The sequence below is a fragment of the Lytechinus variegatus genome, chromosome 3 (genome assembly GCF_018143015.1).
Source record: "Lytechinus variegatus isolate NC3 chromosome 3, Lvar_3.0, whole genome shotgun sequence".
Lineage (NCBI taxonomy): Eukaryota > Metazoa > Echinodermata > Echinoidea > Temnopleuroida > Toxopneustidae > Lytechinus > Lytechinus variegatus.
Window position 1 is genome coordinate 53854654 of NC_054742.1, and position 144179 is coordinate 53998832.

The 144179-nt window shown below is 35.4% G+C and overlaps 5 protein-coding genes across 8 annotated transcripts in view; 4 read left to right on the top strand and 1 right to left on the bottom strand.

The window, feature by feature from the left end:
- Positions 1 to 3108: 3108 nt before the first annotated feature.
- LOC121411365 (uncharacterized protein C12orf56-like) lies at positions 3109 to 44079 on the top strand. Its single transcript, XM_041604042.1, has 11 exons — positions 3109 to 3644; positions 17892 to 18833; positions 19350 to 19426; positions 20397 to 20538; positions 21177 to 21286; positions 23172 to 23261; positions 24839 to 24980; positions 31457 to 31531; positions 38135 to 38215; positions 38792 to 38973; positions 39421 to 44079. The coding sequence occupies exons 1-11, from the start codon at positions 3390 to 3392 to the stop codon at positions 39566 to 39568; spliced, it is 2244 nt and encodes a 747-aa protein (XP_041459976.1). The 5' UTR covers positions 3109 to 3389; the 3' UTR covers positions 39569 to 44079.
- A 2776-nt stretch (positions 44080 to 46855) lies between these two features.
- Positions 46856 to 77795, bottom strand: LOC121411366 (histone deacetylase 11-like). Of its 2 annotated transcripts, XM_041604043.1 has the most exons (10): positions 77187 to 77795; positions 75960 to 76060; positions 71016 to 71042; positions 67683 to 67799; positions 65315 to 65594; positions 64940 to 65009; positions 64305 to 64413; positions 63655 to 63835; positions 62406 to 62531; positions 46856 to 48274 (listed from the first exon to the last, which is right to left on the bottom strand). In XM_041604043.1, exons 1-10 carry the CDS (start codon positions 77542 to 77544, stop codon positions 48264 to 48266), a joined length of 1380 nt encoding a protein of 459 aa, XP_041459977.1. In that variant the 5' UTR covers positions 77545 to 77795; the 3' UTR covers positions 46856 to 48263. The 2 variants fall into 2 exon arrangements, with proteins under 2 accessions (XP_041459977.1, XP_041459978.1); XM_041604044.1 differs by lacking the exon at positions 71016 to 71042 and having other exon boundaries at positions 77187 to 77792.
- Positions 77796 to 81436: 3641 nt separating this feature from the next.
- Positions 81437 to 88038, top strand: LOC121411368. Its single transcript, XM_041604046.1, has 2 exons — positions 81437 to 81804; positions 86660 to 88038. The coding sequence occupies exons 1-2, from the start codon at positions 81700 to 81702 to the stop codon at positions 88031 to 88033; spliced, it is 1479 nt and encodes a 492-aa protein (XP_041459980.1). The 5' UTR covers positions 81437 to 81699; the 3' UTR covers positions 88034 to 88038.
- Positions 88039 to 88075: 37 nt separating this feature from the next.
- On the top strand, positions 88076 to 95820 carry LOC121411367. The gene is made up of 2 exons (XM_041604045.1): positions 88076 to 90843; positions 91255 to 95820. The coding sequence occupies exons 1-2, from the start codon at positions 88076 to 88078 to the stop codon at positions 91376 to 91378; spliced, it is 2892 nt and encodes a 963-aa protein (XP_041459979.1). The 3' UTR covers positions 91379 to 95820.
- A 15207-nt stretch (positions 95821 to 111027) lies between these two features.
- LOC121411369 overlaps positions 111028 to 144179 on the top strand; it is a 46358-nt gene continuing 13206 nt past the window's right edge. The window contains exons 1-7 of one of the 3 annotated variants that reach the window (XM_041604048.1): positions 125180 to 126675; positions 127704 to 127757; positions 137379 to 138079; positions 139262 to 139370; positions 141030 to 141127; positions 142328 to 142464; positions 143545 to 143684. In XM_041604048.1, coding sequence (XP_041459982.1) covers positions 126582 to 126675; positions 127704 to 127757; positions 137379 to 138079; positions 139262 to 139370; positions 141030 to 141127; positions 142328 to 142464; positions 143545 to 143684 — 1333 coding nt within the window. In that variant the 5' untranslated portion in view covers positions 125180 to 126581. Of the gene's footprint in view, positions 113102 to 125179; positions 126676 to 127703; positions 127758 to 137378; positions 138080 to 139261; positions 139371 to 141029; positions 141128 to 142327; positions 142465 to 143544; positions 143685 to 144179 lie in introns of those variants that run through there. The other 2 variants (XM_041604047.1, XM_041604049.1) reach the window with 2 other exon arrangements.

Genomic DNA, 144179 nt, shown 5'->3' on the forward strand with positions numbered 1-144179 from the left:
GGCCTCTGACTGTTACTACGGTAACTCTGACTGTTACTATGGTAACTGTCAGAGAAAGACAACTTGTCAGTGCTGACAACAATCATGAAACGGTCCCCAGGTGTCACATTTGAATTGTAAGAATGAGCATTCCCAATTTATGAAAGCAGTTATAAATGTATGGTGATTTGATCCACTTTATTTATCTGTTTATCACACAACTCTGTTGTGTTTGTATCTTATGAATTGCAGCTGAAAGTTTTCCCCGTTTTTATTGACTGAAGTAAAATAATCATTGATATGAAGCACCCTGTGACATCTCTGATCTATTCAAATTTGAAGGTTATGCATTATATGTGTGCCATATCAAAATCACAGTGAAGAATTTTGGTGCTGTTCGATCAATTTGACTTGTTATAGAAAATGACCATGTATGTTTCTGAAAATTATGTACACGTTTCAAGGAGCTATAATACACATAGGGGTGTTAAAAACAAATAAATTGATTTATACATTCAAATTTGATTTAATACTCATTTGTTTTTATTGTGGACTCTGGAGGCAATTGCAAAAAACTTTGGCAATTTTTTTTTTTGTGTGTGTGTGCACACAAGTTTATGAACATGTGTGCACGTGCACGTCATTTTGTGTGTGTTCTCGTAAGGGGCTTTAATCGGGCATAGAGACAAAAAATCAACTAATCGTGCATAAAATCCTGTCTCTATAGTACGTAAGGGTAAAATATGTCTCTTAATTTTGGGACTCCTATATCTAACAGTATGGTTAGTAATGTTACCCAAGTCGACCTCTCACTAGCTCTTGAGGGGCTAACTCGGTTACATGACTGTTTTATTGGTCTAAAATCATTGATACTAACAAACTTAGATGCAAATCTCAAATTTAATTAGCTTTCATGTATTTATATACATGTACATGCATGTATAGATACATTTTGAAAAATAATAAATTCTTATTTTTGTTGAATGGAATTTTCTCAATCCAAACTGGTATGTGTTTGATTGAAGCTCCTTATGTGTGCATGTGCTCGTGTGTGAGTGCCTGTTTGTGTATAATGTGTTTTATAAATATCATTATACGTGTCTTTTCCCCCTACAATTACATTATTATTATAATACAAAGTCATTGTCTTTGATATGTCATTGTGCCCCCCTCCGCAATTTCTATATTTTTCAGCCGATTGCGCTAAAACTTGGCACAGATGTAGAACAGGTCATAATCTAAAAGTTAGTGTCGTTACAATTTCTCAAGGTCACCATGTGGGGGCGCAGTTGCACAAAATATGGCCAATATTAGGGAAAATGCAAACATCAAGTATGACATGCACTTATTTTGGAGGCAGTAAATCTAAAATTAGAAGTGTTTATTACTTCAATATGTGATATTGCATAACTTAAATGATTGGAGAAGCCATCCTATATCTTAAATAAAGATATCTAGTAAATTTAAAGGTCCAAACTTAACACAGAAGTGCAAATTTCCACGTAAATAATCCTACTCGTCACAAGGTGGCGCCATTCATATTTAAATAAAAAAAATCATTCCTTTAAAAATCATTTGTGTATGAATGAAAATGAATTGGTCATGTTGCAATGATCTTCAAATTTATTTAGAGTGTCTTTTTAACTGCAATTTGGGGAATTAAATAATTTTCCATATTTGCGTGATTTTTGCCAAACATTGGTATAAAAACAAAGAAAAACAAAAGAACATTTTTTTTCCACCAAAATATTATGACAGAAGCATACAGAATGCTTATTTCCATCTTAAATCTAAAAAAAAAGAGAATCATTTGGTTGCATTTTATGCCTGTATTATGAAAAAAAATAAAAATTATTCAAAATTTGAAAAACATGCATTCGTAAATATGGTTGCCATGGCAACAGGCTTGTCCTAAAACACCAAATTATGATCGGATATTATCCGCAATAAGATTTTAGGAAAAGTCACCAAATTTGGTGGGAATCGGACGAAAACTCTACGAGTGGCGAACAGATTTATGGTAGGGGGGGGGGCACATTGTGCCCCCCTAATTGCCCTTGGGCTTATTAGGGTTAAAGGGGAATCCAACCCAAATAAAAACTTGTTTGGATAAGGAAAAGAAATGTCAGACAAGTTGATAGGTGAAAGTTTGAACAATATCGGACAATTAAACAACAAGAAAGTTATGAATTTTTAAAAGTTGTAAATATTGGTAATCACTATACCCATGGAGACTTCAAATTGGCCGCACATGTGATGTCATAGTGATGTAAGGCAAGGACTACTCTTCCAGGTACTTTATTACATATTATGGCTAAAATGTCATTTTGTCCCAAAGTTTTATTTCAAATTGAATTTTTCTTTCATGAGGACATAAAAAACATACTACCTGGGTTATATTTAGATTACTTCCCCAGGGGAATAGGTACTTAGGAGAAAACCACAAATCCCTGATAATAAAGTACATGGCCTATGGGAAAGTTGTCCTTGCCCCTTGTCATAATTTACTTACCCAGTTGCCAATTTGAAATCTATATAGTATTAATGATCTCAATTTTAAAGCAGCTATAACTTTCTTATTGCTTGTCTGATTTCTTTCAAATTTTCACCATTCTGTTTAATCTATTTTTCTCTTTCCCAACACAACATTTTATGGCCAATGCTGGATTCCCCTTTAATAACTGCTTTTCGCCCGAAGCTTCGGGCGTCCATCAACCAACTATCGCGGTGTCAGCTGCACTTCAATACATGAACAATTCCATCCAAAATTATATAAACCTCTCATAATTCTCTACCACAAAGTATGAGTGACTTTTGATATAGTTATTTTTCTTCAAATCTAGCTTACATTATGTGTACGCAGCTAGCCCATATCACATGCATTGCAAGCCGACGCGATCGACGAACGAAGTCCACGCGCATGCGTAGTGCGGGTGTACTGCGTCATCATATTCTCTATATTGCGTATAGCCTCTCGCACTAGTCGCTTCCTGAGTGAAGTTCTGCAATTTTACGCAATAACGGTAGGGAAAAAAAAGACGCCCGCGGATCGCGCGGAACTCACAATTCAATTTGCATTCGATAAATCCGCGTTCTGTATCCGTGGTAGCGAAGCGAGGTACGGTACGGTATGCTACGAATTGGTCAATTGGCATTCATACGTTGGAAGGAAAATAAAGAGAACAACGTAACACTGATACTGTGATGAAAATATTATTCCCAGGTCACTTTTGAAGAAGAGGAAATATTTTTGAAACTGACTGATGAGGATTTAAAAGGAGATGACATTAGGATTCCTGAAACTGAGTTCCAACAACGGGGGTTGGTGGCCGTGCCCGTTGCATGAATTGCAGTTTGGTTTGTTTGTTTAGTCCCATTCGCAGGCTCTTCTGTGCTGTTGGATTTTTTGTATGGCGCGAAATGCCAAGGAAGCCACTACCAAACGGAACAGCAAACTTGAGAGTTTTCTCAAAATCAATTTGCCTGAAAATGTGTATGAACGGATAATAGCATATGAGCCTTGTATTGTTGATCATCGGAAAGAGAAAAAAGCCTTCAAATATGTAGTCCTCAGTGCAGATAGAATTTATCTGACGGAGAATCCTCCCAAGACAATTCGGGAAGAGGATGGTGTGCCTCTTGGAGAATTGATATCTGTTGAACTGGTAAGATATTATTATACATGCAAATCTACAAATACATGGATGCACAATATTTCAGATTACATCCCTTCTCAAAATTGTTACATTTAACTTTATCTTTATGAAAGGGGTTCCACATCTACGCGTCTGTCTGCCGATCGATAGTGAGTGATCGTATTACCGACCGGCTTTGTACAGTAGAGGCGCATGGCTAATATGGGAGACTCTTTCCAATAGGGGACAATCTCCCACATTGGAGACTTGCTTTGCAAAAGGACAAAAGAAACAACAACAAAAGCATGATTTTTTCCACCAAAAATTTTGACTCACTGAGGTCAGAAGCCCATTTGTTTTGTGTGTGATTGACAACAAAAATCCTTATCAAAACAAAAGTAGACGGTGAATTTTTAAAGTAGACAGTGAAAAGGGGTAATTTTTCATGAGGAATCTGCTTATCACATTTTTATTTGCCGCCAAGGTAATCCTTTTGCAGCACATGTAAACAAAGGAAATTGGACTCCAAAACTGGAGACTGTCTCTGAAATTGGATACCCAAATTCTTTACAAAAGTCTCTGATATTGGAGATGATCTCTGGACATTGGAGACAGTCTCCAATATTGGCCGTGCGCCTCTAATGTTGTATTACCGAACGTGCGTATTGTACGCGTCAGAAAATAATTTCATATGCTCAAAAGTTTGCAACATTCTTTCAAAGGGAAATTGAATAGAAAGATGATGAAAAATGTTCAAAAACACATTTTCTAAGTCTTGATATTCTAGAAATAGCAAAATATGGTCAAAAATTTCTCATCGCCGGTGATTATGTTGTTTTCTCAAATTTTTCCATAGAAAACATGTTCGGTAATACGATACCTTTTTCAAGTGACCAAATTATTTCACATACGAAGAGGGGTCCGATTGGAAGCTAATTATCGTAAAAAGGGAAAACGATTTTGGCAAAATTTTTACCTTTTTATATTATGTACATGTAGGTAATTGTGTATTTATGGTGAAAGTTTGATGAATTTTATGAGAATAATGTGCTTGATATGACTGAATTCATGAAAAGTGTTTGGTAATACGATCCACTACCCATTTCTTTCTCGTCAAAATCCCCAAATCATGTGTAAACTTAACAGTGATGAGTGCACAGCTGCAGACATGGTGCACCATCCTTTTGACTTTTTGTTCAATCTGAAAATGATTGGCCAAGGTTTTTTTCCAAGAAAATCATATATTTGTCTCAATTTTTGAGATTTTTAGCACACTTAATAAGGAACATCAACTGATTAAAAAAAAAATCATGATTAGACACTAATCTGTAGTTAAATTGTAACATGTAGATCTAGTTGCACAGACATTACCTCACCCTCGTTCATATATTATTTTCTTGCTCTCTCTTTTTGTATCCTTCCTCTGTTAAGGTTGAAGATCGTTGATCAGCTTTAGTAAATGAAGACAAAATAAAATGATGCAAAAATATTGCAGCCAGTCTTCTTCAGAATGAAAAGATATTAATGATGCCCCATGGCATGTCTTTATACATGATTCTGGGTGTGTGTTATGTTGATTTCATGGTGACTCAATACAGTCAAGATGTTATTATTTTAGTATATTTCTATTATTCATGTTTTCTTTAAAAAGACAGGATTGTCCCATTCAAGCCATTTAGCCTGCTTTTCGATTCAAGGGAGGCCTGCCGAATAAAAGTGACTGATAGATAGATGATAGATAAAATGGTTTATTAAAAGATCATCGCAGCCAAAGGCCGAATTGTGATCAATTTTACAAAAATTCAAGTTACATATAAAGTTATCATACAAAGTATCGTAATATTTTCTTAAAATGATACTTACGGTACATGTACATATATACAGAAATAGAAATAATACAATGATCAGTGGTAAATAATGTCAAAGATTTTCATTGAAAAAAATCCTGTATCAATACTGTAAAAAGTATTTTTCAAAATGATGCAGGCTGCAAGTGATTATATAGCCCCTGTGGGCTACTCTGCTGAATTGTATATTTTAACAATTTTTTTTGCCTATTTTTTATCTTGAAGTTAATCTATTAGTGGATAAATACTTGATTTTTGCAGTCAGTTCTACTTCTTACTAGTTACCTTGACCCAAGCCCCAAGGTTCAATTGATTACATGTATGTTTTGTGGCATGTGCCTGTATAAAGTAATCCAAGCTATATGGGGATATTACGTCTACATGTACATGTATATGCAGAGGTTTGAGGTTTCAGCCACGGTCAAATCTTTCAGATGGTGAAGTTAAAGAGAAATTCCAGTAGTTGCAGTAAACACTGATTTCATGAGAAAGTCTGTAAAACAAGGCTTAAAGTGATTGGTTAACATTGGTTTGACTTTTAAAAAATCTGAGCTAGAAGGTCACACTTGTCACCTGTGTCTGTGATATGTTACAAAAATGAAGCCCAGAAAAAATTGCGTTCGAAAATAATTATTTAGTGCTTCAAAAATTGAAGTATAAAGTGACCGGAAACATCATCTTAATTTCATCCCATACACTTATGTGTACTATTTAGGTGTCTATAAGACACCTATTTACAAAATCTGGGTTTGCCTTGTAGCTTTAGCTTTTCATTCTGAACAATGGTTGTTTTCAGGGTTTATTAGAACTTTCTAATACATGTACATGCACTTGTACACATGTTTCATCTTGGTTTGAGAATTTTTTTAATCAGCTGCTTACAAAGTTAAACAATACCTTTAATTGTCAGTATATCATCGATGATCTAGAGATCTGGTACAGTTACATTAACTGAACTTTGTGAATCTTGAAATCTACGCTGAAAAATGTTCACACCAAAGATCCCCAACACAGATAAGCGCACGTGGGACAATGTATAATTATTGCTTAGAGCGTTGGGCCCGACGCTCTACCCGAATCCTGTGCTTATTTGCTGATTTCTCAGCAATTACACAATTTCTTCCAGAATCCTTTGGCACATGCGTTTTATTTATACAGACAGAAACTTTGTGGTCATTTCATTGGATTCTGTACGAACTCATTTTGATATCGTTACCAAAACTAGCATTTACCTTTAAAGGGTAATCCCAGGCATAAATAATCATATCTGATTAAAACTCATTTACACACACCACAATTAAAGCGTAAATATTCACACCTGACACCTGAATGGTTCGGGTATTGAAACCATAATTCAATATCAGCAACAAGAAAAGAAGAAATTATGATTATACTCTATAGATAATGAATTGTACTTTACATACAATAATAAAAAGCACAACTTTTTCTTTTAATGAAAAAAGTTTGTGGGTTTCATTTCTTAATTTTCAATAGAGGGCCTCACGGAATTACAGATTTCGAGCACTCTAGTGTATAAAATAATGAAAGGAAGGTGATATTCAGGTGTAGGATTTTTTTTTAAAGACCCTTTTTTAGTGTTTTGTTGTGTGTAGCATATACATGTATACGTAGACTCGATAAAGGCAAAGTGGTTGCAGACTGCAAGTGCCATTTGTATTCATGAAATTTTGAGTGTCCAAAGAAAGGCAGCAAGACTGGTATGAATTGTAACTTGACATAGAATATAGACAGATATTTGCTGCTACAAAGCTCTCATGCATGTATGGAAGAGTTTAATACATGTAGGGTAGGGCATTTTTGCCAGTTCTTTCCATTCAAAAGTTTTGAGGGTACAGTGTACATGTACATGACCCGGGGGGGGACCCTCCACATGACCTGCTACGCACCCGCATCTAGAAAAAGCGCCGAAAAGGGTCCCATTTCAGGCTCTCAGGCATCGTCAATGTCTTTGGCAAAAAGGGTTGCATTTCAGCACCATTCGCTGATAAATCCCCACTAGGGTAGCCTTTTCTCTCTCTCTCTTCACGCCATTTAGATTTGCTAAATTGGTTATGATTACCATTTAGTGGTGCAAATTTGAGTCGATCTACATGGTATGCTATTAAGGGTTGCAAATTTGGGCAAATTTGACCTGGGACTGGGAGCAGACCTAAGAAATTAATAAGAATATATATATTAGTCCGGGTTATAATTGAGCAAGGTGCCACACGAAAAAGGAGAAATTTTCATATAGTGCTTCTAGACCAGTTTTTTACGCTGAATATGAATATATGAGGTAACCAGGCTGTATCCTGAAAATTAACCCGTGAGGGCGCTTTTTTCAAAATGGCCGCCAAATTTTCAGAACATTTGAATTTTCGTACATAGATTTTGACATAAACATTCCATTGCCACAAAATTAGTGTCATATGAAAGACAAATAAATTTCCTACAATTTGGTACCATTTACAGGGGATAAGTAGGTCATTTGGCTGAGATTTTAAGTAGAAAAATGCATTTTTTGTCATTTTTTCCCCAAAATTGAAAATTTTGCAAATACATGATTTTACATAATTCTAAGAAAAATGAATCAAGGACCTTGAAATGTTCCAGAAAACTTTATCGATATACTATTATTATGTGGATGAAATTCCAACTCTGTATCATTCTTCATAACAAATTTATAAGGTATCAAACTTGAGCACTTCAATTTCAGAAATGTCGCTTTTTGTATGCATTTCCATAGACTAATACGTATAACATGTATAATGTATAGTTAAAAATCAAATCCAATTATCTCCGCTCGTTAGTCACTTGGATAGTTAAGAGTAGGCTTTTCTATATTGGCTACATAAAACAAAATGTTGGCACATCAAGGCCTAACACTCCCATGGGGTGGGGGTGTCAACCCCCCCCCCCCCCGCCCCCCTTGGCTATATCATGCTGTTGTATATTGCCTATTTATTGGAAAATCACCACTTTTTGAAGCACCCAAAAATGCTATACAGTACAGCCACTTTAATTACTTTGGAAACCACTTGGAGAGGAAAAGAGTAAGCTTTGTTCTACAAGCTACATCAAAAGTAGTGACACGTACATCGAAGCCAACCCCTCTCGGGGGGGGGGGGGGGGGAGGGGAGGGTCACCCCTCCCCCTTTTGCTTATTGCCAGTTTATTTGGAAATTCACCATTTTGTGCCCAACATTGAGGCAAAAAGCGTTTGTGCATTATAGTGTTTTATTGCTTTGAGAGAGTAGAGTGTGTTCTACCAGCTACATAAATAAGCGCTAGCACATCGAACCCTAGCCCTCTCAGGGGCTGTCTAAGTCACCCCCTCCTCTACATCATGTATATTGCCTATTAAAAATTTCACCATTTTGGATCACCCATTGAGGCATATTAAGGGGCGTTTCTATATCATACAGCCAATTTTATTTTCTTGTAATTACTTAGAGAGAAAAGCGTAGGCTTTGCTCTATCAGCTACATATTATTAGGAAGCGCTGGCACATCGAAACCTATCCCTCTCACGGGCTGATAAGTCAACCCCCCCTCTATTATCATGTATATTACCTATTTATTGGAAATTACACCATTTTGAATCGCCCATTGAGGCAAAAGTGCATTTCTACTATATAGTACAGCCAATTTCGTTTTCTTGCAATGACTTGAGAGGAAAGAGTAGGCTTTGCTCTATCAGATACAAATAAACAAGTGCTTGCAAAGAAAAGCCTACCCCCTCCGGGAAGCTGTTGAAATTAACCCATCCATTTTGCATTATAGCATATTTATTGAAGAATTCACCATTTTAAAGCCCCCATTTAGGCAAAAAGGCGTTTCTGATATCCCTGCCACTTTTAATGCATTGAAACCACTTAGGGAGGAAAGAAGAGGTTTTTGCTTTATCAGCCACATATAAAGAGGTGCAGGCAAATAAAAGCCTACTTCCTTCAGGGGACTGTCGAAATTACCCCTCCCCACCCTCTCTTGAAATTCACCATTTTGGAGCCCCCATTTAGGCAAAAAGGCGTTCCCGATATATAGTTCTGCCACTTTTAATGCCTTGAAACCACTTAGGGAGGAAATAATAGGTTTTTGCTTTATCAGCCACATATAGAGAAGTGCAGGCAAATAAAAGCCTACCCCCTCCAGGAGGCTGTCGAAATCACCCATCCCTTTTGCATTATTGCCTATTTTTTGAAAAAATCACAACTTTGGAGCCCCCATTGAGGCAGAAAGTCATTTCTGATTATTTTTCTGCCGTTTTTCACCCTTTAAAAACACTAGGAGAGAAAAAAAAATAGGCTTTGCTTTAACAGCTACATATCAGGACATGCTCGCAAATAAAAGCCTATCCCCATCAGAGGGCTGTTGAAATCATCCCACCCTTTTTTTTTATTATTGCTTATTTATTGAAAAATTCACCATTTTGGAGCCCCCATTGAGGCAAAAAGGCGGTTCTGATAAATAGGTCTGCCACTATTACCACCTTGAAACTACTTGGAGAGGGAAGTGTAGACTTTCCTCTAACAGCTACATATAAAGAAGTTGCTCTACTATATACTAGAAACACATTTTTTTCCTGAACGGGGGTTCCAAAATGGCGATTTTTACAATGAATTGGCAAAAATCGTAAAAAAGGTGGGGTAACATAATTATAGTCCCCTGAAGTGAGTCAGGCTTCGATATGGCAGCAATTTGTTATATATGGCTGAAAGAGGGGAACCTATTCTTTCCTCTCCAAGTGGTTTCAAGAAAGAGAAATTGTGTGTTTTATACAGCAGAAGTGCATATCGCCTCAATGGGGCTCAAAAATTGTGAATTTTCAAATAATTAGGCAATAATGCAAGAGAGGTGGGGTGATTTGACAGCCGCCCAGATGGGTAAGCTTCAATGTGCCAGCATTTCTTTATAGAGCAAAGCATGTTCTTTCCTCCTTAATTGGTTTCAAGGCAGTAAAAGTGGCAGTACTATATATCAGAGATGCCTTTTTACCTCAATGGGGGCTCAAAAATGGTGAATTTGCAATAAATAGGCAATGACGCAAAGGCGTGAGGGGGCTGATTTCGACAGCCCCAAGAAGGGGTAGGCTTTTATTTGCCAGCACAAAATTATGTAGCTGATAGAACAAAGCCTATTCTTTCCTCTCTAAGTGGTTTCAAGGCAATGAAAGTGTCAGAACTATATATCAAAGACACCTTTTTGCTTCAATGAGGGCTTTAGATGGTGACTTTTCAACAAATAGCCAAATACTGAAAATTAGTTGGGTAATAACTTCAACAGCCGCCTGAAGGAGATAGGCTTCGATTTGCCAACACGTCTTTATATGGAGCTAATAGAGCAAAGCCTACTCTTTCTTCTCCAAGTATTGCAAGAAAATAAAATTGGCTGTACTATACAGTAGGAATGCGCTTTTGCCTCAATGAGTGATCCAAAATGGTGACATATCCAATAAATCGGCAATATACATGATATAGAGGGGGGGTGACTTTGACAGCCCCTGAGGGCTTGGTTTCGATGTGCCAGTGCTTATTTATATGAAGCTGGAAGAACGAAGTCTACTCTATCCTAAGTGGCTTCAAATCAATAAAATGGGGTGTGCAACAAAGCACAAACGCTCTTTGGCCTCAACGTTGGGTCCAAAATGATGAATTTTGAAATAAATATGCACTATTAAGCAAACGCCCCCCCCCCCCTAAGAGGGGTATGCTTCGATGTGCCACTTCTTTGGATGTAGCTGGTAGAACAATTAAAGCCTACTTTTTCCTCTCAAAGTGGTTTCAAAGCAATCAAAGTGGCTGTACTGTAGTAGAAATGCCTGTTTTTGCCTCAATGGGTGCTTCAAAAAATGGTGATTTTCCAATAAATAGGCAATATACAACAATATAATATGGCCAAGGGGGGGGGGGCTTCAACTTCCCCACCCCATGAGAGTGTTAGGCCTTGATGTGCCAACATTTGTTTTATGTAGCTGATAGAGAAAAGCCTACTCTTAACTATCCAAGTGATTAACGAGCGGAGATAATTGGATTTAATTTTTAACTATACATTATACATGTTATACGTATTAGTCTATGGAAATGCATACAAAAAGCGACATTTCTGAAATTGAAGTGCTCAAGTTTGATACCTTATAAATTTGTTATGAAGAATGATACAGAGTTGGAATTTCATCCACATAATAATAGTATATCGATAAAGTTTTCTGGAACATTTCAAGGTCCTTGATTCATTTTTCTAAGAATTATGTAAAATCATGTATTTGCAAAATTTTCAATTTTGGGGAAAAAATGACAAAAAATGCATTTTACTACTTAAAATATTAGCCAAATGACCTACTTATCCCCTGTAAATGGTACCAAATTGTAGGGAATTTATTTGTCTTTCATATGACACTAATTTTGTGGCAATGGAATGTTTACGTCAAAATCTATGTACGAAAATTCAAATGTTCTGAAAATTTGGCGGCCATTTTGAAAAAAGCGCCCTCACGGGTTAATTTTCAGGATACAGCCTGGTTACCTCATATATTCATATTCAGCGTAAAAAACTGGTCTAGAAGCATTATATGAAAATTTCTCCTTTTTCGTGTGGCACCTTGCTCAATTATAACCCGGACTATATACTCTAGTATCATGTCTTCAAATATGAGTACATGTACATCAGCATGTATGATCTAAAGAAAAATGATGGGGGGGGGGGGGAGGTACAATACAGTATACACACAAATGGAGAGACACATACTGTACAATCATGTACATGGGGCGAGAGATCGAACCTTGATCTACATTTTCTAAAAACTTTGCTATTTAACTCTTAGCTCTTTATGCGCCTTGAGCACTCTACAGAGTGGATTTGGCGCTTTACAAGTCTCATTATTGTTATTTGTAATTTTTAAAGGTTAAAGATGTATAAACTTGTATTTAATGATTTTTAATCAACTCTTGTCACAATGCATTTCAATCGATTACATCATACATGTTATTGTCACTAATGAATGATGATTAATAAAAAAGAAAATAATTAAAATCTTTGTATAAAAATAAAAAAAAATCATAGAAAGGAACCCATCATGTTGTGATTTTTTAGCCGAATGAAGATATACATGTATTGTCTTAAAATTGGTGTTTATTTGAAAGCTATTTATTTAAGTGTAAGCTCATTCATGTCTACATCACATGTAAAAATATGAGCTCATACATGTAGACACATAAATTTGCAATATTGCGCTCAATATTATTAGGGGAAAAAAATGAGGGTCATTTATAATATTTGACATTACATGTGACTTTTAAGGGATTGTTGTGCTGTTTTTAAACATGAGCAATTTTGGCTCACCTTCAATTTTAGTCTCATTTTGTAGCTGTTTGTAGAACAGGTTTGACGTTAAACCTATATAATAGAATTTTAGTTCTATGTTTGACATTTAAAACAAAAAAAATAATTTTTTATGTTTGAAATTTACAAAAAAATTGCATATCAAAATGTTCTTGATGAAATTAGTGAATTCCTCTGAGATATTGTCATCTGAAGTAGAATTTGAGATGACTGAGACACATTCTTTACATGTAGGTCCTATACAGATTTTCAGTCATTTTGATATTCATGTATATGTAATGGATTATTATTGTTCAACAAGCATCTGAATGCAAATTTGTCCAAATTTTATGATGAACGCTATCAGAATTCAGTCCAACTTTATTACAATTGCAGGGAAATTTATTAGGGTATCTCACCTACATGTAGCCACAAGGAAGTTTACCTGTACAGTATCATATCATCTTCATGAAACAAACCTTGTCTTTCTGGGCCCATTGCTAAAAGTGTTGCAATCAAGAGCAACTCCAATCAATACAACTTGAATTTTAATTTAAGTATTAAATTGAAACTGACACCCATCTGTTAACTTAAAAGAAATAAAAAATAATGAAAGAAAGTTTTATTACATTGTTTGAAGAAATGGGCTAGCAAGGATGCATCAGCTGGTATACATGTAGGTGAACCAGTAAGAAAATGTGTATTCCTGGCCTGCCTCATAATGAATTCCATTATTTTGTGTGCTTGAGATACCCTGCAAGTGGGAAGTATTAATATTCTCCCTCCATGCATGTAAGCGTGCATGTATGAGAGCATGTTGTTTATCTTGTTACCATGGTTATTCTTCCAGTCTAACAGCAGTGACCAGCATACTTAGTTCTATGTACTCTCCCAATTAATTGGTTCTGTGTTAAATTTATTACATTGTAAATCATGGATTGTTTTGCTGGTCTGATGAAATGGTTTTGAAGGGGGGGGGGGGGTATCAGAGTGATGATGACTTCTTACATGTACAGTGTGCTTGGCAGTTTTACAGTGTTTAATTCATGATAAAAAGATACTGACAGTGTAAAGAATTTTTGAAGGTCAAATAATTATTTCTGAAGTGCTTAATTTGAACATCTCTGTTGTCTCACTAGCAAATAATGTACATTTTTAATATGTCAACATTTTTCTTTCTGTGAACATTTTATGGAATGTAAACTACAGGTGTACTTTGTAGATTCATGTTTGTGTTAAAATGACATTATTAATGTGATACAAGTACTTGATAGTTAACTTGAATACAAAATAGTGTTTTATAGATAGAATCCTGGCTACATGTCCATGTATATTGCTTAATATTTTGGTTCTTATTATCATTATTATTACTCTTATCATGGACCTATATCCATGCTCTTATCTGTGATAAGAGAAATTTCACTATAAAGGCTTAAATGTCACCCTTATTTTTTCATCTTTGATTATTGTCATTCAAAAAGATTGTTTTCATCACTATTATTATCATTGTACTTCAGTTATTAAGTACTGTTATCATTAATTATTATGACTGCTGTCACTGTTGTATGTAACACCCCTGTTTCATCAATTCCAATGTAGGTCCCATCAATTTCTTCAGGACTTCCATGTAATAGCAGTGATCAAATGCAGACACAATAATTATGTAGGACTTGCGAGTTAAAAAACAAAAAATTGATGACTTTGCCTTACAAGTCTGTAATACTCAATGCACTGTATGTAAATGTCACAATGTACTCTGCAAACATCACTAATGAAGTCCCAAATTCACATAAGGGTTACTAATTGCTTGACCATTAGACCCTGTGTTTACTTCAATTTGTCTTTCATTTGTTCACTTGTTTAACAGGACTCTGGAGATGAGCACTGCAACAATTACTTTACAGCACAAACCCCATTGGGCTCAAGATTGAAGCTGGTCCAAATCTGTAATGCTTCAAAGGATAGTCCAGGGCTCCATAACACAAAGATTAGCGATCAATCACTAAATGAACTGAATATATTGATTAATTGAAATAGTAAAATTCATCGAGCTGTATGCTGAAATTTTCATCAAAATCTGATCACAAATAACAAAGTTATTGAATTTTAAAGATAAGCAATTTTTTTTAATGGCACAGTGTCATGAATATTCATTAGATGGGCCGATGATGTCAAATTCCCACTTCTCTTACTATTTTACTACATTTTTTTGTACATATGTACATGAAACTACATGTATAATTATTATTTTCATGCATGGGTGAATGATGTCTATATTATAAAAAAAGTTACAGCTATGGATATCTTTTGCATAAAATCAGTTGTCAATCCAATAGTTCTTTTTCATAAGAACAAGTGGGGATGACATCAGTTTGCTTATTGAATGTTCATGAAGACATTCATAAAACTATTCACCAAAATAATGCAAATCTTCAAAATGTCATAAGTTTGCTATTCCTTGTCCAATTTTTATCAAATAGTCAATTGTTTTGTCTGATATTTCTTTATCTGCTCTAATCATTTCAACTTCAGCCTGGAGTAACCCAAGTCTTTTTATTTACCAATTTTTGAGTGGCCAAAAGTTTCTCATGTTTTTTTTTTTAATTTGGGCAGGCCAGGTCCGCAACCAAGCAAGCTCATGCTGGGCCTGTATAGCTTTGTACATGTAGTGTCAAAAGCTTTGTAAAGGTCAGCTGAGGTCAAACCTAACCACCTCAAACCAATAAGCATGAAGAGATATAGAGCTTTGTTTAAAATGTAATTGGATTGAAAAAATGCAATGTTTTGATCCATTCTATTTCATTTTATCTGGAAAACTGAACTACAATACAACTACAATAATACTAGATGGCAAAACATTGAAAATAAAATCTGAAATGTGAAGTATTTCAGATTCAGAAAGAATCAGAATTCATTTAATGAATAATTTCTGCAAATTTAATGACCCTGACTGTTGACAAGCAGATTCACTTTGTCCATTTGTTGAAGGTCAAAGTACAATATACATGTACATGTAATGCACTCTTATTCATTTGCCTATTCCTTAAATGTACCGTACCTTGAGTTACGTTGATGGCCACATCTCACTGTCTTCACGACTAAGGAGGGTGTACAGATGAGTGTAGCAGGGTTAAGAAGGCTCTTAGAGCCATTTAAAAATTCACTCTTGCATATTCACAATTCCATTTATTACCATGATTACACAGATACACAATACACATGTGGAAGTCTAAGTATGATGAAGATTGAAGTTTTCCAACACTTACTGTACCTCATTTGTTAAAGTTAAGTGTTTCAAAACTTACCTATTTTGCAATGTAATTAGTGTATAACTTACATAGTTGCATATTACATGTACATGTAGGCCTATATGTACATGTATATCATTCATTTGTTTGATTTTTACCATTATTTGAGTTTCCCTAATTTACTTCTTTGTTCAATACTCTTTGCTTTATGAGAAAAGGCATTATTCAAATTAAATGCATTATTATTGTTTTGTATTGTTACTAGTATTATTGTTGTTGTTATTACTATAATACTAAAATAAATTGATAATCATTATAATTAGTTATCATTATTATTATCACTCACTCTTAATGTCATCAAGGTCGAATGAGAATGATAATTCTTTCTTTAAAAAAAAACTATAAAAAAAAAATTAGAATAAAAATGTATAATTGTGCAAACATACATGTACTGTACATGTACACATACATATATGTGTAATTATGTAGGCCCCATACATGTACATGTATGTGCTCTAGCTTCGGGTTGCATTACATTAAGGTTTTACATCCGGCTGTAGATCTGTACATTTCTTTTTAAAACCATGCCATGCATGAGTAAAGTAGCTAAAATCAATATATTTGCTTTTTTATTCTCCGTGCAACCGGAGTGCTGCTACTGTACATACAAATGTCTGAAGCTCGGAAATGTCTAATGAATGTACATGTATTCTAAACATCTTCTTCATTGTCTCTAAATATCATCATTGATTTGTATTCAGATGATCATAGACTTTTAATACATGTACATGTAAACTGTGTCATACTAAGGGTTAGAATAATCTATTTTATTTAGGCCTATTTGGTATACTGTACATGTACAGTATGATGTTTTCAAGTCACGGGCCCGAATTCTGCCGGGTATTCTGAAGTCAGGTTTAACTTTAGACCATAGTCTAAACTCTAACTCTGTGCTTAAGTTATGGGGGAGGGAAAAAAACTCCCGAAGTCTGCTTACATTGTATATTTCTTATATTTACCATTTTATTTCCCTTTGCTTTCATAATGAATAAAATACCTCAGTTATCATTCTGAGACAGTTATACATGTAAATGATTTGAGTGTCATAATACATTGAACATATTCAAGATTTGTGCTCCAATTTGCTCTCCTTAGTTAAACTTTAAACCACAGTTTGATTAAAACCAGGGTTCAGAATACAGGCCATAGTCGTCTTCTTTCTTCCTTGCACTCTGACACAGTACATGTTTGTGCCAGAAAATTTCTTTGATCTTTGAGGGAAGTCCAGCAACTCCAGCAGATCAACATTTTTTTTTTTAAAACAAATAATAACAATACATGTACATTGTATGTATACTCTGACAATGAGCCCGTGCTCTGAAATGTTTGATTCCTTAGTGACACATAAACAGGAGTTGCTATTTGCATTGTACCTGTTGCAATGGTCTGTTCTTAAGAATGACCTGGGGACATAGTTGTATGCTATTGCACTACATGTATATAGTGTTTGACAATTTTTGTTAACAGGAAACAATGAAATTGTAATAATTCATAATTACTGTAAGAGCATTCTAATGTGTTTCATGAAAAAAATCCTTTCAATGAAAATGTATGTAAGCTTATACAACACCATAAAAACCTCAAATTTTGATGACTGTTAATTATTGAGCTCGGTAACCATGGTTACAATAAAGGCAAAAGTTAATATAAGTAGATTTCATGAAAGTGTCTGTGATTTTGTATCATAATTTGCTGCTCACTCTTTTCATTTGCTCTACACATTATCCCCAATTACTAAATTCAGTTATCTCTATTTTCCGAAACATCCATATTTTTCTTATTTCTTGTCTTTCTTTCATCTTGCAGGTAAATGAGTTCCCCGAGTTCCTGAATGGAGAAGAAAGGGACAACTGCCAGCACATCCACATCAAGTACAATGCCAAAAAACCTAGTAAACATCGCAAGAAAGGGAGCGGCGACAAGCTTGGCAATGGAACTGATGATGGGAGTAGTAGTGGAGGGAGCAGTCCTGTACCTGAACTCATTCTTACAGAGCCCAATGGGTCCACTCTGGACCCCTCCCAACATCCCTCGAGGTCCAGCAGCATGCGCAGCCTCAAGCTTAACCGCAGCTTGGATGAAAGCGACTTGAAATCGCTGAGAGACATGTCCATTGACTCTGACTCTGACAGCGAGGATAGACTCTCCTGGTCCATGCCATCTGGTGATCTTGAAAACATGTCCATCCACAGCCTGGAGTCGCTCTCATTGGGAAGTGGTGAAATGCTGACAGGAGACAAAAGCAAAGGGAAAATCACTGGTGTTGAAACCTGTCGCCCTCTGCCCAACCGTCCGCCCATCAACAGGGGACAGCGGCAGCGAAGCATCGATAAACCGGAGAGTTTCTCTTCCCAGATTGCTTCATCGCTTGAAAACCGGGAAGCGAATACCCCCACCTCACCACCAGCATCATCCTCCTCCTCAACAAAGTCCCAGCTTCGGAACTTGCCCTCACCAGATCCTTTAGACACAGATAAATCCAAATCCAAGCCATTCCAATTTCCCTCTTCTGAGAAAGAGGTTACCAAGAAAGGGCTGCATTCACACATACCTCTATTAAGACACAAGAGTTTAGATGATGGTGTTCCCAGTAAGCACAACAGAAATGAAAACAAGGAGAATAGGTTAGCTGACGAACTTCTTGAAGAGTATGGTAAACAGAATCAAGAGGATATGCACTTGTACATCATCTCATTGTCATCACCAATGCTTATGCATCTCAGGAGCTCATGGAACAATCATATCATTGTAAGTTCTTCTTCAAGTGTTTCCAGTGATGTAAAGTAGTTTGAATTCTGATTTGTTATTTCTTGAATGATTTGGATAGTCTATACATTTCTCTTTGTAACATTCATTTCTTTTGCTAACAAAATGAGATACTTGTAGATGTTTAATGAGCAGTATTCCTTCATTTTCTTGTTCTAAACAACTTAATCACCACTCCTTTATCTGTATAACCCACATCTAGTTTTCAGTGAGAAAAAAAAACTTTCAGAGTGCAATTAATTGTATATTAAGTTGAATTGAAATGATATCCAAAGGATGAAAATACATGATCTAAGTTTTTGCATGATTGCAATTATTGAAATATGAAAAATATTGTTTGCATGTAAACATAATCTGAAATGGTTACATTTAGATGTCTTGTATTACTGAAAAGTTTGTAAAATGTTACTTACTATACTATGTATATGAATTAGAAAAAAAAGATGTATCTTATTCTAGGATGGGATCAGTAGTCTTGACTTCATTTGTTTTCTCTAGAAAACTACTTTATTGACAGATCAAGAGATTGCTGAAAGATTAAAACCTGGGATCGGATCAAGCAAAGGACCTTCAAGGTATATTGAAGAAATTTGAGATATCATTAAAAGAATTGAAATTGGTGGATAAATCAGTGGATAGATCGATGGATGGAAGGAGGGAAGGGCAGAAAGGTGAATGAATGGGTTGATACATGCATGTATGGATGAATGGGTAGATGGATGGATAGGTGGATGGATGGGATAGATGAATCAATAGATGGATGCATTGATGAGCAAATGGGTTGATGGTTGGGTAGATAGATGGATTGATGGATGGATGGAAGGAGGGAAGGGCAGAAAGGTGAATGAATGGGTTGATACATATGGATGAATGGGTAGATGAATGGATAGGTGGATGGATGGGATAGATGAATCAATAGATGGATGCATTGATGAGCAAATGGGTTGATGGTTGGGTAGATAGATGGATTGATGGAAGGAGGGAAGGGCAGAAAGGTGAATGAATTGGTTGATACATATGGATGAATGGGTAGATGAATGGATAGGTGGATGGATGGGATAGATGAATCAATAGATGGATGCATTGATGAGCAAATGGGTTGATGGTTGGGTAGATAGATGGATTGATGGATGGATGGAAGGAGGGAAGGGCAGAAAGGTGAATGAATGGGTTGATACATATGGATGAATGGGTAGATGAATGGATAGGTGGATGGATGGGATAGATGAATCAATAGATGGATGCATTGATGAGCAAATGAGTTGATGGTTGGGTAGATCATGGACCTACCAGCAAAGGTCCATGGTTGGATTGAGTTAGGAGCAAATACTTGTAGATGGGTGAATAAAAATAAAAGATCAGTGAATTGATATGAAGGTTCAAAGAGATCATTGTAATTTATTTTATATTGTCTTAGTATTTGTTTATCATTGTATATATACTTAGATATAATTTATTTTATTTGCCACTAGCAATTTGTGCAATTACATGTAAATGAACTCACAAGATATATCCATATTACTTTATTTGTAATGATTTTGCCAGAGCTCAACTTGAGAGAAAGTTTGCCCAAATGAAGCAAGAGATTCTCAACTCAGGGTTTTCCATGGAGAAACTCTTCAGCTTGGTGCAGGAATTGTTGACTGCTGCAGACAAATACTTTGTTCTCAAAAAACTCTTCTGGAAGGTAATCTACCAATGTTGATTGGTGAAATGGGGAAAATACTTTATTATGAAGGCCATCTGATATTTTTTGCAAGTATTTATGTTCAATGAAGTCTCATGAACTTAAAAAAAAGAAACCCGATTGGAAGAAAATTAGCACTGACGGACAATATTAATTGGTGGAAGTACATGTAGCAATAAAATTCTCTTACAGAAAATTGGTGTGTCACAAATAATGTCATGTAATCTAAGCCTGAATCTAGACTATAGCACAGTCAGTGATATGTATTAAAATTCATAGTATTCATGTACATGTATACTTGATACACTGATTAGGTTTGTCTTATTAATGATTCTTGTCTCACATGTCAATTTTTGTCTACAACTTCAATTTTGTTCTTATATTTTTTAAGAAACAAAATGTATTGATTTAAACAGGGTAAGAGAAACTTGTGCAGGTCGAGTTCTTGAAAAGAAAAACAAAAGTCAAGCTGTGTCTCGAAGACTTCATTCTTGTTCCAAAAGGGTCTATATCGGTAAAGATCAGTTTCAAGTCTAATTCCAGGCTCATTAATGGCCTCTTTACCTAGCATGTTGCACTGTATATTCTATTTTGGTGATTTAAAAACTAAAATTTTTTTATTTCATTCTGTGTTCCAGCAACCAGACCTGTTTAACTTCATCCTCCAGCAACTTCAGCGCTACCTTCCAAAGTCAACAGTCAATGTCCACACTGAAAAAGGCAAGCAACACAGGGCCGATGAACTAGAGTAAGATATCAATTTTTTATTTCATGTACAAGTAAACTTTTAAAGGGGTACATGTTAAATGGGATTTGCTCTTTTTGTATTTATTTCAGTTCGGTTTCCCAAAAGTAGTATTGGTGTTGGTATCGTTATCAATTCTGTCGTCTTTCTTGACCTGTTGTAGGTTAGTCTGCTCTCGGTCATTTTTCCACTTAAGTTGTAAATTATGATAAATCAATGATTCTGAGGCTTTGTTTTTCTGGGATGCACTGTTGATTTACAGAAAAAAGTTTAAATACATATTGTTAATTTGTCCAGGGAAAAACATGCCTTAAGTGTGTGTACACTTAAATATATATTTCAAACTTGACTTACTGTATTGTTCAATTATTTGAAAAGGCAAACCGATTGATACCAATGAGATTCCTCTCGATCTGTATTGTTCAGCTCATGCTCTGAAGTACATTTCATGGCGTAATGCCATTCTTTCCCTCCCCCATGCATACACACAAAGGAAGAGAGAAAAATAGGGATAAATATTTCATTCAACCTGAAAATGAAACCTGCTTTGTCACTTGTTATTTATCACCACAAAAAAAGAAGAGAGGGGAAAAACTAGGGGGTGATACACCGAGACCTTTTGTCATTTTTATATTAATAATGAAATGCTACGTTGTGTATCCTTGGTTTCTTGGTTGACTGTAGTATACGTAATTGAGTTAGCTGATAATTATGAAGATAAAAAGCATTTTTCAGAGAGCTGTTGCCTTGGAATTGCCCTATGATCTATGTGATAAACATGTTTACAATTTGATCTATCTTGTATGTCAAGGTCATTCATATCAATCTGTCTTTATTAATGCTGTATTATTATAGCTGCCATCTCAAACAATTTGTGCTTTGTAAGTGGATGGTACATAAAATCCTTTGCCTGATATCCAAATGGTTTAGTATTTTTTTTTCAAATGTAAATGACAGCTGCATGGGTGTAGATTGAAAACAAGTTTATAAGGACCTGATAAAAATCAGACCCTCTTCTTTTTAGGGGGTCTGTTCTTTATCAGGACCTTACAATTTCAATTGGTTAATTGACTTAAGTCATCTGGTTTTTGCTTTTAAGATACATGTATTTCATTATTTATTCATTTATATTGTATTATTGGAGTTGAAAGTTTCTTGAGCCGCATTTTAAACTGTTGCTTATTTACTAATGATTTTAGGACAGACTAAGATGAAGTGCTGAAGTATTTCCTGAATTGTAATAAAATATGACCATAGGAGGGTTGAGTTGAGGATGGAGGATGAAGTGAAACAATCAAAGTGGAATTGGAGGAGGGAGGTGGAGGGGGGAAAGGAGATTTAATAAGATGTACATTGCAATAGTGTTATAAAATCAAAGGGAATAGATATAGGATTTTTTTTAATTACTGTGTTCTTTATTGATGCTATTCAAATTTCTCACACTTGAAATTGCAGAGTTTTGCAATCTGTTTGAAATTTATCTCCTTTTTTCTTTCTGAAGAACTCTTCATTTGATATACATTGTAACCTATCTTGTTGATTTTTGATAGGATGAGGAATGACTTCTTGCACCATTTTCATCTGATGTTTCTCCCTTTCTAAATTTTATAGTATATTGAATGTATTTGTGTTCTCTTTTTTACTGACCCATCATATTACTAACCGAGGTTTCTGAAAGAAGGGCATGCGTGACGTAATTTGTTTTCAATTTCCTATGCATATAGAAATTCAATCTGATTTTACAAAGATTAAAACTTATTATCGTTTCTAGTCATGCTCTCTTTCCCCTCTCTTTTCCATCATGGAGATTGCAGTCAGACTTCCATTTCCACTGACCTTTCATTCTACTAATTTAGAATCTGAATTCATTTGTGTTTTCCCCCCTCAGACTGGCAATTCTCCTAATTGAAACCCTAGGGGTGATGTTTCATGAGACAGAAGTGCTACCTGGGAGATTGGACTTCATCAAGGCAAATAGGTACGTCATTTGTTATCATCATCATCTCCAAAATTGTGCACATTATCATAATAACATTGTCATCATTATCATCATCATCGTCATCATCATCATCATCATCATCATCATCATCATCATCATCATCAGACATTATCATCATCAGACATTATCATCATCAGACATCATCATCATCAACAACATCATCATCATCATCAACAACATCATCATCATCATCAGACATCATTATCATCATCATCAGCAGCAGCAGCATTGCTTCTTGCTATAGAGAACATGTAATTCATGTCAATCTATGTGCAAATACTTGACATTGATTTATGTCAGAAAATTAGCTGGAATTCATAATTCAATAAAATTAATAGGACATACACTTATATCTTTTCATTCATTCATTGTTTCTTTCTTTCTGTCTGTCTGTCTGTCTCTCCCTTCCTCCCCCCTTCCTTGCTTTTCCCCTCTCTCTTTTTAGTGACAGTTGCTATTATTTTTGTCCCCCTCTCTATCTCTCTTTATCTACATGATTTCATACAGCGATTACCCTCTGATTATCCACCAACCTTCATTGTTAATCAAGTGAATTGAAATTTATTACCACCACGGCGAGGCTGTATTTGATTTGCATAGCAATTTGTTTATGTGTACTTGCATCTCTAGGGCCTTTCCCTTTTCCCATGCTTATTATCTCTTTTTTTTTTAGGGGGGGGGGGTCTACTCAAGTCAACAACAGATATTGATAGAACTTATACATGTATACACTAATGTTTGTAGATGTGTCTTTAATTCCAGGATAAAATCTATTTGTGTCGCTTTCTGATGGCTAACCACTAAATTTGTAAGATAAATGCTCTCAGGGCCGTTTAGACATAAATTGCATCACTAGATCAATGGTGCCAGATAAATCAAAATTCAACATTTCACACAGAATAATGGTTAAACAAATTCAATAGCCACGATACATGTATGTTTTTGAAATTTGAATGTTTGATGATGCTGACCCTTTACTTTTAGCAAGGAAAGTATCGGCACACCGCACAATTTAAAGTAATAATAATAATAATACCAACATGCTTATATAGCGCATATCACTGCCAAATGCGTCCCTATGCGCTTCATTGGATATTATTACCCTGGCTTTAGCCCCGCAGCCTTTTACAGCGCGGTGGCATTTCAAGGAATAAATTCCTGCCAGGTACCCATTCACCTCACCTGGGTCGAGTGCAGCACAATGTGGACAAATTTCTTGCCGAAGGAAATTACGCCATGGCTGGGATTCGAACCCACGACCCTCTGTTTCAAAGTCCGAAGACTAATCCACTGGGCCACAACGCTCCAAGATAAAAGTCTTGTATTTCATCATGCTCTCCACAGCTTTCAAACTCTCATGCTGTAATCATTCTTAAAAGCAATAAATTCCATTCCACTCTTGTTTTTTGTCTTTGTCTGCTTTTTTGCATAATTCACAATGGCCATGGAATAGGCAACTAGTTGATTGGCGGCTCATTAATGCTTTATACTATCAATATTATATTCATGAAACTTGAGCTTGAAGGAAATTTGTCTCCACTGTTTGCCTCCCACAGTGGTAAGGCTGCATTGGACTTGCTAGTGGTATTGACGTGTCTGCCGGAGATTCCTCAGCGTTGGCGACCCCCGAGGACCAAGGCTCAATCCCTTGGCTTGGTGACCGATACAGACAGCTGGAAGACCTATGCTGATTCAGAGGTGTGTAAACTATATATGTATTGACTACCTTATCATCCATTTTAGAAACACCTTTATATACAAAATATATATTAATCCAACCAATTTCATTTGAAAGTGCTCCCTACAATAATTTCTTAGTAATAATGAACATTCTTTGGAGTGAGTTCAAGAGAACATTTCAGTTTTCACATATTCCTTTATCATCAACAATACCATAATTATCAAGCTAATACAGACTTGATTCATTCATAAGTAGAAAGTGAGATGATTATCCAAACTGGTTTCTTGCAATCAAGAGAAGCCAAATAACATCTGGCTTGCGCCTAGAATATAGTATTACAGATTTGATCTGAAAAGAAGAACTCAGCAAAATGTCTTTAAAGCAAGAGGAATTTTAACTTGTCATTTACTGTTTGCTGAGCAGCAACTCTACAACGTACCAATCAGTCATGATGGACAAGACACAAATACCAAAGCTCCGTTAATTTTTTCCTGACTTGCATCCAAGGAAAACTGAATAATAGTGAAAATCACGAACAAGGAGCATAATGAATTCCCCCTTCCCACCCTCTCAGGAAATGAATGGCCTTTGGTATTTTGGTTGCATTTCTGATTGTACATGTAGGCAAACCCATCCTTATGCTCAGGACTGCATTTCATGTTGTCCTCTGCCTTTATTACACGTAATATTTGAGATTTTTTTTCACACAGTCAAGTGTGTCTTAAAGTCATCCTTAAAGCCTATTTTAAGTATTGGTAAATCCACTTAAGAGTGTATGTCACCATTGCAGTTCATTACTAGTGTGCCCTTAAACTGTTCTAGTGTGGAAGATATAATGAAACTGCTATTGGATCAAATTCAGTGATGAATATTTATTTTGATGAGGTACTGATCAAATAAAGCGTCTGCCATATTATCTCTCTCAATACGTTAAAGCACTTCATAACCCTCAAGTATGAAAATGTGTTGAAACTTCAGGATATAATCTTTGTCTGTAGCTTTCCAACACTCAATCACTAAATTTGTTAAAGGTACCTCCTCAAAAGGCCTCTTTTAAAGCAAAAAAAAAAATAAATTTCATATTTTGTATAGGAATCAACAGCTAAAAGAAAATCAGTAGTTTCTTTTGTTATGTAAGATTGGAATATCAGATGTTTCTCAGGTATAATTCATTTTGTTGACCTTTGCCAGTCAGTCAGTTATACGTAAATTAAATCCGGTTTAGTCCCTGACTACAGAGTTGGCCGGAGCACTCACAGAGATCACCCTCACCCTGAAACTCCACTGTATTCTATCCCGAGCATCCTCCTCCCTCCACCCAACCCTCCTATTCTCCTCCATCATTTGCTTCTTCCATGTCTTCTTAAGTCGCCCTCTTCCCCTCTAACCAACCACCTCGAACTCAAGCCCCCTTCTCAAAACATAATCGGCATCCCTCCTCAACACCTTAGCTTGCACTAAACTCAATCGAACGCATAGTATTGAACAGGTAACCTCGTTGATGACTATGCTGTATTAGTTTCTCCCACTGTGGTTCTGACCAATGCCATGCTGCATTTATATCCTGCACACAACAAGGAAGCAAAAAGCAATTTTAAAGGACAAGTCCACCCCAACAAAAAGTTGATTTGAATAAAAACAGAAAAATCCAACAAGCATAACACTGACAATTTCACAGAAATCGGATGTAAAATAAGAAAGTTATGATGTTATTAAGTGTTGCTAAATTTCACTAAACAGTAATATGCACAACCTGGTCAGTATGCAAATAAGGAGACTAATGATGTCATCCACTCACTATTTCTTTTGTATTTTATTATAGGAAAAATGAAATATTCTATTTTTCTCCTTATTGTCAAGTGAAACAATGATTAATTCCTCCATGAACATTTGGATTTTAGCATTGTTTAATACAATATGGTTCAGTCAAGTTGGTCCTTGTATTTTCAAATCTGTAAAAAATGAAATATTATATAATTCTAACAATAGAAAACAAAAGAAACAGTGAGTGATGGACATCATCGACCATCTCGTTTGCATGTCACTGAGTTGTGCATATCACTGTTTTGTGAAAAATAAGCGATACTTAAAAATTTCTTAACTTTCTTATTTTACATCCGATTTTGATGACGTTTTCAGCGTTATGTTAGTTCGATTTTTCTTTATTTCTTCAAATCAACATTTTTCTAGGGTGAACTTGACCTTGAAGTCACTCTTGATCTTGTGAAATACTCTCCTGATTGCTTTCACAAATACACCCTTGACTAGAAAAAAACCCTTTCCTAGATGCCATTCCATTCCTCCTCATGAACACACGTCCTTGCATTATTTCATTACATCAGAGTCCCAAGAGAAATTGAGTAGTTTCTCACCCATTTATAGATTCTGTATCCTGGAAACAGATGCCAAAATATATCTGTTTTATTTGAAATTCATTGACATCACAGTGGTAAGAGATTTTATTCTGTAAAGTGAATGAAAAATAGAAATCAGAATAGGGTTATACTGCTAGCAGGATATGTAAGACTCCATTTTTATCAACAGCAAATCTTTGATATTCCTTTTGAATGATAGAATGTGATGTTTTGTCAAATTCAGAGGTTTAAAAATGAGGAAAATAAGCTGTTTAGGGTACATTTTCATTTTCAAGCATTTTTTTATCTTAATAGTATTTTAAAACTGAAGAATTTTCCAATTCAATGTGTCATCAATTACATGTTGGTTAGAATTGGCAAGAAAAACCCAGGTAACAAATGTAAATACTGTCTATGTACTATCATCTTTTTCTTTCTAAATTTAGGTCAAATCATATATATTCATGCACAGTATTGGAAATTACGTTTTATATTACCGTACTGAATAGAGTATGTCAACAATGTTTTCTGGTTTGATAATAATGATAATCCTTTTCCCTCTTGCTCTTCTATAATTTGATACCAAAACTTCATAAGACTGTAGAGGTAAAGTACATTACTCTTTCATACTATGACCTGTTGGTTGCTCAGGGAAAGTGCCCTTTTCTGCGCAACTGACAAAATGTGTTTGGAGATAAAACGCATTCAAGCAAACATTGAAAGCAGGCTTTTTTGCACCCTTTTCTTTCTTCTTTGAAAATCACATAAATAAAAGGTACTATTTAACTGGCAAAATTGACCCTTCCAAATTCATAAAATATCAAAGAATGATGCAGTCTTTATTTATTTATTTTTAATTTTTTTTGGGGGATAGGCTGTCTTCAATATATTATATATATTTGTAAAATGGGATTAATAAAAATGGTGTGTGAACACATATTAATATGAGAGGAATTTATTGAACAAACTCCATCCCCCAAACAAGAAAAATTATGAAAAAAGTATAGAAAATGTGTAAGAATAACAAGTACTAAATAAAATAACTGAACATTTAATGAATTTCATTCTAATTCTTATCTCCAACATTCACAAATTTAATGTTGATACAGTGTGCACTTAAAACAATTCCAGCTTTCAAGAATTGAATTCCTTTTTGACTCATGTTATTCAAACAGCTTTGGGGTATTATTATACAAGAAAAGGGAGTACATTTTTGTTCATGTTGAATAGTGCCTTCAGTCCATCTCTTAAATTAGTAGCATGAGCCGTATCATTAGCTTCCATAATTAACCACATTACAAAGAAATACTACTTCCATCAATACCATTCCATGTCTGTATATTAAAGTCTTGTTACATTTATACATGTTCGTATTTACAGTATGTTCCTCAAAACTAAATCAGGGGATTCATCTACCTAACTTTTATGTTTCAGCTACCTGAATCATTATACATGTACATGTATGTAGAGGAAAACGTTAAAATAGTATCTGTCCAACTTTTGACTTCATGTATTACAGTGGATATAGCTTCCTCGACTATGCTCAATTATCTCTTCCATGTTGCTCACTTTTCAAATATATTTTTTCCTATTTCTTATTTATTTGAGTTGATTTCTCATAATTTGTGTTATCTCTACATCTTATCTTTGTTTTATTTTGATACTGATATTACATTCACTTCATCATTCCTTTTATCAGTAAAAAGAGAATAATGCTCAGCTGCAAAGCAATAATAGTATAACATTGATTTTTTTTAAATCTGTGATGGGAGAATATATTGTTTGATCCTGTGAATGAAACATAAATTGGAATGGGTAAGGCCAAAAAAATTTAGTTAGTATATGGGGATCATATGTGGTCATGCAGTATTTTTCATTGCAAATCCAACGTACGGTATAATACTGCTTGACTGTTTTGTGCTCATGAAATTTTGCATGCGTTACAGTCATAATGGCATACACTCTATGACAATAAAGGAGTAGGGTAGTATTCTTTATCTGCATGATCATACTCATGTGTTTTGATTTTAATGTATATAAGTTTTCAATTTCAGTCTGCTGGTTTTTTGTATTTGCTGTGGAAATGGCAAACTTTACCTGTAAAAAAAATACAAAACAAGAGCAAGCTAAATAGGGGCTACTTAATGCTAGGTTGTTCATATATGAAATGTAAATCACATTCACCCAGTCCAGACTTAAAGAAACAAGTACAACCAGGATATAAAAGTTAATAAAACACTAATGATTTTTTCTCTAAACAGGATACATTTATTTTTCAAGTATTGCTTTAAACTGAATCAACTGTGTATGTAGAGAGAGAGAGAGACTTCCTTTATTTTGGAGATTGCTTTAAAAAATTTGGGAAATTCATGAACATTCACAATGTTGCATGCAACCAGTTTATTTCTTGTATAAATTTTCATGTTTTGTGTACAGGAAACATGTTTGTGAAAGTTTTTGTAAACAAAAATAAAGAAAACATTTTTTTTAAATTCATTGTGCATAAAACAATCCATCTTGTCTGTGTCATTCATCTTGATTCTCAATTTTGAAATGTATGTGGATAAATAAGCTTACAGATTAAGTAAATTTAACCTTTTTTTTTTATGGTTATCCAGGTGGAATTTGTCTACAATCTGTTCCTGTTTTCACTCACAGTGCAAAAGCAAGCCTTACTTATTTTTGTTTATTCCCCCCCCCCAAAAAAAAATATAAAGTCAAACCCCTATAAGATCACCATGAGGGAAGCAAGAAACAGTACCAACTGGAAACAGATTGCCTTTATAGACAGGTTTTATGGCATATATTCCTTTTGAATGGGAGACAATTTAGGGGCCACTTCAGACAGGTGTTCATTATAGAGAGGTAGCCACTAAAGGCGGTGCTACACCAGCCCGAGTTTGTTCAATCTCAAGATTTTAGCCTGATCAGCCCTCTTTGCGATTAATCTCGAGATTCAAGAAACCCAAATCTCCACCAGCTAAAGAAGAGCAATTCATGCTCGATCGAGGCTTTGATGCATTATGGTCTGACGCAGTGAATAAATAATCCAGAGCGCGTCTGCACCTGCGAATTAGCGGAATGATTTGAAAAAAAAGCGCTATTTTGCAAATAATCCCAAATTCACTTGGGATTACAATCTCGAGATTAATCCAGCGAACTATCCCGATGATTGAGTCTCCATTACAAATAATCTTGAGATTTTTCAGATCGGGATAATTTGCCGGATCTGAAACGATTATTTGAAAACTCCAGCTGGTGCAGACGACCCTTAGGAGAGGTTTGACTGGACTAAAGTTAGTAGGTTGTCCACAAATTACGATAACTTGTGGTGGGGATCAAGGTTACAAGCCAAAATAGGGTTTTTTTCAGTGTGGATCCAAGCAAATTAATAGAACTTTTGATGAGAGGTAAGAAGAATTTGCATCGTTCAGATAGGAATGCAAGTCTTGTTCATGTGATGCCGACTTACTTATAAAAAACTTCATCTGTTTTTCATTAGATGGATATAAGGCATGATCAAGCTCTCGTTCTGTACGAGTATTTTTGTAATCTGGCAGGTGTGGAAGTCTTGCATGTGTTCAGGGAAGACTGAAACTCATTTTTTGAAATCATAAAAATAGAAATCACTAGGTAAAATAAGTGTGTGCCATCCCAGCTCAAATTCTAAACAGATTCATGTTTGCAGCAGCCAAAGGTTGATATTTTTGCATCTTTGAGTGATTTACAAGTACCCTAAATAAGTGTAATATCAATGTAAGTGATGAATTCGTAAATGGGTACTAATTAGGTTTTGATTTCATTTAGGCAGAGAGAAAAAAAGTATTACTGATGTGATGTACATATCTGTAAAGTGTAACTTACATTTTGACCAAAATAAATTCCCCCATAAATAAACAGCAATGTGCCTAATTTTATTTTTCAATATAGTCAATTTCTTGATATGATAAGCAATTATATATAATAATAATGACAATTTTATATACTGCAAAATTGCCTATGTATCACATATTTCTATATAATCAATTTATTGTGCTACATTTAATAGTCATTGAGATTTATTATTCTATAGAACAAGTATGTTATTGTTTATTTTTATTAATTTATTGTTATTTTCTTCCTTCCAATGTTGAACACAGGTTGCTAAACTAGTCCAGGAATTGACCAATGCATCTACAGCTGTTCTCTTTGAACTCATCCTTATTGCACATCAGGTAATGATGATAGTCCTTAACCCTTTGAACCCTAAATTATAAGGGGGCTACACGGGCCTAATCACTAGTGGCAGGCCATAGATATTCATTCGAGCCAACCCATTGCTATTTTTTTTATTTTGATATGGCTGATTGACAAAGTGTATGCATATGATTGTCCATCTAACACTGATTCTATTTTTGGTAATTACTGAACTTCCTTTTCCCAAATTGGGAAGAAATATCACCAATTTTGGACTATATTTTCACTGGCGGAAGGATTAGGGCTATTTTGCTGTTTGAGGTGATGAATCTGCTCCCCCCGAAGGTGTCTTCAAACACGCCAATTTATTTTTAAAATGAGCCGGTCGAGGGACCCTTTTCTGATCAGATATGGATTGCCAGATACATATCCTATCCACTGGTAGTAAACATTCGACCCCCAAATTTCATCCTTAAATGATAAAAAAATGCAATAGACGACTGTTCATGTTGCGTAAACTTAAACGGTTCAATTTACCCATGTATGATCTTATTACTGTGTATACTGGATACATTAGACCCATTGTGGAATATTGTGCTCCTCTGTTCCACTCCAATCTTACTAAAAATCAAACTGAAAACATAGAAAAAATACAAAAACGTGCAATTAAAATCATACTTGGTTCCAGGTACATTGCTTATGAGGAATCACTAGAAATGTGCAATTTATCAACTTTGGAACAAAGGAGGGTTAAGTTATGTTTAGACTTTGCTTTGAATTTAGAGAAACATCCTAGGTACTCATCTTGGTTACCTGTTGCTAGGAATATTGATTTTAACCTAAGACGTGTAAAAAAATACTCACAATTACATTGTAAAACTGATAGGTTTCAGAAGAGTGCAATTCCATATTTTATTAATATCCTGAATGAATATCATTCCAAAAACTCTTAATCTGTCCAGTTTTAAGTGATTCCTTTGTTCATATGACCAAGAATTCCTTCACTTTGGAATGGAGTGTGAAATGTACACTGCCCATGCAAATTCTTTAGGGCAGCAGTTTGATTTATATTGTGCAATAACAACTTACACTGTCAGGGAATACCAGTGTGTATGTATAGTTCACATCTCATTCATACATGTATGTCAATTGACATTATGCCATGACTTTGCAGGGATAGGTGTCGTGTGGGCGGTACCGGAGCGGCGGACGCGACATCGGGACTGGCCCTATGGTTTCGGAGTGCTGCAGTTTGGGGTGTGTGGTTCCGGACGGCTGTTGCTTGGTTGGACGGGCGCATTAGACTTATGGTCGCATATCCGATCGGGTTGGGTGGCTGGGAGGAGTGTGTTTCCCTGGGAGTGATGGGTGTGACAAGCTTGTGCCATGCCCATTGCTCCCGGTGGATACATTTCTCTCGGCGCCTTTCTCGTCGTGTGTGCGACTGGTGGTTTTTTTGCGCCTGTCCAGCTAGGAAGTGGCTGTTTGGGACCGAGCATTTCTGGGCTGTAGCGCTTCGGAGGTGTAGGGGTATGTCTCGGAGTCACGTCCGTTGCTCTGGTGTTACCCATTTCCAGACCTGTCCTCAATTTTAATTCTGATTTTAATTTGCATTATATATTTATGAGTTATCTTTTATTATTCTAACTTAATTGGTTTGGAGGCTTATGTATGTCTGTATCTTTATGATTTTTGTATATTGATAGTTTACTTTGAAATTTTCATGTTGTTCAAAATGGTCTTTGTATATATCTTATCTTACATGTATATGTAACAAGATCTTTACAATGTAAAACAATGTAAATTTAGCCTTTGGGCTACCATGAATTGTTTTTTTTAATAAAACCATTTATCTATCTATCTATATATTTTTTATGAATTTTTTAAAGTGCCAATTTAACACATGAGTCTATGGGGAATGAATTAGGCCTGTGATACCAGGGGCGGCGGTGACCTACATGTACACCCTGAATTATTTGCACATATCGACCTCATTCACAAACTCCCATGATTCGAGACCCAACGGCATCTTCCCCCCACTAGTACCTGAACCGAGCCAGCTGAAGTTGTTTACCTTCTCATAGACCTAATCTACAAACAGAATTATCAACTTTATTGTCTGTTTTGGGCTCAAAATCACTGTCTTTACCAAAGTCAGATATATCAATTGCTTCCCCATAGTAAGCATGTGACTCGCCTTGTATTATGCCGCATATACGACACGAACAATCGCAGAAAAGTGGCATATTTTGGTCATTTTTTATGCAAAATCCTTCCAAAATCATTGCCAATCTTGACTGAAATTATTGACTAAATATTCTTACACGTATATGTACTAGAGAGATGATGTCATTTTTAAAAGATCACTTGACATTTTGAAGTCATATGGCTGTAGGCCAGAATACCGGCCTATCGGGTATATGCGCATTCACGAGTGGTAATTGGTAGGCCGGTATTCCGGCCTGTCGGGTTCAAAGGGTTAAAGATGGAACAGACTAGTAGGGGGAAGGTGTAACCTTGTCAGTGATTTCCAATGTCAGACATACTCTTAGCCAATCAGATGGATTTCAATAGCTTTTAACAATTTCTGGTGAAAATCACTGACAATGTGCCTCATGAAATGTCACATATTTCTGAAGATGAATTGCTCTACAGGGGAGTGTTTCACAATCAATTTTCAATGACAATTTGTTCTCGGTCAAAATGCAAAGGTTTCAGTAGCTTACAGTCGTTGTGTGTGAAGATCATTTATATAACACTTCATGAAATACTCTCATGCTCATGTGATGGCACGCTCATAGGGAAACAATTAAATATATATTTCAATTGAAAAAAATATGTTTCTCTTCCACTAAACCATTTCACTTTTAAAAATTGTATTCCACTTTATGAAAAAAAATATGTTTTACTTTTGAAAAAAAATATATATTTCACTTTTCAAAAAAATATATTTCACTTTAAAAAAAATATATTTCACTTTCCAAAAAAATATATTTCACTTTTCAAAAAATATATTTCACTTTTCAAAAAAAATATATTTCTCTTATCAAAAAAAATATATTTCACTTTTCAAAAAAAATATATTTCACTTTTCAAAAAAAATATATTTCACTTTTCAAAAAATATATTTCACTTTTCAAAAAAATATATTTCACTTTTCAAAAAAATATATTTCACTTTTCAAAAAAATATATTTCACTTTTCAAAAAAATATATTTCACTTTTCCAAAAAAATGTTTCACTTTTGAAAAAAATTAATTTCACTTTTCAAAAAAAATATTTATTTTTCGACGAAGAATCATTTCACTTGTTACATTTCAATTTTGAGAGAAAACAAATCCTTTCACTTTTTATCTACAAATCTATATATCTGTCTCTTTATCTATCTATCTATCTCTATCTATCTATCTCTATCTATCTATCTCTATCTATCTATATCTATCTATCTATATCTATCTAAATGTATCTATCTATCTATCTATTAATCAGGGGCCGCGGAACGGTTTTCAAAGTGGGGGGGGGGACCATGCAAAAAATCACAATCATATGGTCATTTTTACGTTTTTGTACACGGTTTCAGAAAAAAGTGTGGGGGGGAGGGCTGAAGCCCCCCTCCCCAGTTTTCGCGCCCCCTGTTAATATATCTATCTATCTATCTTCTATTAATCTATCCACCTATCATTTATCTCTCCAGCCATCTATTTATCTATCTTTGTTATATATGTATCTGTTTGAATATGTATGTCTGTTTGTCTATTTATCTTTCATACTTATATCCACTCATTTGTTTAAATAATTATGTATGTTTATCTCTGTATCTACGACAGACCAATTAGTTGACCGAGTTGACCGGTGAAATGTAGCTTTTTGTAAGCTTCATTTCATCAATCATTATGACCATCGTATGTCAATGAAGTAAAAGACAGACGGAAGGGAGAAAAGGGAAATTTCAACACTTATACCTTGACCATTCAGCTCCGTAGATAGTGTATGTATGAAGTATTCATGCCTCATGCCTACAAAACGTATAGCCAGACCGTGCTAAGTTTAGTGATTGATCGTAGGGCCGAATGCAACAGCTGATTGCCCTGGCTATTGTGCATAATCAGCGATAAATTCAAACTTTACAATTTGTGTTTATGGGCCCACCTCGTGGTGCATTGTCCTCGTCCCACCAACAATGGTGTGCGCCGCCTACAGGCCGAGAAAAAAGAGGAACGTATTTTTTGCAATTGAGTGAAATGAATTTGCAACATGAGTGAAATGTTTTTCGTAGCGAGAGGAATGGATATTTACGTGAAGAACGAAATTTACTCACGGTCTTTACGGCAGCCGTATGTGTTATCCAACAAAAGTGAAAGGATTTGTTTGATCTCAGATTTAAAATGTAACAAGTGAAATTAGATTTTAATTCGTCGTACGGACGAATTAGGTGGTCTGTCGTAGATGCAGAGATAAACAAACATAATTATTTAAACAAATGAGTGGATATAAGTATGAAAGATAAATAGACAAACAGACATACATATTCAAACAGATACATATAAGAAAGATAGATAAATAGATAGATTGATGGAGAGATAAATGATAGGTGGATAGATAATAGAAGATAGATAGATATATATTAACAGGGGCCGCGGAAGCTGGGGGGCAGCCCCCTTTACTTTTTTCCAAAACCGTAAAAATGACCGTATGATTGTGATTTTTTGCATGGTCAGCCCCCCCGCTTTGAAAACCGTTCCGCGGCCCCTGATTAATAGATAGATAGACAGATGGATAGGTAGATAGATATAAACAGATAGATAGGTATCGGACAGACAGACATTGACGATAAAAAAATACGATGAGGAGGCTGATACTGATAATGATTGATGAAAAAAATACGATGATTCCCAGCGGTGATAATGATATCATATTTGATATACATAGATTCAGAGACAGGTATACATAGGTACATACACAGATAGATAAATAGATAGATAGATAGAAAGATAGATAGATAGAGAGAGAGAGAGAGAGAAAATAGATCGATATATTTATTGATAGGTAGATAGATAGAATAACATATTAAACAAATTTGATAGATAGATATTAAATAGTTAACAAACAAATAAACAGACATAACTATTTAGACAGATCAATAGTTATAAGATTGAAAGATAAAAAGTAGACATACGGATAGACATATGTATTCTGAACAGATAGACATAAGATAGATAGGTAGATAAATAGATAGATAGATAGATATAAAGATTGAATGATAAATACACAGATATACAGACATATTAAACGAAATAAATAGATATTAGATAGATAGATAGAAGGATAGACATATTTAAACAGATAGATATATATTAGGCAGAGAGAGAGATAGATAGATAGATATATCATGTACCTTCTCGTCCCGCCAACAATGGTGCGCGCCGCCTACAGGCCGAGAAAAAAGAGGAACGTATTTTTTTGCAATTGAGTGAAATGAATTTGCAACACGAGTGAAATGTTTTTCGTAGCGAGAGGAATGGATATTTCCGTGAGGATAGTTACGGTCTAATACGGCAGCCGCATGTGTTATCCAACAAAAGTGAAAGGATTTGTTTTCTCTCAAAATTAAAATGTATCAAGTGAAATGATTTTTTTTTTGAAAAGTGAAACATTTTTTTTTCAAAAGTGAAATATATTTTTTTGGAAAAGTGAAATATATTTTTTTGGAAAGTGAAATATATCTTGTAGAAGAGTGAAATATATTGCTTTGAAGAGTGAAATATATTTCTTTGGAAAGTGAAATATATTTTTTTGAAAGTGAAATATATCTTTTGGGAAAAGTGAAATATATTTTTTTTTAGAAAAGTGAAATATTTTCTGTTTGAAAAGTGAAATATATCTTTTAGAAGAGTGAAATATATTTCTTTGAAAAGTGAAATATCTTTTTTTTTGAAAAGTGAAATATATTTTTTTGAAAAGTGAAACATATTTTTTGGGAAAAGTGAAATACTTTTTTTTTTAAAGTGAAACATATTTTTTAAAGTGAAATATATTTTTTTGATAAAGTGGAATATATTTTTGAAAGTGAAATATAAATTTCTTTAAGTGAAATGGTTTAGTGGAAGAGAAAGATATATTTTTTAAGTGAAATATATATTTAATTGATTCCCTATATGCGTGCCATAGTCATGTGATGGCTAGTAGGACAAAATGTAAAAAAAAATATTGGTTGTGATGCATTCGATATTTGTAAATATCTTGTGAATATGGAGTATGTATTTATCATACATTCAAGCTTTTCACTTCACTATTGTGACAAGATAGATGTCACATAACTCAAACGTCTCTATACAGCTTACAGTTAAGATTGTAATGAATAGAAAAACAAATTATTTTCAGTACATTCTCTCAGCCATTCTGCTTGAAATATCAAGTTAGTCATCTCTTTATGAGCAGCTTTACATTGTTAAAATTCAGCAAAATTTTATATGAAAATTTTCCAAAGATATACAATTAGTATTCTTTAAAACCATTAATGTTTCATTTTCAGTCAGAGGTTTGTACTTGACAGATTAGGGATGATCAAACAAACTGTTTGAGTAATACCTTATTTACATATATTTAGAATTAATCTTTGCTTGCTTATGTTTTTTTTGTAGTCAAACTGGGGAAACGGAGAAGGCAAGTTTTTCAACATCTGTTGGCTTGTGAGAGTGTTAGAGACCATGCAAACAACTTTGGTAAGATCAATGTTCCAAAATTCTTATGTTTGATTGAGTATATATGTATACTTACTCTGCAAAGCACATAGAGAGATGTTTGTTTATTGTATGCTTCCTGAAGCAATCTTTATTATGAATATCATTAGTATTCCACACCATATTTCTATATGTCAAAACAGTAATTGAAACCTTGTGAAAGATTGAAGAGGCATTTTTGGGTTGTGATTTTTGCAGTAATTAGAGAAGAAAGAATGATACATCGGTTCCAGGGAAACTTATTTACTTTATGAAGTTAAACAATGGGTAGTCAAATGAGTGTTGATTTGTTTGTTTACCTGTGGATTTCGTTTCATAATGGTCTATAATCATTTATTGACAGTTTTACGAGTACCGAAAATGCTACTAAATCAAACAAAATGTTTAAGATTTGACTGACTAATGGTTGCATTTCAATAGAAATAGAACCACTTTTGGATTGTAATTGAATTCACTATGCCTTTCTTTTTTAAATATGGGCTTATGATATAAAACAGCAAAGCAGAATTATTCGACCAATATCTAAATGATGACCACTTTCTTTCCATTGATGCCCAGCTGGACTTTGTAACGAGAGTTCTGGCTCAGGCCATGAAGCTCCTGATGCCATCTCGTCATGAGAAGCTGACGCCCAGTGATGCAGTGCTCCTATTCCAGCAGTTCTTTGTCATCCAAACACTACTGGAATACAGTCCTCAGGTCTCTGTTCATGTCAGGAATAACTACAATGAAGAATTCAGGTGTGGTATTTCTGAACAAAATCCATTTTCTCCCCCTTAACATGTAACATATTCTCCCTATTGTATGCATGTGTAGTGGGTAACAATATTGGTATACACCTCAAAACTTAGATATTGGCTCTAATTAATTAATTATTTAATTTATTTTTTATATGATTTATATATTTTTCAAGTTTATTTAATTGTATATCTTTGAGATGTCATTCTGTTCAATCAGATCTCCAATTTTGAATAAATCACACCTGAGTCATTCTTGTGACTACATCGGGAAACAAGAATTTTCATTTGGAACACATAATGAGCAATTATCTGGAAGCTTTTTTCCCCCAACAGGTACCTGCCCCAAAATATATATTTGGATCCTGAGTATTATTTGCAACTCAGTATATTGTAACTTTATGATTCTCTTGTTTAATGATATCTCTATCTTTTGTGATATCTCTTCAGGTATTATGTGCAATCACCACACATTGTGAAGAAGCTGCCAAAGGTCTACCCTATCACATCCCAGACTCTGAGGATCATTGATGAAGTCCTTAGCCATGTCCTACAGAAGCCTGCCTCACTACTCACCAAGAAGCCCAAGAAGAAGTAGTGAATTCCCAGACACTGGGGTTCATTGATGAAGTCATGTACCTTTATTGGTTACCCATATTCCCAAGAAGCCAGCATCACTACTCACTAGGAAGCCACAGAAAAAGTAGTGAATATCCAGACACTTTTAAGATTCAGCATAGAAGTCCTTAGCCATGTTCTACAGAAGCCTGCCTCACTACTCACCAAGAAGCCCAAGAAAAAGTGGTTTATCATTGAAATCCTCAACAAGCCTGCCTTACTACTCAATGAGAAGCCAAAGAAGAATAGTGAAAACCTAGACACCAAGGGTCATTAATGAAGTCCTTAGCAACATTCTCCGAAAGCCTGCTTCATTGCTCAAGAAGAAGCCCAAGAAGAAATTTGATTCAATTTCAGCCTTGAAAAATATTATAAAAAAAAGCAGTGTACCATAATTTTCATCTTCAAGACAAAGCACTGGTTAAGTTTATTATTCGTGCATAAGTGTATGTCTTCACTTGAAAGAACTACACTAAGAGATAATGATTTATGGCATCAATGGCCTTTGTTAAATGAGATTGATTTAAATCAGTTAAAACAAAGTACAATAAATCTTGGGACATCTATTAATAGTTATGATTTCTTTTTCCTGCAAAATCATTTGTTTGCACCTAAGTGGCATGTATTGAATACTTTACTGTTGAGGTAGAAAGTGTATGACTTCAAATAGTTAATTAGTAAAAAAAAATATATGCTCACTGCTGCCATGCTGTAGGAATTCTTAAACAGCCAAAGATAATATAACCTCAGATAAATTATTGTGGTGTTCATATCAAATAGACATTCTGCTTTCCATGATTAAGTTGTTTCGTTAAACAATGATTAAATGGAGTAATGCTGCATTATTCTCAATGAATACTAGATCACTATATGTGCTTGATCAATCTTTATTAAACATGCATCCCTTATTTATAATTTTAATGGTTTTTTGAATGTATAACTTTTCTATTGGGCGGCTTATCTGAAGCACGTATTCTCAATGGATCTTTTCTTTTTAAAGGGAAGTTTCAGATCTTAGAAAGGCAGAAAATGTTTATGAGCTTTCACCATACTTTCATGTAATTTTCAGGGCAACTTCATTGATAAAGGGTGTGCCTTACAAATGCCATTTGAATTGGAAATGTGACAAGAGACATCTAAAATGATGTCTCTTGCTATTCATGCTAATTTTTATGTGTGGTGATTGTGGTCCCATGTACTTGTTTCGGAGAATTTCTCTTGCATTTTTTGAGAAAAAATAATGACCATCATATTGCATCTTAGAAACCTATCTTCATGATATATATTGTAACTTCGAAAATGCTTTTAAAGATTAATTGTTAAAGTCAAATGGCCATGTTCAACTGATAAAGGGGAAAAATCCATTTTGCAGATAAGGACATTAGGAAAGGACTGTACAAAAAAAATGTCTTGTCCATCTGAAATGAGTAAGTCAAACTTTTAATGATAAAGAAAAAATGTGTACACCAATAGCCATATATGACTGCTTATTTTTGCGTATAATATTGATATGATTGCAAAATGACATCTTTATCAAATTGAAATTATTATAGCTATTATATTAAAGTTTTATAGACTTATATCATTACATATGTCATATAAACCCTGATTTTTCCCAACCATTGTTTTTTTATGTAACTATATGTTTGTTTGTTTTTTGCTCTGAATATTCAATCTCAATTGAATCTGTACTAAAGTAAATAGATTTGAAATGTGGAAAATGAAAATAAAGTGAAATATTGAAGCTCTGTTGCCATTTGACAAAATAAACTTGTGAACTTGAGTTGGCATATGCATGTGATATTTAATCAGTTTATGTTTTGTTTGAAGCTATTAATTTTATTCTCCTTTATATTAGTTATGGTGGGTTTTTTTCTTCTATCAATGCTTACCAGATGTCCCTTGTTCTGTTTTATAATCAGATTTTATTTTTGCTTTGAAGCTGTGGATGCTTATGAAATATAATTCTTGAACTGGTATGTAACCAGATTAGCATATACATTGGTGTTTTTTTTTAGAATGTATTCTAGTAAAATTAATTTGTTTGATTAGAAAAAAACACAATTGCCTTCTAATCAGATGCCTTATTTCATGAAAATAAGTCCAATGCTTTGAAATCACTTTGTAATATTTGGTAGATTTAGTCACATGATGTTGTTTCAGCTGTCACCATAAATTGTATTTGCTGTGTGAATATATATGGTGAAATTAATACATGATTGTTATGTAAATATTTATAAGAAATTGTAAATGATTTTAAGATGCAAATATGCAATCAATTGCGTTGATTCCTTCATAATGATATGTGCCTGAATGATGATTTAATGGAAACAGATTCCAGTGAAACTTTTATTCCTAATATCACCTTGATTTTCATTATGCCTGCCTTTTGTGAATATTTTTATGATATTTTTGTGTTTTTGTGTGATTTGTGTTCTAAGATTTGTGAGAGTATTGTAATTTTGTATGAATCTTCTAAAATCTTCTTGAACCATTGTCTTTCTATGTAATTCCAATCCGTGCCATTTGTCTTCAATGAAATCGCTTTTAACAAGGCTGACAAAATCTATTTCAATTATATCTGCTTACGAAACACTCAAGTGATATATATATATATATATATGCTGTGAAATTATATATTTACACTCAATATCCTATGTAGGTTAGTGTTTAGATAATAGTGATATATTTATATACTTGTAACTTCTAAAACACCATTTTGTTTAACATTTTGAAGATTTGATAACATATAATATGAAATGAATATTTTGTTGTGACATTTGTCCCACATAAAATATAAAGTTTTAGATATATCAGTAGCCTTAATTATATAAAATGAAGAATTATAAACCCTAGTGATAATAAAATTATATTTTATATAGCACTTAATACATGGAAATGGCATCTTTGAGCATTTTACAGGTATCATTACTGTGGTAAAGTTGAGTAGTTTTGAATCTGATACTGTCTTGAAACATATCAAGTGTTTTGTGTAGTTATAATATTAAGCTAACAGATGGTTTTACAATCTAATATTTTGATTTTAAGACTTTGTTTTATGTTTTAGATAAAGAGATATAAGGACTAACTTTATTCTATTGCAATTAAAAATTCAAATTTGATATTGATACAGGAAATTCTTTGGACCCTAAGGAAACCTTTTTTAAACACAATTTTCAGGGGTTATAACTGAAAAATGTTTGAAAATGGTAGGTGTACACGTTTATAAACAATGAACCTGAATTGGATATTAGTTCTTTAATGTTTATTTTTATTTCAAGATTCTTTCTTACACATACTTGAAATTGGTGTTAGTTCTGTTGTGTTTTCATGTGTTTTTGTTTTAGGATATTATCACATAATTACTAAGGATAGGATGTTGTCATTTTCATCTGTAATAGAGAGTAATATATAAACTTGTATGACTAAGAGTGGGTCTGGTTTAAAACTATGCTACCCAAAGCGATATGAATATGACTATATTCCTTAGCGGTGCAGCCCTAACAGGTCATTCTCACTCTCTTATGTATTTGGTTTAATCTGTCACTTTCGAGAAAAAGTAGACTCTAGAGTGCATAAATCAAGCTTCTCGAAAGTCATATGTTGACATCATACATAGTGGATCTCGGTGTTATGACTGTCCACTTCTATCGACATGCACCAACAACAATAATTAATAGCTTATCATTGTCACATTGCAGTGCAAACAGATATGTTCTTGGCTTATAGTTTATCAAAAGAAATGATTTTTAGTGAAAGTTTGTGCTGTGGTAAGTTTTATTTTTATGCTCTGTATGAATAATGTGTACATGTATGTAGTTCATATTTTTTTAACTAGAGCTATACTACTAGTTTGAATTTAACGGACAGTATCCGGAAATTGCATTAAGTTCAATACGCTCAATATAAGCAAAGAAGCCTTATTGTACTCACCTTGTAACCTAACACCATATCGTATGAGCCATTAAGATGGCAACCGATACATTGTTATGCATGCCTTTTGCCTTCTTCCGACGCAAATATTTTATGTAATCTTCAAACTTCAGTTAAGTAATTTTGTATGATTTTAAGATTTATTATTATTACCTTTTTGTAATTATCTTTATCATTACAAGATTAGGGCTTTGCTACTATTTGGTTACAATTTATTTTGCACATGATCCCAATTATCACAATAATATATATGCACAGCCAATTCAAAGTGTTTCATGATATACATGTTTTTAGTGTTTGTGGGTTGACCACCTTTTCCTATTTCATACACGACAGCACAAAACACAAGTGTGAATTGAAAAATTGAAGAAATATTTAACTGAAAAATGAATCCCAAGCACAGGGAAGAGTAAGGATTGATCGTTAGAACTACAAGTGAGATCCTGCTAAAACCGTCATGTTTAAATGCAGCATTTAATAACTGAAAACGCAACACTGTTATTAATGCACAGTGCTTAGTTCACTGGTCAACCAATCTCTCAGGATTAATGCAAACGAGTAACAAGAAAATATCTGTACAGAAAAATAACTACTTATACAGTAAGTTCAATTTTGTCATATTGTGAATTGAATATGCAATTTAATAGGACATTGATATACCCCAAAGTTGGATAAACAAACATATTTGGCCAGTCATAGAGAGAGGAATGTGTATTAGCATATGCAAGCGAGGTATCAACTAAACGTAATAGTCCTTTAACTTAATAATAATATATGGGTGTGCCTTCTACCTCTTGATTGATTGTAAAATAAAAATGTAATACTGATCTGTAAGAGTCGAGATACTGTCCAACTATCAGTGACATACTACAATACTAGATTAAGTGAGATGTTTTAAATTCATATTTTATGAACTTAGTTTATAGTGTGCATCTATTTTATTAGAGTGTGGTATATATTTGTCTTTAGAGTATAAAGTATTTGCATTTATGTGTACTTATTTTAAAAGAAATTTGAGCTTCTTGTACAATCAATCACCTTGAATTGAAATGTGAAATTTCTGCATGATTTTCCTATACTGATATTCTTCAGTTAGCTAAATCAAATAGATCTCTGATAATAATTATACTTTCAGTCATTGTGCTTTTGTTGAGAAAATGACTCAAGAGGGAGAGAGGGGATGGTCTTAAATTAAGTAGCTGTTTAACATTGATGAAACGCTAAGTTTATTTACTCCCCAAATCAGAACATAGTATTCTCTATCTGCATTACATCCTTCATATTAATTTTCTATACTTTTTTCCTCATTTTGTCTCTTGCAATCTCTCTCTCTCTCTCTCTGCCTCTCACCTGTTCTCACTTTCTCTTTTTCTCTCTCTCCCCCCATTTATATCCTCACAACTATTAGCAGGTACATGAAATAACAGACTGAAATTGTGTGTTTTTAATAAGATTGCATTTAATGATTAATGCATAAACAAAATTCATTTATATTCATAAATACATCGTTCTACTCACTGCATTTTCATAAACTATGGAGAAGACAACACACTTTGCATCACCATGATGCTATCATTCAAGCGTGTAATCTGCACAGGTTACATACCTTACTTTACTCTTGAAAAAGAGAAACTTTGCTGGGATAGGACATGAAAGAAAAGAAGATATTTGAATCGATTTCATAAAGAAGTGGTTTGCTCAAAGAGATGTAGATAAGCAAGGTATAGCAATTGCAGCTTGTTGATGACAAGGAGAGAGAGAGACAGAGAAAGTTAGGGTTAATATGGAAGAATGAGAGAGAGGAAAGATAAGAGAAGTGGTTGAGAGAGGGAGAAAGATTGGGGGTAACAAGAAGTGACCAGAGGGAAAAGAGGAAGAGTGATAGGGGCAGAGATGGGAGGAGGAGGAGCGGAGGGGATGATTCATGTCCATATTGTGCACCAAATACAAAGCATCAAGTCAAATAACTCACTTGGTATGATTATGGACCTACTAGCAAATGCAGTATATCATACAATATATTTCAATTATGTTTCATCATTAACTTCCTAATATTTCATTTCTCTATACACAGTATTGCACAAAAACTAAACCATACAGGAAATTCCAAAAAGTATCTACATTTTACAAGTTAGTTTGTTTGTACATTCTAACAAACTTCTTGGGCAAGAAAAACCGTGGTGTAAATTGGGTTGATATGATCAAGGAATCAACAATCTAAGATATCTTATAAATATCAATATGGCATATTAACTACGTTTACATGAAGACCCACTTATACTACTTCTCTTGACACTACAAGAGAGCATATAACTTCTCATAAAAAATATGTATAAATAATAAATTTGACATTGGTATTAAGCTTTAGGCTGAAAGTATAGTGCAATATAAGAATAGCTTTATCTTCTTTTATCATGCAACAAATAAGTTGGTCCATTCCTAATTTATATATGGATGAATATATACATATTCAAGGTTAGGCAGAATATCAAACAGACTGTCCAATGGATACTAGCATTATAAGATGATTAATCATATAACAAATTGAAAGTGTACACATTGACCAATCATTATTTTGGTTTACACTCTTTATTTAACTTGGCAGCTCAAAATGAAAACAAATCGTAAATAAATCAAAGAGAAACACAGTAATTGCATCAACATATGTTGCATGACGAGTATTGGAGTGGATGCCTGGGTATAAAAAAGGTTAACCAATTACAATAACCCGCAGGTCTTTCTCAGAAACCTACTCAAGTCCATCCAGGTCTTAATAAAGAAACTAACATGAAGATATCAAATCTACTTAATCTAAATATTTCAAGCACAAACCATTATTGATGCATTCGCAATTTGAAAAGTGCAAATATGACATGTGATGGTCGGTTTTGTTAAAATTAGTTATGATGTTGATTTTGAGATATCAAATCAAAAGTGAAACTATGAACTGGCAACACAATGGTCCTATTTGAACATTTCAAAACACATGCAAACAATGTCTCATTCAAACTATCAAAACATTTATACAAGCATTAAAATGAAAAAATGAATAACATGGCAGTTTAGAGAGCATGACAGTTTAAGGGAGATACTTCAGAATTTCAACTTGAAAGTGTGATGACCAGTTCTAAAGAAGTATGATCATGGAAGATGGTTTTGAGATAAGGGTGATTTCTCATATCATCATATAAAACAAATACACATAATTTTATTTGGGCATTATACAGTTTGAATTGTTCTGGTGGGTGTTTCATAAAGCTGTTCGTAAGTTCAGAACGACTGGTGATCCTTTCATTTGGTAAACGATATACACCATTGGCGATGGTTTAGCGTGTAAGAAAGGATCACCAGTCGTTCTTAAAGTCACTCTTAACTTACGAACAGCTTTGTGAAACGGCCCCCTGGTAGCCTGGTTTGGCATTTCTTGCTAATGCCCTCAATGATGTATATTTTTATTTTCAAGAATTGTAAAAAGAAAGAAAACAAATTTACTTAACACTCATTGTGAACACTTATCCTTCAAGTAAGTCATATTTCAAGGTTTTTAGAAACATTTGGCATTTCCAATTTCATAGACAAGAGTTAAAACATTATTTACATTTCTCTGACACTTTGATAACACACAGCAGCTAGAGCTAATAAAGCTGCGGTAATAAATCATATGCCATTGAATAAGCAACTAAAATTGTTCTTAAAATGAAATGCTACATATTACATTATCATTATGTTGGCTTTACAAACTTTCTATTGATATATATGTATGATTCAATTATTAAAAAAAAAACTTTGAGGGCTTTTATGCTGAAGGGGATACAGGCAACAAAGTTTTAAAAAGGCAAAATATACAGAATATAACAAATCACTACAATTTTTTGACAAAATCTTTTATAAGTTTAGAATAACACTTTCCTCAATTATTTAACATAGCACAGTAACAAACTTCATCTGTAGCTCTCTTTCAGGCAAGGAAAGATATAAGGCAATACAGACAGAAATTAAAGGCTCAAACATCGCCGCACACTGGAAGCATAAGCTAACTTAACAAAGCAACTTTAAAGCAAAAAGCTGTTATGTGCTTGATAATTGTGATTAAAAGAAAATGAACATTACAAAAGTCAGTCTGGGACACAGGCAAATAAAGTAATGCGAATCATGGGAAAACGGTTAGGAAAGTATACCCTGGTGTATTTTGAACTCATACTAAATGCTCTGTTTTTAAAAGGTAAAGGTAGACCATAATTCATTTAACACAGGAGGTTAACTTCCTCCCCCCATTCTCGTCATGGTATATTTTTTCAAAGCATGAACGTGAACTGAACATGAACTGCATGTGATTTTAATTATTTACTGAAAGTATGCAAAAGTACAATGTGTGCTTATCAGTGCTTATTGTATAGTACTTAGAAAAGCTCCGTAGGGATCTAAAGCCCAGATATGGTTAAACACAATTTTTTGGTGAATTCATGCTGTAACAGCTAACCATGGCTCTTGTATACGCAAAGTTACAGTTAATTTCAGTGATAACCCTCTGAAGATTCTTCTCATGCTTTTCAAAATTAGTGTGGCGCGGGGCCCTGTTTCATACAGTCTATTGTCAATTACAATCACAACAACTGTGATAAGCTACTATAAACATGCCATCTGATTGGCTGTTTACCATAAATCATTGATGGCAAGTTTTAATGAACAGAAGCCCGGAAGACATTACCTTTATGATAACACTGCCATAATGCCAACTCCAATCATTTTCCAACTATTGAATGAAATATTGAAAGAAAAGAGATATTAGTCATGATCATCAAAAAGATACTGATCTGTATCTGTTTATCAATACGCACTTGAATCCTCCATTTGACATTTTTGTACTAATACTAAAACATAGAATATCAAGAAACTAAATATATAGCTGATGTCAAAGTCAAATTATCTATTTCAAAATATCTTAAAAATTGTCTTCCTTAAATATAATCTTAATTAAATTAATCTCTGCTTTTTGTAGAACAAGGTCTATAGTATATGGACTATTCCAGTAATCTATCATATGATGCAGAACATATTCTTGATATCTCATTATTCTTACGGTTGGTATATCAGTACACACATCCATACTGTGCTTTTTCTTTTCATGACAGTATTTCTAGCTCGACAGTTTAATGTAGATTAGTAACCTTAGTGGTGGATTATAAATATGATTGCTGCATGAGAGTATGCTTACAAATTTTTGTTAAAAGATTAGATGCTGAATATTGTTTAAATGAGTTGATGTATACATTCATTTTAAATATCAAAAAGTTTTAAAAAATCATTTTGCAAGAAAGGGTTCAATCCTTGACTAGAGGATTGAACATTCAAGCAAATCACTGGGCAGCTCTAAGAAGGATAAAGAAAGATGACACATGAGAGTATTGATTGCACTTGGTCCATTTTGCCTAAAGTGTACCAATCTTCTAAAAATTAGGAGCTATATACAGCTAATACATACAAATAAAGGAGAAAAAGATCCCTCCCACTCCAAAAATAAATAATTATTAATAGCAATAGTAAAAACAAAAGTGCTCTTGATAAAATGCCCTGAAATATATAGGTATAGTTTAACTTTCGAATTGAATAAAATACTTAGATATATGAACAGAACATGTTAGTAATTGGCACAATTTCACACAAGCAATGTACAGAGGGCATGATAGCCTTGTTGCAGGTGAAAACAATATAAATTTTATAATGGCCCCGATTCATAAAAACTGCATATCAATGGAGGATACAAGCTCCCATTATAAGCAACTTAAATCCTGCAACTTCATTGGTGCAGAGAAAACTGTCCTAAATTTCTCTTTAAAAAGTTGTTGACAAAAGGTTTGTGAGCCAGGGCCCTTGCTCTAAATGATAAAAGGCAAACATGTATGTGATTATTGAATGAAAGAAAAACAATTTCAGAAAATATATTCATACAATTCCCATATAAATATTATTCAAGATGCACTGTACATGACAAAATAAATGGTTTTTAACATAATGTAGCTATGGGCACCAATAGGAACTGACAACATTAGTATGTTGCCTACATGTTTTGAGAGTCATATACTGATAAAAAAATTTGAGTAATAAGATGAATTTTAGTTAATCGATAATAACCCTCTGTTGGTGAATTTTAGGAAAGACCACTGAATGCCCAGTCGATATTCAGCCATATATTCTGATCATTTCTGAAAGGAGTGCTTCAACCTGACAAGTCAGACTACTTCCCTTTGCTCAGATACTGTTCCAATATTGTTCAGCTTTCAGCAATATCTTTTAAAATGTAGATGCCATGACTTATTATGCTTTCAAAATTAAACTTGATAAAACTTTTTGAATTGTAGATTGAAACCAACAAAAGCCAATAGCATAGTACACCACAGTGTATACTGGCATTGCTAGATCTGTAGCTACAAGTACTAGCATCACTGACCCTTCAAGTTCATTTTGTAGAGACCAGATTTCTTCACTCAGAGTCGAGAAAGAGTGAGTGGACCAAGAGTAACAAGTACATTCTTAGGATGGAGGACCAGTTCACCAAATGGGTTGAATGCGTTCCCCTGCCCTCACAGATGGCTGAGGTTACGGCTCATGCCGCGGTCAATGAATGTGTCTGTATATTTGGGTTCCCCTTCTAGATATTCACCAACCGGGGTCCCGTAACATAAAGGTTAGCTATTGATCGTTAATTTGAAAGAACAATTCTGATTGCTCCTTAGTCTACTGAGCAAAAATGTGCATGCAACGATGACCTTGATAGGCCATTTCATTTAGCGATTAATTGCTAACCTTTGTGTTACGGCGCCCAGGGCAGAATTTTTGAGAGTATACAAGCTTATAAGGCAAGACCAACTCCAAATTGGAGATCGGCCAATGGGCAAGTTGAGAGGTTCAACCAACCTTGTTGGATGCAGTACGTTGCTACATTGACAAATCCTTAAATCAATGGCCCGAATTCTCAAAGGCTGGCAAACTTAGCCCAGGCTAACTTTGGCCCATTGGCTATCTCCTTGGGGCTACATGTAAGTTAGCCAACTGAGCATTTCACAAAGCATGGGCTAAATTTAGCCCACCGGGCTAGATCTAGCCCACCTGGCTAAATGATGGGCTAAATCATGAACTGAAGGTAGCAAAACAATTACCAACATCAGTTTTCTGCTGCTTGATCCACAGTAAATAGGAGCACGGGATTCACACCCAATCAGATTATGTTGGGTCGCAAGACCAATCAGCCTGCAGAATGTGTCTTTCCCTTCCTCCATCCAGGCCTGACATGTCATTGGATGATTACTCTACCAAACCCGCAGAAAATATGTGTCGAGCGCATGATACCACTCGTGCAACACTTCGCTCCACACAAAGACAGATGAAGAAAGACTACGATGTAAGGATACCTGCTCAAATAATCAAATATTCATTCCCAAACATAGAAAAATAATCTTCCAACACAACATATACTGGCCCCAAAATATGGAACGAAATTCCGGATTACATAAAAAAATCTTTGTCGACAACCAGCTTTAATATAAAATGAAAAAAATGCTTCTGTCATTATATGATGCACCACGCCGTACACCGGGGTACGGCGTTGTGCAGCGCCATCTCGTGTTGTAATATAGTGTACAGTTACATTGTTGTCATGGTGATCACGGTCGTACGATCGGTGCGACAATCATGACAATGAATGGGGACAATGATCACGCCTATTTCCTTTCTTTGATACAATCTAATGCCAATAATAGTAAACAAATTTAGTATACTATGCTTTTCGACAGCTAACTTACACAAAAGATTAGCTTATAGTCCCAAAACTCGCCCTGGTACATGCGGTGGGGGTGGTGTAGGCTTATTACTCGTCCATCACAGGCACAGCGCAGTGCATGTGCAGCGCATTTGCAATGGTATTGCATGAATTTCCAAAAGTGAAGATAGCCATTAGTTTTTGTATAATGATCGAGCAATATTGGGGGAGAGCTAAAATTAAATTTATGGACTTTGATTCTTGTGATTAACGTCAGTTATTATAATTTACGTAATAAATTATATTAATGTCATTACAATGATTTTATAATTTTATTTCCATTCATTTTGTATTAATTTATTTACCGGGTAGTAGACCAGCAACACGATACAATTAAACGTAGCTAACTTCGCTTCGGATTGTGTACACAATCATGTCGGTCACGGGCGGCTACAAAGACCTTCTTAAGCCGAAGAAAAAATACAAGAAACTTAGCAGGAAGGACAAACTTGATAATGCAAGAGAGAGGGTGGTTAGGAAGTTGGGGGAGGAGAAGATTGAGGAAATTGTGACAACTACAGGTATCATTATTGAACAGTGAAGATTAGAACAGAACATGAAAATTAGAATAAAGTTATCATTTGCATGCATTGTTACATAAGATCACTAAAAAGAAAAAAAAAATCTGTACAAAACATTATACTTGTACACATTTTTTGGTAACCCAGGGTACAGCGCAAAAAATAAAATTAATAATTCAACAAAATGGCAGATTATTATTTGGTACCCCAGGGTACCTAATACTGCATCATATATATAAATATTTCCCATCTTACGTCTCCTTTCGACTTCAAACATGATAACATGAACCATGGACAATTTGTTGTTGCGGCATTTATACTTTGCCCCCACTGATATTTTGTTGAGCTTTGTATTTCATTTAGTACTTCATGCCCGCCTCCTGCTCATGTCTCCCTCTCTTGTTCCCTTTCCTTTTCTTTTCTCTGCCCTTTCCTTTGTATTGTGTATTGTATTGTATTTTTGTCTACAGGCTTATCCCGCCACAAGCCTAAGCTTTTAGGGTATACGCCTTCTTCCTTAAACTCAATACTAGTATGTACATATTTATATTTTTTTATAACAAATTGATTTATGTATGAATTTGTTTATGAAAAATGTACTGAAATGGAAGAAAATAAATGTTTTATTTGAATTGAATTAAATCGATTTGAGGAGGGAGATCGGGTCTATCTCTTAGATTCTGAAACCCCTTGAGGAAAGTGCAAGAAGCTGCTGTCCCCTTAGAAGGGTCAAGCAATATAATCTACAAGAGATGTTCTATCTGTACCAAGTCATATATTATGAAGTGTTGACTCTTAACCATGACAGACTGAAAAAATGTACAGATCGGAGCAAGGTCTCCACATCTAACTTTGGAGAGACGTATACTGTCACTGCAGGAAGCCTGATGATGGTTCGCTCTTGATCCAATGCAATGGGTGTGATGAATGGTCTCATGGTAACTGTGTCCGTGTGACAGAAACTGAAAGTCTGCACATCTATAAATATTTTTTGCCCCTTCTGTAGGCAGAAGCAACACAATCCGCCAAGAGAAGAGGGCAAAATACATTTTTTTTTCTCTCTCTATTTCACAGGAGCACCATGGCACAATCCTGTGTTATCCAAATGGAGTTGGAGGAAATTCTTAATTCTTGTAATTATTTGTAAGCTCTGGGGAGGAGCGGGAAGAAGAGGAAGGCCCCCAGCTAGCAGAGGAAGCCCCCTACCAAGACTGCCGGTTCATTCACTCACCGCCTCCAAAAAAAACATGGGTGAAGCACAAGAAAAGGAGGAAGAAGGCAAGAATGAGCCCAAGCCTCTGGACCCCATACAATACAGGGCAGGGCCAACATTATTGTGCCCCCCCAAAAAAAAAAACCCAGGGCTGTTGGACAAGGCAGGGGTAGGGGCCTAGAAAATATTGTTGTGCCCCCCCCTAAAAAAATAGGGCTGTAGGGGCCTAGAAAATTATTTGACTGTTGGTCGAAAAGCCAACAATGTGCCCATTACCTCGCCTACAATACGCATTTCCCCCCTAACAGGATCCAAGCAAAAAGAGAGGAATGGGGGAACCTGGAAAGCAGCCTGAGCAACCCCTTGACTTGGTTGGAGGAGTATTGAATTATTGCGACCAAGAGACTTACACATCTCCAGACTCCGTCGACGAGTTGGTCAGGCTGCAGCAGGGACGAAACACCTGGAAGATTGCAATGGGTATTCACCCTAAGCAAGTGAGTACTTTCACCAAAAGGCATTGGCAGGCCCTTCTTCCACACCTCAATAAACCTGCAAATTTTGAGTGAAGTTGGATTCGATTTCGCAATGCCCCCGAAAAGCCCAAACAGGAACGGCTGTTTAACGCCCTCCTTGATGTGGGCACTCGAGTATAGCTGCTAGTGCTGCAGAAGATGAAAAAAAACGTCCATGCCATTAGCCGCCACGTAACTAGGAAAAAGTGCCCTTGAGCCAGAGAATCCATTCAATGGCACTATGGCCCTGATGAGAGCCTGGTCAAGTGAGTTTCCAAATTGCTCTTACTAGAAACAGATGCCCCATACCTTCAACCTCGCCCAAGAATGAGGTTCAATGCAAGGTCTGCATGACATTTGCAAAAGAGTGAATAAAGGTTTTCTGTTTTTGAAAAAAATTAAAAAGGAATAAATGAATCAATTTAAGGCCCAGAATGTCAGCATCGAATACATTAGTTAACTACCTAAGCTGATTACTCAACTATCACCATAGCTATATCGTACCTGGATTAAGTATCTGTGTTTTAAGAGTTATTACACTCCATACCTACACTTTTTGGATTTAAACAGCAGAGCTTTGCTTGCACGACATGGAGCCCTTTCATGTACATGGGGAACTAGGTCATTCTAGACCGAGAAGTCTGCCTGACGTACTGGGCTGGATTGTCCAGATTAAAAACACGTCAAATTGGAATGTCACTCTTTGGCTAACCTGTGAAGGCCTCCATATGAATTTTAAATGGAAGTTGGTAATAACACGAGGCGAAACATAGGAAACATACATGTATATACAGTTGAAGCCAGAGGTTTACATACACCCAGGAAATTCAAAGAAAAGTTGACACTTGCCAAACATCATAAAATTGACTGTATCTTATAAAACATTTGCGCTATCATGATGAATTTTATATCAAACAGACAAGTGTGACAGGCCCCTTCATCACATTGCTTTGTCATCAGGAGCTGAAAAATATTCAGGTGTCATTTTTCCCAATAATATCTTCATATTTTAGACAAATTAAATGATTACTTTTTTTTTCTTCAAAGAAAATTCCACTTGAAATATACTTTAATCCCAATGGCATCCCTATTATGTGAAAGTGCTAAACATTCTCTTTCATTTGACACCAAATTTGTCATGGTCGTATTTATATTTCTGAATATATATATATAATGTATATATTTCACATAAGTAAAAGAGATTTATAGGGATAAATCTTGTCAGTCGGGAGGTGTGTTGTGAAATATATTAGTATGTAAGTAACGAAGATGGCTTGCCATACTTTAGGGTGCATGTATGTAAGCATGTATCTCGTGTGCACGGCTGAGCTCACACCACAGGCTGATAGTACGTGACGGCAGAACTGGGTTTGGACATGGAATTGGATGCACCTATATACCTACCAATCCTTGATTCCAGGTCCTTCTGGTTCTATGATCAAGCAAGTTGTAAAGTAAGTGAACACATTACCACTAGGGATTTCACAACAATGGCATAGGATATCACATTTCAGAGATCCATGTACAAGTGCCAGGATGTGTCCTTCTTTGACTCAAGTGAAGAAGGGAATCTTGGTCATTCGTATAACTAATGTATCTTATGAGGGAGCATTAAGTGTTGTACGGAAAAATCATACTGCATTTCGGCCAAAATCGGGTGCCAAAAACTTGGAAGCCCTCCTGCTTGAACATGATACTCATTAATTGCTTTCAAAGGGAATACAGTAAAAATATTATCAGCAGAGCCAAGGAAACTACACATCTGTCACTCAACAAAGCTGCCATGGGAAAAACAACTAAAAAGTAGGAATAATGAATTTTAAAGATGGCTTGACGATTTAAAATGATTTATTAGCTGGCTGACAAACTACCTACATAATGATTGTTTGTTTTGAATGAGTAGGGGGGTTGTCCAGACGGTGAGTCATGGCTCGGCCCAAAAAGGTGCAGGGCCGATATTTGTCTTGGTTACAGGGCGTGGGCATCCAGGGGACACGGGCACAATGCCCGCACAAGTATTATCCGCACTTTAGTGAGGCGCGGCGGTAATTCATCATTCTGGTCTTGGCTTTACTTAGAGCTGGTTGTGTACGACGGAAAGTTCACAAATTCCCACCTCTTCCTCTTGTGATATTTAGAGAATTATAGGCATATTGTTGGGGGAATTATATTGTCCTACATGTAGGTCATGCATTTCGTATGTGATGCTACACTTCATTTTTCACTCTCTGAGTGCGAATTCGCAAATTTATTGTAACACAAATGTAGAATCTGTTCGATAATATCATGTCCATGCACGTGGAGGACTGCAATTTGTCTTATGAGTTAATTGGGGAGGTTATAAAAGAACCGGGTCAGTAATAAAGGAACCATTGACATGTCAGGTTTGAAGAATTTTAGGCAACTTGAGTTGCTGATTGTGATGTTCGCCATGTTGATATGTCTTTTAAAGATGATAATGAATACAGCTTGCAGTCTAGTAAGTATTTAACATTCGGTGTAAATATTTTTCTAATTGTATTGAATTGTTCAATTTCAGGTTCTTTGGTATGATATATGTATCTTAAGGAATTTTGTGACGAACTAAAAAAAAAAAGCAGTATCTCTGTGATCTGAAAGCATATTTGGATGAATTTTGGGAGAATATCAAACTTGGGGATTAACTCAGGTCAGCTGGGAGTGTAAAATTGGTTGAGGGCATAGGGCATGATGCGGGGTCGTATAGCATGTATCGATAGAGTAATGAAGTAGGTACCCCTAATTATTCATGGTATTTTAGGCTGCTCTGGTCATGTTTGGCAAGTTGAAGGGCGAAGCACGAATCTGAATTAGGGGGCAATTAGCCTGGTTGCACACCTATCGTCGTGCATATGTAATATGGGCTGTAAGGGAATTTTATCGTCCTTTCCTATTTTGGATTGTGGTAAGGTGGGTTTTCGCCCATACCCGTTTTTGGGAGGAATGTTGACGCCTTTCTGATTACTGGTTAATCACACTTATTTGACTTCTTAGACGTGTGAACTCGATTTGACGATCACTCATTCATGAGCTGCGGATTTAATTTTAACGTTCATACACCTCTTCCTATAATTATAGTGTGTCTAACTTTCTTCTGAGAGTTCAAACTTAAGACGTAACGTTTTTCACTTTCTAATTCCATGAAGAGCCCACAAACTCTTCATTTGAAATTATATGTTTGAAAAGTAAATTAAGTGTCAATTGACTTTATTATATAAAAATGCATTCGCTTCTTAATTGAAGATGACATTTTAAAAGGTTTGATTGGATTTAGTAGCTACCAGAAGACATGCAGAGCACATCATTTTAACTATGAGAAGTAAGAAATATTTGAACTCATGATACACAATTATATTAATAATATTGACAATACTTCATTTTCTATTTTTTATCTTTCAATCTCTTTGACTACCTAGAGTCAACGTGGATAACGAACCCAACCTGGCCAGTGCAAGTCTGGTCAATGTATGGAAAGGCTATCAGGACCAACGACGACGCGGAAGGTTACAACCACAGACTCAACAGAAGAGCGGGAGGGAAGAGTATGGGCGTGTACCAGTTGTCGTCATTGCTCTTCAAGGAGTCACAGCTCGTGGATCTAACGGTGTGCATGGTGGACAGGCATCTTATAACCCGCCATCAGAGAAGACAGACCAGGACGATGCAAGTCCGTGTATTCAGAGCCTGGGAGGAGCACCGAGACGAAGAGAGGACCACACAAGACCTTCTGACTGTCTGTGCACACAGCTATGGCCATGAACAAGCTTAGCCTTTTAGTAGAGGAGTTGCAGTAAACAATCATGAGAAACTTTGTAAACTTTGTAATATTGTTGTGAAATATACTATATGGTAATACATATATAAATGTATTTGGACCGCATGACTTGCCAGTCTTAAGGCGCATGTACGTACACCCGTGCCGTATGACCGCGTACGACCATGACCCTGGCTCGGGCGAGTTCACACAAGCAGAACTGGATTTGGATTGCAAGCAGAAAGGACCTACCAATCCCCGGTTCCAAGTTCTCTCTTGATTCACAGCAAGATAAGTCCGTGAGTATTAAGTTATAACCACTGGGACAAAATCACAACAATATTATGAAATCTTAGCTCAAATTTCTAAGCAATGACACATTTCCTACTATTTCTTTTCTAAGATCCCTTGTCATATGTTATAAATTATTACTACAATAATATTGCATTTATACATTTTGCTTTCTCTCATTGGAACCTGGTTTCCAGATATGTATTAATTGTGATTGATTATTGAATGATACCAAATGATAAAATTATATGTGAGACTTTGAATTGTTATTATTATTAAATGTTAAATATGAAAAGTACAATCTACATTGAACAAGTGGAATGCCTCTGGCCGTCTCACCTGCATCACGCTGTTCAATATAGCAGCAGTGCTGACTTTGAATACTACTCTAACTCGCACAAGATGTTCAGTGATACATGGTTACTCTTATGTCCACTTTTTATGAACTAGACCAATAAACTTACAGAGATATGATGGTTATTCAACAAAAAACCCAACATGGCCAAAGTTCATTGACCTTACATGACCTTTGACCTTGATCATGTGACCTGAAACTCGAACAGGGTGTTCAGTGATACTTGATTACTCTTATGTACAAGTTTCATGAATCAGATCCATAAACTTTCAAAGTTATGATGGTAATTCAACAGATACACCCAATTCGGCCAAAGTTCATTGACCTTTGACCTTGGTCATGTGACCTGAAACGCGCACAGGATGTTCAGTGATACTTGATTACTCTAATGTCCAAGTTTAATGAACTAGACCAATAAACTTTCAAAGTTATGATGGTAATTCAACAGATACCCCCGATTCGGCCAAAGTTCATTGACCCTAAATGACCTTTGACCTTAATCATGAGACCTCAAACTTGCACAAAATTTTCAGTGATGCTTGATTACTATTATGTCCAAGGGAAATCAACAGATATCCCCAATTCGGCCAAAGTTCATTGACCCTAAATGACCTTTGACCTTGGTCATGTGACGTGAACCTCATGTAGGATGTTCAGTGATACTTGATTAACCTTATGTCCAAGTTTCATGAACTAGGTCCATATATTTTCTAAGTTATGACATTTCAAAAACTTAACCTCAGGTTAAGATTTCGATGTTGATTCCTCCAACATGGTCTAAGTTCATTGACCCTAAATGACCTTTGACCTTGGTCATGTGACATGAAACTCTAAAAGGATGTTCAGTAATACTTGATTAACCTTATGGCCAAGTTTTATTAACCAGGTCCATATACTTTCTAAGTTATGACGTCATTTCAAAAACTTAACCTCAGGTTAAGATTTGATGTTGACGCCGCCGCCGCCGTCGTCGGAAAAGCGGCGCCTATAGTCTCACTTTGCTTCGCAGGTGAGACAAAAAAACCCTGAAATTCTTAGAATGTGCCATATATCTGTCTTCATACAAAGGTCACTTTTTTCCAAAGTTAAAGCACCTATACATGGTAAATTATCATACTAATTGCCATAAAAACAATGAGTAACCTCATATTTAATGTTCCTAGTTGTTTTACGGAACATCTTGTTTATATTGTGCAGTTTGCTCAGGGAAAATATAGGGTGTTTTAAATAGTGTGTGTAATGATCATTATGTGAAACATATATTATGTATGTTATACTTAACTGTTGCTTTAGGAACATAAACGATATCAATAAGTCTCAGTTAAATGATCGTTCATGAAAACTGTTTGAAATGTGTAAGTTGTAACAAGTTGAGAAATGTACCCTACGAGGTTATTTGTGGTTGGCACACATGAATCATTGCATGTGCTTTTACAGCCTTTTTTGCTATAAAGAGGAAGTATTGAGCATATTCTTGACAAAGATTAATTATTAAAGTGAATAGGATATGTATTTTGAACCATGAAATTTGTTTTTACCATCCATTTTGAAGTGGTAACATACTTTACATGTAACTTACATTACTGTTATTCTGCGACAACTGTTCTTAATTTGGCAACAGTTTGGTTAGTCAGTAGTGTTTTTTAAAGAAGTTTATATGCATCTTTGAAGAGCTTTATCCAGTTCAGTCAGCAAAAGTAGTTTTCAAGAGATTTATTAAAAATGGATGTATATCACTTGCTAAAAAAAAAAAAGAAACAAGTTTGAACCATGTTGTGAATACGAAGTCTTCTGGCACCAAGAATGTTCTCATCATGACAACAGCTCAGAGGCACCCCATCCTTGGAGTGACGACTGACGATTCGAAGGAGAAGCCTGCCATCTTCAAGTTACATGACTATACATAGGGTGGCACAGATATCGTAGATCAACGGGCTCAGAGTTTCACATGTAAGGTAAAATCTAACAGATGGACTATAGTTGCCCTCGGGTACCTCCTAGACACATGTCGCATCAATGCCACGACCATCTATGCACTGAACACAGACAAGGAGCAAAGGAAGATTGACTCCTTTGAGTTTGGCCTGACCTTGGGAGAACAGATCATCAAGCCACAAAGAAGGTACGTTCTCTTTGTGGTTTGACAACACCAGTGATGGAGAGTCCTTGGCAATGAACCGCTTGCTGTTCAACAACATGACCTTGATGATTTGCTAGAACCTGTGGTTGAAAGAAGGTGATGCGGTCTGGAAGATTACCATGGTGATGGATGCAAGATGATAAAAACGAGTCTGCCCAAGTTCCAGCAGCAATGTCAGCTTTGTGGAGAAGCATGCAAGTAGCATGTTGTACAAATCTGCATCAAGTGCTACCAAAAAGCAAACGGACTAAATTCTTACCAACAGACCAACTCGATGGACAATGTTGAGGGTGCCATGTAACATTATAAATGTAGATGTATTATACATACTGTGATTCATTGCCCCCCCCCTGTTACAGTTACTACTTCCCAAGATGATTTTAATTTGAACGACACATTTGCCTCACCCAGACACCTGATTTCTATGCAAAGCGTAACTACTGGTGCCTGTTGCATAAAACTTTTTACCAAAGAAAACTCTGGTAAAAGCTGAAAACTAAGGTTAGTCTGATTTCTGCCATTGACTTTAACACAGGGCAAAAACTCAGGTAAAAACAACCAGAGTTTTCTCAGGTAAAAAGTTTTATGCAATGGGCCCCTGGTACTTAAATCAGATAATCATTCCTTAACTATAATAACAACAAAGGATTTGCTTGTAGTAGACCAATGCTGTCATTGACTACAATGAACTAGTCTGCAGAAAAAAGTTCAAGATTCGTTCCACCAATACATTTAGGATATGTCACATGAAAAGAAAAAATTCAGGAATGTGTTGAAGATAAAATACAGAAATGAAACACTTGAGACCATGAAACTACTTGATTGTATGTGCTTGTTGATGTTCATAGACTCTGTATCAAATCTCTTTAGACCATTTTTTTTGGTTTTAATTGTTACTTTTATCTTTTTACTGTTGTTATATTGTATGTCATATTCAAGGAAGAACAGAGTAATTATGTTAATGACTCTGAAATGGGCAATCCTTTCAATTATTTTATCTATTCAACATACTTGCAATTCATTTTGTTTATTTCAATTGATGCCATCTATGTTATATATATTTATGTATTGTTTTATAATAATAAGAAAATAAATAAACAAACAAACGATACTTCCGTTTATTTTGCCATTATTTCTTTCACTTGTAAGCTTCCTCTGAAGGACTAATTATGAATGATTTGAGAGCCAAATGAGCTGAAATATGATATCTCTACTGTTAATGATTTATGTAACAATTGGCTTTCCATAATTAAACCACAACTTTAAACCTGAGTTTAAGTTAAACCTGACTTCAGAATACAGGCCTTAGTCTGTTGGTGCAAGTTACATTATAACTACAGGCTAACTATGGCCATTACTTACACAATACTGGCAAATCCATGGATTGGAGCAACAGGAATTGTGAGGGGTGTGTGGGCAATTTCACGCCCTTAGGTTTTCATCTTAAAGATGAATTCCAGTTTTGGTAACGATCTCAAAATGACTTTTTACAAAATCTAATATAATGACCACCCAAGTGCCTGTTTGTATGAATAAAAAATATGTGCCAAAGGATTATGGAAGAAATTGTGTAATTGCTGAGAAATAAGCAAAATAAGCGCGGATTCGGTCACTTCCGTCGGGTCTTTATTCCAGCAATATTAATACACTGTCCCACGTGTGCCTATCTGTGTTGGTGATCTTCAGTGTGAACATTTTTCAGCGTAGATTTCAGGATTTCACAAAGTTCAGCTTATGTAACTGTACCAGATCTAGATCCTCGATGATATTCTGACAATTAAGCCTGGTTTTACAGACTTTCTCATGAAATCAGTGTTTACTGCAACTACTGGCATTTCTCTTTAAGTGTATGTATTTATTTACTCTTGTATCCTCATACAGCCAAAAGGATCATTGATAAACTGGAACTTGAAATTGTTTTCTCCACTAGTGCACTCCTGAATAGCTAATGATTTATGTCAGGAAATTGTCATCAGACAATGTCACATACATTCAAGTATCATTGGATGTGTAGGGTACAATATGATCACAAAAAGGTGCATCCCTCGAAAAATGGCTGTAGATATTACTCTTTTCACTGTCGTCTTTCTCTCATTCAGGTCTTAACTTGATATATAATTTGACCATATTTGACAAAAAAAAAACAATTGGGGTCCCATAGCTACATAATGTTGAAATAAGTTAATAAGTTAAGTACATTATATACAAAGTACTGATGGAATGATAAATAGGATTAAACTCTTGAAGTTAACATTATTTACAGAATCCTAGGAATGATCTGAAGAAGCCTCTATTCCCTTGTGGAGTAGACTCTGAGTTTGATGTGGAAGGTGTCTCTTCTCCCTCTGGGCTTTGTCTAGAACTTGATGAGGGTCCATCTTGCTTGGCTGTTAATAAATAAAAAAAAAGCATGGCTGATTATTATACTGGTTGTTACAAATGTGAACTGGTGATATTTTTAATATCATACAATGCCATGATTAAAAAAACAAATTGTCAAATTCTCCAATATATGTGAATGAGACACCTTACAAAATTGTAATCGCCATCACCATAACAACCACTACTGCTACAATCATCATCTTCATCATATTGCCACAGCCACTCTCACAAATATAGCCATCATTCAACACCAATTATGTACATTGATATGAAAGATTGGGAAGATTTTATTCACTCTTTCAACCAACTGTCAGGGTACAAGCATAATGTAAACAATATACAAAACTTATATGAAACTCATAAGTATATTTCATGCATACATAAATAACACAAAATACTAGTCTGTTTACACAACAGAAAGGTCCGCTCGTTTCACTTGCCTGCCACTTTCAGTACAAATTGCACTAACAGTACACATGTTTTTTTCAAAAATATTATTTTCATTGGTTTGTGACAAAATTCCAACATAATGAGATGAGCAAAATATAAAAACTTAATTAATTTCTGGAGAACACCTCTTTTTCTAACATTTAAATGCTTTTCCATGAGCAACACACTAGGAATTATCAAAGCTTGGTGTGAACTTTGTGGTAATAATTAATTTTTCTTTCTAGGGACAGACAAACAAGAAGTGGATTTTGCCTCTCAAGTCAAAAGATGGACAGAGTACACTGCATTTCACAACAAGGCATGTTAGCATCAAAACAGCCTTGGGATCAAAACAGGTAGTGCCTGTGATCTACATCTGATATTTGAAGTAAGACAGCACCTTTTTGATGTAAGGTCTGTTAATAATTTTTTTATATTCATGGTAACCTTTAAATATCCTGTAATTCTAAAAAGACAACTTGACCATGAAGTTGCATTCCAGTCCTGAAAAAATCTTTTTACATGAATTTGACCATATTCACAACAATCTTTATGCCCAGATCATTGCATTGTTCAAGCTAAACATTACATATGCCAAATTGATGCATAACAGCTTATTAGTTTGAAGTAACCCTCACAAGATCACATCCCCATGTCACAACCTACAGTGTAACATCTGCAAGTATATACAATTATTACCTTGAAATTCTTCTGCTTCTGTACATGATATCAGTCCTCTCCTCCATAGATTCAGGATTGAAGCTGCAATGATGTCTGCATTGTTTCTTTGGTAACCTCCGGACGTCACCATGACGATCGGAATGGGTTTAGGTCGGTCGCGTGCAAATTCAAACACCATCATATCGCGTCTGATTATTCCCTGGAAAGAAACGAAAGAGACAATGACCTCAGATTTGCTAAAAGAAACATTTTCCCACAATACAAATATTCAATTAACTGCTCGCCAAAAAAGCAAAATGTTACCGCAAGAATGTGGCAAGCTGCACTAAAGCAAAATGACTGCGGAACCCTGAACGTACTTTTTAACTGTAATATTATGTTTATCTGCCCTGCTTGTGTCAGTAATGTGACCATGTCCTGGGCTCTCTTTTGTTCTGTAAATGTATATATGTATTGTCATTCTCACACTGTTCCTTTATTGATTTTCACATATATAGTGATGCAAAACGATTATTAGTCAAATACCTCATTTCGATCTGAAACTCACTTAATAACTGATTACAGATACTGTTTCTGAGATCATGTAGTATCACAAAATTTTGTGTGAAATGTTCTACTTCTGTGAAGAGGGGACCTACAATCAAATGATCACATCATAACACACATACCTGAGGAGATATAGATAGAGCTCCAAGCGGGTCCCCTTCTAGGGAATCTGTACCAGCATTGTAGACCAGTATATCAGGTTCAAACTCATTCAATGCTGCTTCTAGGTTACTGTAGGGATAAAACACATATACCACAGAAGTTATGCGGCAACAATTCTATTTACTTTCAATCTAATACTGGCAAATGCTTTTTGAATAAGCATCTCATTATGATCTTAGTATGAGTACTTTATTTCGTGAATTAACTTGATAGAAGAGAACTCATAGTTTCTCTGGAACAATGGTACAGGAATTTAAAAAAAAAACAACCATAATTACTACTTTCATCCATTGTGTTTATACCAGAGAACTATACTTCGACCTTGAGGAAGAACAGAGCCATTAAGTGTTTATATATTAATTTTTTTGAATTTTACAATGTATTTTGTTTTGATTTTCATAAGGTATATAAAAACAAAACCAAACTATACCATGCAAATGTTGAGAGTGCAACAACATTTTTTTTCATATCTTTGACTAATCTTCCTTTTCAATGGTACAAAGAGGAAAACACCATTAAAAAAATAATTACAGGACCAACTGACATTAGTGCCTAAAAATCGGTGTACAAATATTCAGATGTAAATGGAACCAACCTTGCTACCAATGTCATATACTGCTCATCAGCGATGAAATAATTCACTTCTACCTTTCGACTAATGCCCCCTGTGAAGGAAAATCAAACAAAATACAAAATCAACTCCATACATAATGAACATTATGATCAACGGGTACCAAAATAAGGATAAAATGTAAATTTGCTAACATTGTAACTTGTAATATACATGTATCTTGGTATAGAAATTTGAAACTACGGAATCCTGGAACAGAAAAATGATATTTGTACAAATGTTGCTGCTCATGGCTCCCTTCCTTCCCTGATGTAGTAATTAAGATTCAAGAAAACACCACCTATCATATCATTCATCCTATTCACCATAAAAGCATTGCATTCCCTAACAGGTACTCACTTTTTGCAAATCCATCCCGGGGGTATATATGCCTGTTGTAGACATCCAGTATATAGACCGACTCTTTGTCTTGCATGAAGTCCCTCTCATGGCCGTTGCCTTGATGCGCGTCCAGGTCCAGGATCATGGCCTTCTTGATGGTACCTTGATGGAAGAGGAAGCGAAGAGCCAAGGTGATGTCAGCGTAAGCACAGAAGCCCCCTCCTTGCTTACTGGAACAATGATGGAAGCCACCACCTATATTGATAGCCCATCCCCTCTCCATGGCTAGTTTGGCAGCCTGTAGGTGAAACAATAACATTGACAAATGATAAATAAGTACAAGATATAGTAACAAAGGGTTAGCCTTAGGCGATGTTAGCAAGGACACCGAAGACACCTCCATGTTTGCCAGAACGGTGATTAAAATCATGTCCAATATCGACTGTCTAACATCTTCCCTATGGCTAGTATAGCAGTCTGTATATGAGAGAGTATATTTAAAGCCTGTCTTTAGCTTTGATAAAGGATTAGTAATATGAACTATACTCAAGTATCATAGAACATTACAGTAGTACAAAAGCATAGAAGTCACTGAAGTAATTTTTTTTATTAGCTGTTAAATATGGCATTTTGAGGGGCCATTGGGATCTAAATTTAAATCTAGTATTATCATCTCTCAGTAATGTTTCTATTTTCATTTAAAATAGCAGTTTGAACACATATATTACCTATTTAGTTACATGTAATTGGATATTAGAACGCTACTGACAAAGATAAATCTATATTCTGAAATTTCCAACTGATTCCATGCTTAACAAGGTGTTCTATAAACAAAGACGAAATATGCAGATATTTCATTTTGATCAGGCACCGGATCAAATTAAAATCTGACATAAAATCAGTAAATTTATCCAATAAAACACATTTTTTGTCCATATCCTTCACATCACAACTGTTTTGGGGCAAAAACATTAATATAATCTAGTAATTAAATAGAATAGTGACATTTTTGTGGGGATTTACCAAACACTAATGATAGACTGTAAAAGTACATGTGCAACATTGATAGATGACAGATGAGAAGTGCGTATTTGTGAAGTACATGCACATATATTTTATCAACATAAAATGTTAGGAGAAACAGAGAAAAAGCGCCTCCTTTTCTTTTCGAGAAACAACTCTCAAAGGTGAATCAAAGGGCATACTGAATTTTCCTGAAATAGAATCGTCTTTCTTGCTTGCTAGAACATTGATAAAAGCCAAGGCTAATGTTGAGTGCTAAACCTCTCTCCATGACTTGTTTTGCATCCTAAGTTTAAAAATAGAATAATCCTAATAAAATCATAGAGCTTTTCATATTAGCCTTTAATAAATGTGATGCTAGTACATATAGGGACAGAAGACTTTCCTCCATCAGTGGTGACAGCCACTACTTGTTTTCACTCCATACTTCCTACCTAGAATAGGCAGCTCACCATGGAGTAAATACAGTAGGCTTGATAGATGACAGAGCTTTAAAAGGAAGCACGTGACTTGAGGAGAGTGATGCTAAAATAAGCACTAAAATGGCCGTTCATTACTGTTCTATAAAAATAGGTATGGAAGCCAAGTTTCCTGTTTTTTCTCTGCCCTTTCTAGTTAGTTTGGAATGAAGCATGCTAGCATCACTTAAAAATTAATGCACAGTGAAGCTCTTTGCTTACAAAAGTGATGGAAACTATATTATTTTTGCTGCCAAATCTCATACCATGGCTAGCAGCCTGTCAACAATATATATATTTTTAAAAATCTTACAAATCACATGTTATATTGAGAATCTAGGTCTCATTTTATGAATCTAATTACAAAATAATATTTTGGGAATAACATAAGGTGGTACAAACATATTTTTTTGCACAAAAAAAATAATCAAGCTTTTACAAAATGCAAAAAAATATATAATAAACAAAGAAAAAATAACACCTGCGTAATTACTCGCACAAGTGAAGAAAAGCCAACACATTGATCACCTAACTCTTTCAACTCCATTTCTATCTAAAAATCCATGAACAGCACAATACATCATTGAATTAATCATAATTTGTTAAATCTAGGTCAGTGCTCTGCACCAGATAGAATCATAGAAATGCAGGTGGAACTATTGATTTTCACTTGGTGTAATTTTTTCACAATTATGTTGGCAATGTGCCTTTCAATTGGAAAAGTAATGTGATACAAATGCACATCATTGATAACATTATATTGTGGAAAAGCAGTTGTGGTATTAAAAACAAAATATCAATTCGGCTCATTTAGCTGTTTCTTGGCAAAATTTCCATTTTGTTTAATTTTCTTATTGCCCAGCTTGAAAATAGCGGATCTGACTTTGCTTGGTAAAGATACTTACTAGTATGGATCCCCCTGTTTGTAATCTGAGCGGCCGTAACACCTTCTTTTGAACGATGTAGTTTGGAAGAAGAGCAACTGGAGGTACTTCGGTTATACCAGCTACAGAAATGCTCCACTGAAAAGAAACAAGGAAGAAAAATATCTACAATTTAGGGGAGGATAATGTCTAATAAATCTTCAATACTGATAAACAGAATTCATATTTCTGTGCCATTAAGGTCTATGGGTAAAGCCTGCTGCCTATGCTTCTGTAACCCTTATAATTGGAGACATACAGATTTATTTCAATTCATATTCATTCAATACAGGTAATGTAATGAATGTATTCTGATGTGAAATATCATTGGTAAACATGTACACATGTCCAAGTCATTGTATTATTCCCTCGCAAATATACATGGAACACATGTATTGTATAGTTCAACAAGGGTTCTGCAATTATGGACACATTGTTGCAATACTTCTCATATTAATACTTTATTATCATAAGATAACCGGGGGAGGGGAGGGGGGCAGTATACAAAAAAAATTATAGAGCATAAATTCTTCCATGCATATTTTCCAAAGACCAACATAATAGCAGTGCATTTTGTCTAGTTGCCTTATCAAATGTGCACATCAAGCGTCTTCATCTTCCCATTAGCTAATTTTTAGAGTCATTATTTGTTAACACACAAATCTAGGTTTTTTTTTTCAGACTGCAGTTTTAAAATTACCCAGTTCAAACTGGCACTGAAACATACATGTACAATGTTAAAAAGAGTCTTCTTCAGCTCCCCCTGAATATTTCCTGAATATTTATATCTGCAATATACCACTTTGTATGTGTATGCATGTTATGGGTGGATCTGATGCCATTAAGAATCTGGAAGCGCTTCCCACCTTAAAAATTATGCAAGTTAAAATTGAGGTGCCTCAGGGATAACGTACCGTATATATATGTGTAAACTGATATGGATGAAAAAAAAATCTCTTGAATATCACACTCTCAATGTGAACTAGTACACTTGATGTATTGGCATGTTTTGGCCAATATACTTTACGTGAGAAGAACTTCCCCAAGTGCGAGCCCCAGCGCAAATCAAAATTAGGTTATCATTTTGCAATAACACATTTGGATGAATAATGATATGTACACACCGAACATGCTAAAGCATACAGAATGTTTTCTTTGAGTGGCAGCTGGAGAGACACACTTATACATGAAGGGGAACCACGATATTAAAGATTCTTGCTGGGTTATACTTATAGTTGCATTATTCATTGTTGGTTTTGAAATAGAGAGCATCAAGTCAATTTGGGAGATTACTATCAACACCAATGGAAGATGTGATGTCTACCTATTTTACAAAAGAAAAAGCAGGCTTCAGCATTAGCTCACTCACCATATTGTTTCACAAAATTGATTTAGTTCAATTCAACATTCTGATTTTTTTGGGGGGAGGGGGAAGGGGGAAGGGGTTTATACAACACTAATGAAAGATGTGATGTCTACCTATTTTACAAAAGAAAATGCAGGCTTCAGCATAAGCTCACTGATCATATTGTTTCACAAAATTGTCTTAAATGATTTAGTTTAATTCAATGTTCTGATTTTTTTTTTTGGGGGGGGGAGGGGGAAGGGGTTTATTAAATTAGCTTGAGTTTGATAAGGAGAATGTATTTTCGTTCTGGTGGGTGTTTCATAAAGCTGTTCGTAAAGTTACGAAAGACTTTACGCGTGACTGGAACATGTTCTTAGATCATAACTCAATTACACAGTGATATCACATAGCACAAGAAAGGATCACCAGTCGTGCGTAAAGTCATTCGTATCTTACGAACAGCTTTATGAAACACCCACCTGGCATCATAAAAATGCATTGCAATAAATGTACTTATGTATATTATATTTGTCATATCCTGTTTGGTTGATTATTCATATTTGATATTGCATGATTCAATCTACGGTATACTCTTTTCTCATTGAATTTCACTCTTTTTAGATCATTTTAGCATGGAGTACCCTTTAAGTTTATAAAACAAAATTTTAGCAACTGTTTTTACTCAGTGTGTCATACTCGTGATGTCTTTTCGACCCTAATATCATCATCAGTTTGTTCTTTTGAGATGCAGAGAACCAAAACCTGTGGAAGTTCTAGATGTCTAAAATGATCAGTGATGGCATTTCATCAACATTTTGCAACCAAACAAAACACACAGACAAGAATTGAGAAGATGAAACTGCTCCTTAATACTGCATAAACCTCTGTCCACCCTTTCTTTCTCTGAGGGGTGTCTCTTTTATTAAGTTCATTCAAATGGAATTTCTTATTTACACTAAATAGTCTCTATAAAAAGTGTGGTTTTCAAATCACCAAATTAACGACCCAGGCTCATTAGCATTCTTTCTATGCTTCATGCTTTCAAAAGAAAGAGTTCCTCAGAAAATCTATTTTGGAATACAAAAAAGAAAGGTCCACACAATAATAAGTTTCCTGGTATTGAATACTTTTTTCGTATGACTGTGGCACAAGACTCTTTCTTGTGAAAGGTTTATTACATTTCCACAGGATTGTACAAAATTTTCATGAAATCTTTAGCCAAAGACTTATACTGTTAAATAAACTTTAACTAGAAATACCACTGAAGGTGATTAATATCCCACACTTTATGCTGTTACCATGGTAATGTAGTGTCCAATACACTTGGAAAATAATTTTTCGCATGTATTTATGCAAGATGAACATTTGTGCCATCAAAAATAAATGTCTTGCATAATCTTGGCCTAGTAAGACAAGCAATTAATTGCTGATTTGAAAAAAAAATCTGATTAGTTTCTTGTCAGGCTACTGAGGAAAATGCACATGCAGCAATGATCTTGATAGGGTATTTCTTTTAGTGATGACTCGCTAACCTTTTTGTGACTGGGCCCTCGTCTAAAACTTGCTTCGACTCAGGCAATTATTCTACCTGTAGAAGGTCGACTTTATTGCAGATATTTGTACATATAACTAGCGAGCTGAAACATTGCTGAAAACTTTAATTTTATCAAAAAACCCACAAACACATACCAAATTCCTTCCTCACAAATATTCACTTGGGGTACAGGATAAATTCCAGGCAAAAAATAAATACATGAAAAATTGTACTATCAAAACGAAACCTGACTACTTTACATCTCAAAATAGCAACAAAGAAAATAAAAATAAAATAAATATCAACTGAAAGAACTACATGTAAAAACAAAACTGAAAAATAAAAATTCTAAATGGGAATGTCTACAAAATGTACATGAGAGTTTAAAATGAATAATGAGTCTAAGAGGCGGAAGTTGATAAATAATGTGTACCTTAGGAAAGCCCTCTGATATATCCTTCTGCACAGAGTGGACGTTGCATTGTAGAGAGCCCATAGGAAATGCATAGGGGGTAAAAATGTACAAGTGTTGATTTCTCGCATTATATCACCAAAAAAAATAAAAATAAAATTAATCAGAGCCTCCACCATATTAATTTAGCAGATTAAATACACCTGTACTAGAACCATCACCTTTGAAGAACATCTAGTTATGGTATTATCGAATTTTGCAATAAATTGATAAGATATTTTCAGCACAGGTCTTTCTAAAAATAGTTCAAGTGCAGTAAATGCAGAATACAAAGATGAAGTGTAAATTTTTTTACCCGGTATTCTGAAATTAGTGGATGATGATGTACATGTAAATGTATAAATTTCAGGTATGAATTTTCCATGCATTATGATATTTTTGACAGATTAACACACATCTAGCAGATGGTGGCAGGTGGCAAAGGATTTGATACATTACCACATCTGTCAACGATGAATAAAAATAGGCTACATGTAGCCTACAATATAAATCATGTACTGCATGTACTCAAAGAGCTTCAAACAGAGCTCCATGGTATACCATCATTGTATGCAATATGTAGGCATGAATAATCATAATTACTTCTATCGAAATTGAATGAAAAAATTTGACTTTACACTTATGAATTTGTTCAAAATTTAAAAATAGGCCTACACCACATTTTGCCACTTAATTCATAAAGAAAGGAATTCAAAATTCAAAGACCCCTTTCTTCTTTCCTTATTTTTCTTCAAAGTCCTGTATATAAAATTTCATCTTTCAGTTTCAAAGTTCATGTAGTTGTATCCCAAATATTTCATAATGATCAATCTTCATAGCCTTCCTTTTACTCTACATGGATGTCATGTCGGGTTTTGAATATTGATGGAGTGGCAATGGTCACACTAGATTAGGCTGTGTAGACTAGTAGTTTGTATGAACAAACTGTGAAGATATGTTTTCATACTGTACAATAATGTTTATTTTCACTATAAAGTCAGAATGAAACATTTTTAATGAAAGTTTAGTTGCATTTTAATGCCATTAAAAGGAGAAGAATGTAAAGAAAGTGTTTAGAAGGCAACAAAAAACTGCTTGTACTATGAGAACATTTTGAGATGGTAAACTCTCATCTACATGCACATGTAGGGATTTGGGTAATCAATTCAATTCATCTAAATTGTTTAACAATTTTTTAATCAGAAGTGACAAGGAAACACAGAATCATAAGAAACCGCATACACTGTCAGAGTCAACAAGTACATTCTGTGTCTACTGTGCAGATATCTTGTCTACATGTCACCCTATTCATAAAACTGTATTTCTATTTGTGATGGCCAAAATTATATCACAAAGATGGAATCAAGTTCAACCAATAAAATATTATAACAGTACAACTGATAATAACTTTTACAAAATAAGTCCCTTTCCTGATCCAGCAATCAGGAACTTGACAGGACTATGTTTACCAATAGAAAATGCAAATAATGCTAATAATAATAATAATAATAACAACAATAATGATAATTATAATAACATCAACAACAATAATTATAATAAACTATTATAGTATCTCTTCATTTTTTTGCAAAGAAATTATACAATTAAATCTTGCTTACAGTACATAAATATCCTTTTTCCCATTAATCTGCAACTCAAAAAATTTACCAAAAACAAAAGTCGCTCTTTATCCATCATGTTTTTATAAATCATATTTATTGCTGATAAGAGCAGGGTTTCTATGGATTGGGTCATCTGTATGCGTGCATGGTAACTAATCTAAACCAATATTGAACACACGTAACCACATCCACCCTCCACAGGCCTCATACCCTTTACATGCTCATATATGCAGAAGGAAAGAGATGAAAATTGCCAAAGGATTGTTTATAAAATAAGCAATGTAAATGACACAAGATGAGGATATAAGGCATATAGGTATTACAAAGATGAGAGTCGAATACACATGGATTTGCCATCACCCACAGAGTTTCGGAAAGTGATAATACATAGAAGAGAAAGAACCGGTATATAGAATTCCTATACATAATTTGGATCACATCAAAATGAAATATCGTGATAGTAATCACATTCAAAGAAGCCAACATATGATCATGATTATTATGATTAATCATATGATTATATGACTACTATATGTATATGACAAGTCTCAGACTCCGTTTTCAGTATAATTTCTTGAACTGGTTTCCTTTAAACCAGTTTAGGAAACAAGTTAAGAGGATTGCTTCACTAGCGTCCTCATCACCGTCTCCTGAACTATCAAAAGCACTTCACATGGTCTTGTTGCTATGGAATGCTCTCAGAGGAGTCACATGTTTTGCAAAAATGTAAAACCGTAGTGAAGGCATTCTGCTTAAAGCTTAAACCAGTTTGACGAGGCAAAAAGCGTCCTTAAAACCACATCGCGAGGTGGTTTTCCAAACTTGTTTGAAAGACACTTAAAATCGACTGCTTCGAGTATCCCCATTACAGTATACAACAAACAGGTTTCTACTATTTCATGTAACTAGTTTATGGATGTACATGTAGATGGCAACAGGGTCTAATTTAACAGTTATTCACTTTACATTGTATCCAAATTGAAATCACAAGATTTGGCTGATATTCTGAACTTGAGTTTGTAAACCCAGGTCTAAAGTTGTGGTTTAGCTACATGGATAGCCAAATATGACACAAATTCCTGACAGAAGAGATTTAATTTGTCAGCGTATTTGACACTCATCTATTCATTACTGTAAGAGAATTTAGAAAATTCATTCCATCATTACAAAATGGAGATTAAAAACAGTAAACTAAAGCAAATAAAATTTTGACATTTTTAAAAAGAAAATCATAGTTTTTCAAAATATTGGCCAATATTATCACTTACAAAAAAACAATCTAAATGTACTTGTATTACTTATCCCCGGGGGGGGCACTCAGTATATAATGCATAGTGGGTATGTGCCGCGGAGGGGACCCCCATTTTCACACTCAAATTTCCGTTCCAAGGCATAGCATTTTTGCCTTGTTGAGAAAAAGAACAAAGAAAGCCGCTCCAAGGCATAGCATTTTCTTCTTATCGAGAAAAAAGAAGAGAGAAATCCGCTCCAAAGCTTCGCATATTTTTCGTTACGCCGCTCCGATCGCATTGAATGAGCCGCAATTTTGGTGAAAAGCGGCCGCAGAGCTCCCCCGGCGGAGGCCGCGCTAGCTGCATCATGCACACATGACCGTTCCGTAGGGATGTATACGCACTCAAACGCTGGCGATCCGTTCCAAGGACCCCCGTTTTCACAAACATTTGTCCTTCCGAAGCCCGTTCCGAGGACCCTCCTTTTTACAATAAGCCCGCTCCAAGGCCCCCGTTTTTTGTCTCGCCCGCGGCACACCCCCACCACTTTTTTGGTCGAGTGCCCCCCCCTGGTATTTATCACTTCAATAGAAAAATGCAATTTATGAAAAATTATCATCACACCAATAAATTCAGTGGTCAGCCAAATAGACTACGGTACCAGCCATATTATTGCTACTTATTGTAGCTTATTTTTTCATCCAATAATTTTCAAGTCTTTATAATATATCAAATTTAAAAACAAACACAATATTATGTATAGATTTCATAGCATATATCTTCCATGGTTTCAGTATTCAATGGCCATTGCTCATCCTTTGTATTGCTGATCATGTAAACAGTTCATGTGTGGCAGATGAAACTAGATTTTTTTTTTTGCAGACTCACAGTAATTCAATGTTTTCATCAGGGTTATGGGAAATCAGTTGTAATGTACAGTATGTAGGCATGATGAATGAGCGGTATTTTGACGGGCTGAGATATATGTAGCTAGAAATTACTGAATATGAAATGACTCTGGAAAAAATTAACTTTAGTCAGGGGCAAAATGTGATTGCCCGAGCACTAAATTACATTACGCAGACTTGGATGTCAATACAATAAATTTTCAACTAATGTTCGAAATTGGGGAGTGTTTCGGCCGTTTCTATGTACAGATGCACATTAACATGTGGAGACACTGAACACCTTTAATGAAATTTGTAAATGCCAATGCAATGCTCACATCATCCAATAGGTGAAAGGAAAGTATAGTGTACAGAGTATATATCACATAAATGGAGAGGGTGGGGAATTCATTTACATGCAATTATAAGAAGACAACAAAAAACAAGTGCAATTATCTTAACTGATGAAATAGTCTTCCTCCATAGAAATGAAAAGTGGGTATTTGCTACATACATGTATGCAAATGTGATGTTATATTATGACAGTATGTGTGGTATGATTTTAAAAATCTCACAACATATGCTCCAAAGACAATCCTTACAACAACAACAAAATCTGCACAATAGGCAAAGCAAAGTATTAAAAGCATTCTATAGAGTGATAGTTCAGGAACATTAAGAAAATAAAAAATAAAGATGTTTCAAATGTTATCTCACTGGACTCAAACCTTTATTTTGAAGTCTACAGGTGTCTATGCCACTATCTGTTGTTGCTTTTATGATGAACAGTGCGTTCATGTACTGAAATTAATCTCTAGCTCAATTACGTCACATTAGAATTTGACTAGGCACCTACATGAAGTATGATTTTGCTACACAGATCAAAATATTCTTTGTAGTTTAATAGTAGAGGCAAATAATTTGACAGCAAACAAAACATGTATGCGAACACAGAAAAGTGTATTTCAAAGTCTTCAAAATAAAATATAGGTGGTATTTACCTTTGAACGGATTTAACAAGGCACCTATAGGAAGTATTAGTTTGTTACCCAGATCAACCTTTTGTTGGTTAGTGGCAAAGGCAAAGAATCTGACAACAAAGAATATATATGCACAAGTCATGCAAACACAGTGTAGTCTATCATGTGTCCATATAAGTCTTCAAAATCAAATATTAATATGTACCTTTAAACGAGAAATGTATTGCTTTGTATGTGCTACTAAAAGATCATCTTCAGTGGCTTCTAATGGGCAGATTGTAGTTTCATCACACAACATGCCTTCCTCTGGAAAAGAAAGAATAAAATATAAAAAGCAATTTGAAATTATTTTGAATCAAATTCTACTTATATCAAGTGAACAAAATCAAGACAAGCCACAAATCTTTATTCTTACTTTTATTCATTAGGAAAAACAATAATAAGAGTATATAATAAAATTGCAAATGTACAAAAAGATTTTGAAGAAAATCATGAGGTAAAATCACAGTGACACTGTCACATAGATTTGAAAGAAATAAATACTGGTGGTTTTTTTGTGTTATTTGAATTAAATCCTGCAAAATTGCCAATACATAGACCTACACTATATCACTAAATTAGTATTATAATCTAAAATAAAAATACAAATCTCTACCACTGTACAAAGCTGGAATGTAGTGGAGAGTAACAGCTTCATATGTCGAAATACATTGTATGAAACTGCTACAATCCCCTCAGCATTTGTCAGACTGTAAATTGAACATCCGACATACCTGATTACACATTAATTTTCTGCTAGATTGAGCGCACGAGGTCACAATGGGAACATAGCCCAATAGTCTCACTTGCTCGCCATCTCATTTAGGTTTTCAGACTCTAAACCAAGATTGCACAGAAATCTTTCAAATTCCAAATCATCAGAATTATACTTTGAATGGGTGAACCTTGACTAACCCCTCGAGCTTTGTCCAATTTGGAAGGGGTAACGATCTCTGGTATTACCCCTGATCCAGGTACAGTTCATCAGAGAGCACTTAAAAGAAATTCCATGAATATTTTGAGTACCTTAGATCATACCAAAGCTCAGATAAGCCAAGGTAACTGCACTGAGCAATTACATCAATGTACAAGTACCTGTAAATGTACATGTATATAGCACCGAGCATTGGTTTCCCCTACAGACATCAAGAGAGCAATAAGAAACTACATGTACTCCTATCAAAACAAAACATATGATGGTGTACGACTAGAAAATAAAGTACAATGACTGAGAATGAGACATATATATGAGAGCAAGACTGTGCATAGACTGCTCTTCGATGAACACATTCTTGAGGTGATGGGAAGCTACCTCCAAACAGAACACAACAAAGCCTCTTTGGACTATACTCTATTTTCCGGAGATGTTTCTTAAATGTAATTCTTCACTTACTTTTGAGCAAGCTGTAGACTTTTCCCCATTTTCCTGAGTCAAATGGATGCAATTTCTCAAATCCAAGGAAGCTAATATTGTAATCAGGTGAGTAGATTATAGGCCATTGATGAGGTTCTACATCCAAGTACAGTTTTGATTTTTGAATCCTTTCCTTGATTTGTGCAAACTGCTCTGCTGTATCTTGTTCCGTTTCTTCCTCCTCTCTTTCTTCCTCTTCCATATCATCACTTTCAGAAGTTCTTTTCTCAATAGGTCTTTCTTCCTGTACAGTAACTGGATTTTGTTCTGTTTCATTTTGATGTTCTGGCGGACTCTCCACTGCATCTTTATTTTGATGATCACTCTCAGCCTCCATGCTTGTGTCTTCACTGGAAGAGGGAATGAAAAGAAAACATTGGTTCAATTTTATCAGCAATACAAAGACAGCTGCATTGTAAGAACTCAAAGTTCATGTACGTAGGGAGCTCTTTACTGTATTACATTTGGAATTGAGTAATGGCAGGAACCATCATGAAACAGAAAGAGTCAACTCTGCCTACAAAGTATACTTTGCATACATGTTTAATAGTTAAATAATTAACTACATATCTGTTAATGGTCTTTCATTTGAAAAAAAAATAATCGAATGCAAAGTGGCCAATTTAGCTAACAGAAGTTCAGTGTTGCAGCCTTGCTAAACAACTTGACTTCTCTACAACACCTGGTTTCCACTAGTATCTTAACACTGGTGTGTTGTAGGCAAGGCATAGCCTGGATCCTTACGGCCAGGACCAAGGCAAAGGCAATGAAAGGCCAAGCCAACAAGCCAAGACATAAAAACTTCATGAAATCTCATGAAACCATGAAAACCTTAGAGCTGTAGGCCTATAATACGTCTCTATGATTTACATAAAAATTTACCTTTATCTGTAAAACAAGTATTTTCTGTTGTGTAGAAATTTTACTACCAAAAATCACAGGTGGTAAAGCATTTTTAAACTGTTTTTAAATGTCTTTATCTTAACAGGGATTTCATGTAATGATTTTCTGGGCTTTTACACTCAATTTGTGTTCTATGAAAAACATAGCAAGAACAGTCTATGTAGGAATAACCATGTGATCGAGTGCTTAGCGAAGTCAACGTTTTCATAGGATAAAATGTTTGTGCACACGAGGGCCTTGCTCTCATTCAATGACACTCACACTAGTGAGAGGTTAGTATGCTTTACTAACCTCGAACACCCTACCATGTTTGGGTCATGATTTCTAAGAAATCTGCAAACATCACTTCATTACGGAAGTAAAGTTTGCCGAAAATAACTTGCTCCAGCTACTCACCAGGGCAATTCCCGGTGTGTAGATATATACAAATATATCTATATTATATTTTTTTAATTTGACAAATCAAAATTCATTTTAAAAAGAGCAAAATCGCTTACCGCGGCCTGGAAATAAATATCACAACCTAAATTCAGCTTGTCCGTAGTTTTATAACTGTGTCTAAATTCATTATACTTGCAATTCATATGACTATTATATAAAATATGGGCACCAATAAATGCAATACCCTCAAAACATTATTTTTGGTTATGATAAAACTTTTTTGAAATCATTTATGACAAATCATGAAAACTAAAAAAATAAAAAATTCTACGCCACTTGAACTAGACCAGCAGTACGAGCCTTATTCGTCTGTCAACAAACGGTATACAAAAGTCTATAGATCTACAATGAAAAGACTGAACACTACGCCAATTTGCGTGACACTTTGCATTAATTTGCGAGTAAAATAGTTTGAGTGCCACGTCTTTTCCATGATGTAGTGTCTTTGATATTAATTGTGCGCCCTCTTTAAGCGAGAAATTCCTATATCGCTTCTGATATATATGGCTCTCGTGAACATCAAGAAAAACCATTTGGAGAAATCAAAAGGAAGAATAAGCAGGAAAGTGACTTCACATTGTTTGGTAAGTTTAATATAGTTTATATCTATTAATGTAATAGGGATTGGAATTTCACACAATCCCATGGACGTGTTACATGTGTTGTGCCTGTATGTGTTTTCATATCCTCTACTTGGTACAAAGGGATATTCGGGGATTCGAGTGCAGATGAGCTTGCCGACGCAGATGGTGCAATAGCCAATATACATGTAGTGAGACCACTATATATCGACCACCTCTTTTGAAACCGGCCACCTTTCGCGCATTAAAATCATTGCGTATTACAAACGGGAGAGTAGGAGCAGTGTCCATAGGAACGGTAAGAATCGATTTTACAAGAGAAAAAGGGGAAAAGGGTAAAAATTTAGTAGAATTTATCAAAATTGTTTTGACTAGACCCGAACCTGCCCTGTTTCCGATAGGAAATGGATTTAGAACAAATATCCGTCGTCAATCGTTGAATCATGTGCTTGATCTTGCAGTGGAAGTAGTGAGATGATTATTTAGCATGTTTTGACATCCGGGGGGGGGGGCACTCAGTATATAATGCATGGTGGGTTTGTGCCGCGGATGGTACCCCCATTTTTACACTCAAATTTCTGTTCCAAGGCATAGCATTTTTGTCTTATTGAAAAAAAAAACAAAGAAAGTCGCTCTAAGGCATAGCATTTTCTTATATCGAGAAAAATAAGAAAGAAATCCGCTCCAAAGCTTCGCATAATTTTCGTTACGCCGTTCCGATCGCATTGAACTGCTACAATAATGAGCTGCAATTTTGGTGAAAAGCGGCCGCAGAGCTCACCAGGCGTAGGCCGCGCTAGCTATATCATGCACGCATGACCGTTCCATAGGGATGCATACGCACTCACTCGCAGGCGATCCGTTCCAAGGACCCCCGTTTTAACATACATTTGTAGTTCCGAAGCCCGTTCCAAGGACCCTCCTTTTTAAAATAAGCCTGTTCCAAGTCCCCCGTTTTTGTCTCGCTCGCGGCACACCCCCACCATTTTTTGGTCAACCCCCAGGGTTGACATCATAGAAATGATTTGGAAGAGTCAAAATATTTCACCACCGCGACAAGAATCGGCCATATCGCGGGTGGTCGGTTTCAAAAGAAGGGTGCAAATGAGCAAATGTAAAACCGTCATATTCATTGTTCGCCGATATATATGTGAATTGAATCGGAGCCGCTGATCGAAACATGGGAATCTGATCTGCTCAATTTTCTGCATAAATGAGACTAAAACAAGGTTAATCTGATAAATATTTTCGCAGGTACGATGCTTAGAGAATTAAGTGGTCGATAAGGGGTAGTTCTTAACATACATACCAGTGTTCACGTTTCAGACCATATTATTATTGAGATCTAGGGGCTTTTCTTTTTTCCCTCATTTGGGGTGTTTTATGGGACATTGCAAGAAACCTGCGATAAATTGAAAGTCTATTTACGTTTCCGAAATCAATCATATGCCATACAATTGATTGATTGCTAATCTGATCAATGAAACAAGGAGTGTAATCTGAATGGCATAAGTTAAAAGTGATCAATCCACTATAAAATTGCAACAGAATATTTGTAATTGATTGCAAACACTTTCTTGCAACACCCCCTAAGTCTCCAAGACTCTATTCGTGTTCCATGTCTTCGCACCAAAAAAACACCCCTTTACATGTTTTCTTTGTTGCAGATGCTTTCACTGTCCAATCGCAGGTATCTCCGCTCCCTCCCTCCATCAATCAATCATCTAAAAACATGTTTTCTTGAGTAATATGCCCGGGGGGGGGGGCCACTTCCATTCACGAGTGGATACCATGCGCGACCATGGGGTATCGAAAAGCATCCAAAACACGTAATTTCCATATTCTGAAAATGCACCCCTTAACAAGTATTGGCGTGTGAATATACCCCTACCCTTAACAAGTATTGGAAACAAAACGATACTCTTGGCAAATATTCCTTGATATGAACCCCTAAACAAGTAAAGGAATGTTTTATTGTTACAGGTCCTTCGGTCGTCGGCTTTACCTTATTTGGTTTAGTACTACCCCACCTTCTACACCTCGCGCAAATCTGATTCTAAACACGAAGTGTTGGGGCAAAAAGGACATCCTTTATAAAATATTTTAATTTTGTTTTATCATCCCCGCAAAAGCGCAAATTTGACCCCAAGAACGTTATTTTCCTAGCAAAATAGATACCCTTTTTTCTTTATTTTTGTGTTTTTGACACCCTTATGCCCTATCGTGAAAAAGACATCCTTTTTACATGTTTTTTTTGGTCGTGCATGGTATCCACTCGTCAATGGAAGTGGCCACTTGGGGTAATACACCTATCAATTGTAAGACGCACCCCTTGACCCCCGGGGATGGTGCGTCACTTGTCAGATGTGAGTCGGATTTTCATGTACCATGACGCACCTGTGTGTCTCGAATGTGACGGACCTTTTCTTGCGATGACTGTCTCTGGACGAAAAAATATGACGCACCAGTGCTAGATTTTGACTGACCATTGACTGTCTCCATGACGCACTCCGTCTAGTAAATCTCCGCGCGCACGTGCCGCTGTATCTCGCGATCAAAGAAATTGCATGAATACACACGCTATTGAGGCTAGTTCGAGGAGTACCGATACGTGGAGATTCAATTCAAAGCTTGACAATCCGCCTTTTGTTGATCACTATTCAAAGACTGAGGTATGTATATACAGTATTAAAAATCCCCGAACAAAACTAGTTGGTTTTGAATACATGAAAATTGAGGATTTTCAGAATATTGTGATGCAAAGATTGAAATGATCGGGCAATGCTGCCTGATGTGTGAGTGCCGCGGGTGAGTTGCAAGACGTGTACAAGGCAGTGCAGTGGCCATGTACGGGCTGTTTTGAGATCGTGTGGTTGGTCGGTCTCGCCAAATGGAGGTCCCAAACAAAAACTACAATCATTGAATCATTCAAAAATCGTATGTATTGTTGTGAAAATGTTGGAATTGTCATTTTGAAGTTGAAAAAAATGTGGTAGGAGAATTATTTACTTGTACTTTAGAGCCTAGACTCACTCAGATCATGTACCAGAAATTGTTTTCCCCCGAATATCGGACACAATGCAATTGCCAAAAGTCGGACGCGACAAGCAGTGCACCGCGATCCACAAGTACAGTGGACGTCATATACAGTATACGCATTCACAATTCCATCGGCAGTGGTGTCCGAAATTTGGAAGAGTGGCAAATTTCGAAGGGTGTCGAACCGGGAAACACTCCGGTGGCCGTTGCAGATCGAACATGTGTCATCCCAGCGGCGATATTTCCGGCAAATATCACTTCTCCCAAACCAGATTTTTTGGTCATAGATCTTTTGAGTCCAAAATAAATTAGAATCTAGAGGGTCATAAGCAGGAATATTGGAAGTCATAATTATGGATTTTATACAGGATTTTTTTTGAGCAAAAATACAGCTTCAGATCATACTCACAGCTGGCCTTGGTGTACTGCTTGGTGCAATGGGAGTGCGAAAGTGCAAAGTGCCCTGTACTAGCTGTGTGAGCATGCGATATCCAAGCAGTTGCAGGGCAGGAGTCGAGTTGCTTGCCTCTTTCATGCGATATTCGGGCACTCATAAGCGGGGGGGGGGGTTCTTTTTTTTGCTTGTAAATTTGTATTCCCTCATTCCCCTAAATTTGGATGGACCCCCCCCTAAAATTAGGTTGCTAACCTTTTTTTTTTTGCTGGTCAATTTTTCTATCATGTGTCTATCCTTAGTTTTCAGGTGGATACCCCCTCCCGAATTTTTGGAATAGGGCACAATCGGGAGCAATATTAAAACCTTTTCATTTTTTCCTGCATCCCCCCTAAATTTCTTGGCTTCTCCCGCCAAAGTGGGCACTTCAAAGTTTATTACTCTCCATCGTATCCAATGCTCATTTATTTATGTGTATCGCCCAATGTTTAATTTTGGAATTGGATGTTTGAAATCCATATCCTCCAGCAAAATTCCAAGAAAATAATGAATGGCTTCAGACTCGGTCATGATCGAGCTCCAAACACATTGTCGTGGAAACCATTCTTTATTTTTTGGAAGGGTTCAATATGCCCTTCCCGTACAAATTCTGCAGCTTTTATGATTTTTTTTGGCAGTCCGAGTTTCTGCATTTTATTCAAGATCAATTACAACTAAATAAGTTCATACAATAATGACAAAAATTAATACATTTTTTATGTGACAATCGAGAAAGTATAAGATTCAAAACTGTATACAAATATTAAAGCATGTAAGATATTGAAATATTAAGTTGGGTTCAAATGCAGGTGACAACTATATTAAATAAGCAGGAAACTGCTTGAAACAATAGTAGCCGATTTTAACATAACAAGGTTGCAGAATCACATGTAGGACATGGTTCAGTATTCTTGCTTTTCTAGGTTTCATTTGACTTGGATTTCTCTTTTCTTTTATATTCATGTGGATTTTGAACCCTGAAACTCCGGGGGGGGGGGGGGAGGGGTGTAATCCGCCCCCAATACTTATTGTGATAAATTTGCTGCGTAAATTAATTCTACCGCGTGGCTCACCGACTTTTTACTTTTCCATTTTCGCGCATTTTTTGAGGGGAAATTTGTGATGCCTGTGTATGCGGTTACAAAATTATGCAATATGTCAGACCCAAAACTGCTTAAATTCATGGTACAGATCCAATGCAAATTTTTTTTTAACCAAAACAATTCTTTTGTCAAAAGTACATTTGATTGGAAAAAGAGTCTGTGAATATAAATTAGCAATTTGTGGGTGAGATCTCAGGGGGAAGATCTCCCCCCTACTGTGAGATGGTTCCAAATAGCCTGACTTTATTTGAAAAATGTTATTACTAAACAGGCAGTTATGGTTTAGTATAAACCAACGGGGTTAAAAGAAAAGAAAAAAAAATCTCCCCAAAGTTGCTGAAATGTATTTCTGATCTTTACACCCTTAAAATGACCATCAATTTTCATCATTTTCTCCAAAATTAGTTTGATTAATAGGTGAAAAGTATCAAGAAAATGACACATAGGTTCTATCAGGATCTATTGGAGTCAAGAAAAAGGGGGAATATTCTTTATTTTCTTGATAGTTTTCAACTAAATCATATTAATTGCAAGGAAATATGAAATAGAATAGAAGGTTATTTCTTGGATGTGAATATGTGAAATTTCATCAACTTTGAGATAGGTCCCCCCCCCCTTAAGATGTTTGGCAATATATTAAAAATTTAATGCTGTACATAGTTTGAACATTGTTTTAAGTCAGCTCTAAAAAATGCACAAGGGTATTCCCCTCCACAAAATATACAATTTGGATAAATATAAAAGACATTGTTAAAGGGGGATGTCAATTTTTACGAAAACTGATTCCCTTATTTTGTTATATGACTCATGTTGATGAAAGTGAAATGTACCAGATCACCAACGGTAACCCCCTACCCCCCTGAAATGCAGCTATCACTAAATCCTGTTCATTTCTAGATTTATGCCCTAAAAAGTGAATGATGTGGAGGATATAAAATGAAAATGTGTTTTATTTGAAGATTTTATTTGGAATTCAATTTGAACAGAGTAAAATAATTTTTTTTTATAAAAGCTTAGGTCTGAAAATTTAAGGATATGTTTTTTTTTTTACAAAAGTGTAATGAACTGTTAAATATCATTTCTCATCAAGTATCAAAAGTTGCAGACTGAATTTACTGAAAATTGAAACTCAAAATTGAACTTATGATCCTGATGGAAATTTAATTTTTGCAGTAAGTTTCAGCATCCGCTTTCTTAAAGGACAAGTCCACCCAAAAAAAATTGATTTAAATAAACAGAGAAAAATTCAACAGACATAACACTGAAAATTTCATCAAAATAAGAAAGTTGTGGCATTTTAAAGTTTCGCTTATTTTTAACAAAATAGTTATATGAACGTGCCAGTTACATCCAAATGAGAGAGTTGATGACATCACTCACTATTTCTTTTGTATTTTATTATATGAAATATGAAATATTTTTATTTTCTCTTCATTGTCATGTGAAATGAAGTTTCATTCCTCCCTGAACTCGTGGAATTCCATTATTTTATCATTTTGTGCTTCAGGCAAGGAGGTCCTAATCGTCAAATTCATGTTGTATAATTCAAACAATAAAAAAACAAAAGAAATAGTGAGTGACATTATCAACTCTCATTTGGATGTAACTGGCTCGTTCATATAATTATTTTGTTAAAAATGAGTAAAAGTTTGAAATGTCATAACTTTCTTATTTTACATCCGATTTTGATGAAATTTTCAGCATTGTGCTTGTCTGATTTTTCTCTGTTGATTCAAATCAACATTTTTCTGAGGTGGACTTGACCTTTAATTTTGTGTGAGCCATATTTAATGTTTAGTGTTTGATTACAAAAAAGAAATATAAACCTTTTTGGAAGGAGTATGAAACGAGTAAGAAGAAATATTAAGAAGCAGCTTAAATGGGTACTTCAGGCTGAAAATAATTATATCTAATAAAATAAAATTTTTTGAGAAATGTCACATTTCTTATGAACTTTTTTTTTTTGCTTGTCAAATTTTCCATGGGAAAGTTTACCCCCTGATGGAAAATCCTAGGTATGCCACAGGCAAAAACAACCAATAACGTGCATGACAGTTCGCCTTTAATTTTGAATTAGCTCTGTGGAAATTATTTTCTTTAAGGCCATGGTTCTTGAACTCACCACATTGTTATTAAATTACCAAAATTGTATACAGTAATAGCGCACCCAGCGGTATAAAAATGGTCATAACTTTGAAAATATTTTACCTTCCCACACAAAAATATACTTCTCTGAATGGAAATTTCATGGGGTTTAAAAAAAAAAGGATGGAAAAGAAGGTAATTGAAAATGAGGTAGGGTGAATGGCTCACATCAGGATCTTAAAACTACCATTTTTGTATTATGAAATTCCATGTCAGATGATATATAAGTTAAAGGGGTTCATTCAATTCATCGAGGTCATTTTGATATGCAAATTTATGCAAATTTCAAATATTGAAAACTGAAAACTGACATTTTCCACCAGTTTTTACAGTACATTAATTTCTAACAAGTCATCAATTAATGATTCTTTGATGTGTATGGCGGTGTATTCTACCTATTAACCATTATATTTAGCTGTAAATGAGACCAAAATTAAATCTGTAGCCCCCTGTATATCAAAGTTGTTCATGTTTCAAATTTGAAACTTGACTCTCCCATGGATCTGTGTGTACCACTCCCCACCCCCCCCACACCCTCACCATTTTTCATTCTACCAATAATGGTGTCACAAATTTATGCGCCACCCTGTTAATTCTTACATGATAGTGTACATATTCAGCTTTAAAATGACACCAATTTTAAACCTCTCTGTTCAACCAAGATTTTGTATGTTTAACCGAATGAAATTTTAAAATGCATTACAAAAGCAGCTTTTTATGTGACGAGTTCATGACACATGGCCGTAATCTAAGTGTTTTGAATATTGAACTCATGTCCAAATTATTACTTGTCTTACTTTTTGACAGGGTACAGCGATGGCTGCTCCTCGGATTCTAGCAATTATTGAGGTAGATGGAAAAGAAATGTCCAAAAAGCCTGTTCGTGCTCGAACAATTGATGAATGTCACCAGGAAGCTGTGAAGATATGCCCCCAAATTGCAGCTCTACAACTTCAGCGTGCATTAGTCTACGATAAAGGGTTTGAAGACTATATCGATTACGATGAGCATGTTCCGGTGGAAAATGACAAGATTAGATTGCAGTTTGTATCACTGGCTCAATCAACCTCAGCTTCAGCAGTACATGTACATAGCGAAGTGCCATCTATTGTAAGCAGTGAGGGAGCATCCTCTTCGCCAGGGGGTGAAGCAGCTAGAGCGAGTACATCTTATGAAGATAATCCTCCTACATGTAGGACAAGTCAAGCAACTCTTAAATTCACTGGTGGAAAGCTCTCAATCAGTCGGGAACCACCAAGTCAAAGTCCACCTGTGAGTGATAAAACCGATGAAGAAATCGAAGAAAGAGCCAAAATATTTGGCAAGGATGGCAAAAATCTCAACAAGTACCAGAAAAAGATCAATGAAGCCGCTTCCCGTCTTGCAAAAGCCAACCCAACTCTGCTGGAGACGAGAGGACTCCTCCTCGTAAAGGCGAGAGAAGCGGTGCACACAAGTGGTTACGAGTATGCACATGGAAAGAAAACGAGAAGTAAAGTCTTGGGAAGTAAAAAACAGAAGAAGGAATCAAACTACTCCAAGGAAACAACAAGAGAAGACCGTCTTGAAGAAATCACGGAAATAGTCCAGAGTACAGAGACCCAAATCATATTTCTCGAGAAGGGTAAAGAAAGAGCTGTCACTTCCAACCAGTATGGACAAGCGGCTGCTTTTGAGCAGCAAATATCAGAGCTAAAACTGAAACTAAGAAAGCTTAAACTTGAGAAGGCAGAGATAGGTAACAAGTCTGATGCTTTGAAGAAGAGGAGGGTAAGAAGGAAAATCAAAGGAAGTGAAAGTGGATCTTCATCAAAGAAAGTCAAGGTGATGGGTGATTCTGAGGCAGATGCAGAAGAGGTCAATATTTTGGAGGAAAAGAGTATGGAAATTAGAGAGGCTAGCACTGGTGAAATGGCTCAAGGTTTTGATGAGAGCAACATGGATGACGTTGCAACTGATCATATGGAAAGTGGAGGATCTGTCACTGAAGAGAGGAGCATAGATAATGACGAAGTCAACGCTGATGCAGTTGCAGATTCTGGTCACGAGACAGCAGAGCACCTGCTCGAGAACATCTATGCCAGCCTCACTCAACAAGTTGAGGTGAGAGAAGCAGACAGTAGCTGCGATGAAGATGAGGCTACAGAAAGCAACAGCAGTGAAGTGCTAGAAGCAGAGTGACATGACTCTCTCAACAACGTTCCATTCAATGAAAAAAAACTGATGGAAGCAGAGGCATTAGGGAGCAATTTCAGCAAGAAGGATGGAATTTACTATTCTTCACTTTCTGGTATATCAATGAGGAATTTCATAGACACAAAGAACATAATTTGTAACAGAACGCACATTCAACCATGCGAGCGCTGCTCAGCAATTGTGAAGATGGCAACAGCAGTTGATGAAAGGGGAATTGTAGCATTGAAGGAATTGTATCATATGACCACTGATGCCGGTTACAAAAGTGATAAGGCTGTTAGGAAAATAATGCAGCTACCTGCTGTTGTGTTTGCTGCTGGTGCAGGAAAAAAACGCCTTTTTGTTGCCGAGTATGTGACAAATTTTGACTACAATAATATGATTCACCACCTCAACCTTGTGCCACCTAAAATACAGCTTCACTTCTCAAAAGATGAGATGAAAGAGATATGCTCCCTTGCTTCAAGTGAAAAAGATAGAAGCCTCATAAAATATGTAGCTATTAAATCACATAACCTTAGTGCAAAACAAAGCAAGAAGAGGCTAGGAGTTCACAACCCAAAGATGCTCTTACAAAATGTTGCAGATGCCATCGTCCAACAGAAACAGATCCATGACTCGATGTGGGATCTCGCACTTGCACAAGCTACAGCTGAACTGAAAGCCGCGTCAGGACAAGACACTGACAGTGACAAAGATGAAGTAGACTCAAGTACATTCAGCTCTGACAGTGACCTGGATATGACCCTCACACAATCATCAGAACAACCAATGATAGAAACTGAGTCGGAGAGTGATAATCCGGAGGAGTACTTGACCATAAAGGATACAAGCAGTAAGAAGGCAAAGGAAATGGTGAAGAAGATATCGAAAACGATTTTGAGGAGGACTGAAAGAATTGCTGCTAAGAAATTGTCAAAAGAATGTCTGTTGAAACGGAAGCTACCGAAGCGTGTGTCGCGAATAGTAGCAAAGTATCCTGACATCGGGAAAGTTATGGAGAACTATGTTCACGACAATATGGTTGGAGCGGATGCATGGAGAAGAACAGGTGTGCTCACGTTTGACGGAAATTTGAAACGAGGGAAAAGAGTCACATACCAAAGGATTTTGGAGCATCTGCAGGATCACTACCAGGATAAGTTCTCGTATGGGACGATAGTTCAGTTGTGTGCCTGCCACAATAGAAAGCGGATATCTGCCAAACGATACAAAGGTGTTGCACAGATAACATCCAGGAGAGCCCGTAAGGGCTGGAACATCAGACTTAATCCCGACAGTCACTGGAGTAATACCTTATACAGGGATCTCGATACACTGCAATTACAAGATGGCCGAAATAAATTGGTACTTAACAGGGATGATGCCGCAGGTTTCCGCCTCGACACAACCTATACACATAAACAATACAAAAGCGTTTCATTGAAAGAGCAGCCAGAGCTCACTACCCACACAGACTATGTAAACAAATACAAGTCGGTACTACAGACCTCCATGCACCTCATTGTCGAAACAGAAAACACTGCTCAAAAGGTACTTGGTGTTGTGAAGGCCCATCAGCTGTACCCAAAAGACCCATCGCAGCACATGGCTGACTTGTATATGATGGCCAAAATGGACGAATTCGCAACTGACATGCACAAGCCCATCGACTGCATACGCGTGGATGGGGCATCCGATGAGGGACCTACACACCTGGAAGTCCAGTTTTTGTGGACAGAATGGCATCTTAACATGGCGAAGTATTGCACGCTGTTGACAGCGCGATATGCAGGTGGTAGCTACCTAAACCCAGTAGAGCTTATGAATGGCTGCCTGACAAGAGCTCATGCAAATATGTTCATCCCATCCACAATTCATGGTTCTAATTTCAATGAACAAGGGATAGATGAGGCTGCTCTAGAGAAAAACTTGCGGACAGCAACACAGGTTTACATCAATCGCTGTAATGACGCACCAGCTGGTAGGTCCAATATCAAGCTTGTGGAGGGATGTAGAGATGAACATGCAGCTGAAATTCACGCAAGAAAGCCTCATCTTCTAACTTTCCTGAAAGGATCAAAGAAGAGCAAGCAAGAGCTTAAGCAAAAACAACCAGATTTGTATGCCCACTTTCAGATGGTTTGGGACTTACGTGAGAGACACATGCAAAAGGGGCTTCCTCATTATGTGTTCCAGCTCCTACCCTGTTATGACGATGCGTGTCCCCATCCAGTTTGTAGGAGAGAAAGAGAAGACATTTGCTGGTTTAATGGTGGGCCCCCATTGTCATTTGTGCCAGTTCCAGTTGCTGACCCAAGTCAACCATGGGGTGGACCATGCAGCAAATGCAGTGGACACTGCAATGGACACTACAAGCAATTTCCAGACAACTTGACAGGCAGCAAGTGTCAACCTCCACGAGATGTCATCGGTGATGCTTTCAAAACATTAGAACGGCCAAATGGCGAATTCAAAGAAGAAAGCATTACAAAGTTGGCCAGAGAAAATTTGTTATCTGTTGAGGATGTAAAAATGTGGACTGAGCACCTGGAGTCAGTGAAACAAAGACGGCTTTATGGTGCGCTCAAAGCACAGAGAACGAGGAGGGAAAAAAAAATGGCTGCAGCACAAGGTCCACGAACTGAAAATCTACATGTAGATGCCGAGTTAGGAGCTCACCAAACCCAAGGCTTACAAGATGAAGGCAGTAGTAGTGGCAATGAGGAAGACGATCAAGAAATCGAAGGCTCCGATGATAACGGAAGTGAGGGGGATGATGAGGCAGAAGAGGATGACTACTGTATATGCCATCGGTAAGATTCACTGAGTTCACATCAGATCCTCAGTAACTATGTTTGATAAAACTTGCTTATAATTAATCTTTGAATTGCAAGTATAAAAAATATTGTTTCTCCTACCCATTACCAACTTCTGCTCAGAAAATGTAAATTTTAGCTGGTTATAAATGATGCAGAAATCTTTTTTTGTATTTGATATGTGTGCCTTGCATAGTTTTGTCATAAATTTCCACATGTGTAGGATTGTGGTTGATCACAAATTTTCCCTGACAATGTTGCTGAGCGACTTGTTCATTCGTTACTTGCTCTTCCCAAATGAAATCTTAACCAATTTTATACCCAATGCAAATAAAAGGGGTTTATGCCATTTATAAGATATTTGTGTGTTCATATTTTAATTAATGTTTTTCTTTTTTTAATTTTCAGTGGAGAATATGGGCGAATGATTGGCTGTGACAATGTTGCTTGTATTCAGCAGTGGTTCCATTACGAATGTGTTGGCATTAGACGCAAACCAAGAGGGTCATGGTACTGCCCCAATTGTAGGTGAACACATTCCCCAGCAGGACTATATCAAACATGTCAACTTTGAGAAATTCTAGGAACCATAACCAGAATGTCCTTCTGCCGGTATACCGAGTGCTATGCTGAGGCCTGACTATGCGAAAATAATTCTGATGGAAAGCTTCACTGTGGTAAATGAATATCAATCTGAAGTAAATAGATGACACCCGTTAACCAACATTAAGTGACTATTTCTTACCAATATGATTGAATGACATTTTTCTCATATTAACCAAGTATTCCTCGACTGCTAAATTCAGCAGCATTCTTATGAACACTGATGCCAAAGACCAATGCTGCTTGTTCAATTGAAATGGGACAATATTCGTGGATGTACTCTTGCCTATACATAGCCAGCTGAATTTACATGGGTTTTACCATCCAAGACTCATGAAGTGACATTTTCTGATGCAGCAATATGATATGTGTGTGACATTTTTCTCAGGTTAACCAAGTATTCCTCGACTGCTAAATTCAGCAGCATTCTTATGAACACTGATGCCAAAGACCAATGCTGCTTGTTCAATTGAAATGGGACAATATTCGTGGATGTACTCTTGCCTATACATAGCCAGCTGAATTTACATGGGTTTTACCATCCAAGACTCATGAAGTGACATTTTCTGATGCAGCAATATGATATGTGTGTGACATTTTTCTCAGGTTAACCAAGTATTCCTCGACTGCTAAATTCAGCAGCATTCTTATGAACACTGATGCCAAAGACCAATGCTGCTTGTTGTTCAAATGAAATGGGACAATATTCGTGGATGTACTCTTGCCTATTCATAGCCAGCTGAATTTACATGGGTTTTACCATCCAAGACTCATGAAGTGACATTTTCTGATGCAGCAATATGTGTGTGACATTTTTCTCAGGTTAACCAAGTATTCTTCGACTGCTAAATTCAGCAGCATTCTTATGAACACTGATGCCAAAGACCAATGCTGCTTGTTGTTCAAATGAAATGGGACAATATTCGTGGATGTACTCTTGCCTATTCATAGCCAGCTGAATTTACATGGGTTTTACCATCCAAGACTCATGAAGTGACATTTTCTGATGCAGCAATATGATATGTTTGTGACATTTTTCTCAGGTTAACCAAGTATTCCTCGACTGCTAAATTCAGCAGCATTCTTATGAACACTGATGCCAAAGACCAATGCTGCTTGTTGTTCAAATGAAATGGGACAATATTCGTGGATGTACTCTTGGCCTATTCATAGCCAGCTGAATTTATGTGGGTTTATTTATTTCATGACAGGTGTATAATATGTACATGTATATATCTTAAAGTTTACATTTTTTATAAGCGAAACCAAAATAATGCCAAATTTTCATGAGATCCGTCCATGTTTATCCTGTCTTTTATAATAGTTGCAAAATTTTTTGTATGTGTTCTAAAATGAAATAGGGTTGAGTCAAAAGAACTGTTAATAGCATTAGCATTTTCTTATTCTTAAAAAGCCAACAATAAGTCATTGAACCATTGATATTGAGCTCATTTTGCATTTGGCCTAATTTCTCAACTACATGTACATGTAGAAATTAAAATTGAATCGCTCTAAAAACAATCAAAAATTAACTTTTACTTTTAATATGCCGAAATGCACTTCTCTTCCAGACAGTTTTTTTATTCAATTAAAATTGAATCGCTCTAAAAACAATCAAAAATTAACTTTTACTTTTAATATGCCGAAATGCACTTCTCTTCCAGACAGTTTTTTATTTTTCAAGTCGAAAATATATCAATGGATGCAATTACCTATTGATATATCCATTGGTACAAAATAAATGTTTGGGTCTATAAATTAAGAATCTCTTAATTTTGCTTTTTAAAAATGTGGTTCCACTAGTAGACACTCATGTTAGATGATCTAAACTTAGTTACATGTAGTTTGACATCAACTGAAAACGATCTTTCATAGTCAAGGAAATGTGGAAAATTGATGGCCAGTTCATGGATATAAAGATATGAAACGTAACATTTCATGAACTTTGGGGAAGGTCCCCCCCTTTTCCGTTAATCCTGACCGCCTGCCTAATATTAGCAAAAAAATTGTTTTCTTCAAAACAAAGCGAACGACTCAAGCCTAATAAATTTTAAATGTAATGTAGAAATGTACATTAACGTTAAATATGCATTGGACCTGTCTGTTTGTTTCAGTATAGTGTGTTTGTCCTTTGATTGCTTTTAAGCCAAGAAAAAGATGTGTTTCTTGTCCCAGCTTGCACTGATTTTTGATGCTATCCTAATTGGTTAGGTATTGTTTGAAAAAATTCTGCAAAATATAACCAAAAAAGTTTGTAAATACAATTTGCTTATGGAATGTATCCATTTTGGGGTGAAGGTGCAGTCATCTTGAAAAAAAATTCAAAGTCTTTACGAGAAACGTTATTTTCTTACTTGAGTTTGTCTTTTTAGTTCATATACAGTGAAGGTATTTGAAAGAGGTTGGATTCATATAAGTTACATGTACAGTAATTTTCTTTTAACAGATGTATTCTCTTGTGGTTGATCTACATGTACTCGAAAATAAGAATGTCAAAATTATGTGTACCATGATTGTACATGTACTTTTTATTTCTTTCCAAAAGTGTTCATGACAATTGTACATGAAAGCCAAAAAAGTGTGCAGTTTGATACTTTAAAATTCTGGAATTAAATCAAAAGTATTTCAATAACAATCATATACTTGCTGTTAAACTCAAACAATTTGAGTATATTATCGTTTTCATTCATGTACAGTGAAGGTATTTAAAGGATGGTAGGATTCATATACAAGTAACGTTATTTTTATTTTAACTGATGTATTCTCTTGTGGATGATCTCTACTCAAAATAAGAATGTCAAAATTGTGTGTACAATGATTAAACTTTTTATTTCTTTCCAAAAGTGTTCATGACAATTGTACATGAAAGTCTGATAAGTGTACAATTCGATACTTTCAACTTCTGGAATTAAATCAAAAGTACTATAGACAGTTAAGTATTTTAACAACAATTTTTCACTGGGTGTTTATTCAAAGTAAACAATAAGAGTACATGTATAATGACTGCCCCATCATGCATTCAGAGGAATCTTCATGTTTGTAATAGTTCACCAAGTAGACAAGGATGAATATTTTATTCATCTCTCCTGGAGTTGACCTGCACACATGAGTCTTGGTAGAACCTCATGTGCACTGGCCATCTCCAGGTAAAGATGAAATAATCATCATTATATTTGTTGTGAAATACAAAAGACATGCATGTAGTGTCATAACACAGTTAATTCCATAAACATAAAAGTAATGTTCAGTTTGTACAGAGAGTACAAGGAAAATACAAATATAAAATATTTAAGACAATAAAAGTACATGAGCAAATGATAAGAGTTACCAATTAAATATTACCCAGTGAAGGATTGAAAATGAAACCAAGGTAACCATTGAAAGCTGAGATTTCAGGCATATTTCCAATGGATTCATAGTTTTATACCTTTTAATTTGTAATTTAACTTGAAAGACAAAATGATGTGTATAAAAGTTTAAAGAATATATTCACATGTATATCCTGAGGACCTGAGTGCAAAACGTTTCTAAGTTATGCAAGATTTTGCCTAGACCTCCCCAAAAATGTGTAAAATGCAGAAATGTAATTCTTTAATGGGGCGTTGCGAGAAACTTGCAATCGATTGCAAGTCAATTTTAGTTACTATAATCAATCACAAATCTTTTGAGCAATTGTAAATTTGCAACAGATTGCTGGTCTGATTCTTGCATCAACAAGAATAATTTGATTTGCTTTAGTTAAAATTGATCTAACTCTTCTAAATTTGCATCTGAAATTTGCAATTGATATGAAATATTTTCTTGCAACACCCCATTAAGTCTCTGGTTACAGTGATACATATTTTATCCTAGGCATTTTCATAAAACAAATATTATACATAGCATGTGCTTCCTCTTCTACATGTATTTGATGAACTCGAAGTACTTTTCTACATCCTAATGTTCAAAAACATGATTTGCTTTTAAAGTCCTCCACTACATGTACATGTACATGTATGAATTAATGTTCTTCCATAATATGGTGGAATAGCAACTAAAATAAAAATGTCTATTCGTCAATTGTAAATATCCTGGCACTTTCTCTATTTGGAGACGGTAATGCTAGAGCTGTCTACACTAAGGGGTCTTGCACAGCTACTTCTCTCTCCCATGGACTTGAATATACATGTACATGTACCTACAAATTGGAAAATGAAAGCAAGATATCATTTCAGCATATAGGATTTATTTCATAGCAATACAAGTATGTGTATAACATTCACCAAAAATCATTTGTAATGATGTGAAAAAGAAAAGAACTGTCTTTATATAAACCAGTGGAAGGACTATAAAAGTAACAATATTTCTCAAAATCAAAGCTGGCAAGTAATTTGATTTAAGCAAAAATGTGTTTTTTGTTGTTGGTCGTTTACATGTACTTCGTAAACGTGTTTTCTGTATACCATATTTGTGTGTGTATAAAACCTTTACAAGATTATTAGAGAAAAAGAAAGAATGCAGTTATCAATTTGTCTTAATTTTATAAATGATAGAGTATTTGTGTTCACCCCACCTTCTCAAGTAATCAAGATGTACATGTAGGGGCCTGTGCCATGGCCTGCAATAAAATGAGTCCATGTCCGGTCCGAATCCATGTTTAATAGTATGGATCTAAATCTTAGACGGGTACTTCAGGATGAAAATTATATGATTTGAACAGATATAAACTAAACTAATAAAACACTGGAAATTTCATCAAAATCGGACAAGGAATAACAAAGTTTAAAAGTTTTTAACTCTTTGCATTCAGTGAAAAAGTTTATAAATGTACATGTCTTCATTAATATCCAATTAGCAAGCTCATGTCATATCCCAATTAAATATTCTTTTGCATTTTATTATGAAATTATTCAAATTTTTTTCCACCAAAAATGTATAAAAAGTGGATTGACAACTGATTTAGTACATATGATATATTCATTGCAGCGACTTATTTGTTAAAAGAGACATGCGCACAATCACATGTATTCTTTGATTTCATATAGGAACATTAGAAATGTGGTGACGTGACATCATCAGCCCACCTAATAAATATTCATGACGGCATGTATATAACTTTTCACGAAAATTTTGCTTTCCATAACATTCAGTAATTTTTTTTTTATTTCATTAAAACATAAAAAACAATGAAATAAATGAAATTCAATCACTTTGTAAATGAAATAAACGAAATTCAATAACTTAGTAATTTTCAGTCAGATTTTGACGAAATTTGGGAAGTGTTGCTCAGTGAATTTTTAGATACAATTATTTTCAGTCTGGAAACCTGTTTAAAGGAAAAGTTCATACCGACGAAAAGTTTGTTGTAAAATACAAGAAAAATATCGGTGAAGGTTTGAGGAAATTTCATCAAAGATTTAAAAAGTTACTAGAATTTTTAGTTGTGACGTCATATGAGCGAGTAGCTGCCACGGTAAATTCCCAATTTGTCTACTGCCAACTCGTCCACTCCCCGCATAGTTTACACTCATTTAGTATGATAGCCATTCCATCCAACGTTTCGTCTAACAACCATTTGGTCCGATCATGATTACTTTGTCTAATCACCATTTCGTCCATGACCATTCCATCTATATAAACCACTTTGTCTAATACCCATTTTCTTTTAGTTCATTTCCCCAAATTAACACTTAGTCTAATTAGACCAAATGGTATATGGAATGAATGGCTATTTGGACCAACTGGTTATTAGACGAAATATAAATAAGTGGACAAATTGGCACTTATAGCATGTGGATAGTGGACGAACTGATGGTAGACCAAATGATAGTGGATGAATTGGAAAAAAAAAACACTGTCACATGTCAATATAAAATGCAAAAATTTCAATTTTTTATGGTTCGTGATTTAAGTTTTTTTTTCTTTCAGGAGTGGATGTGAAACGATTTGTCTATTTAGCAAATGACTGATTTTTTTTGACAAAACTATATGTTGGAGAGCTTCTAGCTTATATATCCATAAATGAAAAAAAAATCTTAATCGCTGATAAACTTTCCTCAAACCTTCATTTTTGGTCCGGGTGGAACATCCGATGATCAAAATAGAAACAGAAGGAAAAGTACATATTTTATAAAATGAGGACGCAAGGCCCTGTGAACTGAAAATTGGCAAAATTTGTGGACTCTTTAGACCGTATTCTATTTAAATTTTCAGGCTACACAACCATAAAAAATATGATTTTGGCTTTCTCATTTTCCATACCCCCCCCCCCCTTAGAATTCTCTCTGTCTCGCTCTTGTACTCTTTTCTTTTACTTTGCTCTTATACCCTTTCTCTCCCCTCTTTTTCTCTCAAGATTTCTTTCTTTTTTTTTAATGCTCCTTTTCTTCCTTTCTTTTCCCATCTCCCCCACCCTCTCCGTCTCTCACTTTCATAATGTACTTTACTCTATACCCCTTCTTTTCCTCTCGCTCTCCCTCTTTACTTATCTTTCTTTTGTTCTTTCTTCCTTCCCGTTTTGTCTATCTTTTCTTCCGTTTTGTAAAACCTGTTCAAAAAGGAACCCGCTCCGCCTCCGTATAAATACCCATTCAGGGGGCGAATGCACTAGAGGGTCTTTGAAAGGACCGTCTTTGGTATCGCCCATTTTATGAGGCGCATTTTAATCATGAACTATTATTAAGCAACCGTTTTTGTTTACCAACAAATGAATAAAATATGTTGGCAGGCATTAAAAAAAAACAATGTCATACGGCGCATCATAAATCCGCGACACGAAAGACGTCCTTAGCAAAGAACACCCCCCCCCATGAGAATCAGTTTGGTAAAAATCTGAGAGGAAAGACGTACGATACGCACGCTGCAAGAGAAACTTGTTTTTCATCCTGAGCCATCGTGCGGGCGCGCGGGCTGGATATATAAAAATGGATCTAAAGAAAAGCGAATTAACTTCTTTCGATGCAAGGTGACAGAAAATTCCAGACAAGATTTTAAGTCCAAGGAGTTAGCATGTTTGGGCCATATCGTGAATGCTGACTCCGGAGCCATAAAGTATACAGTACCTGAATTTCACTAAGCACGACTACGCCTCGTTGACTTTCAATAGATTTATTTCGTTCAATGCAAGCTCACTCGGCTTGCTCTCCGCGGACAAGACTCTCGCACGTGGGACAATTTCTCCGTTGACACGATATTGCATGATAACTCTCGCATCATCACACCCCAAATCATAATGGATCATCCCAGATGATATGATATCATACACAGTCACACACAATAATTTTCAGCGTACTATTACTTTATCTTCCTTTTTGACTCCAGCGCGTGTTATTGTGTTGCCAAAACCCATTGACGGAGCCAAAAAGGAGGATAAAACCTAGAATCTTAGTTTTATCGTTCTTTTTGGCTCCGTCTATGGGTTTTGGCCACGCGATAACACGCGATGGAGTCAAAAAGGAAGATAAATAATAAGCTTGTTGAAATTGTAGTGGATGGATAGCCAACTGTCTAAAAGTGGCAGAGTGGTTTTGAAGAGAAGGGAAAAGAGGGGTTGATGGAATATATACAGGTTAATTACCGTGCGTATCATTAAAAAAGTGGAGTCAAAAAGGAGGATAAAGATATAGACAGTTTGAATTGATTTATTTAGTGGATAGCCTACTGTCTAAAAGTGGCAGAGTGGTTTTGAAGAGAAGGGAAAAGAGGGGTTGATGGAATATATACAGGTTAATTACCGTGCGTATCGTTAAAAAAGTGGAGTCAAAAAGGAGGATAAAGATATAGACAGTTTGAATTGATTTATTTAGTGGATAGCCTACTGTCTAAAAGTGGCAGAGTGGTTTTGAAGAGAAGGGAAAAGAGGGGTTGATGGAATATATACAGGTTAATTACCGTGCGTATCGTTAAAAAAGTGGAGTCAAAAAGGAGGATAAAGATATAGAGAGTTTAAATTGATTTATTTAGTGGATAGCCTACTGTCTAAAAGTGGCAGAGTGGTTTTGAAGAGAAGGGAAAAGAGGGGTTGATGGAATATATACAGGTTAATTACCGTGCGTATCGTTAAAAAAGTGGAGTCAAAAAGGAGGATAAAGATATAGACAGTTTGAATTGATTTATTTAGTGGATAGCCTACTGTCTAAAAGTGGCAGAGTGGTTTTGAAGAGAAGGGGTTGACGGAATAAACAGGTTAATTATCGTGCGTATCGTTAAAAAAGTGGAGTCAAAAAGGAGGATAAAGATAAAGACAGTTTGAATTGATTTATTTAGTGGATAGCCTACTGTCTAAAAGTGGCAGAGTGGTTTTGAAGAGAAGGGAAAAGAGGGGTTGATGGAATATATACAGGTTAATTACCGTGCGTATCGTTAAAAAAGTGGAGTCAAAAAGGAGGATAAAGATATAGACAGTTTGAATTGATTTATTTAGTGGATAGCCTACTGTCTAAAAGTGGCAGAGTGGTTTTGAAGAGAAGGAAAAGAGGGGTTGATGGAATATATACAGGTTAATTACCGTGCGTATCGTTAAAAAAGTGGAGTCAAAAAGGAGGATAAAGATATAGAGAGTTTAAATTGATTTATTTAGTGGATAGCCTACTGTCTAAAAGTGGCAGAGTGGTTTTGAAGAGAAGGGAAAAGAGGGGTTGATGGAATATATACAGGTTAATTACCGTGCGTATCGTTAAAAAAGTGGAGTCAAAAAGGAGGATAAAGATATAGACAGTTTGAATTGATTTATTTAGTGGATAGCCTACTGTCTAAAAGTGGCAGAGTGGTTTTGAAGAGAAGGGAAAAGAGGGGTTGATGGAATATATACAGGTTAATTACCGTGCGTATCGTTAAAAAAGTGGAGTCAAAAAGGAGGATAAAGATATAGAGAGTTTAAATTGATTTATTTAGTGGATAGCCTACTGTCTAAAAGTGGCAGAGTGGTTTTGAAGAGAAGGGAAAAGAGGGGTTGATGGAATATATACAGGTTAATTACCGTGCGTATCGTTAAAAAAGTGGAGTCAAAAAGGAGGATAAAGATATAGACAGTTTGAATTGATTTATTTAGTGGATAGCCTACTGTCTAAAAGTGGCAGAGTGGTTTTGAAGAGAAGGGGTTGACGGAATAAACAGGTTAATTATCGTGCGTATCGTTAAAAAAGTGGAGTCAAAAAGGAGGATAAAGATAAAGACAGTTTGAATTGATTTATTTAGTGGATAGCCTACTGTCTAAAAGTGGCAGAGTGGTTTTGAAGAGAAGGGAAAAGAGGGGTTGATGGAATATATACAGGTTAATTGCCGTGCGTATCGTTAAAAAAGTGGAGTCAAAAAGGAGGATAAAGATATAGACAGTTTGAATTGATATATTTAGTGGATAGCCCACTGTCTAAAAGTGGCAGAGTGGTTTTGAAGAGAAGGGAAAAGAGGGGTTGATGGAATATATACAGGTTAATTACCGTGCGTATCGTTAAAAAAGTGGAGTCAAAAAGGAGGATAAAGATATAGACAGTTTGAATTGATTTATTTAGTGGATAGCCCACTGTCTAAAAGTGGCAGAGTGGTTTTGAAGAGAAGGGAAAAGAGGGGTTGATGGAATATATACAGGTTAATTACCGTGCGCATTTAGTGGAAAAGTGGAGCCAAATAGAACGATAAATATATAGACAGTTGATATACTTTGACTTATAAAAAGTTGAAGAGTGAAGAAGAAAAAACGATGGGTTAATTAAATGACAGTGAAATTTCTATGAATAGTGGAGTAAAAATGTAAACTTGGCTTAATTATCGCTGACTAAATAAAATGTTTGATAGCAACCAAGATTGCATATGATAGGGTTATTTTATAATTCGATTTTTTTCCTTTCCTACATTTAAGATAGATTGTTAGTAGGTTAATAAAATTTGTGGCACTGACTAAATATATAGGCCGATCATTTTATTCAGTCAGTCAATTAAGTCAGTCAGTCATGAGGCCTGACTTGGCTGACAAAATAAGACAGAACTATGAATTGGGAAGATCATCAATGTGATTGTTGCTGACTAAATAAATTTAGGACGATTTTGATTCTATCAACTTTTAGTAGACAACTGTAAATTCTGCTTTATGTCAATCAACAGGTGTGCATGAGAAATTAACAAGCATGCATGTGGCACAAGCACTTCAAGCCGTGAAATTTACATGTCTATTGAATTAGGCATTCCTGCACACTTGTAATATACATATCATGTAAATATCATTTTTGGGGAAGTAATTATTTTGTGAAAGCTGTGTATCGAGCTGCAGGGATTATTGATATTCATTTAGTTTGTTGAAAGTCAGGAATGATTTGACAAAGTGTTAGGTATATTCCTAAACACGAATTTTATTTTTAGTCAGTATTATCCCGTCAGTGAAAACAACGTTCTGAAAAAAAGAGCAGAATCAAACAAACAACTTTCCAATATGTTTTTCTTTATTTTAGTCCAAGCCAACACTCGAAAAGCGAAAAAGAAAATGAGATATTTGAGAGAGAGAGGATAAGAAAGTATAGCCTCGATCGTGCCACATATTTTGATCGTGAGCATATAGACTCTATGATCGCGAGCCAACTCGAGCGCGGATGGAACTTCAGACCCTTTGTCGAGACTACAGTATAGGCGTTGTAAGAAATTTTGGACCCCAGATCTTTTTTGTCTCCGGAGTCAGAAAGCACGATAATGCCCATGTTTGGGTTTAAATATAAACGCCCGACGACGTGAGTAAAGTGCGCGGACAAACCCGTTCGTACGGTTCGTACCATACTGAGGCTTTATGACGCACCCCGGTAAACTGACTGACTACGACGCACCCTATTCTCCATGCGATGACTGACCAAATGCTTCCATGACGGTACCCTGAGTCACCAATTTGTTGGTAAATGACCCACCCATGACGCACCATCCCCGGGGGTCAAGGGGTGCGTCTTACAATTGATAGGTGTATAATATATAACGATTTGTACTAGGCCTACTACTAGATCATGTAGATCTAGATTCTAGCCAGAATGCTCCTAAACTTAGAGAGTAAATATCATTCACTAACAGTAACATATTATAAGCTCACGTTAATGTTTAATAATAGTGAATGATTTTTACTCTCTAAAAATTAAAATAGGCGCCTCTAACGTCAACAGATTCTCATCATCTCCAGACTCCATTCATCATGATTTGGATTTTTATCTTGGTCAGAATCTGCCATCTGTGATCCTAAATATTTCTCGTGTTTCTTACCAATTTTTACTCTCTCTATTCGCATTCCTTTCTCCTTCGGTTAAGACAACATCTCCGTCTGTGGTTTTTGGCAAACTGTCCCCTGATTCTGCCATATTCGTAAAAATTGTAGACCTATACGGAACATCGTTGGTGGCACCTGCACCTCAACCAAAATACGTCGCAATATGCTATCTAGCGTAAATCAGACAATCGTGATCGGGGCCGCGCTGGGCCAGGGTTTTGGAAAGGACCGTTCGTTCATAACTCGCACAGTCCACAGCATTTCCGTATGTTCGCCAATTTACGGTACGGTACTAATGAATATTCATGATTGACGTCATATACCCGGTACCTGTCAATGGATGTCATGAAAACTCTCGGTAACTCTCCGCCTCCCTTTTCTGGATATATTTTAATTAATTATTTTATTACATAAATGTTGGCTAGGATTCTTTTTTTTCCCAATCAAACTTAGATTTTTTCTGAAAAGTTCACTGCACTCACGACGTCAGCTATAGGCACGTGGGGTCCACCATGGGAATTCTCCTTCCAAAACAATATTCTTTTTACATATTTTAAGCTATTTTATGCACACAAAAAAATGATTATTGCTTTGTGCATTTCTATATAAGTATGCAAAGTTTGTATAGAATGACAATGAAATGTATCTTGATTTCAAGCAAGCATAATTATAATTTGTATTGTTTAAACACGCTGGATAAAAAAAACAGATGCGTAGAAATAATCCAGTTTCATAATTCTTTTTAATGGATTCCCTAACTAGGCCCATATTTTTTTAAAGCAAAATAGTAGTCGAAAGTTACATATATCAGCTTGATTATGTATATCTTATCACGCAGTTTTTATTAGGGCTTTCGTCATTTAGTTTTTTTCTTGTAAGAGTGTCATGATATAATTGGAGTTGGGGCTCTGTCATTGGAAATGGGCCAAACATATAGGCCTATGGAGCAAGATTTCTTGAAAGTTGCAAGCGAGTGAAGCACGGCAAGCAAAAAATTGGCGTTCTTTGATATGTAAAGCATATTTTATGATAGATTCCAACAGTTTTAAAGAAATATATTTCACCCTTTTCCTATTTTTTTTCTTTTCATCATTTTTGCTATTGGTGATAGGAACTTTGGGGAGGGGACCTTGGAATATATTTGAACCGTCAAGACCGTACTACAGGGCGTATCAAAAAAAAGTTTACATTTAGAAAAAATCCTGTAAAATCATATATTTGTAATATCCCAAAGATTTTTCCACATTTTGACATTGGTACAAATCCATTTAAGCATATGACGATATAACTGTTGAAAAATATTTCCGCTTGAGTGAGCACCACTTTCTTTTGAAAAGTTAGTGAAAAATGATTTGCGCAGAACTTTTGAAATAGTTATGCGAAAAAAAGTAGACCTTAATCATGACGAACACGTGGGAATTAGCTACTAAAATTGATTCGAAGATAAATTTTACCTTTTTCATTTTTTTTCCTTGCCCAAAACACTTCGTAGAGTGCATTGCGTCCCACCCCACTCTCCCACACACTGAGGCAATCTTGACGATTTTTGCTTTTCAATGAGCTGTGATCTACACAAAATGGCCTAGGCTTGACTTTTATTTTGTTAATCATTGTCAAGCTTGGGAAATGTGTGGAGAAACAAGTATTAAATGAAAAATGAAAGGTAAACCCACTTTAAAATGATAAAAACTCAGTGGAAAAATAATGAAGATGTCAGATATAAAATTTTGTTCAGATTCAGTTATGTCCCCATTTCAAGCTGGCAAAAATAAGGGTAAAAGTTGTGCTTCCTAAGTGTTGAAATTTCAATTTGGGTGGAAAAATTGTTACAAAATGATTATATGTATCCTTTTTATTTCAATTGACTAAAAGTGTAAGCGAAATGTATGAGAAATGTTTCACAGGGTAAGTTTAATTTCGCCCTTTCCCTTGACACAGCGTGAAAACGAGCATTTCTGCGCAAACAGATTTCTACGAGCTTTACAAAAATGGACAGTGCTCACTCAAGTGTAGCATTCTGTCAAAACTTTTACTTTCATTGGATAGATGAGACCCAAACCCAAGATTATATGTGAAAAAATTACCCACATGTATATTTTTTTATTCCCAGGGCTTTTTCAAAGTTTAAACTTTTTTTTGATACGCACTGTATATAAGCAAAATCATATACTACTTAATGACCAAAAACTCGCCATTTGGAACCATATCAATAAGAGATTCGATGAAGGGGCATTTTTTTGCAAGATTGCATAGCCTCCCCGCTCAAAAAAAAAACACAATTGATACCCCTTCTCTTGAAGAAAGGCCCCTTCAATGGAATGTCTCACTGCACGCCCTTTGATTACCGTGTCGTGGGTAAAATATACTAATTTCTACTAAAGTGCCCTCATTTATTCCTTGCGTGGGTTCAAAAATTTCTTACACAGTCGTTACGCTTTCTCGCAGGCATTATGACATACACTCATCTTTTTTTCTACAATGTCAATAGGCCTATTATGTACTGTGTTGTAGGTTCAACGCTCATGTTGACGGGCGAAAACTAAATTATTATTCATGCCCTTTCCCCACAGCGCTTTGCGGGTTAAAAATACTAAATTTCATTTGTGAAATTGCAGACTTTCTTTCGTATCTCTATATAAGCTTATTTATAGTAGATTTGTCCCTTCGATGCAGCGTCTCTTTGTATTTAATGCTATAAGTTTCACTGGTTAAAATGATTTTCTGGCTCGGTCGCTACGCTTCTCGCATCTATAGGATGCCATAACGGTACCTCCACCCCGGCCCCCCACTCAGTGTTACTTAGGGTACGCTTATGCTCGTTCCCTTTGAAAGCACAAACGTGTACCCCCCCTATCTCATGTCTGCCAACATTTCTGAACCTCCATTTCGCGGGCTTTTCTTACCTCGGAGACCCCCCTAAATCCGGAACACTGCTCAATGTACACCCCTATCTCAGGTGAGCTCTCATTCCAACCCCTTATCTCAGCTTCAGGACAGACAACCCCCTCCTTCATCAAGCAAACGGTCATTACAATAGAGTTTCCCTGATGTCATGATGGAGGACAAACCATGAAAACAATGACTTTTCATAGTCTGATGCACAGCTGTTTATGAATTGCCGAGTTCCTGCGGGAGTTACCATAACCAGAAACAAACAGAAACAGAATTGTCCTCAAATAATGGCTGCTTGTGGGAACCCTCCATACCTAAGGAAAGATTTTTTAATTTCTCAGGAGTCCAAAGAGACAGAGAGAGAGAGAAAAAACACCCCCTTTTTAAAGAAATCTCCGAGTGAAAAGTCAAAAACACCCCCATTTTTTACAATTCGCGGGCCGGACTTGTCCCGCGAAAAAGTACATTACTTTGGGGAAAACGCATGGGGTCTCTCCTACCCCGGAGTGGGGGGGGGGGCTCTTCCTGGGTTTCCATACTTAGGTGTGTACAATTATCAATTAGATGATTTTTTTTTATTTCATTTTCAATTTAAACATAATAAAAATTAATGTAAGTCGGGTACAATTATTTTACAGATGAACATTCTTACGCTGTAAATAAAAAAAACAGTAAAATAGAGTATAAATGGAAATGAGGGGGTCCACTCAAAGAAATGCCTGTAGGGAAAAAAAAGAGAAGGAACAAAAAGTGGAAATCAAATTGAAGTATTTTGAATCAATAACCAGACACAGGGCTAGTCACACAAAGAGGTCTCCGCTGTGATTGCGCTATAGACAGAAGAAAAAGAAGAAGTACGGCTTTTACAAAAAAAAGTTCGACTGGTATTAATTTTAAATCGCCTGTAAGATAAAATGGAGCTTAGCTTTTGCATGTACGCTTCTCCTGATCAGTTGATTCAATTGCAGCTAAATAGCGACCATCTCGTTTTAATTAAGACAATGGACCAGCATCCTATATAAGATTAGGATTATTGCCCCTTATCATGAATATCAACCGTCCTATTCGCTTGTGAATATAGCGACCCCCTCATTAAATAAGGACTAGCAACTCTTTTATTTGATCAATAATAGCGATCATCTTATGCAATTACAATTACTAACTCTATAATGTGATTATGAATAGCGACCCTTATGAATGGAGAGTCCTTTTCCTATTACTACGAGCGATCTTCAAGAATAGCGGTTAGACCACGGCCCTGGTGGGGAAGCAGGGGTGCTGAAGCACCCACAAGATATTCCTGGCGGAGCTGCATGCGTGTATTATTCTCTTTATGTAAGCAGCAGCAACCCCTGGAAGTCTCGTATAGTGTGACAAATAGAGAAAATGATTGTATCCAAATTGACCTCTAAATTCGTATTGAAAGACTTTTTTGGTCAAATTTATCGGGACCAAAATAACCTTCGTTTTTTTGGTGAAACCCCTTTTTTAATTTCTTGGGACCGAAATAGCCTACATTTTGTTTAGTGAAGCCTTTTTTTTTGGGGGGGGGGGTTGTCAAATTTCTCGGGATCAACTGGCCTTCATTTTCTATAGTAAGTCTTAGATAACAAAGAGTATTATATTCGGCCAACTGACCATTTAATTTTATTGGTCAGGATCACCCGGCAATCACTGCACGAACGTGATTTCAGAACAGTTTCTAGCACTTGGTTTAGACGAGGTGTTGTGAAACTGGAAATTGTTACATCAAGCTACAGAATATTCACTCCTTATCTAAAAGTCATTCTTTTAAAGCCGATGCTATTGTAAGAGGGATTATTATTTGAAAGTGCAGAACATAATTGATTTAGATAAGACAAACATTATTATAATTATGATATGAGTACCAGTCAGGGGCGGTGGAGCAAAGATGAAAGTGGGGGGCACATATAGAAAAGGGCACTTTTTCGAAAAGGCCACTATCTTAAAATAAAGGAAAAAGTTAATGATCTACCCCACTCATATGACTCATGAAACATTATTAGGGGCACTGATTCGAGAAAGGGCACTTACGAGAAGGCAAGGGGACCCTCGTTAACACATAAAACGGGTCCTTCTCAAGTGAAAGGGGGCACAGAACACGTTCGTGAGGGGGCATTTTGGGGTAAAAATGGGCACTCATACGAGACAGGGCACTACATAGAGTTTAATACATGTTTAGGTTTATATAACTCTATGGTAACACCCAAACCGGTCCTCAGGTGAAAGGGGCACAGTACACGTTCGTGAGGGGCAGTGGTGGACCGTGACCCAAGGAGACAAAGCACTGGAGGGGCATTGCATTGTAAGTGAACAATGCTGTGCCCGTCCAATGCTTTGTCTCCTCCGGGTCACGGTCCGCCACTGGTGAGGGGGCATTTTTCTTGCGTAAAAAGGGCACATATTCAGTGCTTCAAAAATTGGGAGGGGGATTGTGCCCCGGTTCCCAAGTATCGCCGCCCCTGGTATACTAGTCCTCCTATACACTTAGAATTTATTCTCCATTTTCTTTCAAATTCTTCAAAAAGGATGAACAACTCTTTTTTTTTTTTGGGGGGGGGTTGTTTTATTTCATAGAAGCTTTAAAGTTCCATCTGCTTGACAAGGTCGCAAGATATTCCATCTGACCCAGCCTTAATCTTCCATTTTGCTATGTCAGCTTCTCAAAATTTATTATACTGACATAATGACAAAGTTTTATAGAATCGAAAAAGAAAGATAAGTCATGTTGTCATATATCAACAAATAACCTTTTCTAAGTGACAAATGACTTATGTCGCCATGATGACCTATAAACTTTTTTGAAGTTTACGATATTGCCATTACGACATGTAACTGTAACTTTCTAAAAGTCGACTTGGTATATAAGATGTCTCCATGGTAAAATGTATGATTTCGAAGTCGACATGGCAACATACTCAAATTATTGTTGGCAAATTAACATGACTTGGTAGTGCTTGTGGCAAGATAAAATATAGACGGCACTCTAAAAGCTTCCGTTATTTTTATTTCTCTTCACTCCTCTTTGTGTGTGTTTGAGGCGATGTGTGGAACGAGATTTGATTTGATTTCGTTTTCTTCTTCAAACATAATGTTCATATAATATATTTTTCATTACATAACAAACATAAGATATTAGTTTTTTTTTTTTGGGGGGGGGCATGAACCATAAAGAAACAAAAATGGACTAAATAAAAAGTTATTCGAAACAGATATGATCTGAAACCAAATATCAACATTTACAGTTTGCAGGTAAAGGGTTGTCATAATTTTTTTAGAAGATTGCTTTGAACAAAAAATGACAAGCCCGGATTAACACTCATTAAATTGATTAAAACATTTACAAAGCAGAATGGTAATATTTGTTTATAATTTTAATGATGAAGATGGAGATGGTGAGGATTAGGATGACGGTGAGAATGGTGAAAATGGAGGCCATGATAATGATGATGGTCACTGGACAGTATTTGGTGATGATAGAGCAAAGGAAGAGTGAAGAGAGATGGGTGAGAGTTTGAGTGTGCGCGTGTGTGTGACAAGGTTAATGTAAGTCTTTATTTACTTTCAATATAATGTAATGCTTCTCCCGTGAGCTTGTTATATTCAAAATTGTTCATCAAATTGATTTGTACTTTTAAACATGATTTATTTATGATGAGTGTGAGCAGATCTTCTGGACAGTGGTGTCTTGTGTGTGTGTGTGTTGGTGTGTGTGTTGGGGCGGGGGGAGGGAGGGGGAGGGGGAAGTTTGGTCTTTAAGCATTTTTATAATAACTGATTTCATTTTTTTAAAGATATATATGACTCATGATTTTATTAAGTTAGTGAAAAAAAGTGAAAATATGAAGTGTAAAGTATTACATGTGATTTGAAATGTTATGTAACTTTTTGTTCATGAAATAAGAATAAAAACATTATTTAAAAAAGTGTGCGTGTGTGTGTAAGGAGGGGAAAAGAAAGCTTTTCTGCTCATCATTGCTAGCGTTTTTATTTAATTATTATTTAGTTTGTTTGATTTTTTATTATAAAGGAGCATATTTTCAGTGAGAATTTGCTTCCGGAGCTATGTCCTTCCTTGGTAATGACAACCACCGTAAATGCATGTGCTTGGTGCTTGGCATGTTTCTGTCATGTATTTTGTTAAGGGTACATGCATTTTATTTTGTTCTTTTTATCATTTAGTGCGTTTCCTTTTCTTAGGGGGCAGAAACAGATATAAATGTGTTTCAAGTATATATCAGATTTGTAGGGCAGGCTTTCGCAAATTCTTATATAAAAATTAAAACATTCATTGATGGAATCTTCCGAAAACTGACAGGCCGGATCACAATTCCTTCATTCTATCTTTCATGGCCCTCAGCTCATAAAATCATTCAAAGCTTCCTTTTCCTGACAGTATCTCTTTAATTATACATGACTGAATCGTTAAATCTCATGACTTTTGTCCAGCCGTTCTTGTCACCTATTTAAACTCTAACATGTTTGTTGATTTTGGGGGACGAATAATCAATATAATGCTTTTGGCGTATTTCAGGAAACCTTTCAGATTGTACCGCCATACAGTACTGTTTTGAATGAATTAAACCGATACCTCATAACTTTTACCAATATTTCGGCAATGTTAAAGTGTAATTCTAGTTTTTTTCACCCGTTTATCAGCATGATAAAGCAGATAATCTTTTTTTTAAAAGATTGTTTATGAATATAGGAAGACTTCAAAAGAGTGATTATCTAAACATGATTGAATGACTGAGTGTCTTTTTTTGTTATCCATCCTTTTCTCTACTATCCATTGATCTATGTCTGAGATGTTTATGATTTACTTAAGGGAGGGGAAACAACTGTTTTCCTTCTTTTTGAAACTGACTCCTCATTTACTTAGTCGAAAATGATAATGGTGTTTTTTTTTCAAAGCGCACATTGAAGAATAGACCTGGATTTATAATTAATCCATTAATATTTGATTAATGATATCTGTTCATTTAAAGTTCATTTGAACTTGAAGCGCAGTGAGAAACAACTTTAAAGGTATATATATATATAGTTATGATATTGTGTTTCATATACATTGTCATTTCTGAAGTGCATTTTTAATGCTCATTGTTTCAAAGTATTCAGTGTATACATCATCCCTCTTTTAGACGATGTTTCCCATTTTATTTTTAGTTTTACAACAAACTATGCAAAACAGTGACAGTTATGGCCAAGTGGGACTTTACTCCAACTACTTTTTACCATCTAATTATAACCTCTTTAGTGAGATTAGCCCACTGGAGTGGCGCACAAGGGCATGCTAAGCTAGTCAATAAAAATTGGATAGAAAAACCAACATGGGCTCGGTTTAACAAGCAACGATCTTATTGTATACACGCGCCACCTATAAGGGTATCGATTTAACAAGCATGTCTGTTGAAAATAAACGTTCGTTTCCCTCAACGCTTTACCCTTTCTATATCTTATCGAAGAGGGATCGAAAATGCCATTCATTCAGTTGGATCTTTCATTCATTGACTGACTGGAGGCAGAACGCTTGTCAAAAGGATTTATCGATGCAAAACTCAGGAGTCACCGGGACACAAGTACCTAGAAGGGCAATTAACTAGTAATGATATTGGTCATTCTGCTTCTGGTTCCATCATGGTGCACTCTTCATTTCTGTATTTCAGAAAAGCTTCAAAATTATGATCTGTGACGTGCGAAGTTTCCTTTTAGCAACCAATAATTTAGTCAGTCTACGCCATCGGATTTGCATCCACGATATCTCTTTGGAATAATGTACGCGTCATTACGTAAGGTGATATATTAGGCGAGCTGATAAACAATGGAACGAAAATGTTGTTGTGAATATCTGGTTTGTGTAATAATGAACTCCTTGTTGCTTTATTTTGGATAGACAATAATGCATTAACCTGATGGAGAGGTGACACACAGTAGTGAGGTGGAAAAAATACGCCATGGGATGAACAGGACTGTCATATTTTGCAAAATGGAGGAAGCACAAAACCACCTGCTGATCATTTTAATGGTTTACGATAAACTTGCTTTGTAATGAGTGGATCTATGAATAGCTAGCTTGTTGACAATTTGATAGATGAATATTAAGTGGTAAACGGTGACTTTCAACATTTCGATTGATATCAATTGCAATGGTGAATTCGAACGCCACGATGGCAAATGTGACAAATGCAAAGAAAAGTAAGGGGTCAGGGAAGTCCAGAGATGTCCATCGAGGGAATTTTAGCGCATACCAACGCGAATTAGACTCTATCATAAAGGATCTTAAAGACACCAATGACCCCAAACCAAACAAAAATCCAGTAAGAAATAGAGCTGCCAGTGAAGCCTGTGTAAAGCAAAGAAATAAATCCTCAAAAACACCCGAAGCAAAACCAAGAAGAAAACATGGCAGTGAAAATGCGAAGTTAAAACCCACCCTGAACCCTGTACAATTAGAAAAGCTAGAGTCCACTGCCTTTGCTGCACTCCAGGTTATTCAAAACACAGTGGTGTCTATCGATAAACTTCAGGAGGAGGATATTCATGAAGAAGGAGATGAGAGTTTGGTGTCAGAAAATACAGCATGTGAAAGTGGGTATGGGGTAGCGAAGTGGCAAAAAGGAACATTTCAGTCAAACTATCAAGTTTCCAGAGCATTAGAATCGAAATGTAGAAACCCAGTGGAAGACAGTAAAACGAATCCACAAATCCCTGATCAACGAGGGATAACGGCAAAAGGGTTGGGTGATCTTAAGCCGTTCAAAAACAGAAAATTACCAGAACAACACAAACCATTTAAACATGGAAAAGGAGGGCAGGAAATCTTTCAAAATGGCCTACAAAAGGGAGTGGACGACGATTTGAATATTCAAGAAATGCCAAACAAAATGAATGATCATAATACTGGTGGGATTGCAGCTGAACCTCAACTGCAATCAACGACGGTTTCGTCACAACCAATTTCCCACACCGAGAGAGGTAATTTGGCTGCGGAGGCAAGAAGCAATCCACGACTGAAAACCAACCAAAGTAATTTTCAAAAATCGATAGCAAGTTCTTCATTAAGATCATCGGGAAGACAAATGATTTCGACACGGACTCCAATCGATGGCGACACGGGAAGATCAAACCCTAAGCAATCAGGATCAAATACAATCCATAACCAACAACTCATAGAATCAAGTACACAAACGGATGTCAACCGTGCCGAACTTGATGCTTCAACTGACATCACCTATCCAGATCAAACTTATTTGCCTCGGGGCTTACTTGGGAGAGAAACTGAAGGATGCAAGGTCTCGGTTGCATCTGACGCTAATGAACTCCAGAGAGGCAATGCAGAAAGTGATTTATCTAGAATAAATGACGGGGATGGTCAGAAAGATCTCCGGGAGGAACTTGACAAGCTGAAAGAGGGTAATGAAGATCTTGAAAGGCAATTAAGAGAAACCATCGACTTTGAGGTTCAGGCGATGAAAGCTTACATCAGACTCGTCAAACAACATCGACAACTCAAAAGGAAATTACAAGGTTAGTTGTCATCCATTTCATGATCGCCAATCCTGATTTGATCTTTCTATCTTTTTTTCTTAGTATTCTCTCTTTTTCTTCATTTTCAAAAATAATGCATGTTTCTTCACCTTGATATTTGATACCCTATATAAAGAAAGCACTAGAGGGTGCTAAAATGGATGCAGGGGCTTCCATATATTGTTTAGGTAATAAAAAGGGAAGCGCCCACCCAAAAAATAAAATAGATGAATAAATTGGCAAATTAATAAATGAGTAAATGAGTAAAATAGATAAGGAAAAATAAAAACATAAAAAGATCGGGCATAAAGAAGAGAGAATAGTATTGGAAGTGAGGTCTTGCTCCTGTGAGGCTATATATTTAACCTGTCATTTGAGAAAAAGAAATGATGTAACCTTCAGATTCTATTTTCCGACGCCCCCGGATAATCACAAAGTCGCCAAATCATGTTTGATGCGTAAACTGCATTTCTTCTACCTCAAAAGGGTGTTTATATCTGTTATTGAGAGTTTAATTCTCAAGGAGTTTAAACAATTTACATTCAAAAGATAGAGGCAAACTTAATCACCGTGCAAAGGTTTTTTTTTAGAAAGACAACGGTCAATTGAGACGGAAGGTCATGTATGCCAACATCCCTGACAGACAAGGGAATCACCACAAAAAAAAATCGTTATAAATAAGAGTTGTGACAAAATGCAATATGCTGTCATTAATCTTATCAATGAAATACGGACAGGGGAAAATGGGAATTTGGCATATCAATTAAGACTGATATTACTAACACAATTCACCTGTTCAATTTTGGTCAACCATATTTATTGTGAAAGGCTATCTGATCAAATGTAGAACAATGTGGCTTCCTTTTCAAGGAGAAGGTATTTTATCATTCATGACAGTGTGGTTCTAAACCGGTGGAAGAAGATATACCCTTTTGTAATTTTTGGTAACGTTTACGTCTTAATACCAAGGGAGTTATATCACACGGCACAGCGAAATCTCCTTTCGAGGACAAAGAAATCTTACAAACCAGCAAACTCTACTGAGCTATGTTTCCTGGACAATATTGTCGAGATAAAATTGATCTAGAACTTATCTTTGATTTCAGAATTCGATCTTACTCAGTGGATTGAATCTACACAGCAAATAAATGATAAGAACTTATTGTGTCAAGATGAATTAAAATTTTATTTCCGTCAAATAAAAATATTGAGGAATTCTTGCGTCTGAAGTGAGGGTTTTTCACACGAAACCATGTCATTCATAATAAATGTAATTAAAAAAATAAAATAAATGATATAGTAAAACGCATTGCTGTTTCGGGTAACCCTGGCAATCGACATTCTTCTTAATACTAACATTTCTCAATTATTGAGTTGTCTTCACTAAAAAAAAAAACGATTGAGTAAAAATTTATATTGGGTAGAAAGGGAATAAGCATGTTTGCTGCGTATTTTTCCCCTCATATTGGGTAAAATGCAAAGTTGATGGGTAAATTTTTAACTCAACATTGCGTAAAATTTACAAAGTTCTTGGTATCATTTTAACAAGCAAGCATACATATTCCCATTTTACCCAATATTAGGTAAACTGTTTTTAGAAGTGTTGCTGCTCGAAGAAAAAATACACCCCCTCGGAACAAAACGCTATTGATTCGGAATGAAATTGAGGAAGTATTTAAGTACGCATGAGAACATTAAATATACAGGAAAATAATTATAGATTCCAATACGAGTTAAAACTAATGACAGAAGTACATGAAGCATGTCATTACCATCAAAACACAGAACTATACGCCCAAAACGTGGATAAAAGATATTCCCAAAAAATGGGCAATCGCATTTAATTTCATGGTTCAATATTATCCATCCATTAACTTTCCAACATTTAAATGCAATTAAAAATACGTTTACAATTCATGGTTCAATGTTTTGTATTTTCTCCTCCAGTATTTGGATAGGGGTGTATATTGGATTTTAATCGAATTTGGAATTTTGCGCTCATTTTTTAGTAGTCCACTGGGTGTCGACCATATTTTAATACGTGTCTCGTGTGGATTAGGCACTCCAGAGGATTTAATCTTTGGACCGCTTCGAGTGTTATTGACAAGGGATTGAATTTCTTTACACAAAACTTTCTCTTCTTGCCCCTTTTCATATCCAGAGGATATTAACAGATCTATCTATTTACAATTATGCTCTGCTGGTTTTACTCATACGACTATGGTATATTACATAACATATATTGGAATGTATATTGTCTGATCTAATATGATTTTGTATAACCCTTCCATTACTTTAGGGGCTAACTTGGGATGGAAGGGGAAAAATACCTTTTCATGCCACTTATCAAGGTTGAAATATATATTTCAAAGGCAGGCCTTTACTGTTTATAAGCGATTTAAATTTGTACAAGATCCTCTCGAAAAGCATTTTGTACTGAAGAGGCCACCTGAAAAAAATAAATTTATCTCCACGATGGACAAGAGAGAGTGTTGAGTTAATACCATTTTTTGTCTTTGACAGTTATCAAAGACAAAATCTGCCATTTTGCATAATCATGTTTGAAAATATCATCTAAATATGAAAGTAAAACCCTTGTAAACCGTAGCGCTCACCCTTAGAAATTCAACCTTGTTTTTTTCTTATCGTACCCAGAAATCTTTAAAGGAGACACTGTGATATTAAATGAGTTGCATCCTTTCTGCTGGAAGATGTAATGGGAACACGATAAATTCAACTGGTCCCGTTTAAACTAATGCTCCAAGTAGTCGTAAAATTAGACACCACTCTCCATTGTGACCTACTTGTAAGATAAAATAGTGCATTAATATCAACGGTTTTACATTAAAATGATTTCTCAGTAACACAGGGGACACGTCACGAACACTATAGCTGTTTGTATGTTTGTTTGTTTTAGGTTACTGGCCAAAAATGAATATAAAAACAGAAATCAATGATGTAAATACTTTGATTGAAATACATGATTTTAAATCCTACAAATATGCTTCAAAATAGGTATTTTTAAAGAAATAATTAACATTTCTTTGATTCTGCTACACAAATTTTATAATGAGTGAAGTAAGTTTTACTTTTTGTCAATTTATTGCTCTCAACACAAAAGAAATATGAAAGTGGAGCTTGGGTCGTGACATTTTTGTTCGTCGAAGAGGGACTTACAAAATGGAACTTCAGATCAAGACGGAATGTTATGCACTCCACAGTTAGATAGTGTTTTTTAAATGGTGTGTATCTTTATTTTCTTTAAAAAAATAATAAATACAACTTTGCTTAATTCATACTCGTGACGTTATTGGTCGATCGTCACGAGCAATATTTGTAAAAGTTATAATGTCACACAGAACACCCACATTAACACCCTCTCTTACTCATACAGACCCCCCCACACACACATATATATATATATATATATATATGTGTGTGTGTGTCTGTGCATATATATTTATATAATTTCAATTCACCTGGTCCAATTGCGGTTCGTTTTCACTCAGTGTTGTTTTATTCATTTCATTGCAATTAAAATGAAATAAACACATGCTATTGGAATTAAATGGTTTTCAATGATTTTGCAATATTTTACAGATTGCCAGATGGTTGTTCTGCACGGCCTTAATCGAATTTTTAATCTTGATTAGTTCATTATAGAGGTATGTTCGGCGATCTGAATTACTTTGAATGCTCCTTCTCATTCTCATCTTTTTTATGCATGCATATGCCAAAAAAAAATCCACGACAAATTCACTACCCGTTTGCTGTTGAAGTACAATTAAGATATTCCAACTAGCTCAATGAAAAGTTAGCATCAAGAACAGAAGGGAATTACACATGAATGCGAAGAAATAATAATAATAATCAATTTAATTTGGACAGTTGTTATGCGTCGGCATCCATTATAAAAAAAAGATTCTAATTGGCGCAGCAAAGAAAAGAAAAAGAAACCTGAGAGGGGGGGGGGGGGTGAGAATAATCTCTATTGAAAAGTATGCGTCAATAGTGAAGTTTTGGAAGTAGTATAAAGCAAGAAATATTGACACAGACATGCTCCAACAATGATGATAGGTGTTTATTGTCTAATGATTTTCCCCACAATGATTTTTTTTTAAAATCAAACTCGACATTCTGGAGAATGCTTATCATGCTGATGGGTTGGCTGATTTGTGTATACAATGTACTATTGGATTCCTTCCTCTCCAAAGAGACCCTAAGTTATGTCCACCACCTTTCTACCTCATCTTAAGAAATACCATGATGATAATAATTATCAAAATAATGGTATGTATCGTAATTTAATCTTAACAAATCTATCATGAATAATTTGGTTACACAAATCTAAACAAAAAGGAAAGAAGTAAAATCATATTGTAAGGAGAGTTATTTTAAACAGGGTAAAGGATCTTCATGCACGGTCATTATTGTAAAAGATGCATTTTGACAGGATTAAGGAGAACTCTGACCTTGCATCTAAATGTGATATCAACTCCATTATATCCTACGTCAGATTGAATTAGACGTTATATTCTTGTGTCATTGGCTTCTATTATTGAAAGAATTGTGTTACTGATCAAACTTTCAAACTGTCAATATGACCATTGTCCATAATACAATATCAATTTAAATCCCATATACATTCAGTTGCACTTTGGAAAAAAAAAGATTTTGCTTATGATATTAAATCAAATTGATCGATGTGATTTATTTTTTTTTTACAATCAATGATAGCATGATGTTACCATAATAATAATGATGATAATTCATATTCTCTCAGGGTAGCCAATTAAGAACTTATAAACTGTATTACCAACGGACCGTGAATAGCATCATAGGTGATGTTTAACATCACCTTTATAGTATGTCGAACGTCTGACAAGAAGGTAGAGGTCCCATTTTTAAGTATTTGACACGACTGGGCCAGGGTGCTCTACCACTGAGTCATTTTCTCGGATGTTGAAAAAAACTCATTCTGACTCTTGAAATCTTGAAAGGGTGTGCGTGTTTGGGTGTGTAAGTAGGGATGCGGGCAAGTAGATTGGCGGTTGGGGTTGCGCCAGTGGCGTATCTTTAGTCTTCCTTTTTTTTTTGGGGGGGGTGGGCTTTTTGTGTCCAAGTGGGTGAACCGAATAAGGGCCCTCAAGTTGACTTTTCTAGGAGCTCCACTGGATCGCGGGAACTGGTCGGTGTGTACTGGAGTCATGTTCACTTTGTACAAGATTCGGACAGGTCTCCAATCAATTCAGGTCATGAGGTGTAGTGGAACGACTTTGAACGTGGTGGGAGTTTGACGCCATAAGTCACTACTTTTTGCGTTTTGTTCACGTTTATTAAAAAAAAATGACCCCGCCTCCGGTTCTGCGACCCCGTAATTTATGTATTTCGGGTGAATATTAAGTACGAATGTGTATTGTGATGTTGTCTATGTTATGGCGGGTGTGCGTGTGTGTGTTCAAAGGTTCCTCCCTCGTCCCATCCTCTTTATTTCCAAGCCAAGGGAGAGAGTATATGGCGTAAGGCGTGTGTATGCTTGAGCGATTTTTGTTTACAAATATTAGTAACGAAATGCATGCGTGTGTGGGTGTGTGTATGTGGATATCAAACAACTTTCAACTGCGTCCATGGCCATGATGGCCATACGGATCGGGTCCAGGAATTTTCATGACCTAATGAATTACATAAGTGTGTACAGTTTTCTTTGATTTTACTTTTAATGCCTGTTATGAACCCGGTCGCTTCTCTTTCTCTCTTCAGTTTGAATTTGTTTTCCCCTGGAAAATCCTATGTACTGAGTTTTTACTGACACCTTATAATCAATCCCTCAGAAAGAAGCCTGTCTTAGGGAAATATGATCCGACTAAATTCTAAATGAAATACTTCATAAACATATAAAGTATGAGTTGCTGGATACTTAGAATTCTTATCACTTCTTATATGGATTAGTACTTGACGTCACGAGGTCTGAAATAAAGGCCATTATAAGCAATATAAGAAGTGAACGGTAAATTTTGTTTGTTTGCATCAGTATCAGGATGTTGAATCAATAACGGTTTATATGTTTATGATGAATTATGATGAAAGTGTAGTGCTGTAGTGGTTCCGACCCTCGCTTTATAGTTAGAGGGTCGTGTGTTCGAATCCTATGAATTCCGTCAGCAAGGAATTTATCCAAGTGAGTGGAATTGGTGACCAACGACTTTGTTTGTTGAATGCTTAAGCACTTGCCTGGTGGCTCATCTGTTTTCGATAGTCATAGGGTTGTAATATCATTGGAAACATTAAGGGCAGTAGAGTAAAGTAGCTGTGCAATGTAAGTGGACCTAAATGTATATCATGAAGGTTTTAATCCAGATTGATTGAATGGTCGGTATACAATATTACGATGCATTCATACTTTAACAACTATGTTAATAATAAATGATACCCACTATCATGACTATTGTGGCGTCTTCACAAACGAAGCCTTATTTGAGTTCATAACCGTAAATGGATCATTATGAAGTTCATGCAACGCAGGTACATTTTCTCCCGTACAGAGAAGTAATTTAAGGGTGTATAATAAAAAAATATATACCATTGATATATGCAATTTGTTGTATATACTGGTTCGCCATAAACTAATTGGTACCCTCATTACACGGCACAACATGTGTAATTTGCAATATCATTATATGTTGTTTCAATGCCTGTAATATCATCTATAGCGTAATCACTCTGCTATCATTATTTTGATCTATTGCAATTCTGACTATTATGATATTGCACGTGCCACAACGTGCTAGCTTTATGTTTTACGTCACGGCTCCAGTTCTCACGTAGATGCTATCTTTTTTATTATCTTTTTTGATAATATAATTCATAAAGTGAAGAGAACGTGAAATAATGGTCTAGCGTTCCACACGGCTTCATTTGAAATCCAGGCGTCAACTCGGCTTACAAATGCTGAATATATGATCGCGACCCATCAGATCAATATCCTCCTCTGATTTGTAATGTCAGACATCTTTCATCATGTCATTCGTGAATGGATAGAATAGTTAATTTCCAGCTTTAATATGGCTTCTTCTACTAAAGGAAGTGATGACGACCTATTTGGCACCTTTCCGTTATCTGCATCTGCATTGTTAGAGACATTGTTGTGACGTATCTCATCTGGGTCATTGGTCTCTATATCCTCTCATCTTCTACAACCAATAAACACGAATTATACACGCAAACATCCAATAATAATTGTATCTGAAAGTATATATTAAAGTATGATAGGATAATACCCGCGGGGAGATATTTCAAGTGTACCCTCAAGTTTGGATATATTGGCAAATGATGGAAGACACTATCCACCCGGTATTTACCCATAATTTACTTATAAAATGATTTATTAAATACTATCATTATTATTATTTGTTTGGCGTCACCTGTGCCTGGGAGTCCAAAAGCGAAATGAATCTCTGTGACCCGCATGTTTCTCCTCCCGATATATCTGATTGGGGGTGCTGGTGCAGGTGAATAGCGAGTGGGTTCTTAATGGGCAAAGATGGTGACTCTCCTCTGCAAGGGGCCTCCATGTAAAGTCCTATCCTGTAAATAAAATATAATTTTCTTGAATACCTTTATTATACACCAATAGTAAACAATATACTATACGTAAATAACACTATACGGTAAGTAGTCAATTGAGCATGGTTATATAAGTGAGAAAAGAATGATGGAAGATACGTGAAAGCATTCTCATGAATTTGTTTACCTTGATTGAATATAAATTTAGAAAACAGATATAAATATAATAAAACAGCCCAAATAAAAAAAGAGAAATTACTAAAAAATGCATATTTTTTATAAATCTATTTTGTTGAACATTAAGGTTTGTCCTAAATTTTCGTGATACTGATGAGACAAAAATAACGAATATTCGATATCTGAATTTGACGACCATAATGGGAATTTGATCAGTATTTGACTAGTATGTAGCCTTCTGGATGAAAGCTCATCTTCGCTTGTCAACATGTATTATTGCTGGATAAAGATCATATCCCAAGAAGCATAGAGTCGCTAGTGTCCATGTACCTGTTATCTTCTTTTACTTCTCATTGTAAAATTCACGATGCATATACTCCAATCTTGTAGCCTAAAAATACACACAATTTATCACTGTATCTCTTCGCACAATCCGCGAATTATCTGATTATAAATCCCTTTTCTATGGTTTTGTCTTTAGGTTTTTTTTCCAGACACTCCAGTCGCTGAGAAACACAATAAATACTCAAGAACTTTAGCCTTCTCACAGATTTCTTTTTAAGGATTTGCATAGTTTTTGTCCTCGAAACATCACCCTCTTTACAATATAGGCCTACTTTGTTCTCTATTTCCAGTTCCACACCTATATATTTATGTTAAAAAAAAGAATAGTATATGAGCCTATTTTAGTCATCTCTGTATTTTTGTCGGTTTTCTAAGTGATTCGAAACTATAATGGCAATAATATAATAAGAAAGAAAAATATAGTATTATGGGTTCATTTTCGACTACAGTGATATACTGGAACGTTTGGTAGATTACGTCAAGAATATGATTTTTTTAAGTAGTAAAGTAGAAAAATGGTGACTTCAACCGTTAGGTTGTTTGCCATGTAGGCCTCCACTCTATATTTATTGGGTAAAATTGCTCCATGAGGGTAATTATGTGTCCAACAAACATTGGGCATTTCTATTGGGCATTCTTATTTACTGCTCCAAATTGGTTGGACACATAATTATTATTCTCGTGCTGGTTAAAATTTTACCCAATATTTTTTACAATGTATAATCTGCTTCAACTACAACAAAAAAAAACAGCATCTATATGCTACTGTATAAAGCGCTGCTATACTGCTAGTACTACTAAGTACGTTTGTTTCGTCCTTTCTTTGTTTTTATTTGTCATGTTCTCATGTATCGCTTTCTCATAATTCACTCGTTTGTCCTGTTCAATTGTCTTGTCATATCATCAAGACTCATTTGTCTTTCATTTGGGACAATGGGACACAGATAATTGCTATCAATACAAAAAACATTGATATTTCATTTACATGAACCAAGATATGATTTGTATATTATATGAATCTTATTTTTTATTGAAGGCAACCTTCATTGAATGGCCCTTCTCCAGGAAGATACAATCTAATTTCATGATGTTGTACTATATTTCGCCTTACTTTGCAAATTTATTGTTTAAATAAATCTTTTCAATATAATTATCAATGAAATGGAATCGTGAAGAAAAGTCTCAAATACAGAAACATACAGTTGACGAGAATAAAACTCGAATATAATGGAAACAAAAGTTTGGAAAGCGAAACTTCGATTTCTCGAAGTAGGCAACATTAACTTAATAAGTGGGTTCCTAAAGTTATAATCATATGTTATAATGTTACCATTTTATTGCAATATCCTAATCCTGTAAACGATAAGTCATACTTATATTTTTACAGATAAGAATGAAACCTAGAAGGAAAATAAGGAACGCAGATGCTTATTTAGCCCTTAAGATAAGATAAATTTCCCCAAAAATATCAAGACAGGGGAAAAAATATTTATTTGTCAGATGTATTATTTTTATGTATATTATATTTTTTTATTATAATGCAGAAAGTGAAAATTTCCTGTTACGAGTATTATTTCTATATCTCATCATCCCCGTTACCTCATTCAATCACATCTTATCAGATCCTATCTGGCCTTATTTAATATCATCTCTCTCTCTCTCATATATTTCTTATCTCAATTTTACACCATATCATACCGTTATTTTCTTCGATTATATTACATGCATCTTGAAACTTTTGTAATATTTCTTTTTATTTCCGTTAAATTGTGTTTAGGCTATGTACAATTTTGTGCATTTGCTGATAATAAATGCTTGTGTCAATAAATGATAAATTCATACGCGCCCGAAAGAGTGTCTTGAATTGAATTGAAATTGAACTTTCGAGAGATTTCTTTTTTAATTCTGTAAATATTGTATAATTTGAGGGTTGAAATATTAATGTAGTACAGATTAGTTTATTCCATAGAGATATATTATTAGTATGTATATCTGTATCTCTGTGGTTCATACGGACCTATTTGAGACCTCGATGAGAAGGGGTGTGTTTCCGTGTATGGATAATCCAATGAACATGATGAATAGTGATGATGGTGATTATTTTCTCAGCGAATAGACCGTATCATCATTGATAATGCTTGAACATACAAGGAGGCTATCAAGAATTCTCAAACTGCTTTTTATGTGGCTGTTATAGATTATTTTACAGCGTAAATTGATAATTATTTTTGTAATAAAAATATCAGCTTTCAATTTCAAATCAAAGTCGCAAATTGTTTTCTTTAAGATATATTTTGTTATTTCAGGTATTGAAAGTATTGATTATTGCATAATATCAAATGCATATTGCATGGGATCATTGAACGGAAAATGCTTATGAAACTTTTAGTATGAAATAAACAATTATCTAAAATAATGAAATATAATCCCATTATAATGTATTGTGAAGTTAGTTATCGAACTACATGTATTTGTCACTCATTCGAGTAATTTTATTTTAAAGTCAGTCTACAAACTCTCTGAAATATGTGCTGCCCAACAGTCTATGGTTAATTCTTTATGTTCTCGCAAGGGATTTTATACTCTAAGAGGATTTGGCACATGTAATTTGAGTGTCAAACATTGAAATTAACGGGAAAAAACACATTTCAACTCATCATCGTGTGTACGTCTCTCAAATCTAATTTGAAACCTTACATAACTTCTATAGACATAATTACAATCATGGATCTATTCGTTCCACCACAACGGTTCATAATATATAGTAATAATAAACATTATTTCCCATAAACTTTGAATGGAGAAGCCGCATCTTAAGGCTCGAACAATTACGATAAATCATCCAATCAAGATGCTGTCTGTGTGGTAGAACATTATTTCTCGTCCTTGCTGACAGGATCGTAAAATCAAGTAATCAGTATAGTACAAAAACTCCGGTAAATGGATTTAAATCTTGTTTACTTGGCTCCATCGTTATTATCCTTGATTCATAAAATGTATTATACCTCGGTGCAAACTAATTATCAAACTGTACAACATATTCATTATAATAATTCAATTTGAAAAGCGTGAACGATTGTTATCGTATCAAATCCTCGTTTGTACACAAACCTTGATAATAAAGCATTACTTCTTATCAAGTTACAAACTATAGTGCCACACCTTTCGCTAATAACTGATCCTTGCTTTTATCTATTATGACTTATTGTCATGATATTCTCCTTCGAGACAAAACTTAATCAATTTATTTACATTTATTGCATCCGTATACCTTTCCAAGCGACCTCAATCAAATCCAGTATTTTTAGTCCTCTATTCATTCAGTTTTAATTTCTTCAAATCAATGTAGGGTATATCATTATTCAAGCTTTTTACTCGTTAAATATTTTGAACAATTCCAAGTTTTCTGTGATTAATGGTGTGGAAATAGTGAACCCTTCTCCGTCCAGCAATATAACTTCATTATGACCTTTTTGATTGGATTTATTATACTTGTTAGTTTACAACTTGGTTTTAGTCTATGTAGAATGTCTTAATTTACTCTAAAGCAAGCGTTTATGATCTCTAAGGAAGGATTGAAGGATTATAACTCTCTACAGGAACTGGCATTGATCTACTTTTCCATCACACAGCTCTAGCGTACCCGAAAGGAGGGGGAAGCAAGGGCTTGTCAAATAAAAAAAAAAGATGGCTTGTCAAATAAAAAAAAAGATAAAAAGATTTCAAGGTACACCACGCCATCACTTGACCACATTTGTTGACGTCAGCATGGTCAGTATCAATAATTGTCATTTGATTTACCTTATTTTTGCCGATTTTGTGTGGAATAAGTCGATATCCACTGTAGTGTCATGTAAAATGAATTAAAAATGCAATTCGCCAGTTGATATTTGCGTGTATATAGAAGTTGCGCACTAATTCAGAGGCCCATGCATCGTTTGCGTATTGAATTACTTATACCATCGGATGGTGACTTCAAGAAAAACGTAAATAATTATTTAACTTTCGGCACGTCTGTAAAACACTCAATTTAATTCGAACTTGCACACGTTTCGAAAGTTCAGAGCAAATGAAACCAATCAGCATTTTGCTGAATACCATAAGAGCGCCATCCACGACATAAATATCATAGGTTCATTGAACTGGACCAATAGGTGTTTAGAGTTCTTTTCAGGATTACACAGTATCACAATTTGTGAAAAGGAATAATATGTGGAAAAAACATCCAATTGTATGATTGTTTATTTTTCTCGATTCTAACCGCATAATGCTTCCTGTCGTGTTAATTCATACCCTCTAAATTGAATCGTCTAGAAGATAGAGGCCCTGTAAATCTCAGGTGAACTAGTTGGAGATGTGGTGTCAGGTTAAGTGAATCATAGGCCTTTCTTCTATTGATTTCATCTCTGGATAATCGATAGTAGGATAAAGCCAAACAAAACAAGTCTATTGTAAATGTAAGAAACCTTTTGGTCATACATGGTCATGGTTCACAAACAAAGAAAGGCATCTGTTGTTAGAAGTGCGTTGGTAAAGTAGCGTGCATGCAACGAGCCGTTTCCTCTTATTACAGACAGTGGTCTCATTCTTTTAAAGAAGAATCATGCTATCCCAGCTACCTGCCCCTCGAATAAAAAAGGGCAATTTAATCTCCTTCGTGTGGAAAAGAAGAGGATTGAATGTCAAGGACAAAGAATAAATCTCCATTGAGCAGTCCGCCTTGGTGGACATCTCTACAGATTAAGTCATTCACAATGAAAATTAGAAGTTGCCAGACTTTGATCGTTGGACCCAGAGCTTGCAGTCGGAAGATGACGACGTTAGCAGAACAAAATTGTCTGCTGGCATTTAAGAAGAAAAAAAAAACACACGATAGGTTTCAACTTCTCATAAATTTGGATGGAATGATTTAAGAATAGGCCTAATGGTGTCTAGAATAAGACCACAGACGGCCATTACATAAAACACTGTCTTTATGTTTTACTGGTGGGTCTATCGACTGCTCAAGAAAAGGATATACAGTGAATTGAAGTCAGCTAGGCATGTCTGCACTCTCTTTGTGCAAATGGGCGAATAATTTCTCCTTCATACAGAACACAGGATATCCAGTTTAATGCCCTCGGTTTATGGTTGGTGATCGGCCATTGTCCAGCCTTTTTTTGATACGGTGACGAGCTCAAGCTATGTGCAATTATCGTGGCGTCTTTTTCTTGCGCGAGACTGTCTTCGGTGGCGGATGGTTAAAAAAAAAACTAGAGCGGAGAATGAGATTCAGTACGGTTCACCAAGGCCACGTTAACACGGATGTATCTCGGTTTCATGGGTTATTTTGACATGTCTCTCATCTAAGCTGGAACTTTGCCCTTGTTTGATACGGTAATCAAGGATTTCATTAATGTCGATCATGTTGGACGATTTCCGGTCATGCCGGTTGAGTCTCTCAGGCGTTTCTTACTTCGAAGACATCTTGGAAGCAGATGAAGAGTCTGGTGAGTATATAATCATAATTATGCCACTATGTATTTCTCTTGTAACTTGCCGGTCGCGAGGACTGATCTTCCATTAGATTGAAATACGTCTGATACATAACTCTGCTTTGGGTATTTTGAGAATGGAAGATTTTCAGTTGAATTTTCTTGAACCAACATTCACATTCCACGGGTGTATATATATATTTTCAATCAAATGTTCTATAGGTCTATAGGCCTAGACAAAATGGGGAGTGAAAGGAAGATGGTACGAGATATGGAATAACTGTGGAATTATTATTGATATATTTAACACCTGTGTGGAGAGTGGGAAAGTGTGGATTGACGCCTTGCCAAAGAACGCTAGTCGACGTACGATGGGATTCGAACACACGACCCTCTGGTTAAAAGGCGAGAGTCAGAACCACTATACCACTACGCTTCTCTCGAGCGTGGGCGCTTCTTGTTATATTCTATGTTTAAAAAATCTTTAAAAATCACATCGATGTTTTCTTTCCAGTGTTAGAACACGCACTGGGGAAGAGAACTAGGGGAGAAATTCTTAATCAGTTTCTCATCGAAACAACGTTATTCTTAGAAAAACAATGGGAAGAGATGATAATAAAAAAATCATAAGAAATACAGCAAATTTTTTTATGATGCAGGTCTATTTATTCACGATTCTGTTCGTTAGGTCGCTTTTGTTTTATGAGGAAAGAATGCGACGATGATCCATTGATACGGGAATCAAGTTATAGTGCCTCTTCGTATTGTGTTGAAATATATAGTTTGCATCTGCGCTGGACAAGGTAGTGTTTTTATTTTCGCCTCGCCTGGCTCGCATCATCATTCTGCCAGCGGGGAGGTTGACGGTGAAACGCATTTTCATCTGAAAAATTCATGAATGTCTCCTCAAATAGACAGAAAACATCGTTTCTCTCCTGGTCAATAATCGAGTAGATTAATGTTCCTTTTCTTCATCGACGTTACCAGTCAGCCATGCCAGGTCACGGATGATTGATATTTCTGTTCATCTTGAATTTGTTTAGCAATGATGACAAGAAAACAAGCACCGCCAAGTTTGCCGATAGCCAACTCCACACGTACGTATACCTTGATTGACACCATTATTAACGTTTGGTGAAATTGAATGGGACACAATCAGGGCAGATGTTACCGAAAATGTCCTAAATCAAAATTACAGCCTTTGTTATTTGTTAATTGCAAACAGGGATTTGTATCAACGTTCTAAATGCACATATGCCGCGAATATATGATGTGAAATGGAGTTTTCTCGTGGACTTGTTGATGAGTGATTTTGGCGGGGCATAGAGTATTTTGTGATTTGGATTTTGGTGGTATTTTGTGTAACTAAGGACGCCATGACTGTGCAGGTATACCGCTTATATCCCCATCTGTCATCTAACGCTTATTGACCCCCTAACCTTTCTGTAGTTCTACTCGGAAGGAGGTCGAAATCGAGACGTTTCCCCCGCATCAAAAACAAGACATGATTTGGAGACATTATATTAAGGTTTCAATCAAATTTAGACTGCATACCAGAATGTAGCCACCACATTTTGTTCTGATTGCATAATTTAAATTAAGTTCGCCCCCAAATCAAATTTATGTGAATAGAAAATCATTCAAGCAAACCACTCTTTACACTATATCAAAATCGGATGAAAATAATAGATTTATGACATTATCAACTTTTGCTGGATAAAAAATGCAAAACAAATACGCCACTGGTGATCAAGGAACTGCACAAGAATGCAATTATAGGTTTATTATTTAAATAAAAATATAGTATGAATACAACCAAAATTCGTTATTTAAATGTTATTATTCCCGATCCAATCATCTCCAACAGCTAAAATATTTTTTAATTTTTTGTTTAGAAATGAATACATTATTCTTAATTGCTATTCAAAAAGTCTTTTGGCGTCTATTACATACAGCATTATAAATGAATTAAATATATATATACATAATGTATAATATAATATAAGTGAAATGAAAGCGAAATAGTTTTAATATATTACGTTTAAGAAAGCAAATCAATATGTGAATCATCAAAATAAGGAGTGTTTTTGAAAACTGCACATTTTCCAAGTGAATTTGCCCCGAGTTAATTGAATTTTGCAAATGTTCTCAAACAGCATGTTTGCACGCGACCACGCAATGTAAAAATGTGAGTAAACTGTGCATATAGGGAAATGGGAAAGTTTATTTATTTAACTTAATACAAAACTGAGTGGCTTGTTGTTAATTTGAGTTTACAAGCAATTTATATAAACGACCAAATTACACGGCTGGGCTGAGATATTTTAAATTGGATGCAAAAAACAGGGTGGAAATTGAAATAAATTGATATTTTATTTGTTGGCGTGGGAAAACAACGGTTAAGGGGTAAGTAGGTACATTGTGTATTTTGAAAGGCAACTTTGAAATTTGCATTTATCATATTAACGAAATCATATGTCTAAATGAACATAACATCAATTATGTAAATTGTTAATTTCTAGATGATTAAGCAGTGTAAAAAATAAATGTATTTCAACATAGCAAGTAAGCCTAAGTTATTTACAGTATTTCATTAAATACATCCATCATAAATTGATTTTTTCAAGTATCGGTTGTCACTAAAAAAATAATATCATGCAATAAAAACATAAACAATATCGCCATTTGATCAAATTCCAACGATCTTATCAACTTCGTCTAACATTACCGTACTACCAATCGTATTTGGTTCACTATGGTTGGTATAAATTTGGTAGGGCCTATTTTTTTCGAAGAAATGGCTTGACCTATATATTGTAATTCCGATCGAGTCCACCCCCCAAAAAATGATCTGCATATACAAATACAAAAAAATACAAGCATAACGCTGACAAATTTTTTTTTCGAAATCAGTTTTAAGATAAGAAATGTATGACATATACAAGCTTCGCTTAAATTCACAACGTATATATATTTATAATTTGTATTTAGCTCAATACAACGGTATGCATTAGGGAACCAATGTCGTCAATTATCTTCACATATAATACTTTCAGATATTTTATTTTTCCTCTTTTATATATAATGCACATCAGAGTTTGATTATACATGTTCATGGATGTGGAATTAATTTTCAACGTACATTTTATTTTTCCTGTTAATTCAAATTAATTTGTTGTTTGGTTGGACTTGACCGCTCGGTGGTATTATGTTAAGAAATATATTTGAAAGTAATAATTCACTACATATTAATTTCACCAAATGGATTAAACAGTGCTCAAACTCTTTAAACATCTAATTTTTCATCTTTTCGATTCCAATCAAATCAAATGTTCTTTAATCGTACATATAAAAATATATATCATATTGTACAAAATTATCAAGACAATATCAAGAAATTATTGATTCGTATAAAACATATTTTAGTTTTGATTGATAAGTACATTCAAACTTTAAATAATCGTCACACTCTCTCAAAACAATTGCGTTTGTAAATATGAACCTACAAACAGTTGACTAAAAGATATCTGTCTAAAATGAATCGGGATTTCTTGATATAGGCTTATATATTAATATACCACAAGTTCAATTTACTTGAATTGCAAACATAACTGTGTTAAAAATATCTAGTACATTTTAAGACATCGTAACTTTGAGATAGTAATATACTTGAGTCGAATGTAAAGGGTAAACCTAAATTATTGGCAAGCAGATGACCTGGTTGTATGAAATAGCTTTATGAAGATTCTGGACGGAAAATGTAATGGGGGGGGGGTACATGTGTATATCCGGAAACTAGGCCTATACGCATAATATTAATGGATAACTGGTAAGAATTCTATGCAAAAAGTTATGTTATCACATAATCAGGTGGAATAAATACAAACTGATTTACTATATAACGAAATAAAAAAAAGTATTTTGTAAAAATCATACTATTTCAAAAATGTATATATACATTATGTAGATTCTTATTCGCTGATGATGCACAACCGGATGCAAAGAACAACACACCTCACCATGGTTATTTTGAGCATCATGTTTTCCTTTCTTCTTTTGGCGGTTTTTTGTTATTTTTAGAAATGTGTATAAAGCAAAGGGTGATTGCGTAGCGGGTCCCGATTTCACCCACGCCCCGGTCTCTCTCTCTCTCTCGAGAGAGCCTGCATTTTGGTCGGTGAAAGAAAAGGCATCTTGATGCATGATGAGTTAGCTCGCGCCTGACATGACATCACCCACCTAATTCAACCCCGGAGACATTTCCACCATCTTTATCATGCTTGGAAGAATCAGGAATCTTATTTAGGATGCTATTATAGTTCCCCCTATTGGTACCTGCTGCTGGCCATCATTAAAAAAAGAGCTTTATGGTTTTCATATCGCGATTCTGAGTGCACGTGATCTTGTATTTTTCATCATGACGACATTTATTACTAAATTTCGTCGGCGTTCAATGCCCATCTTAAACCGAGAAAAACTATCTCTACCTGTCGGTAAATACCATTTTATTAATTTTTAATGATTGCTGATTGGTATGTTTGCCATTCTATAGCATTGTGTGTTCAGTTCTACATCTGATCAAAGTTGGCGTAAGATGACATTAATTTGAACATGTCTCTTCGACAATGTTCGGGTACCATATAGAATATCATTGTCCAAAGCAAATAATTAGAAGTATACTATTTCCTGACTCATTACATATATTTCAGTGAATTGATTATCATTATCATTATTATCGGACACCTTACGAAAAAAATACTATTAAATTATTTCTCAAAATTTACACGACTTTAGTCATTTCTAATTTGCATGGGTTTTTAATATATTAACGATAAATGAGGAAGTGCAAAATATAAATGTCATTTGAAACTGAAACCCAGTGGTTCTTACACGGATATTCTTGGAATATTTGTTTTAAAAGATTGTAGTGCAAAATTGAATGTCAGGTTTACCGCGAAGCATAATGTACACTTTAGATGTTGACTTACTATTACCAGTGCATGGAGACACTGTGTGATCAGTCTAATGAAGTAATGATCGGCAAGGTAAAAGCGTGTATAGATTTAGTTGTACTTGTTATTGAAAACATTAGGTGCATGTTGAAATAATGATTTTATCATTCGCTATCACACAAACTACAAATTGAGCCAAATATGAGAAGAATATATCGGATATGATTATACAATTCTAGAGTAAGTTTGTTTATTCATGAATAATAGAGTTTGTCCCTATATACCAACATTGGTTCACCATCGCCCGGACCATCGGAGCCCCCCCCCCCCCCGTGAATGATATAATAATTTATAAGCATGTAAAGAAATCAGAATTCATATGAAGATAATACATTTTTTTTCTTTTCGCTACTATTTTTCTTCTATTTTTTTAATGGGAATGGGTGAATCTAATAAATCTATATCATGATGGTGAAATTATTTATCATCAAACGTAGAATTGAATGTGCAAGAACATTTAAGACGGATTACACTTTAATTTCTCATTCGTTTATTTCTCTATTTTTTTGCTTTGTGGTGTAGCGTTACATGAAATAAACAGATTTGCTCTCAAGTTTTTAAAGAACGTTTTCATCCTCTCATCACTTTGACCTCGTCCCACGCAAAAACATCGCCCCCTGTCTGCTTATCCAATGTTCATAGTTCATGAGAGCGTAATATCGAATAGTCGATTATAGGAATAATCATGGAACAGAAATTTATTCCAATTGTCACACCACCCCCTTGTTCTATCGTCCCGAGACATTTCATGAAGTAAATCAAGTATGTGAACTGAAACCTGAGATAGAACTTGTTTTAAGAAAGAATATGATATTTCAAAATCAAATTGACATTCATGATCTACACCATGCATAAAGTCATGTACAATAGTTTCATATCACTTATTGACAATGAAACAATTGAAATTTGTATAGAAGTAATGACCTTTAAGAGTGTTACATTGCTCCCCTATAAAATGATATGTTTCACTCCGTACAAATCGTTAGCACCCATTATGCATCCACGATTATACTTAGAGTCATTAGAACGGTAATAGGTTTTGGATGAGTTGCAAATGTGATCAGAGTATTCGAAATATCTGTTGGAAAAAGAAAGACAGAAAAATGAGAGAGAGAGTGGGGGGGGGGGGGTAATCATGCATGTTCATCGATATTCACATGTGATATGTGGTGCATGTTACAGATGAATATTATCAGAAAAGTAATACAGGTTTTGTTAATTTTCTGTTGATGAAATCAGTACAAACATTTAGAAAAAAAAGTATGTGAGGGGCTAATGAAGTGTTTGAGAGAGAGGGGGAGGTTGACAAATAGACACATGGTTATGGAAGGAAAATTGAAAGAGAGAGGAGATGCGATGGCAATACCTTTAAAGAACAAGTCCACCTCAACAAGAAGTTAATTTGAATAAACAAGCATAACACTGAAAATCGGATATAAAATAAGAAAGTTATGACATTTTTAAGTTTCTCTTAATTTCACAAAAGAGTTATATTCACACCCTGGTTAGTATGCAAATGAGGGAATTGATGACATCACTCACTCACTACTTCTTTTGTATTTTTTACATGAAAATATAGTTAAACCTGTATACAAAGAACATCCAAGGGATGGAAGAAATGTGGTGTTGATGGGCATGTTCCTTCTATATATGTTTTAAAGAAGGAAGACCAATTTTTTTATTCTTAAAAACAATTGTTCCTTTGTACAGGTGGTATAGCTGAAGTAGGCCTGACTTGCATGGGCTATTACTTGTATACTATGATTTATTTTATGATAGGGGTGTATACTTTTTAATACAATTATGTAATCTGACATTACATGGACTATACCAATTTCCATTCACTGTAAAACCACACGTCTGTCTCTTGCTTGATGACTAGTATATAGTTGGGAGAAGGAAATATAACGCGCTAAAGTATACATATATTTGAGGACTGGCACCTATATCTCTTTCTTGAAGAGAGTAACATTCTGAAAAGGTGTTACACAAACAATACGAATATTCTTTTTTGTATCAGTTGTTTATCCACGAACCGGTATGCAATTTTGTCCCTCTCTTCTTATTTTGACCTTGTGCTGTCTTGCATGTGGCAATTGACACAATATGTTTATTATCTTTGTCATATTTGCTGCTATACTGAAACAGTTGCTATGCAAAAAGGGAATATGATGTTATGACGTATCAGTATTTACTTAAATTTCTATATTTACATGCAATATTTGAACATTCAAGAATATGGACAGAAACAATGCCCTTGGATACGCCAAGTTGTCACGTGTTTGTCTGTCTGTAACCATTTCAGAGAAATGTGTGTTGACGAGGTGAGTGTCAGCATCTTACTGGAACATACTAAAATTCACGAGCTTGTTCATACATTTATTTTTTCTTTTTTTTCAAAAGATAGTGTCCGATATTTCTGCATAGCAGAGTGGGACTACAGGCGTCGCTTTTCCGACGGCGACGGCGGTGGCGTCAACATCAAATCTTAACCGAAGGTTAAGTTTTTGAAATGACAGCATTTAGTAGAAAGTATATTGACTTAGTTCCTGAAACTTGACCACAAGGTTAATCAAGTATTACTAAACATCCTTCCTGAGTTTCACGTCACATGACCAACGTCAAAGGTCATTTAGGGTCAATGAACTTGGACCATGTTGGGGGAATCTACATCAAATCTTAACCTAAGTTTAAGTTTTTAAAATGTCATCATAACTTAGAAAATATATAGACCTAGTTCATGAAACTTGAACAGAAGTTTAATCAAGTATTACTAAACATCCTCCTTAAGTTTCATGACCAAGGTCAAAGGTCATTTAAGGTCAATGGAATTTGGCCAAATTGGGGGTATTTGTTGAATTACCATCATAACTTCGAAAGTTTATGGATCTGATTCATGAAACTTGCACATAAGAGTAATCAAGTATCTTTGAAGATACCGTCCGAGTTTCAGGTCACATGACAAAGGTCATTTAAGGTCAATGGACTTTGGCCATGTTGGGGCATTTGTTAAATTACCATCATATCTCTGTAAGTGCATTGGTCTAGTTCATAAAACGTGGACATAAGAGTAACCAAGTATCACGGAACATCTCATGCGAGTTACAGGTCACATGACCAAAGTCAAAGGTCATTTATGGTCATTGAACTTTGACCATTTTAGAGGTAATTACTAGATTGCTGTCATAACTTTCAAAGTTTATAGAAATAGTGTATAAAATGTGGATATAGGGGTAATCAAGTATCACAAGTTTAAGGTCACATGATCAAGGTCAAATGTCAATTAATGTAGTATTGTAATATTATATGAATGGTGTTTTTTGTGAATAATTATTTTATAGTAGTTTTCACAGTCAGCACTGCTGCTATATTGAATCGCGTGATGCAGGTGAGACCACCAGAGGCCGTTCCACTTGTTTAATGTTATGCATTGAATTATTTTTTTAAATATGCCTGTATTAAACTTGCCTGTGTAATAATTTCCGCGCCAAATCTGTGACATGTTTTTATTAGAAAGTAATATATTTTTCAAATTTCCCTCTCGCCTCGTAAATCTTGTGAAAAAAATAATGGTCAGCCACTCAAAAGACTCGCCTTATTATGCTACTGATATTTCTCGGTACACAACTTTTGTTATGAGCTGTCTTTGAAAGATAATACTAAACAATGATATCGACAGTGCATATAGGGACCATGCGTTGCTATGTGTTATGCGCTATAAAAGAACTGAATATTATTATTATTATGCTGTTACATTTGGCTACCAATAATAATAAAAAAGATTATTCCATGGTTATCATCACAATTCTGATCATAGTAAACCTGTATGGTTTGGGAGACAAATATTTTTGTTGTTCCTTCTAATCAGCTAATGATCTCACATATAATGGGCAATACCAAACGATGGGATGTTTCCATAAAACATTACCAATGTCTCGGACTCAAACCAGATGGCACATTTCTCTAAGATATAATTTTCTGCCTAAATAATCAAATAAACAGATTTTCACGGGGATTTTTTTTTTTAAATACTGTTTAAACACTAGTTTGCCAATATGGAATGATGATGAGCGCACATGCAACAGCTTATACATATACTTTCGATTTCAAATAACAGCGAATGGGAGAACTTGGGGGAAGTTTACAACATCAAATGGATAAGCTGATCGAAAAAGCACTTATTAAAAATGTCGCGCCACTTATGTCGGTCTATATATGTACCAGAGTGTTGAATTTCGTCCCTGGACAATTACCGCAGAGGAAATAGAAGGAGTGAATAAAATGACGTCGTTCTCAACCGATGCTCGGGGAAACGATATATGTCACACCACCAACTTGCTTCTCGAAAATAAGACATTTGAATAGAAAATGCATTCGTACAAGATTTCCTTGCTGGTGAATAGATTATGATAATTATGTCGCGTTTAAAGGAGTGCGTTTCATGGGCAAATTAAAAAGGTATTTTCGATCAATGCAAATATTGATAACGGCAAAATCCTACAATCCCATTTTTGCTATGTTCCTAAAAATTGCCCATTTACATTTTAAAGTCTAGCCAGTCGTAATCAAACTTGAGATTTCTTGTGAAATCTTCCCGGATCCCGCGGATGTTTGACAATGCTCCCTAACATCTGAACGAATTTGCCGAATGTTCGAAATATGAACGTTGGAATTATCATTTTAACAATATTAAAATACTAAACCATCTGCATTCTGTAAAAATACTCTTGAAACTAATCATGTGCAGTACTCAAAGAATAGAGTCACATACAATATTCGATAATCTAAAATGACAATGATTGCTAAAGTGGATCTCCATTTGATGGATCAGTATAATATTTGTAAACTAAACCAATTATCGCTAAAAGCTAAATTGCCGTGAAATAAACAGGAGTTGCAAAGTGAAAAGCTATCCATCTTCACGAATCCATATTGCTTCTTTGAGAACTGCACAGCTCTACACTTTTTTTTAATAATAGATACAAGTGTTCAGGAAATGAACGAATTTCATATTATATAATTACAGTGTTCTGGTTTACGAAAACTTATCTTGTGAATTTTTTAAATTGTTAAATGAAGTTTATAAGTTGTTAACGAACCTTTTCTGAAATAAATGTACTTTTCCAGGCTGCTTTTATGATATCGAGAAAATCATCAAGGGAAAAACAAAATAATAGGATATAAAGAGCGATCACAAAGAGACAGATAAATAAGTGAATACGACAAATAACAACAGGGTTGAAAGAATTTCATAAAAGTGTCTGAGAAAAGAATGAATTACGCCGGGAGGGGCGATAAACTTAGCAAGGTATGAATTACAATTTGTATGTTACAAAGAAAATCAGCCACACAAAAAGGAGTTTTGGGGGTCCTCATGTATTGTCAGTCTGAAAGGCGATGTGTCGTATAAATGCCATTGAACTGTTGATTTGTAATAGAATACTCTAGTGTTATTTTGATGTTATGGTTTTTTAACCGTGCTCTAACTCCTCTAAGTGTGTCTTCACCCGTGTGTGTTATATGTCTGCATGAAGGAAGGCAGTGAAGTGCATCGAAGGATACGGGACTCGGTATAAAGTGCACATATCCGTGCCAAAAGGAAATACGAGACTTGATAAGACACCCAACGTCTTACATCTGGTAAGAGTGCTTGAGTTTCATGTACTTATAATCGTGATATTTATTTCTTGGCTGATTTTTTTACAGAGAGATCAGAAAGCACTAAAGCAAAGACAATGATGCCAGAAGGACCTAAGGCTAATGGAAGGATTCAAACGAATGGCGGATCACATGAGGTTGATATGGTTGGTGTATGCGAAGCAAAAGGCTACCTGCCTTCTCCGGACGCCAACCAGAATCGCCATCAGCTGCGGACATCGAATGGCATGAGTGCAATGTCCACCGAACAGGACGACGAAGGCGACATCGTATTGCGTTGTAAATCTGAACATGGAACCATCGACACTGATGGTGATTCGTATGCTGTGTCGGCAGAGATTGTTGGAGGACGGTATCCATGGCAACAGGATGTGATGACGCAATGTGGTCGCAAGGGCACCAGGAATGTCAGCATCCAGACAGAACTCACAGAGGTATGTGAGAGGTGTTACACCGAGAGGGCGGTCAAAGGGGACAATTCGTCGTCGATTTTAAACCGAGTGTTCCGCAGGAGCAGACTATCCAAATCTCAGAGCTCTGAATTCAAACCAATAGGAAATGACCTTAGCTTCCTTCCAGCATCCCGCCATGCAAGCATCAGTGTCCCATCGACTGGAAGACCACTTGTTGATATCAGAGGCATGCATGATTCCCGGGATCCGATGGGGTTGTCCATGCCAAACATTAATACTGCGGATTCGTTGACGCCATCACCCTTCCCGTCACCGCTCCCCTCACCAGATGTGGCGGTAAGAAACGTCACAATCGTTATTATCTCATTGTTCTTAACAAAGATCATTCAAATTAAGTACTCTTTGATTCTGATATTCATTTAAGGACTGCTTAGTTTAATATATTAAGATCCTTACATTCCCTGCATTTTCAGTCACAACTTCTCAGGCTTATGATGCTGATCATGTTAGCATTAACGTTTTACTACGTGTATAAGGAAGTCTATGCACCAAAATGGTATTAAGTGTGCTGTAATACGAACGAAGGACAAAGTTGGGAAATAAATTTTGTGCAAAATAACTTTGAATCCACTACATATTACAAGTCACCACAGACACAACCTCTCACAGCACCCCCAAGACAATTAGGGAGTATCCATAAACTTATTGTTAAAAAAGGTCCAGATATTTAAAGTATATTTACATAATCTATCTTACCCTTCTCACCGCTCCAATGTAATGAATTTGAATATCATGTCTAATTTCATTTTACCTGCACAATTCACACAATTCGTCCTATCACCTCAGTAAATTTATATTTTTCTTTATGATTGAAAAGAGCTTCAGGTTTACACTCGTAATATTCAGATTCAGATTTCAGATTCATTTATTTACACCTCTTTAAAATACACAAAAATACATAAATATATAAATACAAACAAAATTCTTATACTGCAGAACAAATATTGACAAGTATAAACAGATAGTAAAGCACAGTAAATAAAAATGATTTCCACTGTACGGCGGATGTGGGGGAAGGACAGAAAGCCATTGGCCTATCGAGGTCTATCCCCCTGATTACCGTACAATCCCCTGATTACCGTATATTGCAAAGCCACAGTTTATGCTTCAGATGCAATGAAATATATAATATATATATATATTACAGACATGAAAATAATACGACTCTGGGTCCTGTCGCGTTTTGGATTATCATGCAGACCACATCTCTTCATTTGCAATAATTTTCAGATTAACTTATTTACATGCGTGTGTGACAATCTCATTCTGTACGGCTCACAATTTGACATCACATAGTCTATAATCTCATGTTTGCGTCCATTTTCGGATTATGTATGGTCATATTTTAGTGTCGATTATCAGATTAAGCCCGATGATACACTGCACCAATTTTTAGATTAACATTGTTAGATTTACACTGGGAGATGTATTATGTTATTATGTTTACCATGTTTACAGAAGAAGCAGATTGGGAAAGACGTCGGCAGCGCAAATCCTACAGTCGTTCTCAGCTATCATCCAGATGATTCAGACTCATTATCGGGAATTAATGCAGGAAGTCATGATGGTATGATTAGGTTCTGAAATATTTTTTACGACCAGTCGAAAAATTATAAGTTACAAACATAAAACATCGCCCATTATGTGCATAATTCCGATAAGATTTGACCAACAGCGAAGTGATTTTTGTCTGCAGATCCTTCAATTAAGGTATTATTTTTCTTTCATGTTATGTCTCTAAACACAAGATTAATCTCACAATGATCTAAATGCACACGTCTCTAGGAACTAAAAATCATCAATCTTGTAATACACTAAAGACTTGACTAATCATAATGATGTACGTAGTGGGGATACAGATTCAATTCAGTTTAATTTCCTTATTTTTTTCTCAGAATAAAAACAAGAAATATGACACATATCAATACAATGTTTAACAATAAACAGATTTTAAATCTCAGACTAAATTTTAGGAGTCAGTGTAATGAATCAGGATGGACTATAGGGAATGTAGTTATATAGGGATAACCCAAACTGAGATCTTGTAAACATTCTTGTGGGGCCTCAATTTGATGATCAATAGTCCTTGCATGGTCAGACCAGGGAATTCTCACCAACAATTCCCTGGTCAGACGGTGTTCATGCAGGTACTTCTGGGAGCCCCAACCGTGTCATCGTCTAACAAAGATGGCAAAGAACTCCTTTATCTTCAGGTGCTTCAAAATGAACGCACCAGTAAGTATATGTCGGGGGGCAATTATTTGTAGAGGACTGCACCGAGATGGCCAAACTCCAAACCTACACTCGGTTATACCTGGTTTTCTTCCCAGATTTAACGCACTGATTGGATTGGGTTATGATGTGGGAATGAGATACATGTATTCTAAATGTAAAATTATTCAAGTGTTGTCCAGCGGACTTCTGACCGATTACACGGACAGTTCACACGCAAGAAGGGTCAGTGAAGATCATATCTGGTGTTACCGATTTGATATGTTAATCAGAAATAGCGGGGGTGGAATGCAGTGGGCGCGAGAGCATTTTTTGATCGTCGATAGTATTCCTTGTGGAGAGAAAATGTGGATAGAAAGAAGTATGAAAACGGAGAAATTAATATCCCTCATGCTTTCACTCTGTAAACCGGTCAGATGACACCGTAGTTTTCTCAGATTCTTGTGCAGGTCTTGTTTAATGTTATAATTTCGAAACTCTCGATATCATATGAAAACAGAATTTTCGTTTTAATGTCTCGGGGAATAAAGTTTCCACATGAACAGATAGTTCCTAGTTGAACAGAACTTGGGGGTTGTAAAACGGAAGATAACCTTTAAAAGGTATTGTCTTTCTTTGACCCCCTAAAGGTTTAAAAATGACAATTTGTTGTTTAAACATTAATTTGGCTACCATTACCAATGAAACAATCGTTTGGAAATTTCACAAAACATTGCGAGATCAAGGGAAACACATCACGAGGATTTAAAAAGCATATCATCATGATTACAGTCATGATAGTGAAGGGGACAAATGGTGTGAAATCCATTATTTATATAAATAGTTTTTAAAATTGTCAGTGAGAAGAACAAAATGTTGTGAAAAATCTTTTTAACCATTTTAGAGAGCCCTTGAACATACGATATTTATAGTAGACTATAATGAGGACGATCATAATGATATCGTTGTTAATGAAAATAAAACAATTATAATGTCTCTTGCCATTCATATGAAGATTCGTCTGGGTCAGTAACAAGTAACGGAAGTTCACTCCGGGTTCCGTCGCCAGAATTGCTCCAAACTATCAAGTCTTCTTACCCAAAACATCTAAAGGTAAGTTTTCTTTCCGTGCTTTAACTCACATTGAAAAAATAACCCTTTCCAAGTTTACCCATAATCATAATTGAGTAAGATAATATGTTTCGCTTGTACATAATTTTCCAAACGAAACTTACAATTACAAAGGAAAATACTGTTATGTATTGAGAATACTTTTAGTGTCGTACAATTATTAATTGTACTGAAAGAGTGTAACAAATAATATGCTGGCCCTTTCAAAACAGATGATAAGTGTGTTATTTGGTGGATGCAAGGACATTTACAACCAAGATTTCTTGAACTTTCCGCTGAATGGTTTCTGTAGAATGATTTCCATGTGTCATTTTTCACAACCAGTATACAGATATCATCCGATCATGTTTTAATGAGTGTATATTAACACAAAGATATGAATATGTCCATATAGTTATAAAGCATACCTAAATACAGAATGCTTTAGAAGTAAAGTTGAAGCATACAACTACGTCTGATTGTTAGTATCGTTTTTCCAAATTCTTCATTTAATCAAGAAATCATTGCAGTGTTTAAGTGGAGCATATACTACGAATACATATTTGTTTAATCAGAAAGTTGTTTACTATTTTTTAATACTATATGCTGAACCCGAAAACCAAGTAGATGAAGGATTGTCACAAAAGTACTGGAGCGTATGATAAACATAATATTTTGAAAGAAAGTATAAAAAAATGAAACAAGCATATTGCCAAAAATTTATCAAAAATCGGATGTAAAATGAGAAAGTAATGACATTTTAAAGTTTCGCTCATTTTTCACAAAACATTTATATGCACAATTCAGTGACATGCAGATGAGACAGTTGATGATATCCCTCACTATATCTTTTTTTTTCTTTGTTGGAATTATACAATATTTCTCGATAGGACAAACTTGACTGAACCATAAAATTTTTGAACAATTGTAATACCACATGTTCAGAAAAGTATAAAACTTTGTTTATATGGCAATAAGGAGAAAATCAGAATATTTCATTTTTCACACAATAAGATACTAAAGACACTGTTTTGTGAAGTTAAGCGAAACACGTCCTACTGAATGAATATTTCAGTTTATATGCTTGTTGGATTTTCTATTTTCATTGAAATCGTTTGGGTATACTTGTCCTTTAAGTATCTTTTTAGAACGTCATGTTTCTGCGTGTCAGATTAATTATTGATAAATGTTATTTGGACATAGATTGAGCCCGAGGAACAAGGTGAAGATGAAGAGACCGTTCCTCCCCCTAGTTACCGAAGACAAAGACGAGATGCAGTCATATCACAAGTGGCACCCTCGGCCCAAGATATGGGTTCTGAAGAACACGAGTTGAACAAGTACGTGCAACATTTTCTAATTTTAAAACTTCATGACTACGTTTGAATAATTAAAAAATTAAATTTGATGTTCGATTATTTGTAACTACGTTTTTGAATTATCATCTTTTGCTTGAAAATGTGACGTCATCGTTTGGGGAAAATAGAACATTTTTTGATGTAGCTCCGTAAGATTTTTTTTTTAGACTGACCAAACGCAAATGAAATGAAATCATCCATCCTTATCCCTTTCCACGAACAGCCCTTGAAGAAGTATTCAGGCAAAATTAGATTTTGAATTGAATGATAAGCAACTGTATAGGCTTTTCGTTTAAACTAACAGGTAAACACATTTCTCTTCCATTCACAATTAAAAAATACAATGGATGGTATCCTCAATAGATAAGCTGGGATTAAGCCCAGACTAAGCACTATTTACTGTCTACACTGATAAGGAATGGCAGGCTTCACCTTTCTCATTGATTTTGTGTGGAAAAGATGATGTATCAAATATTTATTGGATTATATTCATATTCACATTATCCTTTTTATTTTAGTGCAAAATCACAGTTTCCCCTTTTTCATTACTGGTTTAAAATAAACTTTACAGGTTAAGATGGTTAAGATAGTTCGAAAAGGCACTCCACAAAATAACCATGTACGGTGTATAGATTAGAATACTAAATATAATAGTCACTAAGTTGTTACTAACTTAAGTCCGTGGTTATATCTTTGCTTTGACTTTGGATTGCCAAATGTGATACATATATTAATGACGCTGCGTTCGATATTTTTACTTATTTTATGGTTTTATTATTTCATGGCCAAGAAAATTGTCCAAATAATTTCCAGACAGTTTTCTCATGATAATAATGGAAATAATTATAATGATGATAATTTTAATGATAATAACAATATTGATTATAATAATCCTAATATTAATGATAGTTATGATAATGAGTAACAAAAAATGATGCTTAAGTTGTAATGTATACATACTCCTGATTCATCCTTCCATTTATCATACGTCATTATGTCTGCCTCCTATAAAAAAACACAAATTTTCAAGATATTCACTTCAGCTTTTATTGTCCTCTGCAGTTACAAGCCTGATTCACCACCGCAGGCAACACGGAACTCCACCACGCCACAGATGGACTTTCTTGTACCCACTGTATCACGGAAACCATCCCACGAGCATCGGGCTAGTATCATGAGCGAAGCTAGTATCACTTTACAATGTAAGTCAGCCTCGTATTATTTGTAAAGGTCACAATGATGAATTTTGAGAAGAGCCCGTAAACTATCATAATTTTTTATACTAATCAAAGTTTTTGTTTACGGTATGAAAAAAGTGGGAAAGAATATTTGTAAACTGGGCGGGAACTTGGGATATATGCAACTTGATTGTAGAGAGATCATACGAGTTTGCTGGTCTCTTCAGAATCATGGTCGGTGACTTTGCTCAGATTACACTATCGATTAAAGAATAGAAAGAAAATGTAATTGGATGTTGAATCTTTTAATGTTAAACTGATGCAGTTTTGTTGTACGACCTCGCTGCTGTCACGTACGTCATACATAGAGATGTATATCATTCAGACGGGGAGTAAACATCTTGATATAAAGCTTATTCAGATCGATAAGCTTGATTGACAAATGTTTGAGGAAAAGGAACCATTGTAGGACGCCATTGGTCACAAGGTCCATGTAGTAGGCTCCCACGGTTAACCGAT

What these genes read in the sequence shown, in the direction of transcription:
- LOC121411368 (XM_041604046.1), top strand. Translation starts at nt 81,700, where the DNA reads ATGAATACACACGCTATTGAGGCTAGTTCGAGGAGTACCGATACGTGG. An exon ending in ATCACTATTCAAAGACTGAG is followed by an intron (nt 81,805 to 86,659) that starts GTATGTATATAC and finishes ACTTTTTGACAG; the next exon opens with GGTACAGCGATGGCTGCTCC.
- LOC121411365 (XM_041604042.1), top strand. Translation starts at nt 3,390, where the DNA reads ATGGCGCGAAATGCCAAGGAAGCCACTACCAAACGGAACAGCAAACTT. An exon ending in AATTGATATCTGTTGAACTG is followed by an intron (nt 3,645 to 17,891) that starts GTAAGATATTAT and finishes TTCATCTTGCAG; the next exon opens with GTAAATGAGTTCCCCGAGTT. An exon ending in AGACCATGCAAACAACTTTG is followed by an intron (nt 38,216 to 38,791) that starts GTAAGATCAATG and finishes ATTGATGCCCAG; the next exon opens with CTGGACTTTGTAACGAGAGT.
- LOC121411367 (XM_041604045.1), top strand. Translation starts at nt 88,076, where the DNA reads ATGGAAGCAGAGGCATTAGGGAGCAATTTCAGCAAGAAGGATGGAATT. An exon ending in GACTACTGTATATGCCATCG is followed by an intron (nt 90,844 to 91,254) that starts GTAAGATTCACT and finishes TTTAATTTTCAG; the next exon opens with TGGAGAATATGGGCGAATGA.
- LOC121411366 (XM_041604043.1), bottom strand. Translation starts at nt 77,544, where the DNA reads ATGGAGGCTGAGAGTGATCATCAAAATAAAGATGCAGTGGAGAGTCCG. An exon ending in TATATGACATTGGTAGCAAG is followed by an intron (nt 64,414 to 64,939) that starts GTTGGTTCCATT and finishes TTATCCCTACAG; the next exon opens with TAACCTAGAAGCAGCATTGA. An exon ending in CTCTATCTATATCTCCTCAG is followed by an intron (nt 63,836 to 64,304) that starts GTATGTGTGTTA and finishes GTTTCTTTCCAG; the next exon opens with GGAATAATCAGACGCGATAT.